The sequence below is a fragment of the Micrasema longulum genome, unplaced genomic scaffold (genome assembly GCF_059751315.1).
Source record: "Micrasema longulum isolate JH-2025_06_02 unplaced genomic scaffold, ASM5975131v1 h1tg000007l, whole genome shotgun sequence".
Classification (NCBI taxonomy): domain Eukaryota; kingdom Metazoa; phylum Arthropoda; class Insecta; order Trichoptera; family Brachycentridae; genus Micrasema; species Micrasema longulum.
Window position 1 is genome coordinate 161,539 of NW_028277215.1, and position 144,179 is coordinate 305,717.

The 144,179-nt window shown below is 31.5% G+C and overlaps 3 protein-coding genes across 6 annotated transcripts in view; all 3 read left to right on the plus strand.

Moving 5' to 3' along the window:
- Positions 1-3,859: 3,859 nt before the first annotated feature.
- LOC148285764 (uncharacterized) lies at positions 3,860-84,046 on the plus strand. The gene is made up of 9 exons (XM_088226567.1): positions 3,860-4,257; positions 27,474-27,603; positions 61,424-61,555; positions 72,591-73,289; positions 73,862-74,049; positions 76,933-77,237; positions 78,619-78,744; positions 80,406-80,530; positions 82,004-84,046. Exons 1-9 carry the CDS (start codon positions 4,192-4,194, stop codon positions 82,024-82,026), a joined length of 1,794 nt encoding a protein of 597 aa, XP_088082693.1. The 5' UTR covers positions 3,860-4,191; the 3' UTR covers positions 82,027-84,046.
- A 24,951-nt stretch (positions 84,047-108,997) lies between these two features.
- On the plus strand, positions 108,998-131,933 carry LOC148285765 (uncharacterized). The gene is made up of 5 exons (XM_088226675.1): positions 108,998-109,300; positions 127,021-127,248; positions 128,916-129,171; positions 129,838-130,159; positions 130,247-131,933. The coding sequence occupies exons 2-5, from the start codon at positions 127,023-127,025 to the stop codon at positions 131,456-131,458; spliced, it is 2,016 nt and encodes a 671-aa protein (XP_088082801.1). The 5' UTR covers positions 108,998-109,300; positions 127,021-127,022; the 3' UTR covers positions 131,459-131,933.
- Positions 131,934-139,579: 7,646 nt separating this feature from the next.
- Positions 139,580-144,179, plus strand: part of LOC148285766 (SAC3 domain-containing protein 1) — a 7,434-nt gene continuing 2,834 nt past the window's right edge. For 2 of the 4 annotated variants that reach the window (XM_088227629.1, XM_088227851.1), the window contains exons 1-5: positions 139,600-139,687; positions 142,670-142,735; positions 142,808-142,999; positions 143,077-143,238; positions 143,383-143,688. In XM_088227629.1, coding sequence (XP_088083755.1) covers positions 142,683-142,735; positions 142,808-142,999; positions 143,077-143,238; positions 143,383-143,688 — 713 coding nt within the window. In that variant the 5' untranslated portion in view covers positions 139,600-139,687; positions 142,670-142,682. Of the gene's footprint in view, positions 139,688-142,669; positions 142,736-142,787; positions 143,000-143,076; positions 143,239-143,382; positions 143,689-144,179 lie in introns of all 4 variants that reach the window. The other 2 variants (XM_088227771.1, XM_088227699.1) reach the window with 2 other exon arrangements.

Here is a 144,179-nt window from a genome sequence, read left to right on the forward strand (position 1 = left end):
TATCATTGTGCATTATTAAAAAATATGTGTCCATTCAGGACTTTAAAAAAAAATTCACAGAAAATTTTATAGTACCAGAAACAAGATTTATAGATTGTATAAATTATTATATTATGCATTTAACATGAATTATGTATTCACAGCAGCTGCACTAGGTAGAAAATGGCCTACATACCATTACATGAGATAATATAGTAAAAGTTTACTAAAATCGAAAATATAATATGAATTTTTTTTTCAAATGAAATAAAATTTATACATGTAAAACAAAAGTAACAATACAAAGCTCAAATAAAAATCATTAACGTTGAAATATGCAAGTAAACTATCTATACGAATACATTTAAAAAACTGACATAGAACTCTTTTAACGTGATGATTATAAGTTGTTTTTATTTTTTTATTTTTTATAATACAGGAAAAATTAGGGTTTTAACCATTTTAATTTTTGTACTTAGTCATACTTCTTTGCTATCAGAAGAGAGAAACAAACACATGCTTACTGAAGATAAGTTCAGGATATACAAGACATGCTTCCGACCTATCATGATCTTAGGGATGAAAGTGAGAGCCGACACCAACGGGACAAAAAGCCTTCTCAGAGTAGCGGAAATAAGAACTCTACGCTCCATCGCAGGCAGAACTCCTAGAGATCGAATCAGAAATGAAACGATAATGTCTGTCTGTGGTGTTAAAGACATGGTGAGGTGGGGAGGAAGCAGAAGGTGCTTTTGGAGGGACCATATGAAGGTACGAGGCTTGCAAAAATCTGAAAACCCTTGCAGCGGAAGAATACCAGGAAGGCCTGTAAAAAGATGAAAAGACAGCTGGATATTATCATTCCAGGACAGCTCACCGTCACAAACAGACACATGACCTAGACCAAGAGGAAGAAGGAGAAGATACAAAAATAAAAAACCTGCAAGTGAATTGTATTTTTTACCTATTTTAATAAGTACCTACTCGGAGTTGCGATTTGAATTTTTGTACCACCTACCTCAAACCATACGCATGGCTTTTTTTTTTTCATAAAACCACTAACCCTGTTACTGCAGAAAATGTCCACTCTTAACTGTTATGTGTATTAATATTACAGCACTACATTAAACTAAACTGGTTTATTTCTTCTGAAAAATAGCGCTAAGTATTCGGTCCTGTTTAGATCTAATCAGTAGGTGGTAAGAAATGTTATAATGGACGCTCATGAAATGTACCAATAAGTATGCTAGAGATGATTTTAAATGAAAATGACGAAAAAAAAATGGCAGTGTCATTCTAAAATGTAATAATTCATATTATTATTACCGTTTTACTGAGAAGAAGAACAAATCAATAAATTAACTATCGAATCAGCATTAACGGAGGTTTACGGGAGACTAAAAACAAAGTTTGATAATTATTTAAGGAGTTATCAGATACCGTAGAATTGCCAAACAAGTATCTATTGTATTTCAATACTAATGAGCCCTACCAATGAGGAAGTTTAGTGTTTAAAAAAAAATTGTTTATAGAATATTAAACTAATCCAATTTTCAAAAAAAAACTATGTATTTTATTATCAGCGCCATAATTTTTTTAAAGTTTTGTAGTTTCAAAATTACTTCGCGTATGACGTCTCAAGTTCTCTTCCGCTTCTTCTCGATGAGTTCTACTAATTCGTCAGTTGACTGACCTTAAACCGAAAACCTATCACAACTTTCTCATTATTGGTTAATTCGGAAGAACTAAGTTGTTCGTTGCAAAAGAGTTCGTTTTTATTAAAATATATGTATTTCAAATTTTTTACTGCGCGTAAGAATACATTTTTTTGTATCCAATTTCCCGTAGGACTGAGCTTCATCATTTAACTTCCAGCATAAAATTTAAAAAGAAAAATTGGAACAGGAGAACATAATAAAATACTTATGCTGATTGAAATAGAAAATTAAAACTACAGAAAATTACCATGTACACATAGAATTAAGAATAGTCCAGAAACCGCATACGCACATCAAACAGAAGGCGACTCAGCTACTTATAAATGAGAAGGTTTACGTTTTGCCCCATTAGTTTCTTTGTAAACGTCGCTCAGTACGCAACTCCTTATTTGAATTCAACTATGCCGTGTTTTGTCCTTTTAAAGTGTAGAAATACTGCTATTATCTTAAAGAAACAGGATGGCATCACATTTCATGTGTAATTAACAAACGAATGTTTAAGTAGCAAATGAATTACTTGAAAATTGAATTATTTTTCTATCTGTCAGATTGTCGAAGAAACAATTTTTTTTTTCCCATCAAGTAACATTACACGGTGACTTAACGTATGCGCGCGGCGAAAGTGTGTCTAAGTGGGGGAATTATTGGACACAGGCCGATGTATTCAAATATGATTCTACGCTCCTTCTGGACAATTATTAATTCTATGCCTGCACCATTATATGAATTGAATTTATGATTTTTTTCCTGTTATTTTCTAACGTTTATATGTTCACCTGATTGTGTAGATACACATGTACATCGGTAGTCAGATGGCAGAAGGGACCTTTTGCATTTTTTTATGTTTTTTAGTTTTCAAAAGTTTTAATAAATATTTCAGTAAATGCACATAGAAAAAAAAACATCGTCATTCGCAATTGGAATTTATTATCAAAAGGTAACACTAAAATATTTTAATTACTGGATCAAAGTCTTGAAATTCAGTCTTACTTCGGCTCAGCTTAACATTTTTTGAAAATTACAGATGGTCCCTTCTGCCATCTGTCTACCGACATACATTAAAATTAATATACCTAAAAGAACACCCAAACAATTACTGCATTGAGCATATGTAATTTTACACACATTAGGTATTTGATTTTTACATATTATGAAAGATATTTTTGTTACCTCACTCACTAGCCAATGTGCTCTTGAGAAAGAAATTTTGCTAATGTAAATGCTTGATGTATGGAGGACTATTACTCTAATATCTAATATCAACCATATTTGAACATCTATATTCCTTCAATCCTTTCACCTGTTGATGTTTGTGAAGTTAAAGAGCTGAAACCTTTATTTATGCGGGTGAGATTCATATAATTGAATTACTTCACCTACATACTAGGTAACGCCTGAAAATTTTTTTTTTTTCAAATTTCTATGCTTCTTCGTGGACCAGGTGGATTTATCAACAATATTTTGAGTTTGTCCAAATGTTTGTACCCAAGAACTGGATTCAACTCCCTGGGGAACTATTTATATTAAGATATAGGAGAAATAATTCAATTAGATGAATCTCACCCGCATAAATAAAGGTTTCAGATCTTTAACTTCACAAACATCATTAGATGAAAGAATTGAAGGAATATAGATGTTCAAATATGGGCAGAATGGAGAATGTTACACAGTGTGTAAAGTGGCCACTTAATCCAGCCATTGACAGGTCATAAGCCCCGTAGATGCCTTCTATATTACCTTCTCTTAAATGTTCTGTATCTCTGTTGTAATATGTTTATATAAACAGCTCCCCAGGGAGTCGGATGCAGTTCTTCTCTACAAAAATTTGGACAAACTCAAAATATTGTTGATCAATTTATTCATTCAGCAAAAGTATCAAATTTTTTATTAACGATTTGATTTCTATTAATTATTATAAATAATATGATTGTCGCTATTATTATCTTATTTTAACTTTATCTTCAGTAAGATTGTTGCAAAAATATGCTTTGTATTACAGCCATGCGCATAAATCGCCCCGATTACCGTCTGCAAATCTTTAAAAGCGAAAAAAATGGGTCAGTAATAATTCCACAGACATCATCCACCGCGAACCGTCAACTCGTCATGCAGCTCCTCCGCAAAACTTTTGGTGACTTTAACGGGGGTTCAAACTGACATGAAGACCAACTGACCGCCAAACGGTTAATACGGCACTCCGCCCGCCGACGGAACGGGGGAGAAAAGGGAGCGAGTTCGACGCAGTCGTCTTCGCCAGTCTCGGAGTGGTGTTTTCCCGCTTTCACTTCGGTGCCCCGCCACTTTCTTGCACTTGATCTGTGCCGAGTACTGCGAGTTGCGGGTTAGTCAACGCGCAAACTTTCTCAGAGACGCGCGCGATTTGAGTTATCCTCCGGCATTTTACAAAGAAGCTCGCGTTGTGAAATAAAATCACAAAAAATACAAATACGAAGTGAATTTTAAAAATATTTCCGTATTTTCTAATATTTCCGTAATGGGTTTTGGCTGGCGGAGGTTGTGCAGTCTCTTCTTCGCGCTAGCCGCCATTCAAGCGGTTGCGGTAAGTTACATTGTTTACATTTTGCATGTGGCTATAAGGGATGATTTACAAGCTATTGTCATTGTAATACAAACTGCACTTCACTTAACCGCACAATGGGAAATGTTGCGGGAATCAAATAGATAAAAGATGTACGCACAATAATGGAACTTTATACAAAACAGAAATGGTAATCAAATTAAAGCGTTTTTTTGAAGAACAATTGAACTTTTGATTACGTGGACGGTAATAGTTATATTTTATAAAATAAGTCTTAATTAATTTGATGTTTAATTTAATAGAATATACAATTTTATTAAAAAAGCAAATAAATCAATTTAGCGAATGAATTCATGCGCGGGAAATTCACAAATTTGTTCAATTAATTTCCAACTAATTAACAACAGTAAAATTGTATCTACATCTAAATCAATCGTAACTACTAACAACATTTTCAGTACTATATTGGAAATAAACACTAAAATTGAGCCATTATTGTAACTGAATCGCGATTTTTTTACTAAATATACATTCAAGTATTTTTTTAAGTCATTCATCAATTGCGTATGTAGATTTTTTCATCATCAATCATAGAACTCCTAGTACAAACTAGTTAATGCTATTTGCAATCAGTGAATATTGCATGTGCTTTTCTTGACTGAAAAATCTGGTTTCTTGTTAGTATTTGCACAGGCGTGTGATTGAGCCAATTTGCACATGAACCGATTGGACAAATATGACGTTAAATATCTGTGAATCTCACTAGGGTGCACCGCACATGTACCTTCGCATAATTATTTAATTCCATTACTTGCAATCTTAGCCGCTATTGGAGGGGAAATCAATCGATACTGTTATCGAGATGGGGAGGCCACATGACAAATAAAGGAATAATGGGGTGGTCTCCGTTTGGTGCGTACTACAGCTCAAGGGGGTTGCTTTCTCCCCGCAAAGTGCTTTTAATATAGACCTAACCTCAAAGTGCATTGTGTTCTGACGAAAGCTCTCCCGCGCTTTCCTGTTTCAATAATTCCGCTCTTTGCCTCCTCCAGGCTCAACGCTTTATTTCGAGCTTTAAATCTTAATTCAATTTACAAGAAACATTGAAGTTATTTTAGAACTCACTGAGAGCCTACTAATTTTCTTTAAAATAATAATGCATTTGCTGAAAAAGTTTTTGAATAAATGTCAATCGAGGAAACGATTTCGTAAGACGTAAAAAAAGTTTTTATTTTATTTTGGAATCTTTTTAATGTTAGTCATTCGTGTTTATATTACAACAATGTGGGGTTTCTTAATTAACTAGATAATTAAACGAAAAACATACAAAAATACTAAATACATACATAAATAGTAATGTAATAGTAACGATACTGCTACGGCTTATCTTCTTAAAAAATATTGATTATAAATACATTACACATTTAAGTAAACGATCAGTAGTTTTTTAATGTCATATGCCTGTGCCGGCGAATAAAGAATACAGTTCTAAGTGTGAAAAAGAACAAGAACCTTGGACGAGCGTGTTTTAATCGATGGCTTCTCTCTGATAAAAATCCTGAAAAAGGAAATCGAGTGTAGATAAGTCCACCTCGTTGTATGGTGGCTGGCGCATTCGTCTACCATTTTTGAGGTTTTGGGTTCGATTTCTGGCAGGGTAGGAGTAAATTATTGATTTTAAATCTTATTTAAACTGAAATATTTTATTGTTCCTGGCACCTAAAGCGTAAGAGTTATCACCTTACCTTTTTGGAACAGATGATTATAATAATCAAAATGCAGCGTACTATGCACCGCTGGGTGCGAAAAGGGGAATTCCGAAATGATAATCATTTATCTAATGTCATATAGATATTTTTGGCTAATTAGAATCTTCTAAGAATTGTAAGAGTTTGACAAATATTATCAAAATCGTCAAAAATATACACGATCTTCAGTAATACGTTTAATCATATTATAATCAAGTACCATCATCCGAAATTGTAAAAACGTTTATGTTTTTCTTGTTTTAAAATTAGTTTATTTAATTTAGCAAATGTTATATGCTCTAGCGTATTATATCAAAGTATTCAAATCATTTTAGCGTTACAAAACAGTTAATTTAAATCACACCGCTGTGCTGGAGTCATTAAATAATGCATCATTAAATTTATGATGACCTAACTGAAAATTCTAATACAACATTATCATAATTTCCCTATCCATACCCAGTGGTGCATAGAGCACTGAATTGGTACTCCAATTTTAGCGTATCTGGATCATATTTGCTACGTGAAAAGTAAGGTGATCAGCCTTACACTTCAGGTGCCAGTCCAGGCACAATAAAGTATTGCTGTGTACCTATTAATAAATAATTCACTACGAGGTCTCGACTGAATTAATCTTTTTTAGTATTTTTACCAGCCTAGTTTATTTGTCCAGTATTCTGATTCTATTTCACGCCCGTAACTAATACTACAACACTCAGGGAAAATAATTAAGAGTCGGGTTGTGGTCAAGTGGTTTCGTCGCGGACTCGGACGGATGTCGAAGGTTCGAACCGGTTATAAGCGAACATTTAAAAATGGCCCCAAAACTAAAAAGGTTTAGGTAAAACATAATGGGAAAATGCAATTATTTTATAATATGTATTTATTTACTTACTGTACAGAAACAAACAGTTGACAATAATATAATAACATGAAAAAGATACGGTTTAAAGACCGACCAGCGAAGTTTCTAAATAAAAATCATACATATTAAATTGTGGTACAACAAAAGGGTGTGTTTATGTGTATTTGTATGAGAGTAAGTGTTCAGGTGTGTGTAAGTGTGAGCATCATTAAATAGCAAGTAGGATCGTATCGCAGCCAGAAAGGATGAGTCTTAATTTATTTTTAAATACATTAAGAGGCGTATTATGCCCCATTAAATTAATTTTTATACATTATTTAGAGCTATAATAAAAATGTATTTTTTCAAATTATTACATCGCTTACTTTCATTTTTTATTTTCGTAAACGCAGTAAGTACCTACGTTCGTTTATATTTGGAACAGAAAATTACGATCCTTATCACTAAGTTATAACAAGTCTTTTAAATGGAAGGACGCGTATTAAAGAAAGTATATTGTAGTAGTGGCAGTTTACAATGATGTAATTACAACCCTCCACTATGGTAATAACTAAGGAATAAAGAAAATTAATTTTCTCGCATTCACTCTCGACGCAATAACCTCCACGCACACGACAAAACTAGTAATTACACGTCAAATGCTTTTCTTTTTGTATTATTTACTACGCGAGTAAAATGAGATGAATCGCTTGAGCAGGGTATGCAGGTTTTCATTACTAAGTACCTTTTTTAATAACACGCCTCCAACGTTAAAAGCGAAATCCTTTACCCACCATGTAATTTATTTTTATTCCAAGTAATGTTGTAAATCACAATGTATGTATAAAATCATTCAGGATAAAATATTATCGTCGCGTCCGCGGAAATTTGAAATGCTGTAAGGGACAGAATAAGAAAAAATAATGTGCAGAATGTATATGTGGTATAATAAAATCTCATATTTCTTGTTTTTGTTGATAAACAATAGTTATTCCCACGTATCGGATATATTTAGTGTAGGGTATTGTTCCTATAGAACAAACCTTTTGAACTTTTTCAAATATGGTGAATAGTAATTATATTAATTTATTTTTACATTTCATAATATATTGTTGTTCACTTTGCCCAGCTGTATGAAACAGTACTTTACAATTTTCTTGTTGTATTACTTTTAAATATTTTATTGTTTAATTTGTTTTTTACATATATTCTTAAATTGTTTTTACTTTCTACTGAATATGTTGTATTATTTTTAGGTTTGATTTTTTTATAAATCTTGGGTAAACGGAGATTAAAGTTTTTTTTTTAAATGCTAAGCCAAATATGTTGGTATTATATTTTTTTGTAAAAGGCAGATTTTTTGTTTATGTCAATAAAATAAATAAGTACCGCTTATATTTCAGATTTACTATTTGTTTATGTTTTGCACTTTTAGACATTTTCCCTTACAGCATTTAAAATTTCTTGTGACGATAATAATACAGAAGAACTCCGTTTATCCAAAATCTAGTCATCCTGATTTCCAAATAACCGGATCGTTATCAGGAAATAAAAAATAAAGGTGATGTTCAAATAAATTAAAAAAATATCCCACAAACTTTGCTGCTCGTGTTCTTTAGTAAGTTTTTATTATCATTCTAATTCACTGTATTATTTCAAAAGCAATAATTTTTTTTTTCGTATTCTTTCAAAATGTTACCTTAAATGATTAATTCAATTATCCTGATTTTTGCATATCCGAAAACGTCTGGCATTAATTCATAAAATTAGAGTTTTAATCTCAGAGTAATAATAGAAAAATATCACATACTACGAATTCCGACAAAAATATATGAAATGGATTTTGAATAATTAATTATATTTTCAAAATCAATATGGATATTTTAGAAAAATGTTTTCATACGTAAATGTAAAAAATAAATTTAATCAAAATATTTTGCTAAAAAACGCGACGTGTTTGGCCTTGGTCGTTGTGACGTCAAGATTCGTGATAATGTTCTAAACAAATTTAAATGGCCAGGAACAAATAAACATGAATCGTGAGGTATAAGGGGCGTGGCCAATGGAATGACCGTTTTTGCGCGAATTCAAAATACCAAATTATAAAATATTTTTATGCTACTAATAATTAGCAAGAATTATTTTTTACGGGACAGTATTTCATAGATCTTTATTACTTTAAAAGTGTAAAAAAATGTGATAATTTCCTAGTCTTGACAATGTCCAGAATGTGTAGATTAGTCAATTCGTCACACAATATGGAATTCTTTGGGATAGATCTTCCGATTTTTTGTAGACCTCTTCGCCACTAAAACAGTGTGGGACGAAGATGGATTGGCATAGTTTAGCTCGAAGTCTTATATGTTTATCGTGTTTATGAATATATTGTATACTATTATTTTATTTCCTTTGTTTGTCTTTGCTACGTAGTTTTATGTTATTTTTGTTCAGTTTCTTGTATAGGGGTTTTCAATAATGGCGGGTAGATGTTAAAATGAAATAAAACAAGTTGTGTATAAGGTATAAACAAAATTCTTTTTTTATTTGAAAGGTCCATATGTGCCATTAAGTGTGAAATATGACATCGTTTAAATGCCCGCATCAGCTTCTTACGGTGGCACGGATCCGAGTGGTCCAATTTTCAATGACTCTTCCGCGTATATCCGGCTAAATTTGAGCGATGGCCTGTGTTATGTTCACCTTTAGGGCATTGGTTGATTGTGGTTTATTTGCTTTATAGTCTAGCGAGGTCAAATCGCATGACCTTGGTGGCCAATTCAGATCACCCCTGCGAGAGATAACCTTACCCTCAAATCGTTCATGCAGAATGTCAATCGTAGCGTCCGATGTGTGGCACGTAGCGCCGTCTTGCTGAAACCACATGTTGTCTAGGTCTATATGGTTCAATTTGGGCCATAAAAATCGGTTATCATCGTTCTGTAGCGCTCGCCGTTGACAGTGACCCTCACTAACGTCGTGTTTTCGAAAAAGTACGGACCAATGACGCCACCGGCCCAAAATCCACACCAAACGGTAACTTTTTAAAGATGCATTATCACCTGGTGAATCTCGCTTAGGTTGGTGTCGTCCTATATTTGGCTATTTTGCTTATTAATACAGCCATTCATCCAAAAATGCGCCTCGTCACTAGAAATGATTTTTTGGCAAAAATTGGGGTCGTCTTCTAAACGATTCGAAGCCCAGTCAGCGAACAAACGGCGTTATCTATGGTCATGAACTTTGAGCTCCTGAGTCAGTTGGATTTTGTACGGGTATAAACCTAAGTCCCGACGCAATATTCGCCAAGTTAAAGTCTGCGAAAGGCCGAGTTCTTGTGCACGGCGAGGAATCGACTGCCTCGGGTTCTGCTGTACACTTTCACGGACAGCGGTGATTTTCTCAGCCGATCTTGCGTTCCTTGAACGTACGGGTATTGACTGATTGATTATTGAACCAGTCGTCTCAAATTTGGCCACCAAAACGTTAAAGAGTTGACTGTAAAGGGCCACCACGTCTACTGTAAAATGGGTGAAATGCGCATAACGTTTGCACTAACAAACACTCATTTTTACAATAAAATTTTATCATTTGAACGTGCTGTGATTTGGCATAAGTGACTAAATAATAAAAGAAATATTTGACAGATATCATCAAAACAAAATGGCCGCCACGGGCCGTCAAAATCTACCTGCGCCAATTGAAAAACCCTGTACATATGTTTCCTTGTATAATTATTGTAATTGGCTTGGGCCGTATAAATAATAAATAAATAAATAGCAATTCAAAGTACCGTCACGGTAAACTGTAAATGAACATGTTTTAAAAAATAATTACAGTTTTGTACAGAAAATTTGATTTTATTTTATAGACAAATGAAGATAACTGTTTTAAATTTCTATTGTAATTGGGGTCCAGGCTCTAACAACAAAGGAAAAATCCAAAATGAACACGCTTAAAAAATACAAATAAAGGTAACAAATGTAAATGTTTTTTGTTTGTTTACTTAATTATATAGAGACATGCTTGCACTAAATAACAGATAGTATAAATTATTACATCATTGAATTTAAACTAGGCATACCTGATTAAATGATGCACCAAAAACGGTCGTAGACAAATAGATGAATTCAGGTAGGCGTGACTGACCAATTTAATTATTATTCTTTCCTTCAATTTAACTTTTAAAAATATTTTTAAAACAGTAGGTAGTTCAATATTTCGAAGGTACGATAGAAGTTATCGGAAATGGAAATTAAAAAAGAAGTTTACTTGCGTTTTAGAAATCAGTGTGTCAAAATAGTAAAATTTTGGAACAATATCCACGAGATGACTATGCAGTTATTGTAAATCTTCTCTCTGTATTGTAGTCTAAGTACCGTAACAAAATTTCACACGATTCAAGTTAATATGAGGCCTAAATAATCGATTAACCTGAATAATACCGTCAACAATGCTGCTATTGAGAATAACCTAAAACTTTTATAATTTTTTGCTCAATAGTTATTTATGGCTACAAAAATAAAAGGTCCCTATTAATGTTGACCAGTGTTCAAGTTTATTGTTATTCGAATGATTCGGATGAAAACGAGAACTCCGCTATCGAAAGTGAGATATTAGAAAATGTAAACAACGTAAATTAAATCACGCTTCAATAAACGCAAAACTAACAATATGAATTACTGAATGCAAATTCTTTCTATAATCTTTCAAGTAATAAGTAAAAAAAATAATATCGTTCCTACTATTTAAGAATAAAAAATATTATTAATGACTGTTTCGTTTGCTTTGTGGAAAACAGTTGAAGGAAAACTAAGAAAAACAAAAATAACCTATTTTTAATTAACTATTTATGCGTGTTTATTTTTATTTTATTTTAAATATTCATTATTTTTTATACACAAAGTTTCAATTTCCACTATCTCCTTGTTTTGTCCATATTTATCTTATTTTAATATATAGTATATTTATTATTTATATAGTTTAAACTTCAAGCCGTCGTCGCTTTATCACAGTATTATTTAGTGAATACATATAATTGGATGGCAGGCCCTACTATGTATACATTTTATATGGTTTTTTAAAAAAAAATTAATTTAACCTGTACATCTGTTTGTATTCGAAATAAATAAAATAAAAGTGATATATATAAAATAAAGTTTCTTATGGTCAGACGTTGAGAGTCATTTAATTTGACAACACATAAATCCTATATCTATTTACCTAATTTTCATTACTTTTTAATGAGGTAAAACAGCTGATTAGCCTAACTTTATTAACCATTATAAAATTATTTTTTACGTATTTTTATGCTTTACGTTTTTATACGTCTTTAGATATAAAATTTAATGACAATATAACGGTTTCGTCCGGCGACATTACTATTTCCCTCATATTCCACGCATACATAATTATTATGGTATGCGATGAATTATCATAGCAGTATCTTCAATCTGGTCCAATGCTGTTTCTGCACCATGTTCATATAACTGGATGGACGCACGTCGCCATTGCACAGATACGCTATATTGCAAATTGTGTCAAATATTTTTTACAGTAACGGAGCTAAAGAATTGCAAATAATACAAAGAAAATGTCTGAGGACAAATAATTATTTTGTTTTTAATAAATACACTAATTTCTTGGTATCACACAAATAATTACAAAATTGACAATAACAATTTAGATTGCCCTCAACTCCTCGAGAAAATAAAATTCGTGTCCCTCAACGTACAACTCGACCGCAATAATCGTTTCGTGTTCTTACATCAAACACAAATAAAATAATAATAAGATCGCATCTTTTCCCAGAATCCTAAATATTTATTGGATAACAATTTTTTTCTGTAATCGATATATATTTTTACACTCGAAAATGCTGTAGCCTTAATTCCAAATAACGCTTATTATTTAATCTAACCGTATGTAACAAATATTACATATTTCCTTTTTTTTGTCTACTCATTTCAGATTTATTGTCTCTTGTTGTTTTTAAAAAAGGCTTATTTGGGGTCACTCCGCATGGATCCGTCGACGAAAAGGTTTTCTTAAGACCGAATTAACAACAAAAAACTTTTTCTTTTCATATTTATGCGTTATTTCATTACTTTTGTATACACGTCAAATGATACGAAGTGACTTAAAACAAGCATGTTTTTTTTTTTTATATTTGCTTTGTATTTAGTAAAATACAAGTGTTCTTTCAGGTTGGCAAGATGACATATAAGCATATTAAAAAAAATATTTAGAACAAATAATTTTTTAGTAAATAAAATATTTAAAAAAACAAATGGTTGCTCACTTCTGCAGGGGTGAAACGAGAGGGGCGCGGCCGAGCGACGGTGAATCCGACTCGTCCCTCACCCCTTCTCGTTTCTCCCCTGCAGAAGTAAGCAACCATTAGATTTTTTTCTATATTTTATTTTTTAAGATTTTAGTCGTTCTAAAAATTTATTTTAATGTGCCAATATGTCTTTTTGCTCATACTGATCATCCTGGTTTCGGATGTGACAGGGTTTAAAGAACACCCTGTATAGAAAACTATAATTGGTATATAATTTTGGTTAATTTGTAAACGTTGTATTTTTGTTGTGATGGCTGTTGTTTTCATGAAGTAAATAAATTAATCAAACTGTGTTATTCCGTGTTACTGTGAATATTTTCGAAATTTAATTAACAAACCTTTTAAAAATAAAATAACTACCATGAATGTCCATCATGTTAAAATCTATAATCTGCAATTCGAATACAATATATAAACACCTATGAGGAATTTTCAAGTCAATATCACAATGTTTTAAACTACTTAGTCAAAACGAGCTTTTGTCACTAGTATCGACGGGTAGAGGTAATTGATTTTACGAGAGATATGCTCTACGTCAAGAAACGTTTCTGTATCAAGATAATTAAACGTCTATTAAATGATTCGTTTATCTACACTATCCATAAAAATAATGTTTAAGGCGTATGCGATTATTTTTTTTATCTGTGTTTCCAAAATTTCCCTGAAGCGTTAAGATTTTTAGAAATCTTTTTTAACTTACCAATTAGCACGCGATAGAAACGTTTTTTTTCTGTTTAATCTGTTTAACTTATTACTTAATTGGATGTACATAAGTTGTCTCGTCACAGTAACTGCACATTTTCTGCATCACTCCGATGCTATTATCAAGCAGCTTTCTGCTTTCATCCATCTCGCTTTCCTAGATTACCTTGCGTGCACGGGGGTATAATAATTGGGTAATCATCTACTGTTGTATTATTTGAAATTCAAATCTCTATATTACTTATCCTTCCCCTGTTTTAAATAGCCATTTGTACCCGACAATAATAGTCTGGAAAGAAATACAAGGGAAGTAATCATTTACTATTTTTAACACAACTTTAACTCATTTTCTAATGATGATAACTCATCGTTTTACATGACTTCGAGACTAAAACGACCGATTTCGTTAACTGTTATATTTTTTTTACCAATAACGACTTAAAACAGACTGTTTTGTTAAACACAATTAATAATAGAGCTTTGGTGGTAACATATAAGGGAATTAATTTAATTTCACTTTTGTAATTTAATACACTTATACTAAATATGTTGAAGAATATCACGACTTGGCATTAACATTTTACATAGTATTTTGGTACAATATAAAATAGAACCGACCTGTTTTAAAGCAATTATTTTAATTCATTCTGGAGGGGTATTTATTGATTGCGTGTTGTAATAAATGAATTAAAGGGGAAAACTAAAACTGTAGAGAAACATGGCAGATACGTTCTTAAGACGATAATGATATAAGACAGATGCATTATTATGTATTTACCATTTACAGTCGTGTTACTAATATTGCCATGTGTTGTACACGTAACACTAGTTTACTGGAAGATTCACACCACGAGTAGAATCTATTCAGGGTATGATGGAGCTGTAATTAAGAGTATTGTGTGCAGTTTCATGAGATCCACGATACAATTATTTTTATTACAAAACTGAACCCACGAAACCACGGTACCACTTCCGAGAAATGTAAAAGTACGAAACATGATAAAAGAAAAGGCATTAAGCTATCCTATTTCCCTTTTTACGCAATGTGGATGACTTTATTCAGGTTTCGAGCGCGGGAAATAATGATTGTGATTTTGATTGTATGTAGGTACTGGTTTATTAACTTAACAGGGGACACGATGTTCCCACTGTTTGGTAATTCTTCATTCATTTAATTGCTGGTAGATTCTACGAATATTTCGGAAGCAACAAACGACAGACCGCGATACCGACATGCATAAGCTGCCGTTGAGTCAAAATAGCTACCAGTATTTTACAGAATAGGTGAAATTTTTCGTCACCGTACTTGATTTACCGATTCGTAACCGCAATAACGAAAAAATAAATTGATCTTCGCCTTCGAAATTGGTAAACGCCGTAGCCTAGTAATATGACTCCAACGGGACATTATCAATGTCAAATAATGTTTAGTGTTATATTTTACGCACTGACTCTCAGCATTACACCATGGGTGACTCCCGTTAGACACTTGTCTCTTATGCGCGGGGGAATCCGAATAAAATTACAATAATTTAATGCACTTTTTCTCAAGTCATGCTGTTATTCACAAAATATATTAATACCTCTAACCTATATTGTTGCCCGTAAAGTACTACAATGTATGGCAATATTATAAAGAATTAAAAACGTATAAAATCCGTCATATTTTTTCGATATGCCATGAATATATATTTTTTAATAATGTAAAATACAAATGATTATACATATAACATTGTATTATTCGCAGCCATTTTAATCTAGAGCTCTAACCGCGAAAATATCGTGACTAGAATATTAAGATGATATGTGGTGACAGTGAATTTTAATGAATAGGTATTAGAACAGTGCTTTTCCTCCACTCTCTCGCTAATGCCTCCCCGATACTATGCGAAAAGGACAACTGCACGTCGGAAGGATTATGCCTAGCTGAAAAAAAAATCGACATTTCGCAGTCTCGTTGTCCGCACCGTAATACTGAACCGATTTTGTTGTTTTTTTTATTTTTTCAAATCAGAACAAATTGTCTGTGTCAGTACCTTTTGCGTTTTTCAAAAATAGGCCTTGTATTTGTATATCGTACGTACGTACGTTTGAGGTGGTTCTAGCTCCAATAATAAACAATTTATCGATAAAAACAAAACAATATGGACTCGCCACGGTAAATATCTAATAGTATGTAAAAAAAAAAACACCGCTCTAGCTCTAGTGCCATAACCCAGTGAGAAAATACGTTAGTATGAAAAAAAGTCAGATTGCATTTTCTGTTGAGCTGAACCTTTGAGCAGATCAAATTAAGAGGATAATCAATTATTCTGGTACTTTCTTCTGCTACATAATCGATTACTCGTGGAGAGAATACAATTTTCATTTTGCATGAAAAAACATTTTGCTAGAAGTTTCTCTCGCTTTAACAATACATTTTTTAGCAAAAATATAACATTATGGTCTCTTGAGAGACTATTTAAAATATACGAATTTTCTGTAATTTTGTAAAAAATATTTTCAAATCTGTATTTGTGGTTTTTATCAATTTAATAATTTCTGCTACGTTATTTTTTTTGTTATAATCATATCATTAAATAAATTATATTCAAAGAAATAACTAGTATGTTTTGTTTACTGTGTGGGCATCTTTAAACAAATATGAACATTGACGTATGTGAATATTGACTAACGGAAAGTAGATGTCTAAAAATAAGAGTGAAAATATAATTTATTTCAATATTGTTAAAGCACTGTGTATTTTTAACTGATTTTTCATGATTTTATTTTAGAGATGTATCCAACTCACAATTATGTACATAAATTAATCTTCCTACTAATGTATGTATGCTGATGAAGTACATAAAAAATCATTTACACATTATAAACTTGATACGATTAGGAAAAAAAAGTTACAAAATTCATGTAATGTAAGAATATAATCAATATAAAGCTTACAACACAACCAGGGGTGCTATTCTGAACCACTCTCGTGTATTTTGTATGTAAATACACGAGATAATACGGCCGTAAGAACGTTTGGAATCCCACCCCAGGGCCTCGATTATGTTGGGAAGATAAAGATGTCATACCTTCACCTTGATGGTATAGTTGAAGATAAATTCGCTCTAGCGATTACAAAGATATACTACCGACCCCCCCCCCCCCCCCCACAAGCAAATTTTAATGTAAGTAAATCGGTTTATACCGACGGGTCTAGAACCCCTCGATGCGTTTATCTACGCATTAAAAGTGTCAAAATTTTTTTTTTACTGAGCAATTTTTTCTTTAATTACGATTTATTTAAATTTTTAATCGTTTTGAGGTTGGCACTTTTTTTAAAAAAGCCTATTAAAAATATGAGAAAAAAATAAGTAAATTTTTGAGTCGAATTGTATTCCGACATAACTGTCAGATTATAAGAAACGAGCGGCTAGATGCAAAAATAATCTCCTTAGGTTCTATTCTATGGTTAGAAAGTTACCACTGTAAAAAATATATTTAGTTATTGTATTTTTTCCATCTGTTTTACTATCTTTCTGAGAGAACGTATCGAAAGCGGGCTTTGTAATCGCTACGTACTAACTCAGTAGGTAAATGCAGGCGATCGTAAAGCATATCGTTTTGGCAATGGTTAAAAGTCATATAAGAATCATGTTCAAGCGAGCATTTTTTACTAGAATTGGGATTTATTGGAGTTTATAATCGCTTCGAAGTGGGTACTTTCTATCAAAGAAGCCTACTTAAAATATAAATGAAAACTAATTTAAATGTTAATGACGCAGGGAACGCGGACTAATTTTTAGCGGTCATTCATTGACTTATTTCGATCATATGATCTCGATATAACAAGTAAGCAGTGTTGCCAATTTGGCGACTTTGTCGCTAGATTAAGCGACATTTTAATATTGAAAACGACTTTTTTATTTTTTTAGCGACAAATAAATTCTAGCGACTTTTAAGCGAGCTGTCAAAAGTTAAAGTAAAAATGGAATCACTTGTGATTTTCGTCAATAATATGACATATAATTACTTATAACGATATGATATTAAGTGACATGACTTACTTTTAACAAAAATAACAATTATTTTGCTCGTCATTTGCTCGTGACGAGTTGGCAACACTGCAAGTAAGTAGAACATACCGAGGTAAGATACAGATAGTACAGAAGTTAAGTATACCGTCTCGATATATACAGATTAAGATAGCGTTCATAATCGAGGCACAGGACGAGTCATGCCTGTGAAATTACCCCCGAATCACAAGAAAATTCTTGTTGAGTTGTTGAAAGACGTTGAAAAATAACTACTCAGATTAAATACATTTTATTAAATGTTTTACTAAGATTTGTAATGACGGAAAATCGATCGACAATCGATTGTTTAACTAAGCTAATAAATAATTATTTTTGTAATTCGCGTAATTTTCATATATTTAAATATTAGTGGACTGGCACTAAAACGCAATATGCAATGCGGCGCCATGTGTACCCTTAGGTTCAGACAGGAAATAATTATGAAATTATAGGAATAAAAATTAGAAACATTAACAGATACTTAACTAAAAAACACCAATGTCTGGTCTACGCATGGTTTCATTTGCAATAATTTTTATTTTATTTCATTTGAATAAACGGCTCTGTGTCTTTTACATGTAAGGAGAGAAAAAAAACATACTAAATATTATTATTTATAAAGTTTATATTTGAAGCACTAACTTTGTGGTTATTCATTATTTTTTTATATATTTTTTTTTATTATATTGAAAACATATTATACATAATTATATACAATATTCCCAAGGAGTTTTTAAAAAAAAAACTCATTTAGGGACATACAGATAATATTTTTTTTAGAGACGTTTTTAAATTTTAAACTATAATATTATTTAACAAAAGCAGAAAAATTAAAATTATGATATACTACAAATTAAAAAGGGTATGAAAAATACTTGAAAATAACAGAATAAACAGAATACTAGGCATGGAAATAAATTCAAAATAATGTTTACATTATGCAATCTGGGAAAGAAAATTGAAAAAGTTTAAAAATTACATGAATGTATATATACATACTGAACTAGTACAAAATAAAATCATTTTTTTTAATTAACAAAATATGCGCACACCCAATACAGGTTAATTTTTTTTATCAAAAACGTTGAAAAAATTGAAATTATGTATACAAGCCAAAATAAGTATATAAAAAGAAAAAAACACAAATAACATTTAAATAGTATTAAAAATTACATATACAAGCAAAAACGGTGAAATATTAAAAGGTATATGTTCAAGATGCGCATTCTCTATAAACTAACATTATTTATTCAAAGTACTTCTGGAAAAAATAATTCTTCAATTCGCACGTTCTGTTTCTATATTTTGAAATAGGTACTTTAAATTTTTGTGGCAATTTATTAAATTCCTTGAAACCTATGTATTGTAAAGATCTAGTACCAAACTTCGTAGACTTCACAGATCCAATATACATATTGTTTTTTGATCGAGTACTGTACCGATGGATGTCTCCAATGAAAGCTGGCTTTATGTTACTGTGCATTGAGTCGAGAGTAGTATTAATGATAGTGTCAGTTATCTCGAAATAGGAAAGCATGCTAAAAGGCATGATTTTTGTTTCAAAATAAATGTCCCTTACATGAGTATCATACGGTAGGTGAAACACATTTCTGATCGCTCTATTCTGAATAATCTGCACCTCAGAAATTTTGCTCTTAGTTGCAAAACCCCAAACACAGCATAGGTATGATAAATGCGAATGGACCATAGAAAAATAGATTGCTCGAAGCAGCGAAACTGGAAGCATTCTCTGAAATCTGTACAGTATTCCAGCTACAGGGACAATCTTTCCTTTCACGCGCTCAACATGTTCATTCCAAGTAAGCTGCGAGTCCACTAACAGTCCCAAGTACTTAGTGCTATTTTTTTTCTCCAGACGATCAACACCAATAAAGACATCAATAGATTCATTACTCTTGTTTCCAAATAGAAGGTAGTGAGTCTTTTTTGCATTCAAGCTCAATTTATTTAAACGCAGCCATTCCGCCAGATGTAAAACGTCACTTTCAACCATCTTCTGTAAATCTTGTTTGTTTTTAGTGTGATATAAAATAGTCGTATCATCTGCATAAAGCTGTATTCCTCCTTTGATGCCCCATTTTGTCACATCGTTGATGTATATAAGAAATAGCAACGGACCTTATAATAAAATAAGTAAAACAACTTTGTTTTTAACCACTAATTTTTATTTTTCACCGACCGGTTTCAAAGCAAACAAGCTTCTTTGTCAAGGTTTACGTAACTAATGAATTGATTCCTTTTTATTTTATTTCTATCATGTTCACTAAATACTACACGTGGACCCCATAAATCAAGTGGTTTTTTCTTACACGGGTGGTAATTTGATATAATTATTTTCGAAGTAAGCCAGGAGAGGACTAAAAGAAATATGGTTTATTTGGTTATTAATTATTGTTTTCTTATTATGAATCGCTTTTTAATTTCTAAGATTTCTAAGTTGTCTAATTTTAATATTTTATTTTCAACATGAAGTACTTTTAATCCAGTGTCTTTATTGAAACCTTGACAAAGAAGCTTGTTTGCTTTGAAACCGGTCGGTGAAAAATAAAAATTAGTGGTTAAAAACAAAGTTGTTTTACTTATTTTATTATTATTTATGTTTAAAGCATTAACTTTGTGGTCAAACACTTAAACTAATGTTAGTAAATATAAGTATATAACCACTTACCGACTTTTTTAGTCTACCGGTTTCGAGACGTACCCGTCTCTTCGTCAGGACACTCACTACACCAACATGCAAATATTACAATACACCTCCTCTTTCACCATCACCGTAGATATTTATATCGTATCTCCAAAAATACATAAATCACATGCAGATTTATAGAGATGCGAACGCCACCGTGTCTAGTCATGCACCGGTGGAGGTGTATTGTAGTATTTGCATGTTGGTGTAGTGAGTTTCCTGACGAAGAGACGGGTACGTCTCGAAACCGGTAGACTAAACAAGTCGGTAAGTGGTCATATACTAATATTTAGTAACATTAGTTATAGTAAATATTCGTACAAATAAGTAGAGTCACGTTATTTGTAAAATAATATGACATTTGAAAAAAAGTACAAACAGTTTGCCAACAATTTGCGTATTCTATGGATATTTTTTATTGGCTCTCATTACTCTCTAGAAATATATTCACGATTTGTGCAAGTATAATAACCTGAAATATTCATCGTAAAACAAATTAGGAATGATACTTGAATTCAGATCAGCGTGGATTAAAGGAATCAAAAACGGTAAATATTTCCATCTGGTATGCGTGTTACGTGTGTAGTATTATGACTTATGACTGACGAAGGTGAGGCGTTAGGAATAATGTAAGTTGAATCGAATCGATTCATAAAAAAAAAACTACTCGTGTTTCTTTATCAAGCGTGTTAGTTTAATGAAGTACTAAATAAAAACATGGTACCTTCACATTTCATTGTTTTTTTTACATTCGAGATATGTTATAATATTTGCTCTCTTGAAAAATACGAGGTGTGTTTAGAAAATAACGGGAATTTTCGTTTTCTGAAAAAAAATACTTATTTATTCGTCTACATTAATGTTGTTGCCTTCAAAATAGTCCCCATTGGATATTATACACTTGTGCCAGCGCTTTTTCCAATCCTCTAAACACTTCTTAGACTCGATTTTTGAGATGAGCCTGTAGCTCTTTTAGCGATGCGCTTTTAATGTCATCTATGCTTGTAAAACGACAGACCTTTAAAGTTCTCTTTATTTTTGGAAATAGGAAAAAGTCACACAAAGCCATGTCTGGCGAATATGGAGGCTGGGGCATCGTTGCAGTATTGTTTTTGGCCAAAAATTCCCAAACTATCTTTGAAATGTGAGCCGGTGCATTATCGTGGTGCAAAAGCCATAAATTGTTTTGCCACAAATCCGGGCGTTTTTTTCTGATTGCTTCACGCAAACGGCGTTGAACTTGTAGGTACTCCTTTTGATCGTTTGACCTCTTGGCAAGATTTCATGATGCACCATGTCATTAAAATCGAAGAACACAGTGAGTTTTCATCGGTTGTTGATGTGCTGGGACGTTCGGGCCGTTCGTCATCTTCAACGTCTTCACGGGCATCTTGGAAACGCTTTTACCACTCGTAAACTCTTGTTTTACTCATAGCAGACTCACCACAGGTCTTTGTTAACATTTCACACACTTTATTTCATTTTTTATATAAAACTTGATACAAATTCTTTTGTTCATTTTTTTAACAAATGAAAATCGTCGAGCTCATAAAAATACGTCTAACCTTAGCGGCTGCCACAAACAAAGTAAACAATGAATACAGCTGAAAATTTTAGCATGCTTCAGTGGCATATATACCAACATAATAATAATAAAAAAACAATCGGACTCTCCGAACCCGCGAAATTTAAAAATTCCCGTTATTCTCTGAACACACCTCGTATATTTGAGATAGGAATATTCAAGTCAAAGCAAAATGTTTTATAACATGACATTGGATGGTTTCTGTGACCAATTGTTTTACAATTATATCTATGCTTGAATATTCAAACATATTTTATTGATTCCATTTTCCACCAGTTGATTTTTTGTGAAATTCAATAAAGCTCGTTGAAGTCATCCGAATTATTTAACATGAAATTACTTTCTTTGCTTTAATTCGTTTTTAAACAAGTTGCTCACTATCTATATTATCAATTTAATTAGTGATGGATTTTATTATCTATCGAGGGTTGAACCATCTTTTTGAGGATATGGACATGTTTAAATAAGTTTTTGGAAAAAAATAGTTTAATCGATTAATTATTAATTACTTTAATTTATACTTTATCGACCATGTTAAAAGTATTATTACAATTCTGTTTTTATGTTATTTTCTACTAATTTTAATGATTCTTTTATTTTGTATATTGGATTATGTTTGTAACTACATACTATGCATCATTAATTTATATATATTTAATATTTAATGTTATTTTTATTGTTATTCCTCATATTACTAGGTATTACATTTTGAATAATACTATGATATTTATTTATCTACAAAATCATTACCTACCTATCTGTTTAACGTTAATAAAAATAAATAGTTATAAATAAAACAATATATCCTATTTTTTTTTAGTTTAATAAAAGATATATATGCGTTCTTGTGATTTACCTAAATATTTCAATTTTGGGACGATTTCCTTTCATTCGTAAATAACAGTGGGAAGCAAATTGTGGTAGAGCGGGGTTCGAACCTCGAACCTCGAACCTCCTGATCCGGAGTCAACGACACTACCCACGGGACAACAACCCGTTTTTATAATTGCAGTTACCTTAACACAGACGCTTGCCTAGAAAGGTAACTGAGGAACTTAGTGAGTATAAATAAAAAAATATATACTATAAATAGAAAATTTGTTGCAAAAAATGTTTTCTTTTTTGTTATTAAATAAATCAATAAACGTATGTTAATTACATATAAAAAAAAATTACTTAACACATTTCATACGAAGAAATGTCAATTGGGTTCCACACTAAATAGTTATGAAAGGAGACTCAAACACTTTAACTTCAAAACTTTAGAAACTAGAAGAAAGGACTTGTTATATTTATATAAGATTTTAAACGGTAGATTAGAAAGTTTAAGCTGTTTAAGTACGATACAAATTTGTGTTCCTAATGGTGGAACCCAAAAAAAATCTACATGGATTCATTTAATAATAATGTGTCCTTCTTCAATCCATTGTCAAAAATGTGCAGATTATACAACACCATTGAAAACGTTGAGATCGACATTTTTGACCCTGGATTGTTTAGGTTTAAGAAATGTATACAAAATGCGTTTTTATTTTGATATATTAATTTTAATGGATTACATTGCTGGTTTTGTTTCGATGCATATTTTGTTTGTTGTTTTTATTAGTATTTTATGAATTGTTTTTATTAATTTGATATTAATGATTTTTATTATTTTTTTCTTTAATTTTAAATTTTTTTATTGTTAATTTGATTAAAATACGTATTTTATTCGTGTTTATTTTGTTATTAATTCGTACAATTTTTGCAATTTTATTTCAATGTTTACAATAATTTTAATTCAATTTAATAATTTATTTTGATCATTTTATATAAATATGTATTTAGTTAGTGTTTACATGTAATTGGTGAAAAATAAGTAGTGTCCATTTTTTTTATTGTTTCAATATTTATGTATATTGTGTATTATTTTGTCATTGTTTGTGAACCAAATAAATAAACAATTATTTTTTTAAAGTATGAATAAACATTTACATTCTTATGATATACCCAAATATTTCATTTCAATGAGTTGTAAATAACTCACTATTAGAAAATGTTAATTAAGTTGAAGAGAGTGGGGTTCGAGCCTCGGACCTCTGATCCGTGAGCTCGCGACACTAGCCACGGGACCACAACCGGATTAAAAAATATATCTGGTTTTGATTTACTGTTACATAAAACTAACGCATCATTTCGAATTAAGTGTCTAGAATTATTTTATGTCAACAAGGAATATTAAACCGTGTGCGTGTGTTCAACCGGTTTCTTAATATTATGAACACCCATGACCATAAATGATTTATTAAATAGATTAATTATATCGTGGTTAATAAAACCGTTAAGTGTTTATTAATAGGACACTTTTGAATTAAATGACCTTCGGAATGTGTAATAATGTTATAATAAATTTTTAAAAATTGCCAAAATAAAAAAAAATGTTACATTAATGGACGTCTCCTCGCGGTGTAAACTGAGCAGATTATTAATTATGATTTATTCATTTAACTTGTTATGCATACACACCTGCATCTAAATTAGCGAGTTTATTACCAAATGGCAATTTCTTCTGACCAACATATAAACTAAAATGTATTTTTTTATTTATTTTTTGTTTTAAAACGTATGTTTAAAAAGGTTAAAAAAAATAGATCTAGCAATATGTGTATATATTTTAATTCATGGCCACAATAGTCTTCAATGGGAAACGGGGAATAATGAGAAAGGAAAGGGGGAGAGATTAAGAAAGTGAAAATAGATGTTTCTTCAGAAGTGATTTAAACAGGGCTACTGTAGAAACATCTTTAATAGTGGATGGGAGATGATTCCACAGTCGAGCCACATGGACACTACGTGAGTAAGAGAAGAGGGATGAATTGGAATAAAGAGGGTAGTTTGGGAATGAGAACGAGGTGGTAATCCACCTATGTTTCAAAAACCAGCATTTGATTTTGAATAGAAACTAATGAAGCTACTTTAAAAATAATTAAGTTCAAACATAAAACGAACCTTTTTTCTATCGATTCGGGGAATGCACGATGAAAGGGGAAGGATGATGAAGGAAAAAAAGAACCTTTTTTAAAGAAAAATAAAATTCTCGGCATTTACAAGGAATTCCGACCTTTTATTGACCAGTCGAATGATGCGTAACTCACCAGTACTATTTACTGCAATATTTCATTGTCCTTGGACTGTTGCCTGAAGCTTAAGACTGATCACCTTGCCTTCTAGTAACAGATGACCGAGATATGCTGCATTTATTTTACCAATGCAGTACCTTATGCACCATCAGGTGCAGATACGGGTTTGATAATGATAGTGAAATGCGATCAAGGGTCTCTTAATACATCCCAGAAAAATATTTTAGATTCAAAAGCCAGATCTCAAATCCTATTATACGAATATCACAGCTTAATTAGATTGAAATAGTTAAGCATTAATGACTGCCGTTTTCAATGCTTACATTTTTTTTCTGTGCCAAAAAAACAAGACAGCAGTCTCTTTATTTACAAATTAATACACAAATTATTAGTTTTATGGTTATGACATGAATAAAAATAAGGTTTTTTATTTATTTTTAAATAAGTATTAGCTCACTCATAATTTGCTCAATTATTTCAATTTGTAACCATTGAGGTTTATAACTAGAGTAAGGATGAGCGTCCTCAACCTACGGCCAATTGGCATATGTTTGATAGAACAGACTTTAGTATGTTGCGAGCAGTCCCCGGCTACGTTTCTCCTCGCAATTACTAAAATACCTGTATGTACGCTAAGATACCGCACAAATCTATCTGGAAAAGCGATGGGCAGTCTCTGTCCTGCTCAGTTAGTCGGGCGTATAGTTAAACGACAAACGGAGCGACATACTGTATAGAACTTACAGTAGACCGATGTAAACAGTCCGTACTTTTTACTGTACTACGTGTTTTGCTCGCCAAAGTCGACGTGATATGACGTGACGACACTTGCTTCCTCCGCTGGTCATTTCCTTTCCTTCGGGAATGACTTTTTCGCTCGGATTTGTATGGAGTGTTATCTCTATATATTATATCTCAATGTTTGTAACCATTTTATAGAGTTGTAAAAAAATAACTGCTAAAAATGAACTAGTATAAAATAATAAAGATGTGTTCTTTATTACATTAAAGTCAAGTTGTAGTGTCGTGGAATTCAAAGTAGCACAGTTATTAATGACTATCTGAAAGAGGCCTCAAGCACAAAATATTTAGTAAAGCCTTGCAATTTTGACGCATATGTTTAAACATTCTAAAATTTGAACCTACCTTTACTCTAATTTATTGTTGCATAATTCCTTTTAATCCTCAGTTCCTATTTGATCGCTATTCAGTAAACAGTTCTTGTAGATCGATCAGATGAGTTGTTGATTTTTATCTGAAATTATATGAATAATTATGTAATTGTATGTCTTTTAAATTCTTAAATTATTTTTCTCGTTTTATCTTTATTTCCAAGAAATATAAGTGATCAGTTTTGTGAAAATGTTCGTCTCGAAAGACACGCGAATAAAAACAAACGCAACTTGCGTTTTATCCACGAGCACATTATTTATTAATTATTTGTCGTTCTTTACATTCTCCTGATTTGTTTTCAGATGAAGTAAGTCAAAATCTCATCACTATTTAATTTTATAATCCAATTTCGCGACTAGAGAATCAGACTATTGCGCAACATTATATTTTTTCGCTGCCACCGCGTAATGGTTAATGTATTGATATATATTTGAGTGTAAATGAAAAACCCTTTTGAAAAAAGAATATGAAAGTTTTAACGTTCACAACATTTATAATCATATTACTGATTCGGACATATTCCTAACATAGTTTACATTTTTACAATCAAGAAAATCTTAAGCTCGACAATTGTTCGTACATTACTAAATAATAATATTATTTTATATTCACAGTGAGAAATGAGACATATTAAAGAGTAGTGCATTTTAATCTAGATATTATAAAATCAACAAAAATATTTCGCAAATTTACTTTTTTTTAAACTTTTTGTTCGTTCAATGTGATTAAAAAGGATTTTTGTGATAGATTTAAAAATAATTGTAAATTCCGCGTCGGTATTTCTCATTGCTAAACATGAAAAAAATAACGCCCAGCTTAAACAATTCCATAAAGCGTAATCTATTTTTTGTTTTATTTTGACATTTCAATTTCAGGCGACTGCCATCTTGAATAAATTTGGCGGGTTTCCCGCGTGTTTTCGGCGATACGATTGTTTGACGCGGTGTCTGTTATTCCACAGGGCGCGCGGCTGGGGGAGGCGTGCGGAGAAGGGTCGTCCTGCTCGGGGGTGGCGGGGGGACACTGCCAGAGCGGGAGGTGTGCATGCCTGCCGTACTATGCTGCATTCAATGACACTACCTGCCTACAGTGTGAGTATTTTTACCAGATACTTATTTTTCTATTATATTATATCTACTTATGATTTGATTTTTTTTCACATAAGCATTCTTCTAAACAATTTTTTTAATTCCCGCCAAACTGCAAAAGCAGTTTTTTTGCAGGAATTTCTCTCTTTAAATATTTTGTAACACAATATAATAATGTTTACATAAAATATAAAAAATCTTAATTATGTCAATAAAATCAAAGTCAAAAAAAATTAAATACAAGTAAATCAAGTCTTTTTGATAACTAAATATATAAAAAATAATAAACAAACATTTTTTTGACACTGTTTTAAATTGTTTGGTTTCCCCATTTTATTTTTTTTTACTCACTAAACTTAGAATTTAAGAAAAAGATTATTAAAACCAATTTTACTTTGTTTTTATTTATATCACCATTCTTTATTCCGTCCGGGAGTCTCTTTACTATGCGAGGGAGTATATACGACTCTCTCCATACGCATTTATAGCTCTTCTTTCTATGGAATTTCCCCTCACTTTTTGGCGCGTTTCATGCTTATGTGATATTGGCGTTTTGTAGAAATCCATGAAATCTTCTGTTACCAGGCGATAGTATATCATAATTATGTACCGTCAAAACTTTACACATCGGGAAATGATTTTCGTAGTCATTTTGACAAGTTATCATGTTGGTTTTACTTGCTAACATTTTAAGGAATCTAATTTGTAATTTTTTTATCCTATTTGTATACGCAGTAAATGTTAGCACGTAACAACTCACTCCATATGATATAATTTACTCAACCAGCGCATGGTATAAACAGTACAGGGTGATTAAAACGTTACATTGGATACCACAAGAGAATGCCACCAATAGTTAATATCATATGGTTATAAGATACCTGGGCAAACGACTCCTCAAGTACCTCCATTTTGTTGCAACAATTCGCAAACAGTATATTTATCTATGTGCGAGAGGTAAACTACAGTTATCCCAAAAACACAACTTTACAGCAGAAACAAATTAGTGATCTTTTATGCTTCAAACATCTGGTATTTTTTAATGAGAGGCTTTACAGTAAATTTGTTTAATTATATATTATTTTTTATGTGTTCTTAATGCTATAATATTTTCTTTTTATTTTTAATATTTTTTAATGCTGAAAATAGAGATGAATTTGTTTACCAGTAAACTTTATGGTAGGTACAACATCCAATCGTAGCTCGGCATTACTGCCATTCTACAATTTTGGCAAAACTGATATTTTCATAAGGTTTTTTTGATTTTTATTAATTGTTCCCTAATCAATAGTAGGAAAGTGTTTTAAAGAAAAACAGTGCCGTGGATCGGAGTAAATAATGTATTAGATATGATTTTAAAACAGTTTTTACTGTATCCTGGAAAAAAATGATTTAGTAGATTGGACGCCGACTTTCGATATGTTGTATAGGAAAACAACTGTAAATCCAAAGAATTCTTTCTCCAGGATAGAAAAAAATACTGTATTGTAATTAGTAAAAAATAATTGTTATTTATTAATCTTATAAATATTTTTTGTAAGGATAGTACAGTTTAATGTTTTTTCAATTATGAAATTTTAAAAGGAGCCTATTCATCACAATAGGTTTTAATTTTCACGACTTTATTGTCATACAAAATTTTAATAAACCAATAGCGAAGCATTTTTGTTCCAGGAAAATATAAAGTCTATTTAATGATGTTTAGTAAAAAAAATAAGAAATAAGGTATTTTTAATTAATACTGTATTTTTTGTTTAAAAAATTATTTTTATTTAATGCGGTAGAAGTTAAACAAAAAAATTAGGGAGTTTCTGATATTTACCTCGAAATAGAGGATAAAAATTTTGTTTCGAAATAAATTTAAAAGAAATGACTTAATTTCATAATATTCGTAGTTCTCTCGTACACATACATATATTGTAAAAATATCCTAGACCCGAATGACAATGGGAAGATTAACATTTATAGCTTTATCAAGATACGCTGCGATTGGTGTACCAATTTATCAAGATGCGGAAAGGGAACGATGATGATGATGATTTTTATCTACAAAGTAAAATTGAGTTTTCCCTATGAAAAATAGAACTTTCATACATTTTTTTTGTAAACATGTTCAATTACAGATCACCGACGAAGAAACTTAAAATTTCCATACAAATATACACATTTTTATACATGAATATCGATTTAACTTTATAGACATTCAAAGATAACTCATACTGTAATGCTTTATTGAATCGTCTCTATGTACTCGGCAATAACTATTCTTATGTAATTTTTAGACAATAACTATTCGATGGTGAACTATTATTTACATTTTTTGCGAAAAGAGAAAATAAATTTTCAGACCATTTCCAAAAAGTCGCAAATAACTTGAGCTAGAAAAATGGAAATCGAGTGGTAGAGGGGAATTTGAACCTCGGACCTTTGGCCCATGAGTTCACAACAATACCACTAGACCACAACCCGGATCCACTCGTATTTACATTTTTATTCGTGTGGTTATTATCATTCATTTATAAGGAACGCAAAAAAGCAATAGCGAAAATTCCTAAAATAGTTAATATGCTACCGTAGTAAAAAAAAACATGTTTTAATATAAATACAACTTTTTTTATTTTGAAAATGGTTAGGAGAGATAAACTTTATTTATTGATTTTAAATATTAATTTCACAACGAATTTTTTTCGTCGATTTTTGTATTATCTGTTGGTTAAAATGATTTTCCCCTATAAATCATTATTGTATTTTGTTTTTGTAATACTAACTATATTTTACGTTTTTTTTGTCAAATAATATGGTGTTTACTTATTTATCTATTTTTTTTGTAATATTTGCGTTATTATGATTTATATGTCTATTTTGGGACAACTTTCTTTTAGTCGTAAATAATTGTGCGCATTGGAAGCAAAGATAGCAACCTCCAAAAAAATTTTTTTTTGGATATGATGCCATTCTGTAGTTTCTCAACTTTATTTTTATAAAAATTATGAGTTGAGTTTCAAATGTAGTTTAAAATCATACTTCTGATGGTTTAAAAATAGTGTTTTAAAGCAAACATAGCAATATCCGTCAGCCATTTTATTCGGCCAATACCGGCTTGAGATTTAAATTTTCAAAATGGCCGTGCCATTCAAAATACTAAGAAAGTTTTTTGAATTCGTGTTTCTTATTTAAAGCTTATTTATTAGTATCTTAAAGTTTAAGTTCAGTGAAAAAAACATTTCTAACATAAAGACTCTTTAGCATTAGTGTAGCAGTTTTTGTTATTTTTCTCGAAAACACCAAAACGGGAGTTTGCTATCTTCGCTTCCAATGCCCTCAATCTTTTTAGAATATTTTTATTTTTAAATAAAGATCCTCTAAAAAATGCGTATTGCGAATTGTGTTTTGTATTTAAAAAAAAAATATTTAGAAAATATAAATGAAACAAATAATAATCATAACCATTTAACGACGTAACAATACATCACACGTCTCGTGTAATGACCGTTACTTACACGGCACATGGCTGCTTCCCTTCCTATACACTATACATGGGTATAGTATGCTTTACGCGATGTTTTGTATAAGGCAATGCACTTGACCATCTTGGTGTTTCATGCCAGACGGCTCTCATTAAATTGTACGGGAAGGAGTCAGTCAAAATTGCGATTCATACGATCTGTTACCGCAGCAGTCAACAGGGCAGGGCCAGGATCGTTATTTGGAAAAGGGCTTACAATAAACAAGCAATCAATTTTATTTAATTTAAATAGTTAACATTCTTCACCACACGTCTTTACTACATGTCCAAGCCCAGATCGCGAAAATACAGATGGACATTAAATATATTTTTTTCTCCTTTTTGTTTTTTCTTAAGTTCAGTTCCATACAAAATCATTTGTTAGTAAAACAAATTTGATTTTTTTAATTTTATTTATATAGGCTGTTAGATTTAAAAAAAACGATTCAAAATAAGCCAATACACAAATGCGAATATAAATAAAATCACCAAAACAATAAAGAAACTCAGAACACAAAATGGTCGAATGACCCAATAAATTATTTTACCCTTAAAATAAATGCCTTCATGAACAGCAAAATATTGTTTGTGTCATCTCCGAAAAGGTGAGTGAGTAGTAAAATAATTAGTTCTAGATTTGCTAAAAATAAATAAACATATAAATAGTAATCAGTGCATTGAATTAAATTACATTTAAAATCAATAGTTTTTCGTGCTTAAAGGGTTTTAGACTAAACACCTTTCCGGAAAAATATTACTAAAATTTTTCGTACGTAGCTTTATTATAAAATGTCTAATATTGCACTTTATGAGGCTATAATATCGAATTGTATTTTTTTTATTTTCTAAAAACTACTATCGCACCCGACAGACGTTGGCCTGCCCGAAAGTCGGCTTGGGTGCTATTAGCTTGGAATTTTTTTTAATAGATAAGTAGGTACCTAAGTACTTGTTTATGACTGAATTCCAAAACTAAACATTATAATTATATTCAAATACTGAATTTAAGTAGGTACCTAGGTACTTGTTTATGGTTGAATTCCAAAACATAAAATATATCATTTTTAAATATGGAATTATTTTTGAAAATGTCAAACTCAGCTATTCTCACCAACAGGGGTGCACTTTATTCATGAATGCAATTTTAAAAAATGAATTAAACGTTACTTAATATTATTTTAGCATTACCAAAAATCCAGTAAAAAGTAATAAATGGGAAGAAATTATAAGAAATGTAAGAAAAGAATCTGATTGGAATACATAAAAAGCGAATTTGTTTGAAAACATTAAAAAACAAACCTTTTTTTAAACACAAAAACAACATCCTTCCATTTTTTTATAAACATTCTCGTCGAAAGTAACCCCGATGGGTCGATGGAAAAGATATTTATCCTTCTAACTATTTTTTTACATATTCGATTGAAAATTTCAATATCTACGAACGCGCGCAGTGCAAAAATCTACATTTCACTGAAAACCGCACGTAAATTGGTTGAGCCGTTTAGGAGGAGTTCAGTGACATCACAAGTACAGAAGAATTATAGATAACGTGAAATATATAAAAACATCAAAATGTTTGTAAATAAAACTCTGTTTACGATTATATATTTTTTGTTTAGATTTTTACTCAAAATCTTTTTTTTTTTTTAAACCGCGGAAAGAATCGTCCAAAGTGTGGTAGAAAATAGGCATAAATATTCGATTGGATTAACGAGAATTATTAACCTTCGGACCATAAAATCGTTGAATGACAAATAACGGTATTTAAAAAAAAAAACTTTTATTGAAACCGTGTTTTAAGACAGCCAGCAATAATACTTACCCTGATTACACACACCTTCGCATCTTTATTATCGATTAATATGGAAAACGACATTTTTAAGATCATTTTAGGCATAAGACTTCCGATTCATTACCTGCTTTCTCGCACAAAACTATTTATATTAAAGACATGACCTATTTGGTTTCATGTTGGTTGTACATTCAACAATGCTTGAGTATGTCAAATGCTTGCAGACCGGCTAGATTTCCTCCCTATAAAGTTATTCATATTCAAAATTATTTCAACAGAGAGGGAAAACATTTTTGAGAAGGGGATACAGAAGTCCAGGCATTTACAGGGCTTATGACCCGTCATTGGCTGGTTTAAGTGGCCACTTTACACACTGTGTAACATTCACCATTCTGCCCATGATTGAACATCCACATTTCCTCAACTCTTCCATCCGTTGACTTTTGTGCAGTAAAAGAGCTGAAAACTTTATCACGCGGGTGAGATTCATCCGGCTGAACCAAATCACCTACTAGTCAACGCTTGAAAACTATTTTCCAATTTTAATACTTATTCTTTTATCATACAGATTTGATATAACGGTGATAAAGGTTTCAGCTCTTTTACTTCACAAAAGTCAACAGATGGAAGAGTTGAGGAAATGTGGATGTTCAAACATGGGCACAATGGTGAATGTTACACAGTGTGTAAAGTGGCCACTTAAACCAGCCAATGACAGGTCATAAGCCCTGTAAATGCGTAGACTTCTGTATTCCCTTCTCAATTTTTTTTCCGTCTCTGTTGAAATAAATTTGAGGTTGAACATTACTTAGCTTTAGTATTCTGATTTCCATTTCAATAAAACGTTTAACGAGTATTTGGCGAATTTTTCTTCAGAATTTACGCGTCTACCCTATGGGCAGCAATTTAGATTTATGACATGTCAGGGCCGATAACGAGCACAGTTCTATTTGAAATAGAATGAGAATCTAAGACGGTCGTATAGACCCTCGAAAAAATAAAACGAGTGGAGATAAATATATTTTTAAAATTAATATTGTAATTTGCTATTTCTTTTTTTTCAAAGCGTTGAGCGCAACGCTACATTTGCTAAAACTGAGATGCATTTAGTAAGAAAATAACGTCTCTATTTATTATGCGTCAAAGATATGTATGCCAGTCATAAAGCCAGTGAACCTAACTGTAAAAATGCATATATATGTATTAAAAGAATTGCAGCAATTTGTTAACAGCAACCGTTTATGATAAAATTTAAGCTTTAATTCATTCATTGTTCCTTTTCCATTTCTAATGGCTCATAGGGCACTGTATTGGTACACCAACCGCGGTGTGTATCTTGATCGTTTTTGTTACATGACGGTAAAATTATTAGTCTTACGGTTTTCCAGGGACGATGAAAAATGATATTTGAAAAACACAGCTTGTAAAATAGTGTAATAGCGCGTTTGCCTACCATGCAATAGGTTTCGAATTTAATTCCCGACATGGTTGACATGAATCTATGTTGATCCTGATTATATTTAATCTTGTCAGAACCTGGTTCTGGTTCTATTTCACACACAGAACTGTATTTTTGGATGAAAAATATAGTTCTATGAGCGAAATCTAATTAGAATCCTGGACGAGTGCATTCGACTCGATAACTGCTCTCATATAATAATCCTGATTAAAGAAATCAAGTGGAGATAAGTCCGCCTTGTTGAATAGTGGTTGACGTGATCAACTATTCTCGAGGTACTGGGTTCAATTCCCGGCAGGGTGGGTGCGAAAAATTTATTTAAAAAGCTTTTTCGAACTGCAATATTTCATTGTTCCTTAAGATTGAGATTGATCACCTTACCTTCTAGTAACAGATGATCAAACTACGCTGCATTTGGCTTACTAATGTAGTGCCCTATGCACCACTGAGTGCGAAAAGGGGAATGGTGATAATGAATTTACAATATACTCGTACATCTGTCATTGTCAGCGTATGAGCCAATTTTTCAAACAAGTAGGTAGTGTTAAAAAAAATATATATATAAATAACATTTCAAGAATTGAATATGGATATTTTACCAAATCGGGTAAAATTCAGACCTTGTCTGCAAATATTTGGACATGAGAAAATATTTTTGAACGAATTATATTAACTTTTTTCGTTTCGTTTTTGAAGTTTCGGTTTCGGTTTCGGTTTCTGCCAGTTTCGGTCGATAAAACGAGTTTCGGATAAATAATGCCCGAAACTTCGGCTCGTTCGAAACCTGCGGTCGGGATCTGTTGGATTACGTTCGGCTGTACTCGAGTGCATCTTGTGGCTCGTGTCTCTAAGTTCTAGTGAGTTCTAAGGTATTTCATATTTATACTGTTGTGATTTTTGCAAGTTTTGCGCACAATGAAGAACTTTTATAAAAATATAAAAAAATATGCATTTAAGTTATATTTAAAACATAACAACGAACCAAAAAGTGCTAAAAATAATCAAATGTACTCATTAAATTTATGTATTTTATTTCATTATGTGTTTTATTTAACACTACTTATTTTAATGAACTCGTAAGGTTTACAATAAAAACTCACATAATTTTAGGCGTTTCAGAGTGACTTTTAACTAATTATTATTTTTTATTTACATATTTATTACAGCAATTTACAATAAATTATTAATAGAACAAGTTAATTGAGTAGTAAAAGTGTACATATATATTTTTTATTTTTGCTGGTGGTTCATCTAAACTGCCTAACTAGGGATAGCTTCCCCGTTCTAAGACAGTAAATAATGTATTTTATAATAATATTAAAAAGTAATTACAGTTTTATCATTATGTGTGCTTTTTCAGTCTTAAAATTAAATAATAAATATGCAATAAAAAAAACAATAATACCAAAATCTCTATATCCTAAGTCCTAAGTCATTACTAGTAAAACAAGAAATCAGCTTACGTCCTTCAACATCGGACAACAATTTCCATGACTCCCTCCGACAAAAGACATACAGATTAAAAATGCAGTCAACATCTTGCAATCCCACCACATTTCCATGAATCTGGGATAATATTTAATTATATTTCCTCGGGCCTATATAGTATTGCTGCCTTTGAGCCAAAAAAGTATTAACTCTTCTCTGTAGAATCAGATCCTTATTGGAGTGTCTAGTATTATGAACATGACAAACCGTTGCGTATTTTTCTCTGTTGAGATGCGTGACCGCTACTGACCTCAAAATATACTGTTGACGAATATCCAGCACTTGAAATTCTTTGAAGAGCGAATCACTCGGGTATCGGTATGGTTTTTTTAAAAATATAACTCTTATCACTGATTTTTAAGCCATGGCTGCTGAAGCCATTTCGCCAATAATCATTTTCGATTTCAGCCGAACAGAAGCCGAAATTCTGTTCCAGTTTCGGCCAAGCTTGTTTCGGTCCGTCACTAATTAACATTTGTACTATCGCCTGTTGAGGACAGGAACACAACTCCAAAAAACCTTTTTTCCCCTCACTTGAAGTTTTGCCAAATGGTAATTCTAGTAAAAATGCAATTGGAAAAAAGTTCATTTTAAATAATAAAGATGGGCCATTTATAAATCCTTTGGCGTATTTAACTCATGTTGTACTTTCAACTGCATAAAATTTAAAATCTAGAAATGCATTTCTTATTAGATGCACATTTGCAATACAAATGTTGATCCACTCACTTGAGGATTCCCCTCACATTCCAACATCACGCTGCATTATAACATCATAGGTAACAGCCGATGTTGCAATTCATTATCATAACTAGTTTTTGTGTGTCGCGTTATTACGAAGACAGAAGACCAGAATCTTCGGTCGTCTCGCTTTGATACAATAATTTGACCTGTGTGCGCTAGCCTCGTAGTAGGGATAATCTAGCAATGGGTTTTACTACGTATCGATTCAATTATAGCTCTTTTTTAATAGCACACGAACTTTTTTTTAATTTAGTATACGAAATGCTATGTAAAAAAATATACATTATTATTTTTGCACCACAACAGACCAGGAGGCCCAATTACAGCGGTGAATTACATCACAGAACACCCAGGCTTGAGAAAAATCACATTTTTATTATTTGTGTTCTCTCCGGGAATCGAACCCGGAACCTTCCGTGTGTGAGTCAAGCATCTTGACCACTACACCACGGAGGCTGACATAAATATGTTTATAAAAGAGAAATAATTGAGTTCTTATTATTTACTCAAATATTTCAATTTTTGGACCATTTCCTGTCAGTGGCGTCTTTGATACCAAATTTCTAGTGGCAGTTTTAAATATGCGTAAATGTTAAGTAAATAATACAGTACGGACCATGTTTGTTGGCATCTTTGAGCATTTTTATATTGGTTGCTAGTTATTTATCTTCATAACATGTTGATATAATGCGAATTATAATACATATTAGGTACTGGTGAAAAGCAATGATTTCTTTGTGAGGCTCAGCCTCACTTGCTTCATATGATCCTTCGTCCCTGTTTCCTGCCTAAGTCGTAAATAATAAATAAGAAAAATAGAAATCGAGTTGTAGTAGAGTGGAATTTAAGCCTCGTACCTTCGGCCCGTGAGTCCTCAATAATACCACGGAACAACAACCCGGTTCAACTATATGCTGTACTAAATTACTATACATATTTCGCAGTATTACCAAATTTCATGTTGCTTCCGGATTTTTGTTATCTATGCTGAGTTTAGCTGACTTGTTTTTAGAGTCGTAGTTTATCGGGACCTTATCCAAAAATGCTTCCAAATTTATATGGTATTTATGATTTTTCCGTATAATTTTTACTTTTTGATTTTTTCAAAAGAATAGTTTTTTTCCCTAGTTTCCTTTGACCTTTCAAATACCGCAAGAGGTGTATCAATTAAATCCCAACACTAATTTTCGGGGTCATGACTGGAAGCTCTACCGTCCACAATGTGGAAATTCAGCGGTTTTATTTAACAATCAAACCATTAAAAGGTATGCAAATAGGAAGAACGCTACGCCGCTCTGTCTTTGCATACAGACCTTGGTATATCTACATTGTCTCATCCACGCTCTCCAGTTATTCCAAGTGACATGTACATCTTCAAGTATTTGGTTGATTAGTCATGCCATGTCTTTCTTGGTCTTCTACTTTTTCGGCGTTTACCAACATTCGCATCGTAAATCGTTTGAAACGTTCCCTCACTGTCCATTTTACATAAACGTTCAAACCAACGCAACACCCCTTTACTGATTTCGTCGATAATGCTTGTCTCAGCCTTCCTTACTGTACAGATCTCGACATTCGTGCACTTATCGTAGATAGTTTTACTACAGATTTCCCTAAAAGATCGCATTTTGAGAGCATTATTATATTTCAGAACTGCTGAAATGAAGATGTTAAGGTCCATTACGGGAAAAACGCTTTAAAACCGAATCCGTAACACTATTATAATAGATACGTGTGAAATAGAGGAAGGACCATGTGAACAGAATGAGCTGCAACATACTTGACAATGTCTGCCTGGAAGACCACCCAAGAGATGGAGGAATAGTTGGACCTCATCATCTCAGGAGAAAAATTAGTTTTCTGCAACACAGATCTTTCAAAAGATGAAGAAGAAAAAGATTATATTCCAGCTGTTTTTAGATTCGATTCCTTTCTATAATTTTAAATTTGCAGCCAATTTAAGATTGTCTTATTTCGGGACCCTTTAGATCCATTCACATATTTTCTGTCTTTTCCAGGAATGCTATTGAAATTCACATAAATTCTATAGTTGCGCCCCCTATTATCATTTTTTATTTAATTTGAAATCATTGAAACTAGCCAGAATATTATTGTCAGTCGCTAATGCCACTGTGAAAGTAATATTAATTCACAATTCCATTGCTATTGGGGAAGTTCGGTTCTTTTTAAAAATTATTTGTTAATAGACTATTAAACTAAGCAAACAATTTTTTTTTAAATTTTAGGTATCGTATTATCAGCGCTATAATTTTTTTATGTTTTGTATTTCTGAAATAACTCCACGTGTGACGTCAAAGGTTCCCTTCCGCTTATTCTCGATCAGTTCTGCCCATTAGTCCATTGACGGCAAGCAAACCGAAAATCTTCATTACTCTCTTATCATTAATTAGATTCATATGAACCAGTGACGTCGGTCAAAGTAGTCATTTTTTGTTTAAATATTTTTTTCGTACATTTTCATGAAAGTGCCGTACAATTTAATGCTCCAATTTTTGCCGCGCGGAAGAAAACATTTATTCTATCCAATTTCCCGTAGAGCTGAAGTTCCTCATTAGGCTATCACTAGTAGCAGTTGAACATAGGTAACCAACCATATTAAGGAATGTAATTAATGTTTTGCCTCGGGTTTGTATACTTGGGCTCTGAACTTAACATCAGTACGATATGGGTACATATTAGTGGCTAAAGTACTCTCGAAATACGTGATTCATGTCGTTTCAAACGAGCTTTACGGTAATTGACCGTTACGATTGGCAATAAATAATGTAAAATAAAAGACGTTGAATGATGCAACTAAAGCGCACTAAATTGCACAGAAAGAATATAACAAACCTACATGATAATATGATACAATATTGGATATTTTTACTCAAGTACCCGGCGTTATCGGGTAACTCATTGATGTATTTGCCAAAGGCATGCCAATTTGATGCAAATATTTTGTATGAAAATACTGCGTAATTATATACATTATTTAATTAATACTAACATCACTCAATTTTCTCGAAGTGGTGGGCAGAATCGGCTTTTGGTTTTTTTTTTAGATTTCAGGTTTTTTATTTATCTGATCATTCTTGTTCATTCTTGTTTTGCACCACCGCCACCGTCAAAATTGATTACGACTTTAAATGTATATTTAAATCAACCATATTTTGAGTTTGTCCAAATTTTTGTAGACAAGGACTGGATTCAACTCCCTGGGGAGCTGTTTATATTAACATATTACAACAGAGATGAAGAACATTTAAGAAAATGTAATATAGAAGTCTAGGCATCTACAGGGCTTATGACCTGTCAATGGCTGGTTTAAGTGGCAACTTTACACACTGTGTAACATTCACCATTCTGCCTTTATTTGAACATCTATATTCCTTCAATTCTTTCATCTGTTGATGTTTGTGAAGTTATAGAGTTGAAACCTTTATTTATGCAGGTGAGATTCATCTAATTGAATTATTTCACCTACATACACTAGGCAACGCCTGAAAATGTTATTTTTTCAATTTCTATACTTTTTCATGGACCAGGTAATTTATCATGATAAACCAGCCAGACTCCCATATTGCCTTCTCAAAAATGTTTTCCCTCTCTGTTGAAATAAATTTAATAAGTAAGTGATTACAAATTCGAATCAGTTTAGTTCCACTTTGATATACGATTTTGATCCCTGAAAAACATACGCGTAAGTCTGAACTGCTCAAAAGGTAAGCTTTTAAACCTTATATGTTTATTTTGTGATAGGTTTCTTTAGTGGTACAATTTTTTAATCGCCCGTCAATAAATTATCCAGATATATTTTATAAAATCAATTTAGATACTGGCACCAAAAAAATACACACATTATTTACGTCATACGTTTAAAAATGGCTCATATTCGGTCAATGAACAGTTTTTTGAAGAAAGCTATCAAAAAAATCGTTAACCCTGATATTGGGAGATGACATGACATACTTCGTATGTGTAACGAAGTGAAAATAAGTACTTTATTGTGTTTAGAGAACATTTTTCAATTACGTTATCTTACTTTGAAATGGTTCTATTAGCGTTTTATGAAATAGAGCCGTATATGAACTTACGACAAACAAAAATGAATGGGCAAACATCGATTAAGCTGTCAAATTTATAAAAAAATCGAATGGATTTTTAAAAAAATAATGCGGTCAGAGACACAATAATAATGTAATAATAATAATAATATCGCAATAATTTGTACACATTTCTAACAAATTATTCCACATTACAAATGTTGTTTTAGAATTCAGGATCTTTAGTCATTTTAGAATATAAGGTGAGAATTATTAATAATATTGATACTTCAATAAAAGAACGAATACATATAACTTCTTTCATTTTCGATGCCAAAGTAATAAGTAAAGCTCTAATTGGCTAATATTGGTAAGAATAAAATATTCAAGTAGTAAGGAAGTACTGTCTGCGATGATTTGGCATGCGAGTCGAATGGACAGCGAAATAATTCATTTGAATGTTTGCAAAAGCCCAAAACAAATGGAAAAGACATGGCTCAATTAAACCCAATAAAAGGCTGGATATTTCTACATAAACGATATCTGTATGTACAAAGATACGTATGATGTTCTATCTTCTTTCCCTGCGATAATGTCATTTTATTATACACGTATTTTATTTGATCGAAAATGGTTAGAACGTTTTCAGAGTAAAGTAACGATTACCCTTTATAAGGCAATGCTATACTGTTATTTGACCCGCCGAAACAAAGATGAGCCTGCACTTTTGAAATGATCTTGTCATTACCTGAGTGAGTAAATACTAGATACCCGATTCTCAGTGCTAAGCTGACCATTGTGTTATCCGTACTTATGTTTTCCCAGAGATTTTATTGTCTCAGAATAACTCTATTATGGAAACTATGTCTGAGATAAAAAGATCCATAAGAACTCACGTAATACAGCAATTGATCAAAATCCAGTTAATCAAATTAACTCATGTATAATAAATATTTTTTTATACAACTGTAATATTTATTTACGCCATAAAATGATCACCTTATTGTGATATTACACTTATTATTCCTGGATAAAGTTAGTTAACGAAAACTATAACCTCAATAATATATAGATATTTCAAGAGAGATGTATTTTTTTACCAGGCAATAACCTGTCATTGGCTCATCTTCATTTCTATTTTCGCATCCAGTAGCGCATAAGATGGTTCTGTGGATGGTACCTATTTTAACTGCAGAGTAACTTAATTATTTATTTATTTAAAATTTGCATGTGAATTTTCCTTCTTTTAAAAAACACGCACTATCCTGGATTCAAACTAATAATATGAACTCTTTTTTTCTATGATATATTTTGTTGCCCTAACAAGGAATACTTTTATGTTTTTTTAAATATGTTTTTATTTTATTTTTTAATTTCTATAAAAAAATACCATATTACCTTTAACAGAATATTTTATTTTCTCTTTCTTATGTTACACAAAAATATAATAAATATATAAACTGTCCATTATTTATTATAGGAGCAAAAATTCATTAACATTTTCTTGCATACCCACGAATAGGTCATGCCTTTGTGGGATTTTTTTGTTTACTATTTTTACTATTAATATGTATTTTATTGCTATGTGATTGTGCTTTATTTTTTAAACTCTGTTTTACCTCTTATGTTTATTGTAAAAAACCGAAAAAAAATAATAAAAAAATGAAATAAATAAATTAAGCAACTCTTGCCAATTACAATGTAAATTCGATTTTTTTTTAAATTTGAAAATCGCGTAGTAAAAAAATTATAGGTATCACAAATACACACCATGATACATACGCAGTTAGAGAGGAAGAGTAAAACTGATAATCCTATGATGGAATCAATGAAGACAATATAATTAGTCGTACTCTTTAGATCCAGTCCAGAGACTGAAAAATTACAATGAAAATCACAGCTTTAAATATATATTTCTTGTCAAACTTCCCAGTAATTAAACATGGAACATTAGCGAAGGCTCTAACCAGCCACGTAGATGACTAATTGTTAACTGGATTTCCTTCCTTAGAACTTTTACCTGAGAATAGCTATCGACTGGCTACGATTGCAAACCCTATCTTCATCTGTACATATCGATACGGTATACTTAACTATCCTACTACCTCTATATACCTCGATATTATAAATATTTATCCACTGAAATCTCTAAACACGTATTTTTATTACGTCATCTCAGACATCCTTTAATCGAACACATAGGCCGTTACTACTTGAGTCTTCAAATTAAACGAATAGGTGGCGCTGAAACTACTCCACGTTCAATACTAAATCGCAATTATAGTATTTATCATTCGTATTTTAAATAGATTTCTAAGATAAAAAGTACCCATCTCAAGACGATTTCAAATTTAAATAAATCGTAATTAATGCAAAAAGTGTTCGGTACTTTGATTGCGTAGATATGTGTCGGCCTCGTGGTGTAATGGTCAGTGCGTATGCCTACCATGCGAGAGGTCTCGGGTTCGATTCCCGAGATGGTTGATAGGAAATATTTATTTAAAAGGTGTTTTTTGCACTAGAATATTTTATAGTCCTTGGACTGGTACCTGAAGCGTAAGACTGATCATCTTACCTTCATGTAACAAAATAAATATCAATGTTCGCTGCGATTGGTGAACCAATGTAGTGCCCTATGCACCTTTGCGGAAAGGGAATGATGATGACGATAAGTGTACCGTGGGGTACTTGGGCCCTTGGTACATATCGATGTACTTACCTCATAATTTGAAGATACAAGGTCGGTAGTGTGCTTTCGTTATCACTCTGAGAGAATTTAACTATACCGCCATAATGAAGGTATATCACTTTAATGCGTAGATATTTGTACCGTGGGGTACAGGTCTTCTTTCTACATAATATCGATGCACCTACCCAAAACTTTAAGATACAGGGTCGGTAGTGTATCTTTGTAATTGCTCGGGAGAATTTATCTTAAAATTCAACTATACAGTCTTAGTTTATACTTTATTTTATTTAAATCTTAAAGTAGGGCACACATATCATACATATTGTTATGTGTGTTCTAATAATAACATTGCAAATATATTTAATTTATAAATTGTTTATCACATATGTCTTGACCATTATTTTAAATTTTGATATGTTTTTTTCTTCATAAATATTTTTTTCCATTTCGTAATACTTTTTAATTGCTTTAAATAAAATTGAATTTTGTGACTTTGCCTTTTTCCTAAATGGAAGTCTAATTTTGTTCTTTTCTCTAGTATTGTGATCGTGTTCATGCTGGTTCCGATCGATTTTTTTCCAAAATTCTGTTTTTTTATTAGAGTTTATAATTTTATGAACAAATATCATTGTTTTGTAAAATATTCTTTGTTTATATGTTAATAATTTCGTTTCATTTACCATCGACTTTACCCTCGTGTATCTGTTTTTTTTTCAAAATGATTCTAAAGGCTTTATTTTGTAATACAGTTAGTTTATCTATGTTTTCTTTGTTTGATAAAAATAAAATGCTACTACTGTGGTTAACGTGTGGTTCAATAATTGCTTTGTAAATAGTTTTGCAGGAGTCCTTATCAATAAATCTTCTGATCCTTCCCAAAATTGATATTTTTTTTGCAATCTTATTTATTACCATCTTAGCGTTTTGGTGAAATGTAAAGCTAGGGTTTCCTAGGACAGCGGTGCCCGTACCTTAACGGCCGTAGTGAACGGTGATGCGGTAGACAGCCGTCGTAGCGGTGACTAGACAGTGGTTTTATTTTTTAACGGTGTTATCAACACCCTTTTTCTAGGAAACTACTTTCTAGTCACCATCACGACGGCTGTCCACCGCATCACCGTTCACTACGGCCGTTAAGATACGGGCACCGCTGTCCTAGGAAACCCTAGCTTAAGTTTTGAATCCAACATTACACCTAAATATTTAATTTCAGTGACTTCATTAAGTTTTTCATTTTCTATTACAATTGATGGTGTAATTTCTATTCTTTTGTTTCCTATATTTAGTTTTGTTAACATTTAATTTTAATTTATTAATTTTCAGCCACAGTGATACACTATTAAGATCATGATTTAGTCTGTCCATAATTGTTTTATAATTTTCTCCCGATATATATATTAAAGCATCGTCTGCAAATATCTTATTATCTTCTGATTGTAATTGCCTCTCTAGTTCTGGTTCTGTTTCACACACATAATAGTATTTCTCCAGCACCGAAAACTTTAAACACAATCAAATAACATAATAAAATATACATTTTGCATTAGGTTTTATTATACAATGAGTTTTTCGTGGTTTTACATCTTCTAGCATTGGTACGTTTTCTTCCTATATGGAACATGCGAGGTATTTACATCATAACACGCGAACATCGGGATTCTTTCTTCCTCCTTGTGCAGTAGACAGCTGACCCCTAACCGCATCTAACTGACAAACTCGTTTCTTCACATGCACTCGTGTATTATATACTTTAGTTTATATAGGTAGGTATTATATACCATTAGATGGAGTAGTTAAGCTGTCATTGTACTCAGAATCATTCCCTTCAAGACTGCAAGTGCGCCCAACAATATGTAGGTACTGGGAGTAGGTACATAAGGCGAAATGGCCATTTGTTCTTAGAACTCCCTGCTGCAGAAAAATACTTCGCAATATGGTGATAATAAAAACACTTTAAATAATGATCCCTACGATACAATCTAACATACTGCGGTCATGTGAAGGAAGGGCGTAACTCAAATTTGGTCCATACTGTTAATAAGTGAAAAGGGGCGTAACTTCCGTATATTCCATAATACTTAATCAATTTGGTTTAAGGTTCTAACTAGTAAAAAAGACGGTTTGTACTCCAAAGAAATCGATTATGTTAAAATAAGATCTTTACTATAAAAGTTTTAAAATAGCAAAACAAATAGTATACTATAATCTTGTTTCTTTTGCTCGCAACCCGCCTAGGAATTGCTGAAGAAACTTTTAACATGATGCGTGTTGTCTGGAACTCTAGTCTTTATTATGTCAAAACAAAATGCAGATTATTCAACTCTTGCATAATGCCAGTGTTCCTATATGGGTGCGAATGTTGGCACCTTACCAAAGCTCAAAACACAAAACTTCAGAGTTTTGAGAATAAGTGCCTGAGAAGAGTATTAGATATAAGGTGGTTCGATTTTATAACTAACATTGAAGTCCGAGAACGGACGCAGCAGCCTCCTATAACGAGCGTTTTGAGGATGTGGCGTTTGACTTGGTTTGGACACGTGCTGCGCATGATTCAGGATAACCTAAACCCAAGCTGCCTCTTCTTTAAACCTGCGGGCTCACGCCGTCCTGGAAGGTCGTCGATGACGATCTTTTGGCTTTATTTGGTGAAACTAAGGGGCGCTGGATTAGCATGGGAGGAGGCGAAAATACTGGCTGGCGATAGGGTCTCCTGGAGGTATCTGGTGATGTCCACATGCTCCACTTGGGTGCGGATGTGGAAAAGAAGAAGAAGTTAAACTTATTTCTTTTAGCCAATAAACATTATTATTATTAATGGGTGTAATTTCCATACATTATAAAATAGTTTTACCGTATGAAGAAACGGTGTAACTTTAATTTGTTCTAAAACACGCTCTAGTAATAACAGCGGCACAACTTAAAATTCATTTTTTACAGGAGAGCGGTTATATATGCATAAACATCCTAGCTAGGTATCAGTAAACCAACATTCGTTCGCGAAAACAGAGGCACAACTTTGTTTTAAAAGTTGGAGAAGTTTACTTACTCGTGCCATATAGTTTTTAATATTCTCAGAAATAACAAGGGTATTCACTGTGCTACTGTTATTTCCTGAATTTCAAAAAAATAATATTACTGAACTGTTTACTATTATGGCCATACAGATTTTTAAAAATATAATTAAGCCTTTAATTATGCGGAAAAAAAATATGTTCAAGAAGTCAGCATACTTAACTCAATAACGTCGCTTTTGGACTTGTGCCACTATTATCGCTCAGGTGCAAAAATGCATCTGAGGACATAGGTTTTCTTGGCGGTACCAGCATTATAAAAAAAGTCGTTTGCTGAATGAACTTTCTTAGGAGCTCTCGGTAATCTGGGAGCCTTGGCATCTAAGTATATTCTACATGTAGATCGTTTCAATATACAGCCATATACAATTTAATGGAACTCTGCCGTTACAATATGAAAAAGGCATAATTTCAATGTATGACCTTACAAATTTTATTTGAATGCGGGTAAATTATAACATGTTTAAACTTGAATGTTTTATTTTACAACGTTTTGTTACGCAAACATAAGCAAAGCTTATTATAAATTTGAATAGACTGTACCTTCCTAGTTTTTCTCACACCAAAGTATCAAATATTACATGTATTTTATTGTATAGTAGGAATGTACTATCTACCTAAAATATCATTCATACTTTACTGATTTATATATAAACATGATTCATCCATGCACTGTCGTTTATATCTAATTTGAATATTTATTTTATTGTATATTTAAGTACATTAATAACGGTATAGCAATATAATATCGGTTTTTAGTAAACCAAACCAACCATCCCGCAGTGTTCACGATTGTGGAATTATTTTATTATTTTATTTTATTTTATTTTATTTATTTATATATACGCCCAATGGCATTTTTAAGGACATATTTATACATGGAAAATTATTATAAAGAAAAGTAAAAAGACACAATGGTATATAGTAGATTTTGTGGGAGTGGAAGCGGGAGAGAGATGTTTATAATTGAATTTGATTCAGTGATCGTTTGAAAGAAGACAAATATCCCAAATTTTAAATGAACAAATTAAAAACACTGCGTTGATATAAAAAAAATATATCAATTTAAACTGAACCCATTAAAATTTACTAATAAAATTACTTTTTATTTAAATTTATTTATAGTTTTTCAAGAATGTAAAATGTTTACAAATTATGATTTACACATATTTATGTTTTTTATAGATATTTCTTGATGAAACTCCATAGTTAATGATTAAGATAAAATTATCAATAAAGCTTCTAAGTTTAGTTTCAATTTTGACCAACGAGCGCTTTCGCCTAAGAAGGCATCTTTAGGACTGGCTACTGTGGGGAAGGCGAGAGTTTACATTTTGCTAAATCTCCCCCTCCAAGCCCAGGTCTATAAAGAGCCTGGCTAATGTGTGGAAGTCGAGATATTGCATTTTGCTAAATCTCCCTCTTCAAGCCCAGATCCACAAATTATCGGGCTATTAGATAAAGCTTTTTTCTGTATTACTATTATTCTTGTTTATTTTTTTATTCGCTTTCTGAATAAAATAGAGCATAGGGCACGCATTGGTACTCCAACCGCAACGTATCTTGATTATTTTTGTTTCATGAACGTAATATGATTAGTCTTACTCTTTAGGTGCCTGTCCAGGTACCACGAAATATTTTCGTCGAAAAACGCATTTTTAAATATATATATAATGTTAACAGTGCCGGGTAGGAAAACGCTCCGACCATTTGACCTCGAGGCGAAAACAAATTGTAGGAAATAATATTTTTATTTTTCTGTTTTAAAAAAGAAATCGGACAAAGGTAACAAGATTTTCGGTCCATACACGACTGTCGGACTGTCTAGTATTATATAACAGTAAACACCTCCGCTCATTACCAATAAGGAATACCATCGAGTAATAAAATAAATATATGTCAAGTACTCGTATGATATCACCTATTATTCATACTTTTGTACATACCTACTAAGTTGAGATGCTGTTATATATATTAATGGGCCACAAACTTACTTACTAAGTGTATAACGTATTGTAATAAATATAAATGGGGCACTAACTTAACGCTTAACGCACTAACGTTTGTGCATAAAAATAAACTTTCAGTTAATTTATGTTTATACGTTTATTTTATTTATATTTATCAGGGAAAATAACAACTATTTTTACAAAAAATGCATACAGACTATAAAAATAATCGAAACATAAATGGTAAAAAGTCTAAATTAAATTTCCACGCTAAATTAAGTAAATTAATAACATTATGATGTTTATGCCAAGTAATAAAATAAAATTAATAATGATAAAATTTGCATTATATAAATAAAGAGTAAACTTTTTAAAATAAATAAATGAAGAAAGAAGGAAAATAAAAAAAATATTTGAAAATTAAGAAATATTAAAAATTAAAAAATTTTGAATAATGAATAAATATAAATACATGTATATTACAACAGAGATGAAAAACATTTTCTAGAGAGAAATATAGAAGCATTTACAGGGCTTACAGTGGATTGATTCCAGTTACTGTCAACAAAAATTTGGACAGTTGCAAAATATTGTTAATACATAAATAGTCAAAATAGTTGAAAATTAAAATCTGAAAAGCAAATTGAATAAAAATACTGCAAAAACTAACAAAACATAATGATGAACATAATTTATAACGAATATATAACTAGACAGACGCACCATCAATGCCTGTAAGGGGTCTTTAATATTTAGTGCTGAAGAGACAAAAATCTAAATATTTTTCAAAATGTCATGGTTCAGACATTTAATGACCTTATTAACCGTTATTGGCCACTTTACACACTGTAATATTTATAATTCTCCAAATGTTTGAACATCAGTATTTCTTCCATTCTTCCCACTATTAACTTTTGTCAAGCCAAAGAGCGGAAGCCTTCATTGATGCGGGTGAGATTCACCTGAGTTATTTTATCTGCATACTAGGCGACGCCTAAAAATATTGTTAAATTTTTATACCTACTTCTTCTTGGACCCGTTGGCTTGTATTCAGTAAAGAGTCTTTAAGCGATATTGTATTTTATTTATTTATTTAAACGCCTTGTGGCTTTTACATGTTTTATCTATTTACATATATATAAAGAACAGACATATATATATCAAAAAAGTAGCAAAAATTTGAAATGAAGTAATAAGAATAAGAAAATAAAAAAATATAAAAACTAATCTTACATATAGTATATACATACATATATTCCAGTAGAGAGAACAGAAGTTTATTTTTTCCCATCGGTTATATTAAAATAATTTTAATATTAAAAGGATGAATAATTAAAAATTCAAATAATGATTCTTTCTTATCTTTCGTTTTAACTCTTTACTCTTGTGTGTATAATTATTTTTTAAATTTATTGATGTTTAATATTAATATTTATATTCAACCATGAAGTTAACTTTTTAACTTTCCTTTTAAAGCACATTCTTTTTTTTTTCTCTTCCTCTTTTTTAAAAACTGCTATTTTCTTTTATTTACCTTTCTTTTACAAATGTAAATATTTATATTTGTTACAGATGTAACATTTCTTTTTTATATTTAAATACTGTTTACCATTGTATACTTTTCTCGGTGTTTTTTTTCTTTTTTTAATATTTTGTTATTTTTTGTTGTATTTTTTTTCACTGGTTTTATTGTAATTATGTAAAAGGTTCATTGAACCGTAAATAAACAAATAATCAAATATAGAAAAATAATAATTAATAAATTATTCATATTTTATTTTCGCCATTCTATAGTATTTCCTCCGTCTCGTTCTGGATAACAAGTAATAACTCAATTCTATTATATTTTATTACTGACAATGCAATTCGCTAAAACCCCAACATAAAACCAACAAAAAAATATAAATGGATGAGCAAATTTGATGAATAGCTGATATTTTTAATTTCTTACCGAATATTCTGATACTTTTAAAAATAATTAATGAAAATGAAAATTTTCTCTTTATGTTCTGTCATGTTCCGTGTTCTGCTCTTTCCCGATTAAAGTCTACTTAGACTGCACAAGTCTCGGAAAATAAGCCAGCGTAACGACGATTATTAAAAAACAATGTGATGTAGATAACTCCGAGGTGATTTGTATTTTAAATCCAATCTTTTGTGGTGGAAATGAATATTCAAGTACGTATAATAGAAGAGTTTGAGTGGGTTCTTTCATTAGTGGACGATACCGTTCAGTTGACAATAAGCAGCCATGATACCGTTTACCTTTTGTCTGACTGAATACATCTTAAATCATGTTTTGTGAAATTCCTGGTGACGCCATTGTGGTATTGAATAATTTTATCACAATACAGTTTTGCTATTATACATCATTAATACTTTTTAATATCACAAATAACTTCTAAGAGCATTTGGGCATATTACTCTACCGTGCCATTTGAATCTGCTTGGAAATAAATAACTGGTCGTTAAAAAATCGTACTACAGTACCAAATGAAGAATTTCAGTGGTTTTTTAAAAATATTATTTTATTTGTTAAAAGACAATTAAGCTCAGACATTTTTTAAAAATTAAGTGAATCAAATTAATCAATAGTTGATGTTTCAAAGCTACATTCTAATTCCTCTATCGTTGCGTTTTTATTTATGCTAAAATTTTGAATTTCTTTGACAATATAGCATATTTGATTTAAACTGTTTCCCGTTTAATCTGGATCCCGTTTAAAGTGGAAAGTCAACATTTATCTACAAAACAAAAAAGTTTTCTGTGTAAAAAGCCAAAAAAATACATTTTTTTCTTCTAAACATGGTAAATTAAAATCCCAAAATTTAACTAAATTAATTAAATTAAAATCCCTAAATCCCACACAAATCATGGTCAAAATAATCAATAGTCAAAATAAGTAAAAAAAATCGCCCCAATGAACTAAAAACTATTAAAACTAATATATCAATAAATAAATTCAAAGTAAATTTAAAGAAAATTTTTGAACAAGTGCAAAAACTGCTTTAAATTTTAATTAGTATGAATGTATTATTAATTTCTGTTTTTCCTTTTGTATCCTATAAGTTTTTTTTTCTCATTTACTCGTTTATTCAAAATTATATAAATTCTAATAAATAAATAACTATAAACTAAATATATATAAACTTGTTATTTTCTGTCATCTATTATTTTGTCTTATATGCTAAACTTATGGATTTAAGTGTTGAATTTTTTTTTCTATGAGTGCCACTGAATTTTTTCGTTTCATATTGTTTACCTTTATACGAGGTCTACATTCAAGGCACACGGGAGGAATACGGTTGTGACGTTGCTCAGTTGAGTTTCGATAAAAATTAGCACGTTCATATTCACAAATATAGTGTAGGTATTCGTAAATATCGAAGGTTCAGTTTTTATCGAAACTCAACTGGACAGCGTCACAACACACACCGCATTTTTTCGGTGCGCCTTGAACGTAGATCCAGCCAATATATTTTATTTATTTTTATTTTTTTATTTTATTTTATTTAGAAAACATACAGTCATACAAAATCAGTATTAAAAACAACAATTTTTTAACATAAAAAGACCAATTAAGTTTTCATAAATTAAAAAGATATAAACATTAAATGTGACAAAAAATAAAAAATAAATAAGAATTTTAAGTGAAAAAAAGATAATTGTTGACATTTGCGTTTTCCATGGAGGTAATAAATTAAAATAAATAAAAATACCGAATGTACACTCCGAGCCATCCACGCACACACATGAACGCACATATAAAACATACACAAACATATACATTACATGCGGCACATATGCATAGCATAAACCACTCAAGATGTACATTCAGCAACTATCCCAAATAATCGACCCCATGAAGAAATTTTCTGTACAAATGCAACGTGCAGTTAAAAATGTCTACATCAATACTGAGTCCGTTATAATTTCTACAGGTGCGTCTAATGAATGAATTCGAGGTATAATTGTTTTTACAAGTTGGTACATAAAAAAGGGAATTTAATCTAGTATAGCGAAGAGGACAACGGAAACCAATATTTTGTAAAAGATACGGCGAATCAACTATGTTATTGAGAATTTTGAAAAGAAAAATTAAATCATATCTAAGGCGCCTTTTTTGTAGTGATTCTATATTAAAATTGATCAAAGATGCGCCGTAATCATTTTCAATGTTACCAAAACGATATTCCAGGCTCCTTATAAATTTCTTTTGAATGTTTTCAATTTGATTAATATATACATTATATTGAGGGGACCATACTAATGAAGCGAATTCGAGTTGACTTCGCACATAAGTATAGTAAAGAAGTTTTAATGTATTTGGTGATGAGAATGGCTTGGAGATTCGTAAGATAAACCCTAGAAGTCTGTACGCCTTATCTACTATTGTATTTATGTGATCTCTAAATAAAAGCTTATCATCCATCAGTACACCCAAATCTCTCGCTTTCATTGAACGATTGACAATTTTCCCAGATAGTTTGTAGTCAAATAGTATACTTTTTTTCTTTCGAGTAAATGACATGACAAGACATTTATCAGAATTCAATAATAGCTGATTGTCCTTGCAATAGCAACAGATTCTATCTAAGTCAGCTTGAAGAACTTCGCAATCATTTATTGAAGACACAATTTTAAATACTTTATTGTCATCAGCGTATAGCAAAAAATTTGAGTTTTGAATGCATAAACTTATATCATTGATATAAATAATAAAAAATAAGGGTCCAAGATGCGAACCTTGAGGGACACCTGATGGGATTGGTTTAAATGATGAATTAAATCTCTTGAGTGAGACCGATTGACTGCGGTTACTAATGTAGGAACATATCCAACGATACAGATTCCCCCGTATACCAATGTTCCAAAGCTTGCGAAGTAAGACCGAATGACTTATTTTATCGAAAGCCTTTGAATAATCCGTATATAAAACGTCTACCTGAAAACCTGCATCCATTGCATTCAAAACAATATCGGTAAATTCACAAAGATTTGATTCAACTGACCGTTTCTTATAGAATCCATGTTGATTGGGATTAATATGTGGTTTTATAACATCGAAGAGCTGATCGGTTACTATATTTTCAAGGATTTTACTAAAAATGGGAAGAAGAGAAATGGGTCGATAATTTACTACAAGACTCTTATTTCCTTTTTTATGCACAGGTGTAATATTTGCCTTTTTCCATATTTCAGGAAACGTGCCTTCCTTTATTGATAATTGAAAAAGATAAGTAAGAGGACGCGCAAGCTGTTTAATACATTTAGAAATAAAAAAAGGGTGTATGCCATCAAAGCCAGCACCCTTGCTGACTTTAAGTTTTTTGAGATATTTTGTTACCAATGACTCATTTATTTCTATAGCATTAAGATCAATTACACTATTTTCTTCGGCAGGAACACTACAACTAGATGCATTAGTTTCCAAAAATTCAGAATGGAAATATTCCGCAAAAGCATTACAAATATTCTGACCGCCAATTACCAAATTATCTTTGTAGGACATTTGAAGAGGCACATCACATCCAGCTCGCTTGGACTTGACAAAAGACCAGAAAAGTTTAGGTTCTCGGTTAATGTTATATTCAGCAGTTGTGATAAAATGTAGGTAACATTCCTTATTCATGCGTTTTTGTCTTTCCCTCAGCAAAGAAAAAGTATGATAATCAGACGCTTGAGAGTACTTTTTCCATTTTTTGTGAAATTTTTTTTTTTCTGAGATTAACTTAATTAGCGGTCGAGTGTACCATGGAGGATATCGGCAATTATTATTTGTGAGACGCTTGGGAACAAAATTGTTTATAACTCCATTTAGAACAACGTAAAATTGCTGGGTTGCGTCTTCCATGTTCAGATTAGACAAAGTATCGAACCAATTAATATCATCTAAATGGGCACAAACATCATCGTAGTTTGCCTTATGAAATAAACAAACAAATCTTTGATTATCGGGAAGAATTTTGAATTGTAAATTGAGAAAAATTACAAGAGTCTTATGATGGGCGTCTTCCAGTGTTAATGGGGATACACATTCGGTGACTACGCAGTCAAAGTTGGAGATAACTAGATCTAGAATACGGCCACGAGTATTGGCATGCGAATTGAACTGGTAGAAGTTATTAAATGACATAAAATTACATAGAGACTTGCTAAGTGGATCATCCTTAGGATCGAGGGTGCAGTGAGTAAAACTGGGATTCGAAAGCCAGGCAGCATTAGATATATTGAAATCACCAATAATCAGGAAAATTTCATTAGGGGACGTTAAGAGTGTGTCGGAAACTTTGTCAAAAAACTCGGATATCACTCGCAAATGTGAATTTCCATGAGGAAAGTAGGAACAGAACATATTTAAGGTTTTGTGATGTGTGATTGTGTTTACTTTAATCCAAATAACTTCCGCCGTTAGGTCCCAAGAATCTACTACAGAACTACAAAACATTTTTTTGACAGCTATAAGCACGCCTCCACCGAGAGTCTGTTGTGTTTTCTCATAATCACGGTCTCTTCGAAATACGTTATATCTACTATCAAAAATTTCGCTATCATTGATACTTGGAAGGAGCCATGTTTCAGATAAAAAAATCATATCATAATCATTAATCAAGACGTTATTTAAAAAATCATGAGTTTTGGAGCGAATGCCGCGTACGTTTTGGTAGTAAATAGATAGACTATTTATGGGATTAGCGCCTGAGAATATTAAAATATTTCAACCTATTAAACAATAAACTTAAAATACACCAGTAAAATTGATTTAAATTATATTGGACGCACCTGTAAAATGAGTCTCTATATATCAATGCAGTCACTAAAGGCAAGTAGTTCGCTAAATTATACACATTAAAAAAGTTGAAAATAGTACAAAGAAAAGGTAAAAACAAAAAATAAGGAAAACAAGAAATAACACTAGTCAGCTGCTTCAAAAGTCATATTATTTTTTCAAGATCAGCGTCTGATGAGATTTTGGATATGGGTGATCCTTCATTTTTCCTAAGGAATATGTTGCCATTTTTCACCCAAAGGAATGCGTACTCTTTATCTATTTTCAACTGCCTCGCTTTACGCAGTAAAAGCTTGTTTGCGGGTGTAAGATGCTCGTTAATGAAAATCCGGCTTGCTTCTCCAGATATTCCAACGTCCGCGGATAACAATTTTTTATGTCTGCGTGCTGCAGTTATAATCGTGTCCTTAAGTTCTCTTCTGATCAAATGTATTATGATATTAGGTTTATCGCGAGAACTGGATCCTGCCGTTGGCCAAGGTTGAACACGGTGAATAGACGTAATTTCTTCTTTTTTGATATTAACTCCAATTTTTTCTGCAATCTTAGAGAATGTGTGTATTAAATTCTCATTTCTGTCAAAAGGCACTCCACTTATTTCAACATTGGAAGCCCTGTCCCACTGCTCTCGTCGTTGCTGATGAAGTTCCAGAACATTGCATTTATCAATCAAGTTTTCAATTTTTGCTTCCATTAATTTTATTTTAGTATTATTCTTTTTAACGCTGTCTTTAGTCGCCTCGACCTCCCCAGATAAATAATTTATTGAGCTTTCCATATCTTTAATGGTTTTATTTAATGATTCAAAATTTTTATTACTTTTTTCTCCCTGCTCATTAAGCTTCAATAATATATCATTCTTTAGTGATTCAAATTTTTTATCAATGTATTCAATCATATAATGATTTATTTCACCTGATTGCTGCTTACTCCTTGTAGTCATTGTAGAATTATATTATGCACCCTCTTTTTATATGTATTCAATTTTTATAAATATTTTTTATAGTATGTTTTGTATAATTTATTTAGTTAGTATGTGACTTTTAAATATGCCTTTCAACAATAAATATAAATCTTGAGTAGGTTAAATCCGATTCATTCAATTAAATGTTTTTTTTTTTAAACTTAAATGTTTTGAAATTCAAGTGTTTTTATTTTGATAACTTAGTATTGTCACCATTCGTTAGATACAAGCACTTAGCACAGAAGTATTTGCAGAATATAAACACAAAACGACTTTAGATGTGAATTGTTTACACATAACACCGAAATAACGTTTGTGCGTATTTTACACTAAGCACTTTATAATCTCACAATGTTTATTTGTCAAAATGTTGAGTAATTATTTGATTTTTGTTAATTTATATGGACAGCGAAAATTTGTGTCACAGTTAATGTGGATGGTTATTGTTGTCAGTCATATATATATATATATATATATATATATACATATAAACTAATGTTTTGTACTTTGTATGAATAATTTTAAATAAATTATGGACTTTGTTATGCATAAACCGTTGAAATAATACATAAAATAAAAATCGGTAATATTAGCAAATGCCAACAAATCATCATCATTTCCCTTTTCACTACCAAGTAGTGTATAGGGCACTTCATTAACACACTAATGATACAGCGTATTTTTATCATTTGTTGCATGAAGGTATGGTGACCAGTCTTGCGATTCGGGAGTCAGTCCAGGTATAGTGAAATACTGCAGTGAATCACCTTAAAAATTAATATCCACTCTACCAGGAATCGAACCTGGGACTGCGGTCCCAGGTTGGATTTATGTCTGACTGAGGTCCCAGGATTCGAACGCGCCAACCACTCATTACGAGGCAGACTTATCTCCACTCGATTTATTTTTCTGGATTTTTACTTATGAGTAGCCATCGAGTCGAAAACGCTCGTTCAGGGTTGTGGTTCTATTTTAAATACAGAACTGTATTCTTAAGCCGCCTGGACACGGAGAACACATCGTGTTGATAGTAATTGATAGCTAAAAAGATTGATTAGTTTATTAGTTAAATAAGTTACTTAGTTAAGGCTACAGTCTGGTAAAACGCACGCAAAATGAGGAAATCATACGATTTTGCCATTTTAAAGCGAATGTTTTTTTTAATCGCGCAATAATAAAAAAATAAAAAAACATGAATTCGATATAAACAATAATTTTTAAAGCTATTTCTACTAAAAAATATACTTTAAAATTTTATGTAACTAAAATATAATTACTTTTAGACCGGCAGATTACGCCATTTCAAATTTACACTAAACTTAGGTATCTGGGTTCTCATATAAAGACTAAATATTGAACTAAAATTTATCTGAATAATTTGAAGATAATAAATTAAACATGAAAGTGGCCTCAACAAAATTGAATTTTTTTGTTTTTGAAAAGAAATACAAGCATTTTAAATCACATACATTTTTGTGACATTTTCTTTTATTTCTACGTAAAATTATGCCATCGGTAATACTCGTACTTTAAAAAATATACTTTTTGAAATATTTTAGTCGAAACCTTTTTTTTAGCATTGTTTTATCTTTTTTTTTAAAGAAAATAATTCTGGTTGTAATATTCATTTTCGAACAATATCTTGTTTACGTTTTTATTACCTTCATGCCTCCCCTTATCGGTACCGGTTTCCTCATTTTACGTGCGTTTTACCAGACTACAGCCTTAAAAATGATATTATCAATTTACGTAACGCATTCATCTAGATAATGTCTTAATAGGGATGAAAAATTCTGGAGCTTAGAAGAATAAAATGCGGAAAATTTGGCAAAATAGACTATTTGGATATTGCAGGGAACAGAGCATCGGAGAAGCCAACAGTTCGAGGTAGCTATAAAAATAGGCTCTTCTCAGAACTAGGGAATCACCATATAAACAAAGGTTACAGAATCCTGGAAAGGGACCTCTTATCCTGGGGGCCTTATCCTGGACTCGTTTTCATCTTTAGAATCGTATCCGACTCCCGTAATTTGATGAGTGGCAGCGTGATACGAATGAGGTCGATTGCGATTGCAAACCAGACTTTATCTCGAGTGCCCCAAAGCACTCGACATTGACAATCGAATGCGACATCGTACCTTCAGCTGTCAAACTTTCTTTTTGTAAACGCTCGCTATTCATCTTTGAATGTCGAGTATTTAAATTTTATTTTAACTAATGCAATTTAAAATGAACAAAAGCAATAAATGTTATGATGTTGGTGTATCGAGAATTGCGCAAATAATATATCTATGCTTATTTCCAATAGCTTCTAAAACGAAACACGATATTAGAATTATTTTATTCTTCGTCGATGTCAAAATGCATATTTAAGAAAATATAATGTATATTACATAAATAATGAGCTCTGGAAATCCATTAAACGCATAGGTATTACATATTTTGTATAACATGTTACTGCGTATTATATCGATTTAAATGTTGCAGTGTCTCAGTAAAACATTTTCTTTTGTCATAAAAGTATAACATACAAAATACCCAAAGGAGCAAGTTTGACTAGAAACTGTACATAACAAAAACAGCAGAATAAAATTTAAGTTTAAAAGTGACACGAAAGCCATAGATAAATGTGATTTTTTTAGTGTTGGCACTTTTTCATCCGCTTTATAAGTGTTTTAAGGTTTTTCAAGAATAGCAATTCGACAAAGCAATCGAAATGATTGAGGTTGACAAAACGTCACGGCTTTTCAGCATAAGACCCCAGGGATGGTATTCCAAACGCTCTCGTGGCCCTATTATCTCGTGTATTTACATACAAAATACACGAGAAAAACTGTTTTCTCGTGCCACGAGAGCAGTTCAGAATAGCACCCCAGGGGCTCCAAGACAGGCATTTATTTTAATTTAAAAAAAGAAGATCGATTTTAAATCTGTTTTGATAAGTGAAGGGAGATAAATCAACGAATGTACTATATTCGTTGACTTTACTCCCTTTACCTTACCACACAGAAATTACTCTTGAAAAAACATTTTCTTTCTCTTCCTTAATCTCTCTTCTTTTCCTCTCTTTTTTTCTTTTTCCATCGAAGACTGGCATCAATGTTCATTCATGTAAACTCGTATACGCATATTAATCGTTCTATTTAATTTAATTTTATATGTTTTTAACCGCATTAGTTTTGAAGCTAAATTTATACAGGGTGTTCTTTAAGCCCTGTCACATCCGAAACCACGATGATCAGTATGAGCAAGAAGACATATTGGTACATTAAAATATTTTTTAGGAATACATTTAAAAAAAATATAAATCAAAAAAAGCAAATGGTTGCTTACTTCTGCAGGGGTGAAACGAGGAGGGAGAAGGGGGGATTCTGACACTGTGCCGCGCTCCCCTCACTTGCTCCCCTGCAGAAGTAAGCAACCATTTATTTTTTTAAATATTTTATTTTTAAAAATTTTCATTGTTCTAAATATTTTTTAAAATATGCGTAAATGTCTTCTTGCCCATACTGATCATCGTGGTTTCAGATGTGACAGGGTTTAAAGAACACCCTGTATAAATAGAATCTCTAAATGGCAATAAGCCTACTAATGTACAAATATGTTAAATAAATTTTAAACCTGTGAACGTTTTGAAATATTATTTTAATCCGACCAACAACGCCAGATTTAAATTTTGTATTAATATAATGTATATAAGGTATGTATACTAATTTCCTATCTATATTATTTCTCACTGTAACTGCTAACTACGCAATGATGATACTTTTTCTTTAATCTACCATAATTTAACTAATGTGATGCATTCTTTCCATCTGCAATATGGCGCGTATTTTGATGGAGATTATAATCAAACGTGTTTTTAAAATATTATTTCACTACCATGGCACGTCGAGAGCTGAATGACTACGGACAATTTGTTTTATCGTTAAAAGTGTATGGAACAGTCTACTAACGCTTCAATGCTGGAGTCGACAAGTATAAATAATTTTCTACCTGAAAACTCCAGTTGATCAAGTAATTTTAAAAAAAGACATGGGGAAATATCACATTCTACTAAAACAGATAAAAGCATGTAAAATAGATTTAGAAAAATAAATTGTATTTTCGAAATCAATATGGATATTATGGAGAACTGTTTTCGTACATAATTGTTAAATTAAATTGTTAAAAAATATGTCTACAAAAACGCGACATGTTTGGCATTGACAGTGAGGAACTTCAGCCTTACTGGAAATTGGATACAAAAAACGTTTTCCTGCGCGCTTTAAAAATTAAAGCATTAAATTGTACGGCAAAGTTTCTTAAAAATGTACGAAAAAAATCAAAAATATTTTAATGAAAACGTACTTATGAACCAACCAATGATATGAGAGCTGTAAAGGATATCTGGTTTGCTAACCATAAACGAACCAATCGGGACTTACAGAGAATAACCTCTGACGTCACACGCGGAGTTATTTCAGATATACATACACAACTTTAAAAAATCATAACGTTGATAATACGATGTATAAAAATATTTTAAAAAGACTCAGTTTAATAGTCTATTAACAAATGACATTGTGACGTCAAGATTCGTAACAATTTTGTATTTAAATTTAAACGGTCAAAAACAAATATCAAGATTTAACCGAATTATCACTTATTAGGGACGTGGTCAATGCAATGAACCGTTTTCGCGGGAATTTAAAATCATTAATTTATCAATATTATTTTGCGATTATTATTATTTATATTATTAATTATAGTATTTCATAGACCCTTATTAATTTCCTCTAATTAACCCTCGTCAATTTTTTAAAATTAATTTATATGTAATTTTTCGTCAATGTAATATTATGTGATAAAATTTTTATCTGCTGTTTATACAAAAAAAAAAAAACAATAAAATTGTAAAATACAAATGGATATTTTTTATGGATACAAGTTTTTAGTGTGTTTATTTGCATACATTTCATATTCATTTAGATTTTGATCCAACCATCTGTACACTTTATGTAGTTGAATAATTTTTAACTAGTGTTAAAGATGTTATTCTATATTCAGCAATTTTTAAACGATTTTTCGGCTCATCCACTAAAACTTTATTTCAAAATTTACTTAAATTAAACAAAGCTCCACTCTTTGCTCTAGCACTCTAGCATATCATCGTGCTTTGCCATTTTTTACCGAATATGTACGTATTTTAATATATTTGCTTATATTATATTGTATGACACAGGGCTGCCCCATAAATAACACAAGTGACAAGAAATATAAGGAAATTATGCAAATATTCGTCCTTTATCCATAAATAATAATGTTGTTTTGTCTTTGTCCCCAGCAACCCTTCTGGGACACGACTGTCTCGTGGAGGAACAATGCTCTATGAGGGTTGGTCACAGTGGCTGCTTGGATGGCGCTTGTCGGTGTCGAGAGGGATACCTTCAATTCAGGAAACATACTTGCCTTGGACGTAAGTAAACCTACAAATAATACAATTTAATCTTTATTTAGATTTTAATATGGTGAAAGGTTCACTGTTCTATTTAACGTAGATACGTAAAATAATCACAAAATATTGGACACACGTTTTAAAAATTATTTTATTTCCTGCCAAAGCACGTTTTGTTGCTTGTTGGCGGAAATTTTTTATGATACTTAATAATATCCTTAGTTAGGAGTATTTACTAATATAAAATAACAGTTGATAAAAAAAACATCGTACCTATATGTTTTAACAAAACACATACCTACATAAGTACTTCTATTCGTGTATATGTTTATTTGTTGTAAACTCTTGCCGGCCTTGTGGTGTAATGGTCAGCGAATTCGCCTTACATGCAAGAGGTCTCGAGTTCGATTCCCGACATGGTTGATATGAAATATTTATTAAAAAGGGTGTTTTTACACCAGAATATTTCATAGTCCCTGGACTGGTACCTAAAGCGTAATACTGATCATCTTACCTTCATGTAACAAAAATGATCGCTGAACAAGATAAGCTGCGATTGGTGTACCAATGCAATTTCCAATGAACTATTAGGCGCGGAAGAGTAATAATGATGAAACTCTTGTTCAAGTATTTTATTTTCTCTTAAATTGTTCTAGTTGAAATGTTGCATTTAAATTCTTTCGGTAATAAATTGAAATTTTAGTTACTAAATAGTTAGAATTTTTTCAACCATACTTTTCACATATTTTTGGGACTACTTAACTATCATTATAAGTGTGTGGAATGTATCGTTATTAAATTGTTTGATAACGACGCCGACGTAATCCTCGAACTGGTAATGTTTTGAGTCAATTATACAGGAGCCCTATATTACTTCTCTGCTGAAAATCTCTACTTGTATAACTCTATATATGTAGTACTATATACTTATATAAACCCTGATGCAAACATCGAATCCAACAATGTAATGGTAAAAAAAAAATACCAACCTCATCATTTTTTAAATAGCTTTATTGGTACCCAGTTTTCGCCTGATTCTATAGATAATTTGATTGGTATTCTTATTTATTTGCGAAAAAAATCAATTAATATTTACATGTTATATCTATCTAGAATGATTGTCTCGAAGACAATATAAATTGTATAGTGATATGGCCATAATTTCACATAAAATAACAGTATCATCATATAAAAATCACTTTAAAGCTTCAAAAAGTAAGTCGTAGAGATTGTAATTTTATTTTACTCGCTGTTAAAACATGTATAAGTTATTTTTGCAACCACCATAATATATTATAATCGCATTTTATAAACTAGAAACAAGGGTTGATATTTTGAAAGGAAGTAGAATTCTGATTTCTACTTTAAACTACAAGACTCTTTTTATCTTCTTAGATCATTTTGTCTTGATGCAACCAATTATTGATATACGTAGATGTAGATAAATACAAATGAAGTGATCCCTACACCTACACAGCTATAACTACTCTTTATTTTTATGAAAATATAATCATTGTTCCTATTCGGCACCTAATAGTGCATTGGGCACTGTATTGGTACACCAATCACAGCGTATCTTGATCATTTTTCGTTACATGAGGTAAAGTGATCAGTCTTACGCTTCAGATGCCAGTCTAGAAACTGTGAAATATTCTAGCGTAAAAACACCTTTTTCAATAAGCATTTCATGTCAACCATGTCGGGAATTGAACCCGAGACCTCTTGCATGGTAAGCAAACGCGGTGACCACTACACCACGAGGCCGACATGTAAACTAAACGACAAATTTCCATGACCGCATTGAAAGGCTTTTTTACTTTAAATGCAAACGGAATAAACTCTTTGAAGCATGGTGGTATAAAAAAAGTATTTTTAACGTATTTTTTTTTATCCTAGAACTAAGATGTACTCGTATATTAATTGCCACATTATAAAATACAATATTTTTTATTAAAAAAAATATATATTTATTTGCGTTCTTATGATTTACGCAGATATTTAATTTTGATGGGCATTTTTAACGAGTTGCAAATAACCCAATATTTCAAAATGGTAATCAAGTTGGGGTAGAATGAAATTCGAACCACGGACCTTTGATCCGCGAGTCCGAGATGCTAGCCATGAGACCACAACCCGGTTCAAATTATATTTTTGCCAACATATGTCACTAGTCTATGACTGATTTAATCAGTTGTTTATTGCCTTGCTGGCATGCTAAAATTTATACCACCTAGAAAAGCTTGTTCCATTTGTTTAAACAATTAATTGTTGTAATTTATTTTTTTTTACTGTAGGTAATCAAGATAAATATGAGTAATTTATTATTTTTATCAAAATAAAAATATGCGCCTCAAAGAGTTAAACACTTTATATCTTTATTAAAATCTACGCAAATTGAAATCTCATCACTAGAAATTAGCATATTTAATTTCGAATTACTTATAACTATTTGTATAATTACATTATCTTTTATATCTCCATAGATAGTATAACAAATTAACTTTACGTGCAAAGCATGCCTCCTTTTTTTAAAAATTATCTTGTTCTTATCTAAGCATGAGAAAGTTATACAGGTACATGAATGAAATATTATCTAGGAATCTGTTTATCACCTTAAAAACGTTTTGTGAATTTACAATTGATAAAAAATTTCTGATGTCACTCGCAAATGTTATATTCAAATTGGTTAATATTGCATAGAGAATGAGTCATTTCGTCACCTTTTTTCAGTTGTGGTTCTGCATTTCTAATGTTTGCATTACTTTGAAATGTATTAGAAGTTCATGCTTAAATAATAATGAACCGTTGTACGAGTACACTTAATTGAAATAAATGCTAGAGTTGTAAAGTTTAAACAAGATAAGTTGAGACAAATATAACTTTATTTTTACATATAATTCTATTAATTCTCAAAATCGTGAACATAAACTCATGTTTTTATTTTATGGTTTATACAGCCTGTAACTAAGAGGGTATATCATCGGTGGCAGAGCGATGTGGAATCTTAATGCCTATCGATTAAACTCCCATGTATGTTTAGCGATATTCACTCGTTTAAAGGTTATTTGAATTTTTAGTAAAAATCTGATTTTAGGCTGGATGTTCCAAGTGTCGCCAAACTATTAAATCTACGATCATATTTTTTTCCAAATAGCTCAATAGTAGGTATTTTATACTAAAATACAGTTTTGAGTCGTTATTTGATTTAATACAAAATAAAAAATAATGTTTAAAAAAAATCAGTAAACGTAATTTTTCAACTAGTTTTTAAGGGCTTTAAAAAAAATTTACATGAAAAATTTTTTTTATGTAAATTTTCTACAACCTATTTTTAAAACTATTCTTATTTATGGGAAAGAAACCCTGAAAAATTCATCTGGCTAATGCTAGAGAATCATGTTAAAAAGTGAACTAGAATTGTACAATCGATATTTTTTCTGTGCATCAAAGACGTACTTAAAAAATTAGCTAGCTTATTTTGGGTAGACTACGCAACGATACTAAGTAAAGAAACAAGTTTGTTTGTTAGGCGGGATTGTGTCAAATTAAATATACAAAAACAAGTTGTTTTACTTTTATTTTTCAAAGTAAATGCTTAAAATGGGCTCCATTTTTTGCTTTGCATGGACTACATCTTTTAATATTTTCTAAACGAATTTGAATTCGAAATTGAAATTACGAATACAAAATTCGAGTTACGAATACGAAATTCGAATTACGAATACGAAATTCGAATCCCGTATTTTTATTAAGTAAGCTTGTTTCTTTACTTAGTATAAATCTTTATGACAATGTTAAAGATGCCATTAGTCACAACTTCGGTATAAGTGTTCCATATAGCGGCTGTAATGGATGTCCCTCAAAACTTTAGGCCGGTTTTACTATGTTATTGGTACAAACGCAAGGCCAAAACCAAAGCAAGAAACATAGGAACCCGGGAAGCTATTGAAGGTCGGCAGCCGGTACCAAGAATGATATCATTGTTGACGAAAAGCTTACTGTAGCAAAAATACAAATTTAATTCAATTTCGTAAAAGGTTGGAAATATTTGAAGAAAGGAAAGGAACACGGATATGGACCTACCTTTGATACGATGAGGATGTTCTTTGATTTTGGGCACTGGATGATTAAATTCACTATTAATTATGTAACGATTTATGATAACTTGTTCAACGACCCGCGACGAATCCAAGAATTTTTATGCTATCTCAAAAATGTTGTTTGTTTTGTTCCAAATCTAAATCTTCTATTTTTTTAAATCTTCGATCTTGATGTAAGGTAGGTACCATAAGGATGGGCCAAGGGAAGGGTGGGAAAGAAAGGTAATCGGCCAGGAATAATATCGATAAGTGCTGTTATTCACTAAACAAACATCATATGGTCAATGTTCCCATTTATCGCTAGCCCAAAGCGATTTCCGTGCATTGAGATATTAAAGAACAAATTCTGAGATAATCGGACTTTGAGGTATGTAAAGGGTCTGACTAAATTAAATTATTTTGATTAGATTATGAATTCTAAATTTTCACATGGGTTAACTCTAACTTCAATACTTTATTATTTCAAAACATTAATTTATTTCATTTATAAACATATTATCTGCTTGTGTATCTCAAAATTAAAAATTTCGGGTTTATGTCACTGTTTTTTTGGGTTATCGTTAAATCTAAAAAAAAAATGTTCAGGTCAAACAAAATACTCCAAATTCAAGCAGGAAATCAAAAATAAATTAATAGGTAGAAATCCAATAAACCTGGAAACTGTGGTCACCTTATTATTGTATTACATAACAATATATTTGAATTTAAAATCAATTACCTATTTTATATTTATGTTAAAATATATTCTAAAACTATTCTTTGTGAATAAAATAAATAAAATCAACTAAACTAAAATATAAAAATAATATGTAAAATGTCTCCTCTGCACGGGTTTTTCTAGTGAGAAATATATTCTTGATCCAATTATGTAATGTATTTTGATGACGTATTAAATAGATAAATAAATATACAAGAATTTCGAAAGTTCAGTGGGCTTGCTTTATGGCACGGGAAACAAAACTCCTATAGAAAAATTACTCTGAATATGTTTTACGGAAGCAAGAAGCTCATCAAATTTAAAAATGTATAAATTTTGTACAAATTTGTTTCTGTATCCTATAATTCTTGGATACTCATCAAACAAATGCCTCGGTCGTTAGTGCTAACTACACACCAAACATAATAATGTTTCCATCGTTCCCATGACGTAGTACATCATTATCTGATTAATCGCAGCCCTCACGCTCCATGATAACGTCCAGATCTCCAACACTAACTTGTCGCGCTTTCATCGCTATATCTTTTGATGTAGGTATTATTCCCGAGAGAACACTTACACCGAACACAAGTGCCAAGTACTTCTCAGTAATAATCTAAGAATCTTTTGCATGAGCGCCTCCTACGTTCAATCGTTTTCTCAATGAATGGATTCCTGTGGGTCCACGTTCACAATGCCTTCCCAAGGAGTAATTTATTCACCCGACTGATCGCCAGTTTACGCTAAGGTGCTAATCAACATAATGATGTTTCGTGTAGGGATCTGTTCTAGTCCGTCCCTTTATCTGTAATCCAACATTTTCAGTAGCTGATGGAATTTCTTTCCCGCACGGGATCTAGGTAGTAACTGCTTGGAATTGGAAACAAATTGTTTTGCTCCTTTACAGGGCTCAAAAAATAATCGAATTATGGTTGTAGAATTTAAAATCGTCTTATTAGATTATATATTTATTTGTTTTTTTTATATAGACTACATTAATGCTGTTAAGAAATGTGCTTTTAAATGTATCTTTTTGTAAATGGGATGATGCTAAATCAATGGGTAAATGCACGTTGCACATGAGTGAAAAATAAAATAAGAAACAAAAAAATAAGTACGTGGTTTAAGTCAGTCTCTTCTCCCCTCATTTTTTGTTAAAAGTATACATTTAAATTTATTCTTCTCCTTCTTTACGTGTCATGTTGACGACCACTCGGGAGAAATCTTCCCTGTCCTAAGGAGCTGTTTTTTACTGCTCAGGACAGGGAAACCTTGTGAAAAAGAAGTACAATACTGCTCTCATTTTTACAAGTCACAAATGGGATAAAACTTATTTTGCGGCTCAAAACGGTGCCAATACAATAAAAAAGGGGCAGGATAACAAACTCTTAACTTTAAATATTTACAAAACAAAATACATGACATTTAGTAAAACCACAGTGGGACAGCCTAAATAAAACCTTCAACTCAAAATATGCTCTGAAATACTTGAATCAGTACACCATATAAAATATTTGGGAATATATATTGATAAATATTTTAAATGGACAGAACACATCTTCAAGTCGATAAATAACATCTTATCCCTAATCAAACTCAAACAACTCAATTATAACCTGTGACATAATAGGATGGGGAGGCACTAATAAATCGATATTAAAACCTCCCCGAATCTGCTAAAAATCGATGGTTAAATAATTTTTAAAAAAGCTCTTCAGGTACCCCAGCGTCAAGTTGTTTGAGGAATTCGATTATTCGAAAATATATCGAAAGCAAATTGTTCTACCAAATTCGAAAAGGATTACTCCCACACTACCAGAAGAAGGATGGGTCGGGGGGTCTACCACAAACTCTGAATTCGGGCAAAGAAATTTCAGGTTTCTGGGCCCAAAAATATTAAATATGTTACCCGAATATTAGAAAACCATGACCCGAATTCAATTAAATAGATTTGTAAAAAAATGGTTGCTGGATTTGAGTAGAGAAAAATCGGAAAACTTACTCAAATATATTTTAAAATAATAAATGGTATATTTAAATATTGTATAACTCTATAATAAATTAACTAGTAGGTAGTCATGTTATTGTTTATTTTTGCATAAAAATGTCTGCCTTAAAACAAGTTGTACCTAGTTAGGCAGACTAGACATAATCCAGATAAGTCTATTACCTAGTACGTACGTACGTAGTAGATAAAGAAATCGGAAATTTTGTTAATAAACCATGATTATTATTAGTATTATTTAAAATCTTATGAATCAGGTAGGTATCTGTAATATTCTTATGGAAGCTTGTAAACTTTATTTGATAAATTTGTCGAAATTTAGTACTAGATTGCGACTTTTAGTCGATTTTGTACCTATGCATAGCAAAAAAAAGCATTATTTTTTTGTGTGTCAACTTCATAATTCTGGGAAGATTTAAGTTCCTTCGAGTATATCCATATTCCCTTCTTAAAAATGTTTTCCCTCTCTGTTGCAACAAATTTAGATATTCAATCTCTTTTAAAATTTACGGATCGTGAAAGAATTTTGTTTGAAATTACTCCAATCCTTCGGCCGTGCATCATTTTCTAAATACATCCATCGGCAATTTTAAACTCTTTTGTAAGGTCTAATGATTTGGTGAGAAACAATTGGTGAAAGCGTGCGGTCTATAATGTGTTAGCGCAGCAATACTCAAAAGTTAACGATAGCGAACATTTTAGACGTGATATACCAATCCAAAGGCTGTAATCATCTGCCCTATTAAAAGAAAATGTTTCTTATCTTACAACTCGTAACTAGAACTTTTAAGCATGCAATTTTCGCTTTGGAATCTCGAGTGCGCGATAGACACGAGCAAGGCTCACATGGATACATTAGTTATTTAATAAATACATTAGCATTGTGAGAGTAATGAAATGTGAATAACTTCGAATGAAAAATGAAAATCTGCCTGAAAATGAAGCCAAAAGAAAAATAATTCGCCAAGAGTCTATTTTTTTTTCAGAAAAAGGAGGCAGCATTTTCAACGAGCAGTAAATAACTTGCTATTAGAAAATGGGAATCAAATTAAGTGGGGTTCACAAACCTCGATAAACTCAAATCCTGACCTTAATTCTGGTATGCATTTTTTTTATTAGTTTGAAAACAACACAAAATAAAAAAATAGAACACTTGAGGTTAAACTTCTTAAAAAAGAGTCTGGCTCTTGTGTTTTGCAAGTATACAAAATAATATGAAAAAGAAACAAAAATGCGTAATTTAGCAATAGCATTTATTTGTAACATGTAAGACTGTTTCGGTTAGCATTCTATTAAAATTTGCGATAATTCCTATTACTGGATACTAGATTTCATTCTCCCGGCCGCGGCCGTCACGGGAGCGCGGCAGCGTACCGCGCATAACGGGATGCGCGGGAAAGCGCACGCGATGCATCATCTCATGCAGTACCTAGCTTAAAATGGTGGATACTTTATGGCTTGGAGTAGATACTGAAGCTCGGACCTGAGTCGTGAGCGCCGAATGATTACCTTCTTGTTTCCGTTCACGTGGCGTACTTACGTGAACTTTAGATGCCCCACAGGTCAACGATGGGAATCAAAGATTGCAGATTGTGATGTTCCGGTGACAGACCCTCCGGTTACCAAATCAACACGAACCATCTCTGTTCTTCCAACAGTTGTGAATATTATTCATTAAGGTTTATTTTCTATTAAAAGGTCCAGTGCCTTACGGTATGCTAGCTTAAACAACGCAGGTGTGAACTATGCCATCTACCGATAAATAACATTGTTAAAAATATAAAATAACACACAGGTTCAGCCAGATGAATCTCACCCGCGTGATAAAGGTTTCGGCTCTTTTACATCACAAAAGTCGGCAGATGGAAGAGTTAAGGAAATGAGGATGTTCAAACATAGGCAGAATAGTGAATGTTACACAGTGTGTAAAGTGGCCACATAAACCAGCCAATGACAGGTCATAAGCCCTGTGAATGTCTAGACTTCCATATTCCCTTGTCAAAAATGTTTTCCCTCTGTTGCAATAAATTTAAATATGAATAACTCCCTAGGGAGGAAATCCAGCCCGTCTGCAAGCATTTGGACATACTCAAAACATTGTTGAAATAACGTTTTTATAGTTTGAACGTCACATTTTCCAACGCAGACCTACCAAACCTATTAGTACAATATTTTTTATTGGAGTTATTAATATATTATTATATGACGCAAAATAATATAATTTTAAAAAATCCACCTTTTATTTAGAAAAATCTATTTTTGTAACTTTCGTGAACTCCGAAAACTTAGACAATTGTTAGAGTTGACCTGTAAAAGTTATTTTATTTTCTAATTATCTGCAAAATAAATCATCGTCATCATCATTCCCTTATCCACAAGTAATGGTGCATAAGACGCTTCATCGGTACACCAAGTGCAACGTATCTCAGTCTTCTGTTGTTACATAAAAGTAAAATGAGGTGATCATTTTCACGCTTCATGTGCCAGTCTAGGGACACTTAAATATTTCAATGGAAAACGGCTTTTCAATGAATATTTCATATCGATCTTGCCGAGAATCGAAACTGGCACCTCATGCATGTTAACAACTAAATCACAATAAAAGAAGAAATAAATCTCTCAATCTATAATACATATTGAAAAAATACATTTATTTTAATTAATTTTTAATAAAAAAATAATAGTAACTCGTTTTTATTACTGAATTTCCAATTATTTTTTTATTGTATTTCACACAATAATAAAATGTTTTTTTTTTTTTTTTTTTCAAGAATTGACCGTTAATATTCAATAACCTTTTTTAGAATTTAATATTTTCTCAAGTAGGTAAACAACGGAACCCTCACCTCTGCCGCCCATTTAATGTAACGGGTGGAAAGTAAGTCACAAATTTAATTAGTACTTGCGAATGTTTCGTAAAAAAATATATTACATGATTATAACAACAATCAGCTTTCCTTACTCTTTTAATAATACCCCGATCTCTATAACAGATGGTCAAATTCGCGACTTGGGTGTTATTATTGATTCGAAACTAATGTTTAATATTCATATTGAATCAGTCCTAAAAAAACATATAAAATGGTCAGACTTATTATGCGAGTATCAAAACCTTTTAAACATGCAGAGACATATGAAAAACTCTGCAAAACATTTGTTCGTCCCCAGGTAGAATACTGTACTCCTATTTGGTCACCTTACTATAATGTAAGTATTAATAGACTAGAAAGGGTCCAACAAAAAAAATTTAAGCAGGTCGACTACCGGTTTAACGTTAACTTTTCTAATCATGCTGAAAGTATGCAGTACCATGGAATAAACTCTCTTAAAAATCGAAGAATAATGTTGGACCAGTTATTTTTATTCAAATGAATAAATAATAAAATTGATTCTCCTAACCTACTAGAAAGACTTCCATTCCGTGTGCCATCTAGACCGACAAGACAAAATCTTTTGTTTTACACTGAAAACGCGTCAACAATCTATTTTAAACAATCTTCAATACCTAGAATATGCGACCAATATAACAATATATTTACCGAGGCTGATATTTTTTGTGACAATGTATGTAAATTTAGGTCAAAAATTATAGAAATTTTGAGAGAAGCAGACATTTAACATTATTATTTTATAAATATTTTTTCATTTCGTTTCTTTTACATTTATTATATTGAACATAATTTAAATTATTGTTTTAAGTGTAAACAATTTGTTTGGTGTGTGCATGAGTTTATTACACTAATATACAAAGAAATTGGCAATATATGTGTACATACTGTATGTTTACCTAATAAAATAAATAAATAAATAAATAACATCGTAAATTATGTTAGTAGTTTAAATTATTTAAATAAAACATCATCCAGAAATATGGAATATGTATTTTAAATTTGGATTTAAAAAGGTAACATTCACTCATAACTATAAATATTAAATCTTAAACTAATTGGTGTAATTTTATAAATTAATAAATTTCAAATCAATGGTCTAGTGTATTTTACGTGTGAGTTAATTTAGAAATAAAGGTTTTGTTAAAAATATGTTTTTTGTAAAATTAATTAGTCCCGCAACCGTTGCGCAAAGGTCCAATCATAGTGGTTAAATACAGTTTAGAATACGCGGACTGGCGAAAACTCACTATTTAATTAACGTGATCCCACCAGGAATTGAAAACAGATCGCCAGTGCGTGAGCCAAGAACATAGTTCTTAATTACACATATAAATTGAAAATCATGCAAACGGAATGCTTTCAGCCGCCAAGCCGGGAGACGTCTGCTACAGCAACCCGCACTGCCGGCTATGGGACTCAGAGAGCCGCTGCGAATTCCTCATCCCGAACCTGTTCGGCCGCTGTGTGTGCGGTGCCTCTCTGCGCCAAATTGGTGACAAGTGCGTGGGAACCTCGCCCAGCCAATATCCAGCGGCGCAATTACCCGCGGTACTTGCCCAACCAAACATTACGGCACCAGAGACAGACGGGCGCGGTACGCCACCACCCAGGGATGGAGCTACAATTCCTCCAGACAAAAAAGACTCAACTCCAAATACAGCGGCGTTCGCAACCGCTGTCAATCAGTACCCTCTTATAGAAGCCGCAAAAACAACGTTCGAGAAACCGCTCAACGAAATCAATCACGACAACTCTCACAAATCATTCCTTCTCGTGCCTTCCACTCCCTCGACTTCGACCGAAAAGTACCAGCCTAAGATTATTCTCACGCATCCTGGTAAGCATGATGACATGCTAAAATTGATTTCCGACGATATCAATTTTGATGTGCAAGATTCTAACGAACATCTGGCGTACGTAGTGGGGCCTCCGGCTCAGTCCACTCCTGAACCCACCTCGAGGACCACAACTATAAATCCTCTTATTGGACCTCGAAAACCTATGCCCGGTGTTAAATCTTCCACCAGATACCGAAAAAAAAAACCTCTTCGAAAAAAACAAGGTAAGATGTAATAAATTATTAATCTTTATATTGACCACAAAACACCATTCGTATCAGGGGTTAACAAATATGTTTTGATGCATTTTGTCAGCCCTGAATATACAAGCACACAATAAGATGACAGAAAATCATTGTTCAACTTTTTAGAAATAGAAAATCATTATCACACTTATTAACAACAAAACATTTAGTTTTTTTAAATTTTTTTTTATAAGAAAATCCTTAGATACCTAATATTATGAAAAAAATATTTGGTTACTTTAGTTAACCCTTTGTATGAACCACGGCTTTAAATAATGAAATATCGGTTTCCAATTTTTGGTATTTTTTGTTTACTAATCAGTTCAATGTGTTATATCTGTTCATAATTGACAATGATTTAAATTTTTATTCGTATTATACATACGAGTTCATAAATACCCATTAGACACTAACAAGTTATGGACTAATTCACTAGTTGATGTTGAATTTGTAACTTTTTTAGACGATTGTAGTTAAAACTAAATACCATATTTTTTACATCCAAAAATGATCACTGTTCGTATAAATCTAAAAAATGCTGACTTTCACAGGAGGCCAACGAGTCCGTTTAGAGGGTGGTGGCGTTTCCCTCGGCCTAAGCTGTTTCGCGAGCCAACAGTGCACCCGAGTGGACCCCAACTCCCGCTGCGTGCAGGGCCGCTGCGACTGCTTGTACAGGGGCAACTCTACGACCGCCTGCTCGGCTGACCGCCAGGGATGTTTGCCCGGCACATTTCAGGTTGTTACTTCCACTAAAATTGAAACTATTATTAAAAGCCACTAATCTGAAATTTTATTTTTTGTATTATATATTTATTAAGAATATCAACAGTAATACATAGAATATAAAATAGTAGGTATAAAAGAAAAGAAAAAATAAAAAACCTATAACCTCAGAGTAATAATTATCTAAAGACGCCTTTTGGCTCTATAGCATAGAACAAAGGCGTTCCAAATTTTTTATTTGGTTTTAGTTTGGTTTTTAGTTTAACAACGGTTTTGGTTTGCCTTTGCAATTCTCAACCCAAGTACCTACGCCCCGTTTTATTTAAATTATTTTACAGAAACAAACAGTCGACAATGATATAAAATGGTATAAAAAAGATACGGTTTACTGTTGTAATATGTAGCCAACTTCGTGATCAATAATCATAGACTGCTGTTTCTCCATATTAAGGACTCTATTAGGTTATTACTCTAAGTCCTATAACACAGGCCAACAGACATTTTGGTGCCCGCCTTTTTTTCAACTGTTCCTGGCTAATTTTTGGGTGCAAAATCCGAAAAAGCCCTCAGATTTTTTTCCATCAGCTCTAGTTTTTGAGATACAGCTTAATTGATGTTAGTTCTAATACTAGCCAAAAATAAAGAAATAAATATATCTTTAACGGCCAAAGTATAAATTTCCTACTCAATATTAGAATCGTGGCTTTATTAAAATCAGCACATTATCTGTATGTCCCTAAATGAGTTTTTTTTTTAAAACTCCTTGGGAATATTGTATATAATTATGTATAATATGTTTTCAATTTAATAAAAAAAAAATATTTAAAAAAAAAGCATTTAAAATCAGTTATTGGATTTCCGGCACCATTTTTTTCTTCATTTTGTTGGCCTGTGTAATAGATATACATAAATATACAGTAAATGTAATAAAGTATAGAATTTACATGTGAGAGTTTTTATTTGTGAGTGGAGGTGTACATTTTTATTTTTTATTTATTTATTTCTGAAACCAACATAGTCATAGTAATAAACAATACATAAAGAATAACAACAAATAACAAGACGAATTATGTATTTCATAAAGGAACAAAAATATAAAAAACAAAACGTACAGTTCGCTAGGGGGGAAAGGAAGTAGAATGCGAAAATAGGGAATTTTCCGTACGAAAACTTACCGATTTTAACCCCTTTTTTGTTCTCGCGGGGGTTTTGTTTATGTAACAAAGTATGTATGTAGATACCTTTATTTATACCTTATACAAACATACTACGTGAGTATGTATTTCAGTACGCGTATATATTTTCATACGTAACGTGATTATTTTGGTATTTAAAATATTTTTTTTAAATTTAAAAGCATAATAACTCGAAATTTCATTAAATGTAAGTAAACAATAATTATTGTAAATAACTATTATTATTTTTATATGATTAATGAATATTATTACTAATCGATCAAGAGTTTATATATGAATAGTAGCTTAGGTGTAAATATTTTAATTTTTCATATATTTTCTTGTATTTAAAAAATAAATTTATATATTATTATTTGTATAAACATGTTTATTCTGATCTTTCCGGCTGTTAATTTATATCTGTTATTCATTGTTTTTATAAATATAAATAATATTATTAAGTCAGTATAAATATAATCTTCACCATCAAGCTACAAAAAGTGGCTTGGTGGGATTTTAGTTTTAGTAAAAATATAACAAGTGAAATTTTTTTTAAATTGTAAAAATGTATAATTATGCTATTAAATAAAATGCTTTTAAATAAAAAATTAGGTAATTAATAATAATTGTTTAATTTCAACAACGTTTTGAGTATGTCCAAATGTTTGCAGACAGGCTGGATCTCCTCCCTATGGAGTTTTTTAGATCTAAATTTGTTGCAACTGAGAGAGAAAACATTTTTGAGAAAGAAATGTAGAAGAGTTGTGGAAATGTAGATGTTTAAAACATGGCCAGAATGGTGAATGTTCCACAGTGTGTAAAGTGGCCACTCAAAAAAGCCAATGATAAATGCCTATAAATATTATTTTTTTATTTACGCGCCACAACTCTCTCCTTTTTTGTATTATATTTTTTTAAATACCTGTTTTATACATATTTTGATTTAACTGCACAATTTATTTATTACTTAGCGATTTAAATGCTGCCGATGTTTGCTCTTCCATATCAAAGTTTTTTTTTTATTTTTTTATTATTTTTTTATTTTTTTATTTTTTATTTAAATTTTATTGATAAACCCTTACGGGTTACACACATTTAACAAAATGTTTTCACTTTTAAAATTCACATTCTACTGTTAATAATAATATTTTTAACATCTTTTGTAAAGGTTGCCTGAGTCTTTTGTTTAGTTTTGTCTGGTAGTTTATTGTATAATTTCAGTCCATGGTTTATAAGTCTCGATTGTCCTTTTCTAGTTTTAAAAAATTGTATATGATATTTTTCCGATATTCTTGTATTGTGTTCATGTTTACTACAATTTTTTTCAAGTTTTAATTCTTCGTCTACAATTACATTGTTGTGCTGTTGTTTATTTTTTCGAATACATTTTATTAGTAGGAAATTTTGTACGAGTCTTGTTTGGTCTTACTGCACGACCAAACAAAGGCAGGCTATTTGCTGCTCGCTAGGGCAGAAGAACTGGCCGCAACGAGCGATTAGAAATGTATGGTAAAATCACTCGCTTTTAGGCCTCGAACATTTGTTTGTCGCGCCCGCCACAGGCCTCGCACTATAGTCATGTGTGGCATTTTTCATACGTTTTCGTATGTTTGAAATTTCGCGCCCGTCGTCGCTACCGCGCTAGGCCTTTACCCTGGACGGCCCCAAAGAACCTCTGTACATTTAAAAACTGCGAAATAAATTTTAAATCTTCTATTTAGTGTCGTTCCACGGGTTTATGCATCAGCTGGTTCTTCCTCTGCGATGGGCGCGCCGACTGCGCGGACGGGTCGGACGAGGAGTGCGCGGGGGCGCGCTGCCCGCGCGGATCGCTGCGCTGCCCGCGGCGCGTGTCCGCTGCGGGCGCGCTGGCGGCTATGCTGCTCGCCGCGCGGCCGGGCGCGGGCGCTCCGCCCCCCGGCGGGCCGGCGCTCTACTGCCTGCCGCGCGCAGTGCGCTGCGATGGCAAGCCGGACTGCCCGGGCGGGGAGGATGAAAGGAATTGCAGAGTGACGAGGAAAAGGAAGTAAGTCAAAATTATTATGTTTTGTTACTTTTTACATTATTTTCATTTAGGATTTGTTTTTGAAATTCTGATTTTTATTTATTTTTTCAATTATTTATAATTTCCAATATTTATTCATTTTAAAAAATTAATTATTGTTCTTCTTTCTTCATTTATTTATTATTACTATTCCTTTTTTTCTCTTTGTCCACATACCGTAAAATTCATGAAAGTTTTTTTTTATTCATGGAATCCTAAAAAAATATAATTAATATACTACAACATTTACAACATAGATGAAGAACATTTTATAGAGAGGAACGTTCATGTCTACAAAAATTTTAATAGGCTTTATAGTATTGTTGATTTTATAATTATTAATTTTATTTAATTACCAAGTATACTAATACCCATCCACATTTCCCCTTTCTTCTCCTCTTCAAGTATCGGAAAAAAAACTTTTTTTACGATGCATGTAACTGCTTCTTGTTTTTATATCCTGTAAGTATTTTGTGTAAAAAATGTTGTAATTTCCCAAATAAAATAACTAAATCAAAAGGCGGTCTACGTAATGCTAACATGCTTGTCTCACGCATGGATTATTTCAGGTTTGGTTCCCGATAAGATGTATTTAAATCTCTCATCCACGGGTGTTTTGTGATTTATTGTATTAGGCCTTTTGTTTTGCAAAAACAAATTCAAATTAATACAGAAAGTGTGCAGCTTTAAAAAAATACAAGCCCAAGTGAGCACACTGCACAATCAAACGACGCCGACGCGACAAATTGGCAAATTTTTGCTCCTTTTTGAATTATGATTATTTTCATATTTTCTGATACTTTTACTCGTTTCCTAATTCAATGCTGATATTATTATGTTTTTCCAGGCTTTGCATAATTTCATAAAATTCCGTTAACTCATCTATATTTTTAACATAGCAACATTAGGCGTACTAATATATCTGGCTTGCCGACCCTTCATATACTGAGCCTACGTAGTCCTAGTACATGCAAAATTTGCCAGAGTGTTTTTGTGCCATTTTGTAAAATATGAAATGTATGTATAAATTAATAAATAAATAATTATCTATTTCCTAGCTACCTACATATTTTTCAAGTAAATAATACCTCTACAACACAAAACTCAAACCATTTTCTTTATTTAAAAAAATATATTTATCTTTTAATGATTTACCCAAATACTTCAACTAAAGGGACATTTTTAACGAATTGTAAATAATTTACTATAGTAAAATTATAAAATTGTAATCAAATTGTGTCTAAACGAAGTTCGAACCTAGGACTTCTGATCCGTGAGTCCGCGGCTCTAGTCATGGGGCCACAACCCGGTTCAAATGTACATTTAAATTTATTTTAATTTTGTTTTTCATCGTTTTTTTCAGGTGTCCAAAATTTACATTTCAGTGTGCAAACGGAAAATGCATTCCGGAACACGAATTCTGTAACTCTATTATAACCTGTGAAGATGGATCCGACGAGCCACCCAACCTATGTACGAAGAAAACAAGGTAGCAAACCACTTTAAGAAGATTTCTACTATGTCGGTAAACAGGGAAACTTTACATTCATTTGTAGTAAGTTGGTTATCCGGTAGATGGATGTTGTACAACGTAAACGAAAAACATTGTGTCTACTGCCTGCTGCATACTATAAATTAATACAAAAAAAATATATACGCATCCACTAGTAAATTAATACATTATCACTGTGCATTATTTTTTAAATATCATTTTCATATCCGAGGTTAGTGGTCCATAGCGCAATGCATTTGGATCAATTTTGTTACATGGAAAATCAGTCAGTCAGTGTTACGCTTCAGTTGCAGTCCAAGAACAATGAAATATTGCAGTGTAGAACCACCTTTAAAAATCCATATTTTATGTCCTCTTTGCTAAAAATCAAACCCGGGACTGCAAGCATGGTAGACAAACAAGGCACGTATTTCTCCATTCAATTATATTTTTCAGAATTTTTACCTGACGTTAGAGTTCTAGTACCTACTTTTTCATAACTGTATTTTTCTTTTGCCCAGACACCTAGTTATATTTTGTTAGATAATAGGTATTTTATCAACAGTAAAACGTAAAACATTCGTAGAAAAACTAGAAACATGAAAAACTTAGAAAATTATTTATTTTTAGCGTTTTCGGGATTTTAACTTATGGTGTTGTGGTTATTATGTTTCATGCATATTTAGGACTAACAATAGACATACAATTGACATTGATAACTCACATCAATAATTTAACTAGCAAAATAGCAACATTATTTTTTTTTCAAAAATCAAAAACTTTGTTCAAAAAACGGAAAAAAGATTATGTATGAAGCCTATGTCAAATGAGGAACAGGAAACCAAAATGAAATAAACAGACTACAACGACAACAAAATAAAATATTGAAGCCAGTAGATATATAACCTCCCTTATCTAACACCAACTAAAGAACTCTTAAAAAAAAACTAAACAGTTAAATGTTAATGAACTTTTTCAACTAGAATCTTTAAAAATTATTCATAAGTTAGCCACTGATACCGTAGACAAAGAACTAAAACTTGAAAAAAATTGTAACAAAAATGAACATAATACAAAAATATCGGAACAATATCACAAACAACATTACAAAACGAGGCAAGGATTATCAAGACTAATAAATCTGGGGCTGAAATTATATAATAAACTACCAGAAAAAACTAAAAAAAAGACTCAACTTTTGAAATTTCAAATAAAAAAGTTTTAGATTCAGTTCCCATAACTGATATCTGAAGCAAAATACTGATTACTTTGCATTCTAAAATACACGTATACCTAAATTTTCGGGTTTGTGGTTTAATGGTTAAACACCCTGTACGGAGTTTCAGAGTTCAATTCCCTGTGAAGTCACAATAGTTCACTGGTTTTTATTTTCAATATTTTTTTATTGATTTTTCAGATAGTTACTAGCATTATATTTTTTTAAAGTGCATTGTTTACACAATTACACAAGTTTGTATTTTATCGTGTTCATAAATCGGTTGACTCCAAACCGTAGAGAAAATAAAAACGTTAAGTTGCAAAAACAAAGTGAACAATCTTTTTTGTTTTCCAAATCTTTTTTGTCATGTACTTGATTGAACATTCATAGTAGTTCATATAAATAATCTTAAAATACTCATATTTCATCATTGTTGCAGTGCCGATGAGGGTATGCAGTGCCCACTGCGGTGCGACAACGGACTCTGCCGGTCTACAGCAGTAGCGTGTTCTGGTAGAGACGGATGCGGTGATAATAGTGATGAAGTTAGATGTTCCGTTTGCCGTACGTATCAAAATTTCCTGCCTATTCAATTATCTATTAATATTATAAGTCATTGGCAGGTCATAATTACATAATCCTTTATAAAAAAAAAGCATGCATAATAAATAAGTATTGGAACTAGGTGGGATCCCTGCGGAACACCGCTCGATACAAAGAAGGAATGGGATTGAGTGTCACAATTTATATTATTGTTTACTGTTTAGTGCAGATATATATATTATAGAAATATATATTATTTTGTGTAAAAAAATATATTCGCCGGGAACAGTCCTAGACCTGACCAGTCCAGTTCTAACATAGACGTGCTTGTCATTGGAGGCGAAATAAGCAGTCTACAATTGATACCTTAAATCAACCTTTGTAACAATAAGTTTGTAAAAGAGGGTGGAAGAATCAGAATATTGTAAAAATTCAATCTCTCAGTCGAATATGCCGCAAAAGTATGTACGATATGTGCATAAAATCAAATCTGTGCAGAATACTAAGCTCATATAAGTTTTATCGATAAAATAAAAAAGAAATGAAATAACTGTTTTATCATATGGATAAAGAATATCTAAGAAGAAAGTACAAAAATAACTGTCACAACCAACTCTAACGAACCTACAAAAGAAGCAAACGAATTTGAATTCCGAAAACTGTATAATTAATATTTTGATCCAACGCATTTGCCCCCTGCTTATATTAAGTATTCCATTTTTATAAATAAAAGTCAACTATGTACATTTTTGCTTTACTCGTGGCTTCACCCTCCACCTACTCGTGTTATTATCTAAGAACTTTTTCTGAGTATTTTGGTTGTTAATATTATTTGCACCTAATTATGGATAGGTACTTCATATATTACATATCTGAAACTAGGTTAAAATTGAAATGAATTAGTGGTCTAAAAACAAAGTAATTATTTATTTACTGTTTATCATTTTGTGTCATTCCAAATAGTTAATGCCTAATCAATAAATCTTACACGAAACATAAATGACGAAGAATAAAAGATATCTCGCATAAACATTAATATGTATTTATACTTTAATATGTATTTATGTAAAGTTACTTACGTTGTTTACTTAAATCCTTATTAATTTACACTATAAAAATATTTCAATGCAATAAATTAATTAAAAATATTTATCCTACTTATGCTAAATATCTTTTAACAATATTATAGATAAAAAACATTACATACATCAAATTTCTATAAGATTGTATGAAAATAACATAATCCATTGACCGCTTATTTTATTTTCAATACCGCTCATTTTACAGGCTTATATTTATAGGGTTTACCTACATAGATAGATGGAACAAAAAGAAAAATGGGAATCGTATTACACCATTTAGAATAATAGATAAATATATGTTTTAATGGATACAATATATTTTATATTATGTCATATGTAAATGAGATTTTTCAAAATACCTAATAAAGATTAATATTATAATTATACCAATTCTACTATTTTTTGTTAACAGGTTGTCCAGCAGCTCCTCTTTAAATAGACAAGAAGGAATTCGTCATTCATTTAAAAGCTGATGCATTTTTTTATTATGTAAGATTATAGACTGAAATTTATTTTAATTTATTTTACCGACATTTATTTCACATGCATTTTCAAAATGAAAATTGATAAGTAAGAAACTATCAATTTTTTTTCACCTTTCACTGTTTTTTTTATGTTTATTTATAATCTTAAACTAGTCTATCCAATACAAACATTAAAAACACGATTTTATTTGAATTTACGAACCTAGTACAAACCTCTAAAATAACCTATTGAACGTCAATATTTGCTTTACGTTATTTATTTATGCGGACAATGTTTTCAATCAAATATTTAAATAAAAGATAAAATAGAAATACTTGGGACATCACGTAAAAAAACGTGCTGGTAATAAAAAATACCATCAAATTGAAAAAAAAAGCTTCAAGTACCTGCTCAGTATTGGTCTACAAACAATATTTTATATAAACTGTTGAAATAATCAGTATTTCACGAGTAAATAAAAAATTAACATCATAATAATAAAAATGAAATAACAACTAATTAAGTTATATTGTTCTTAATTGAATTAGTGTTTCAAAAAATTATTATTATAATCTATTTATTCAACATTTCATTTTTTATGTTTTTGTTTTACATTTTTTTACATCCATTACCGTATTCTCTTATAGATAATAAGAGTATAATGTGTGCAATTATTGTAATTTATGATATTCATTCAGATAATAGAAACACTTCCATATAAATCCAATATATGCCAAAAATATGTAGTCTTTAACTGAAAAAATAAAATTGCATTTTTTTATAGAGATGCTTCGTGTTTTGTTCATGGCCTGTATAAAGTTAATAATTTTGAAATCTTTCAAATCGAATCTCTTTTTTTATTCTTCTATCGTTCCTTCTAATCACACCGAATGCTGCATATGAATCTCAATAATTTGTTACGAAAGATCAGTCTTACACCCCATTTGCTAATTCAAGACTAAGAAATACCGTAGTTAAATTTTTGTAATTTTCTCCTTTATAAAATAAAATAATATACTCGTAATATCATATAACCTGAATCCCATACATGGTACCCAAATGCGTTGTCCATCACAAGGCGAATGATTTATTGAAATAAATAAATTTATAAAGAATCTGTAATACAATTTAGCAATATTATTTATTTATGTTGAATCTTCGTTGACCTTGTTTAATGTTCACGATCAACGGCCTATTATATAATTGAATAAGTAAAATCTTGTGTTTAATTACACAAGAACTTTTTTATACATTTTATTGATAGCTGACCTTCATTATAAAATCACGATCAACCGTGAAACTAAGCAATCATGATTATTTGTTTTGTTAAGTAGGAGTAAGTACACTTCAATAAAAATGATTAACCACATTTAAAGAATTTATTATGATTCAGAATGTACTATTTTTAAATACAGACTTCTCCTTATCTTAAGTACTGTGTGACTATTTGTATCTAACTTTTTATTGAACAACACAGTCGTAAACAATTTAAAATTGAGCCTTTTATGCAAACAATCTCAAACCGCAACTCGATTTGTTAAAAAAGGGTGCGAATGATATCAGCATGAGTAAATAAATTTTCCGTTTTTTAAAGCCTACTACGCCAAACGCATTTTTTAAAAACAATTTTTCGTTGCATTTAGTACCAGGGCAATGATTGTTTGTAGAACGCATGAATTTTGTATTTATATGTATACGAGTACACCAATACTATTAATTCTATGTGTTAGTTAACTTTTACGCAATGTCTTCAATAACGAATAAGCAAAAGTAGTGAAAGGTCTCTCCTCACGAAGTGTAATTATGAGAACAAATTGACTTTAGAGCTATATTTTCTAATATCATTTTACCGGCGCAGTTATTTTTTATCATACAATTTAAAAATTAAGACATTTTTATTCTGTATAAGGCATTATTATCATAAGTTTGTTGTAAATATTGATTAAATTTGTAAGTATTTATTGTGATGTAATAAAGTATTTGAGAGAAATATTTTATTTTTATTTTATTTTAAGGCAAATTGGCGGTGAAACTGATCTGATATTCGAGACCTTAATGTTATTATGTTGGTAAGTATAATATATATTTTTTAAATGTATAATTTGAAAGAAATATTCATTAGTCATTAAAAAAATACTTGTTTTTACCTTTCAAACCTTTATTTGAAGTTGCTAAAATGAGTCTGAATCTTGTGTTTGGCAAGTATACAAAATAATTTTTAAAAAAAACAAAAAAAAATACAAAATAAAAAATGATAAACGATTTAAAAATTAAGAAAGTGTAACACTTAAAAAAATAACATAATTAATTCATATACGCAATATGCATTTTTTTTTTTCAAAATATATTTGATATAAATATTACAACGGACATGGAAATAGTCATTTACAGGGCCTATGACTTGTGAAAAATGTTATTTTACTGTGTAGTTATTGAAAATGTGTCGCCGGATATTTTTATTTGTTGGTCACATTATTGTGGCAATATCCGTCCCCTTGATAAAAATCATTTTTTCTACTTTTTAATTTTTAAATTCCTTTTAATGATTTATTTTTAACACTATATGTTAGCGTGTTCATTAAATGAAACCATTTTGTTATAATATAAACTTTTTGGTTTTTTTTCTTCGTTTATCTACTGTATATTATTTGAAGGATTTATTTCTACACAAAATGTATTTTTTGTAAAGTAAAAAACACTACGTACCGTGTTTATTGATAAATAAATATTTATATTTCAAAAATGTTCTCTACCTCTGTTGAATAATATGTCAATTTTAATAAATGGTGGAATCTAAACTGTCAACAAACATTTGGTCACACGAAAAGTATAAAAAATAATACATCGCAATGTGTGTTCTGAACAAAATATGAGGAAACGGATATGGCCACTAGCCGCCAACGCTTACGATACTGGTTGGTATCGACCAGGGATAAGCAACTTACGATCCCCGGGCCAACTCTAGACCGTTGCTATTTTTCAATTCGGCCTTTGAAGTAGGTAATATTTTTTATTGATTAATTAAAAATTTTACGTTTAAAACGTTTACTACATTCTTATGAAAATGCGTTCGTCAAAATGCAGTTCACTCACCACAAGTAAGTTAGTACTAACTTCTTACCTATTTTTGTCAAAATGATATATCAAAAAATAAATTTACTTAATATTATTGTTATGTTTAATTTATTTTTCATTTTGATACTTTAAGGGCTTTTGACGCGTGGACAATGTACTTTTGTCAAACACTGTCCAAGTATAAACAGTAATTTGCAGGACAAAACATTATTCTGAGACAATGTCACCAAGATAGACGGGCGGGCACGTGTGAACGCGCACGGACGAGTGCGAGTCGCTCTTGCGTATGTTTTCTGCCAAAAATTGAGGCTGAAAAAATCCTGTTTTTTATTTACTTCATTTTTAAATAATTCTAAAACATCTTGAGATAAAATAAATAGTATTTTTCGTGAACTCGCTCGTAATAAATACCGTCGTGGATATATTTTCACAGCGCTCACAATAAATAAAATAGTAAAACAAAAAAAGTTTGATTGATATTTTAGATAAAAATAATTTACTTCGTAGTTTTACCAAGAAATACATTTAAAAAAAACTCAATATGATTGATTTTCACTTTCAATAAAACGTATTTTAATATTGTGGCCGCTCTGAAAAATTAAATAATTTTTTTGGTTGCTTTTTGATCAGAATTACCTGTATTGATATAAACCCAAGTTTGCTTTTTGGTCAATTTGGTAATTTTTTTTAGTCAGACCCTTTTTTATAAACAGTTTGCTGACCCCTGAAAAATCGTTAACAATAATTTACAAAACTGACAACGCCATCTAAATTAAAAAAGATAATATGCATTAGGCGAGGATCTTTTTAAAATAAAATAAAAACACATTTAAAAGTGCTTCGTGTAATGTGATTTAATTGATAATAAATTATCTATATATTTTAATAGAATCTCGCCATTATCCATATATGTTTCGGTCGGTCACCACGCCACAGCGAAAATCAGCGGGCACGATAAAATAATATTAGGGTGGACTGATCATTTTATTTTTTAAAATTATTTAATTTATCAATCGGCAGGTAAACACACAAACCAGAACACCACGAGGCCGACTGATCTCCACTCGATTTCTTTTAGCAAAATTTTCACCCGTCAAAAGAAACAAAATTAATAAAATGAAAGTAGAAAATAATAAGAATCCACCCACCCTAATTTTACCAGACTGAGTGGATTGGCGCGATATTTGTGAAAAGGACCCGTATAGGACAGACGCGATCAATTGTTTTAAGAATAATAATGATAATAATGGCGTAGAAGCGAATTCCGAGATGAAGTAACTGAGAATGATGGCATGTAAAACTCTAAGTGATAACGCGAGGAATACCAGAATAAGAGAGATATGTGGGACTAAAGACATCGTAAGGTGGAGTAGACAACGAAGGAGGAACTGGTACAGTTATGCCCAAAGAATGGACACTTCCAGACTCCCTTATATTGCACTACATAATCAGTCTAACGGGACCCGTTTTTGTGGAAGGCCTCCCAAAAGATGGAAGGACAGCTCTACCTCCCAGGAGGAGCAACCCTCTGGAGAACAGACCACATAGCAATAAAGAAGGAGAAGACCGAATTATTTCATTTTTTTAGGAATTTAGACAACACGTTGATTTTGATATGATATTCAACTTACGAAATTATGTTTTTTTGCATAAAAAATATTCAAGACAATACAAAGCAAACATTTACGTTTGTGGAAATCAATAATGACAACACAATTGTTAAAAATGTAAACAACGAATTTAAATCAATAATATTTATTATAGTAGGTACATCTCACCCATATTAATTAAAATTGATTGAATAATTTAAGAACAATACAACAGAACAATCAACAACAGATTGAATAATTTAAGAAATTAAATACGCTAATAAATTAACTTTTTTAAAAATATAAATAAAACGTCGCCGTTGATGATTTATTTATGATTTCTAAAAACAATCAGTTAAGTGGGACCACGTGAATCATTTAATAATCTTTCATTCACTTAATAATATTTCTAATCTTGCCAATCTTGATTATTAAATCGGTAGATATTTAATTAAATATTTATGTTTTATATCAGTCAATGTACCTAAGTTCTGTCTTCATTTCGATTTTTTCGATTCCGTTTTAAAATGGCTTAATCGTATGATTTCCTTTCCCTTTTTTCAGACTACACATTTGCTACTATTTTTGTTGTCCAGAAGCCTTATGCTGAAAAGATGTGACATTTTGTCACCCACTCGACAATAGTGGATTGGGCATCTCAATTGCTTTGTCATAATGCTATTCTTGAAAACAATCCGACAATTTAATTACAAAGACGAATGAGAAAGTGGCAACACTAACTAATCCGTATTTCTCTATGGCCTATGGCTCTCCTGCCACACGTAAAATTTTATTGTTTCTTCAGACTTCTTCCGTTGAATATTTAGTGTATGGAGTATTATGAAAAAATATCAGAAAATGTTTTACCGAGACACTGCTACATTTATAATTATTATTTGCCTTTGACATAACACACATCTACATGTTTTAAGAAATATTTTACATGCATTTAATGGATTTTAAAAACATATTGTATAATATTCGAGTATATCTCAAATACGACGAGCGATAAAATAATTTTAAAATCATGTTTCTGGTGAAACTTCATTTGATAATGGATTAAAAATATGTACAGTTATATTTGTTGCACATTTGTTGATACGCCATCATTATAATATTGATCAGTGTTTTAAATTTTATGTTAAATACTCCAAAAATACATACTCGTCATTCAAACATAAATGCCGAGCTTTTTACAAGAAGGAAGTTTGACAGCTGAAGTCACGATGTCGCATTCGATTGTCAATGTCAAGTGCTTTGGGGCACTCGAAATAAAGTCGATTGGTTTTCAATCGACTGCATTCATATGGGTGGTTCAAGAATTCTGTAACTCGTCGAATTACGGAAGTAGCATACAATTCTAAAGACGAATGAGTCCAGCATAAGGCTCCAGATGTAAAATAACTCGTATAGCATACTCATGTATTTCTTATATGAGAATGCATTTGATCACTATTGGTAAATATTTGGAAATTTTTTAGTAGTCTCGACCATTTTAAAGTAATTAGTTCCAAAAACGACTCATGGGGGATCAGTTTTGCGTGGAAGTGTCACCCGCTTGGTGTTTGGTTCAGAAAAATTACTACTTATTTACAAAACTCAATATTATAATTATGATGAAAAGAAAGATCTTTTTTTTTCAAATATTTTGTGGTTGGATTATAATGCGCGGGTTTTTCATTTACATTTCAAATATATCGTATTTAGGCCGGATAAATTATATCGAATCGGTGCAACATCGTTTGCTAAGAAAAGCAGCATGGATGATTGGCCTCGAGAGGAGAGACTACACTTACGGAGAAATGGAGTCAATGTTAAAAATCTCAAGTCTACAAAAACGTAGAAGTAACATTGACTCCATATTTATGTTTAATATTTATGATGTACCATCGTTACTGGAAAGTGGCATTCAATGTTTCAATCCGCCGGTTGCGAAATAATAATATGCAGTTCCTTGATCAACACAGCACAAACTATGGCTTGCATGCACTAATGTCCCGATTGTATCGTATTGTAAACTCGAGACCAGATCTGGACTTTTTTGATGCAAGTCTTTATAATATTAAAAAATCACTAAGATAGCCCGGATCTTGTCTTGAGGTAGTAATTTTTTTTTTTTTGTCCTAGCTTTAATTTTATTCAGTTGTATTTTATTTTACCAGTACCTGTATTTATTATAAGGAATTGTATTTACCATCGTTAGAATGGACTGCATAAGTCCGTCAATTAAATAAATCTATTTGAAAATTGAAACTTTTTATATTGCAACTTCCTGACGCGACGATACAAATTTGTACAGCCATTTTTTTTTTTAAAGAGTTTTGAATAAAAAAACAAGAAAAATATATAATCGTATTCAAGCTACGCTAGTTTGTCGGCCTCGTGATGTAATGGTCAGCGCGTTTGCCTACCATCCAAGAGGTCTCGGGTTCGATTCTCGGCATGGTCCATTCCCTATCCGCACCTAATGGTACACAGGGCACTGCATTGACACATCAATCGCAGCGTATCTTGATCATTTTTTTTACACAAAGGTAAAATGATCAGTCTCAGGCTTCAGGTAGCAGCCCAGGGACTATGAAATATTTTGGTATGAAAATACCCTTTTCAATAAATATTTCATATCAACCATGTCGGGAATCGAAACCGAGACCTCTCGCATAGTAGGCAAAAACGCGGTGATCATGACACCACGAGACTGACGCAAGTTATCTATTTCAATAAGTCAATACTAGCTTTTCAAAACTATTGTAATTAATTTTGCTGACCGTCGTCTCCATACTCAAAAAATTGGAAAGCTTGGGTGCCAAAAAATCGTAGTTTTTTTAACCGTAATTTGGTTTTGTGTTTGGAAGCAGAAGAGCTGTTTTTTGTCTATGTCTAGTGTCATATATTAGTTGGCCGTCATCATGTCTATCAGGTTTTTATGGAAGTGTCGTAAAATAGTATTTATGTGTATTTATTTATTTATTTCGACGGCTTACGCCTTTGACGAAGTATAAAATAATATTAAAAAAACAATTATAATGAAACAAAACACCTGTACACAAGTATAGAAAATATAGATACTTAAAATAAAATAAAATCAGTAGAAAATAAAGAAATAATTAAGGAAAAATTAAATAAGAAATTATAACATAGGTATGCAGCAAAGTAACAATAAAAAAAGATTAACAAATTACAACAGGGATGGAGAATACCTTAAATAAGGGAATATGGAAGTCTAGGCATTTACAGGGCTTATGACCTGTCATTGGCTAGTTTAAGAGGCCACTTTACACACTGTGTAACATTCACCATTTTGCCTATGTTTAAACATCCATATTTCTTCCATTTGTTGATTTTAGTGAAGTTAAAGAGCTGAAACCTTGATTATTGTGAAAAGATTCGTCTGACAGAATTATTTCACATACTAGACATTATTGAATACCTTATTTAAGGTATTCTCGATCCCTGTTGTAATTTGTTAATCTTAATGACTCCCGAGGGGATGAAATTAGTATTTTGTCTACGAACATTTGAACAAACTCAAATATTGTAATAAAAAAGAGTTTAAAAGAAAAAGTATTGAAGTAACAGTGGCGATGTATCATAGTATAAACAGTAAAACAAGTATAACACTTAGAACATTTTTATAATTTAGAAAAGAAGTGAATAAAAAGTAATGATTTTAATTTGTATAAAGATAAAGCAAATAAATCAAAGTTTCCATGTTTGTTCGCTAACACGTGGAGCCGTGGAATAGGTTAGTATTTAGCATAGTTTGAACTACGCAAATCAACAACAAAAGAAGTATGTTGTCTGGTCCCACGCTGTCTCACATAAAAATTCACACAATTTAAAAGTTCGGGACTGTCAATGACATTATTTAATAACTTAAAAAACAGCAATAAATCTGAAATTTCCCCTCTATCACTAACACATATTAATGTCTTATGTGTGTCTAGTACTGGAAATTCTTTAAATTATAAGGTACCACATTTGCTTGATCAATTTTATTAATAATAAAAGCAATTATTTGAATTATTTTTCAGGTTTATTTTCCCCGTAAATTTCTTAGTTTTAATATTTACTCAGTTAACTATTTATTTTTAGGACCGGTTGAACCAACATATCAAGTTTTTCAAAATTAAGTTATATAATTGTTGTGCTTTCGTCAAAATAGACAAAATGCTTTGAGGGAAAAAATTAGACATTTTGACAAAATCGTAACATTTCCAACTTGCCGTTGGTCTCAAAAATAAAAAATACTCCCAATTTTTCATGTTTAGAGGTTCCAGTCGTACTAGAACACATAATAATTTATTTATATGAACAGTTTTTAAAAATTTTTTCCCACGTGATAAAGGTTTCAGCTCTTTCACTTCACAAAAGTCAACAGATGGAAGAGTTGAGGAAATGTGGATGTTCAAACATGGGCAGAATGGTGAATGTTACACAGTGTGTAAAGTGGCCACTTAAACCAGCCAATGACAGGTCATAAGCCCTGTAAATGCCTAGACTTCCAAATTTCTTCACGAAAACTCTTTCCCTCTCTGTTGAAATAAATTTAAAAGTTTTTAAAATGTCTATCCGCCACATTTTAATTTGACCAAACAGCACAACTAATATGAAGGAGTTAAAATATTAGAGTGAATCAATGTTGTAAATGATTTAATTAATTATTTATACATTAATCTATTCCGATAAAGAACACCTGATGTAGAAAATGTATTTTAAATATTAATGTTTCTTTATTCCGAAAATCTACGGCTGTCTGTAATTAGCTATTCAAAATCTTTGAACTTGTAGTCAATCGATATTTTATTTATGCAGGGGGAATGTCTAACCACTTAAAATTGGAAGAAATAATTGGTTTTCCAATACATATTAATGTACTTGCAGCTGTTAACTTTCACAGCTAAGAACTTAACTAGTAGGAGATATTGACGTCTTTCGAGTATGTAATAAAAAAAGGTAAAACATATTTTATATTTTTAGTATTGGATAATATTTTATATATCTATACGTATAGAAGGAAATGTTCGTGTGTATGTCCTCGATGGACTGAATAACTACTGAACCGATTTACATGCGGTTTTTGACGAAATGTAGATCTTTTCCATGAGCGTATTTATATCTCTTAAAATCTAAGTAGAAAAAATTAGAGGCAGTCGTAAATGTTTTTTTTATCGTTCCCTGGGCTGCATTTGCCGAGAATGCATATACAAAAACATTGGAAAGATTTTTTTTTATGTGTAAAAAAGTTTGTTTTTGAATGTTTACAAACAGCATTCGTTTTTTATGTATCCTAGTTGGATTATTTCCTTGAATTTCTTATAATTTCCGCTGTTTTTCTTTTTAATGGATTTTTGGCAATTCTAAAATAATATTCACTAACATTCAAGAAATTTTTAAAATCGTATTCCTAACTAAAGTGCACCCCTGTTGGTGAGAAGAGAAGAGTTTGACATTTGCAAAAAAAAATATTTATTTGAAAATTAAATATTAAAAGTTTTGGAATTTGACCATAATCAAGTACCTACATATATACCTTTTAAAATTAAATATTTGAAACTGAATTATTGTATTGTGTTCTATTTTTGATAAAATATTGAATATTTAATGAAGTAAGATAATGCCAAATCAGCAAATACCAATATTTTTTGTTAATATACGAGTTCCGTGAGTTAAAAAGCTGAAAACTTTATTGATGCGGGTGAGATTCATACTAGGCAACGCCTGAAAATGTTTTTAAATTTTTATACTTCTTCTTGGACCAGGTGAATTATTCAACAATGTTTTTATTTTGACCAAAGTTTTAGTTACATGAACTGGATTCAACCCTGGAAGCTGATATCAACATATTTGATTTGAAGAACATTTTAGAGAAGGAAAAGTGACCATAACCTGTCATTGACTAGTAGTGTGTAAAGAGGCCATTTAATCCAGCCAATGGCAGGTCATAAGCCCTGTAGACTAGGGTGGGCCGATAATTGATTTTTCCGAATTTTGAATTAAAAGAGTTCTAAAAAGTTGCCTTTTGGATTACTCGGAATGCGAAAAATATTTAAAGAAATATTTGATACTACTTTTGGCTCTCAATCAGACCTTAAAGTTTTCGAAAAAGTCAATTTTTTGCTCTAAACCGGCTGTCATTTCATATTTAAGTAAGAAAATCAGTCTAATTAAATTTTATAATGTGCATTAAACCTTATTAAATAAGCATCTAAGGGCAGGAGTTGCACTTTGTTTTGTAATAAATGGGTAACATTGTTTTAATGATCCATTGTTTTCGTCAATATTAGCCAGGCGCTCAACGGAATCAGTTCCGCGGAGCGTAGACTTTTTTCATTTCGGTAATTTTAAAACGTGTTCGAATTTTCAATGTGATTAAGTTATATCTTTACTAACAAAAAAAATATTTTATCAATGAACAAAATGTTCAGACAGTGATAAACTTCAAACCTCGGATGAAGGCCAAAAGTAGTATGGAATATTTTTTTAAACAATTTTTACGTTCAATGTGATCCAAAATGCAACTGTTTAGACCTCTTTCACTTTGATGTTTGAAAAAATTACAAAAACTTTTCATTTCATTTCATTTTTTCATTTCATTTTTTTTGGCACCACAACAGGCCAAGAGGCCCAATTACAGTGGTGAAACATTACATTACAGAACAACCAGGCTTGAGAAAAATCACATTTTAATTTTTGTGTTCTCACCGGGAATCGAACCCGGAACCTTCCGTGCGTGAGTCAAGCGTCTTGACCACTATACCACGGAGGCCGCCTGTATCCATCATCTGTACTGTACTGTAGATGCATAGACTTCTATGTTTTTATTTTTTTCATAGTCATACATAATAAGTATTAAAAACAAAGATAATCCAACATAAAAAGACCAATTAAGTTATTATAAATTAAGTAAAAGATGTAAACATTAAAAGTGATAAAAAATAAATAAATAAAAAACTTGAGATGGAAATAAATAATCGTTAACATTTGCGTTTTCCATGGAGATTATTTTTGGTAATAAATAAAAATACTGAATGCACACTCTGAGTCATCCATGCACACATATATGAACGTATACATATATACACACACATACGCACATTAACATGCATATATAAAACATACACAAACACATACATTACATGCGGTATATATATATATTCCATACAGATATTCCCTTCTCTAAAATTTTCTGTTGTAATATGGTCATTTTTATTATTATAATGTAAGCCTTGTGGATAATATTACACTTTTGTTAAACAGCTTAGTTCGATTAAACTAAATCCACTACATAACTCGATTTCTTGATATGCACCAATTCTCTATTGGGAAATTTGGTCAGCGGAGCACTAAACACAAGGAAGTAGATGCTTGTTAAACTGAAAACAGTTCCTACGAAAGACCTTACTGAGCAATGCTATTCACAGACAATACTAGGGTTTTCAACTAAACAGTTTTCAAACCGTTATTAATTTTTGATTTACTAACACACATTAACCAGCTTTTATACGCGTTTCACCCCATTAATCCAATCGGCTTGATTAAATCTATTTAATTGTTCGTGTTCAAATCATTAACATTTTAATTATAGTTAGTAAATATTAGCATTTAACCACTTTCCTACTTTTTATGTCCACCGGTTTGGAGACGCACTCGTCTCTTCGTCAGAACACTCACTACACCAATATGCAAATACTAAAATAACTGCGATAACTGAAGCGTTTTCTCCTTTTTCCAGTTCTATTTGAACACCTTTTCGTGGCACAAGTCGGCATAATGAATTTTGATGTAATAAGCACTAAATACGTTAAACAATCATCAAAATACCGACAGAGCGTTTGACAGTTCGAAGCAATACTGCCCGCGTAAGTAAAAAATGAGCATCGTAAAATTTTAAAATCGACTACAAAACAAAAAATGAGGACCGTACCCACAGATTTTTTTTGTCTCCCTTTCTCTCATTTAGAACATATTGTAAAAAATGATTCCGCTATAACAGGCAACATGCATTGGATTGGTAAAATGTTTTGTTATCCCTCTACAGATGTATATACTCTGAGGATTTAATAGAGTAAGTTCCATCAACTAGAGCCGTAAAATTTTGATGGCGGAAATCCAATAACACTATTTGCATTTTGAACCGAAACTTCAAATAAAGGGAATAAATATAAATACCAGTATTATTAATAAGGTTATTGGTACCAATCGTGTAATTACAATAATATAGTCACGAGGTAGAATAACAATATCCGACATAATCCCTCCATATAATTTACCAAACTCACAGTAAAAGGGGAAGTGAAAGCGGTATAGTTAAACTAAATGAAAACTGTTTTTTGTTGAATCGTAATATTTTAAAGTAACTCGTTTATTGACAAAAAAAGTTTTTCAGTACAGTCGAAACCAACAGGATCATGAAAGGTTTTCAGTTATGTGGAGGGAGTGCTTTCACGGCATACTAATATTTTAAAATGGTAATTAAATGTTACAACAGAACACAAAGCGCAAGTAATGAAAAGTATTTAAACCGTTTCCAGGGCCTCAATTATAAATGCAATCTTCATACGTACATATCGAGACGGTATACTTAACTTCTGTACTATCTGTATCTTCCTCGGTATGTTCTACGTACTTCTCATATCGACATCATATGATTGAAACGAACCAATGAATGACCGCAAAAATTAGTCCGCGTTCCTTACTTCATTAACATTTAAAATAGTTCTTATTTATATTTTTAATAGACTTCTGTGATAAAAAGTTCCCACTTCAAAGCGATTATAAACTCCAATAAATCCCAATTCAAGCAAAAAATTCTCTCTTGAACATGATTTTTAAAAGACTTTTGACACTTGCCAAGACGATGTGCTTAGCGATCGTCTGTATTTATCTACCGAGCAACTACAAAGCCGGCTCCTTTAATGACTCGATTCGTACACTCCGAAAGATAGTAAAACAGACGGAAAAAATATAATAACTATTTCTTTTTTTATAGTGGCAACTTTCTTACACCTAGATACTCTTATATGTAAATAAGGCAGAATCTAGAGACATTATTTTTTGCATCTAGCCACTCGTTTCGGAAACTGAAAGTTATGTCAGAATTTAATTCGACTTTAAAATTTACTTATTTCTCTCTTATATTTTGAATAGGCTTTTAAGAAAAAAAATGCCAGCATCAAAAAGATGAAAAATTTAAGCAAATCGTAATTTAAGGAAAAATTGTTTGGTGGAACAAAGTTTTTGGCTCTTTTAATGCGTAGATAAAAGAATCGAGGGGTTCTAGACCGGTTAGCATAAACTGATGTACTTACATCAAAACTTGATACGGGATCGGTAGTGTATCGTAGTAGTCGGTCGGGAGACTTTTATCTTTAACTATGACGTCATACTAAAGCTATGTCATTTCAGTGCGTAGATATGTGTACTGTGACGTACGCTTCTCCTAGTTTCATATCGATGTACCTACCCAAAATTTGAAAGTGGGGATCGGTAGTATATCGTCGTAATCGCTAGAGAGAATTTATTTTCAACTATACCGTCAAGATGAAGGTATGACGTCTTTATCTTCCCATCATAATCGAGGCCCTGGAATATCAAACTTAATAGGTAAAATATAGATATTTCCACCCCGTCAAACCGGTAAAACCTTTAGCATTTTTATTCCGGATTGAACCCCTTGGCGAGACAATCCACATTGCACACCTATTGTGACATGACGTGCACTCGAGAAGCATATAATAGGCGTTCTAATTATACTTTTCCGCTAAAAATGTTCTAGATCATTTAAATCGTCTGCAAGTCGTATTTACTTTTCTGCTTGATTCGTTTTTCTTGGAATGCAAACATTGTAAAGTTTATATTCATAAGCAATATAATATAATTGCTCAAAAAATATTTAATGATTTATTGCCAAATATAAAATAATCAAAATGTAAAACAAATTTTAAAATAAAAATAACTGCACAAATAAATACTGTAGCGAGAGATTTTTTTGAAAAATACATGTAAATCAAAACACGTAGTACTTTATATAATTGGTACACATATTTTTTTTATTTTTATGTATTTCATTGCTTTATATTTGTTTTTTATTATTTTTTATTCTTTATTATTTATGAATAAGTAACATGTATTCTTGACACATATATATACATTATATTTGTATAACAACGATTTTTAATTTTATACATTTGATTAGCTAGGCATTTATAATTCAGTAGTTTTAGTTTTTCTTTTTTTGTTATTGTTTTATTAGTATAGAACTACTTATGCTCTAAAAATAAAAAATCTCCATCTTAGAACAGGCTGAGCCATGTTAGATGGAGACTATCATTTATGATAACAATTCTGTTTACAGAGAACACTCCGTTTTCATTTTACATTTATTAGTTTTATATAGATTCCCTGTTATTAGGTATGTATACTAATTTTTTGCAACGAATTTATAAAAGAAAATAAAATAAATCAAAAATAGGTACGGTATGATGTACCTACGATAATGAACATGAATCTTTAACTGATCCTAAAATCTCTTAATAACTTCCATTGATTTTATTTTAATTATTTAAATCATATACTGATTTGAGTCGACTAATTTCAGTGTTTTTTTTAAAGGTATTGTCACATTTTACTTTTTTACCGTTCAAAAAAAAAAAAATCGATTCGATCAGTGTTTGATTTAAATTTTAACATTATGATATTATATAGTACAACAAAATAAACGCAAACTAATAAATTGAATATTAATTAATTATAAAATAATATATTTTATAATATCATATAAATGAATTCATTTTACCTATTTTTGTAAGATACTTTTATCAATGTTAAGACGTTATCCTAGCAAACAAGATACACAAATAGTAAAAGAAGCAAAAAATATTACAGACAATATAAGAACAAATGTAAATTATTAAAAAAGAGAAATTTCATTAAAAAAATTAACGCATAATGTTCGTGTTGTTTAAAACAAAATGAAGACGTTACGTATGGTATTTTTTTTTTTTTAATTTTGTTACACTTATTCAAAATATTTTAGTTTTATTTTAATATGTGTAATAACTGAATGTGATAAATTAAAAAAAATATTTCCACAAAAAAATACATTAAAAAAAAACAAGATAGAATTTCCACCAAATTTTACCTTGCAAAGTGTCATGTTTGACATTCTTACGTATATGGGTACATAACTCTGATATGACTCTTTCATGGCGTAAAATTACCCCCTTTGTGTACCAATAATCTTCCATTCAGTTACTGTACCTACAGGTACGTTGCCTTGGTACTGACTCGTCTAAATTTAAATCAAAAGTTCGTTACTTACTCACACATCTATTTGACTCACATATTTTATTTTATTTTGTGAAGACAGTCGTAGAATATTCGCCTCGGCAATGAGGAAGTTTAGTGCTACGGGAAATTTGATATAAAAATGTTTTCTTATTCGCGGTAAACATAAAAGCATTTAATTGTATTGCGAAGTTTCTCGGAAATGTACGAAAAAAATAGTTTTGATAAAAACGAAGTACTTTGAACTACGTCACAAGTTCTAATCGGTGAGTTCTGCTGGGTGAGTGGGCTTCTCCGAAAATGAAAATCTTGAAAGTTTGACAACTAGCGAAATAACCAAAAATTTAAGAAAATATATTTTTATGCATCGTATTATCAGCGCTATGATTTTTTTTAATTTTGAAATTACTCAAAGTGTGACGTCACAAGCTCTTTCCATCGTCTATTAACAAATTTAAAAATATTAAAAAACCACTAAACTTCTTTAAACCGGTTCCATTTATCCCATTGTCATTTACTACCTTATGTTGTTATTTTATTTTTTTAACGCCTTACAAAACTATTTTATTAATGATTTATTTTACATCGTATTCAATTCTCGTGTTAATTATTGTGGTTTATATTATTTATTAATTTAAAACATACGTTGAAGTGCACTATATAAAAATTTAATGGAAAAAATAGTAATTACCAATTTTAATAAAGTAATGTTTGAAAATCATAAAAAATAGAACGTTATTATGAAAAGAAAGAGGATGAAAAATAATACGAATATAATATTATGCACTTTACAATAATATTCATAATTAAAATTCCATGTATGCATCTATAAACATTATTTCGAATTAAAACAAGTAATACAAATAAGAAGATTAATAAAAAATGGCGCGTTTGGCAGTTTATAAATCTTGAACTTAGAAATCTCCACCAAAAACTGGAAATTAGTCATTAATTATTACCTACTTACCTAAATAATAGCGTAATTTAAAAGCGTCTCTAAATCTTGCAAAAAATATTTCAATTATACTACTTGACACCGCAAACTAAGCATTCTCCATTGAGTTAGTGAAGCATTATTAAAAATCTCACAATCCCTTTTTCAAAGTTTTTCGCAAATATTTCAGTAACTCCTTCAATGGAGATATCTAAGTTTGCTTCTAATATCCTCAAATATTCGTTTTTCTATTTTAAAAATGTTTGACGTTTTTTTCTTCCTTTACTGTTCTCATTTATAAAAACTCACCTATAAAAAATGTATTTATTGATATTTGTGAAGTAGGTTATGTGTAACAAGTTTTTCGTACATAAATCGAAGTATCTAAGTATTCTATTGTCTATTTCTATTGTTTTCAAAAGAAATACAGACGAGTTTACATAATAACTTCTCGTTACAATAGTATTGATATCACTTATGAGATTAAAGGTACGTAGAATGTATTATGTAAAGATGAATAATTATATATATTCGTCTTCATATTATGATATAGTGTTTTATAATAACCCTTTCTCCCCGTATCCGGGCGGAATGCAAAATACTGTCCTGTATTTGAAATAGAAGCATAACCTTAAACGAGTGTTTTCAACTTAATGGCCACTCTCAGATCAAAATCCAAAAGAAGAGGAAAATCGGATGCAAATAAGTCTGCCTCGTGAGTGTGTTTGCATACCATGCCTGAGGTCCCGGTTTCGATTGCCGGCAAAGTCGACGAGAAATATATTATCCCATTATTTACATATTATGCTTTAATATTGAAAAAAAATAACAAAAAAATCGTTCCATACAAATCCTTAAATGTTTTTTTTTATTTCCCCAAAACTTTAAATTGTTCAATCATTTCATTACTATTTTACAATGACGTTTATTTTATTACTGACCAACAATTAAATGATATGACATAAAAAGTACCTACTTAGTAAAAAAATAATGGATCAAAATGATTTCATGTCTTAGCTGTTATAGTACATTTAAAATATTTTAACTGCTTTTGGCAGCAATTGTAAATAGTTGTATTTTTTTTCTATTCAATTTTTTTTATTTCATAAAGAAAGTCAAATGCCAGTAAACCTACCTGTTTTATTATTTAGAAAAATGCAATTTCCCCTGAAAAGAACTGTTATGTCATTTTTTTAAACTATTTTCCAATGTAAGAATCATAAACTACGAAATTGGAAATAACGTTACTGTGCTTTCTCTATCGTGCAAGTTAAAAAATATGTTGCAATGCTTTCCTTTTTACACCGATACAAAGATAGTTTTTTTTTGCTTTTACGCGTTTGAACGTTAGACCAATGCTCAATTCGTAATATCGCGTATCGGAAGCAGGTATAATTAAAGTCCCAGCGCTTACATTTCGATTAAAAACGCACAGAAAATACCTCTAAATTAATCAATTTATACGTGCATGCAAAGTATGCAAAACCTATTACTCAATCGAGGCAAAACATTCTAGATAATCTAAAAACTATTTTGGTAATCCGCAACTATAATGATGCATGGCTGCTGTGGTACTATCGCAACGTATAAGCGATCATTTGCAATACATAAAATACATGTGTGCGTGGCGGCATAATGACCTGTTTTACACTTCGGGCGCTGGCGCTGGTCCGGCGGTTTTTAAAAATGTTGCCGAATAAAGAAACGACATCAGACATGGTGAGCAAACACGATAACCAATGCACGAAGCGGAAGAGAGTCGAAAAAAAAATACTGTTAATTCCGCTCGGACAAGAGATATAATTGCAACGGTTTTTAAACAGATTGTACATTATTTTTTCCAAATACAAACAAATATACTACACGCATTAAAACGCACCGCATAACTATTTGAGGATTACCTCAAATAGTTATGCGGTGCGGTAGGAATATTAATTCCTTTGCACGGTATAAAAAGTAATAATGTTCCTAAAGGGCAGATCGGTACATAATAAAGATCATTTAAAAATATGTGGTTATTAAATACACAAAATTTTGCGCCTAGAAAATCTTGTACATACTATTTTGGAAGGAACGGCAAAGAGTACGAAGCATAAGAACCACCCCACCGAGCGTAACCTTAACATACAAAAAAACATCACACCATCTTCCCGTGGGAGTAGGCAGAGATCATAGAATACCACATCACTCTGTATTTGCATACAGACCTCACATCCTCTACATGCATTCATCTTCATTTTGAGAGATACGTCATGACAACTATTCTGACTGTTGAGATGTCCCCCTTTACTATAAGTATTTGTTGAATTTAGTCGTGCCTTCGTTCTTCTTTGTTTTCTTCATCCATCAACATTCGTATAGTAAATCGTTTAGCCGTTTTTTCACTGTCCATTCGCTCTGCGTGTCTAAACCATCGCATTACTCCTTTCTTAATTTCGTCGATAATGCTAATCGCAGTCTTACATAATGCACCGATCTCGACATTTGTGCGCCTACAGTACATAATTTTACCAGTATAGTAACTTTTTATGATCAAATTAAAGAAAATATTAACTACGCATCACCAGTTGAAAAGAGCCATCAGGGACCGAAATGATAGCGACGGAGATGCAGGTGTTTGTGGCACACCAATGTCATGGATTACAAATTCCCAGAAGAAGAAAATTTAAGGTTTTTTCCAAACCATCATCCAAACAAAATGCATAGAGGATTACGTTAATTTTAGTATAAAAAAATGTGTATATACTAAAAAATAGTTTTGTATGCATTTAGGTACGTGAATACATACACAAGTGTTGGCGTTGGTAATAGACTATTAAATCGATAAGCGTTTCCAATATATAGAGGTAATCAATCCTTTCAAAACAAAAATTCTAACTCGATAACCAACCAAAGGATTTCGTGTTATCTGACTGCTAGTTCAGTGTGTAAAACATCCATTTTCAGAGTCAATTATGAATAATTATTATTAGCCATGACTTGCGTGTCGGTTTACGGCTGTAATATTGTCTGTTTGACAGGTTTAAAAACTGAAACAACACTAATTGAATTGATGTCGGGTCAAGAATACAACAGAAAGATACTCGTGTACATATTAGGTATTCGTATATTTATGCCTGTATTCAGACAAAATTTACGATGAGGAATGTACATTCTTGTCTTATATGCTGGACAGTAAAATGTACTTTCCTCACCTAAAGAGTCGAATGTTGTGTGTTGTGTGAGAATAAAAGCATGAGTATAACATATTACATTATACACCAAATGATTTACATCACAATCTTTCTTAACACAGAAACTCCCAATAACACTGAGCCAAAGCACCAATGAATGACCGTTTAAGGTTCAGGCTTGTGGTGAAATCCACATTAAAGGTATAAATTTTATTATTTAAGCCTACAAAATAAAAGAAAACAATAAAAAACACATAAATTTTTCTAAGTACTTTTACTTTTTTATTGAAATACGAGTATTACAATTATAATTAATATTACTCTAAAAAAATAGCAGAATCACCAGTGAATGACCACTACTACCCCAGTAAAAATAATACACAGCTTTAGTTACAGCATAACATTATAAAAAACCCTAACACATTAGAATATAGATATATTCAAATAATTGCATAAGAAATAGCATCAAATAAAACACTCACCACACCTTTCCTTATAAAAATACTATCAATCTCAGAACAATAACGGGAAGACGCACTAATACCTTTTGACAACTCACAGTTCAAAACCGATAGATTTGTTTCTTACCAAACGATGTGTCCGCCTACTGCTTTTGTCATAGTTTCTAGTGTTAAAAGTTTTTTGACTGGACACATGTAGCAATTCTTATTATATTGGGTTTTATTAACCAATGGTCATTTACTGGGGGGTAGTCATTTACTGGTGCTTTGACCCTACTATAGTAACATTTTACTACTCAAATGCCGTTTTTATAAGTTTGACTAAAATGAAAAAATACACTCATCTCTCACTTATACATCGTTCACCGTCTCTAGAATGTAAATAAACGAATTACAAGATTTTCTAAGAGATACTGTTTTTTGGGGAAAAATTGAGTTTCCATTTGTTCTTTTAAGTTTATTTTTTTGTTTCTTTTATTAAAATATTTGTACTGTGTATTTTTTATTGTGTATATAGGTACGTACTGTAACGTTTAACCGAGTAAATCATGTATGCCAAACCACAATTTTTGTACCAATGCAGTGCTCTATGCACCACTGGGTGCGTGTCAAAATCAAAATTTATTCTAAAAAGTATAGAAAATGACTTAGGTTTATAAATTGATTGAAATGATTTTACATAGCGTTATGTTTTTTTTTTTTGGTAAAAAGAAATATTAGCGTTCTTATAATTTAAATTTATTTCAACAGAGAGGGAAAACATTTTTGAGAAGTGAATATGGAAGTCTAGGCATTTACAGGGCTTATAACCTGTCATTGGCTGGTTTAAGTAGCCACTTTACACACTGTGTAACATTCACCATTCTGCCCATGTTTAAACATCCACATTTCCTCAACTCTGTTGACTTTTGTGAAGTAAAAGAGCTGAAAATTTACCCAAATTTACTAAAATTCTTATAATTTACCCAAATATTTCAATTTTGGTGGCCATTTTCAACGAGTTGTAAATAACTCACTATTAGAAAATGGAAATCAAGTTGGGGTAGAGTGGGGTTCGAACCTCGGACCTCCGGCCCGTGAGTCCGCAACACTAGCGACGGGACCACAATCCGAGTTAGACGGATCACCGTGATAAAATGTGAATAAATAGTGATAGTTATATAGATATGCCCAATTGCGTGTATAAATTAATATCATATGTAATTTATTTATTTTCTTTGATTCAATTTATTACACATTATTTGAGGCATAAGTCCCAACTCCACATGACTAAAAGTCCTGTGTTGAGTTGAGTTCGGACGAGCAATTAGTTGACACAGACACCAGAGTATAAATTTATAAATATTATGTAGGATCAGAAACCCAACAGTTATAATATCAATAAAAAAACAAATATATGGTACATCAATACAATGATTTATGTACAAACAAACATCAAATAGATAAAATAAAAAAGAACATGCGAAAATTTTGATAATTAACTAACTCATAAACAAATGACAACAGGGATGGAGAATACCTTAGAAAAGGGAATATGGAAGTTTAGGCATTTACATGGCTTATGACCTGTCATTGGCTGGTTTAAGTGGCGCCTTTACACACTGTGTAACATTCACCGTTTTGCCTATGTTTGAACATCCATATTTCTTCTATTTGTTGATTTTAGTGTAGTTAAAAAGCTGAAACCTTCATTTTTGTGAAAAGATCCATCTGACTGAATAATTTCACATACTAGGCAACGCCTGAAAACAATTTTCCAATTTTTAAGCTTCTTCTTGGACCAGTTGGTTTTATTACAATATTTGAGTTTGTCCAAATGTTTGTAGACAAAAGCCCTGTAAATGCCTAAACTTCCATATTCCCTTTTCTAAGGTATTCTCCATCCCTGTTGTAATTTGTGAGTCTTAATGACTCTCGAGGGGGTGAAATCCAGTCTTTGCTCAAATATTGCAACTCATAAAATTTAATTTGAATTTGGTTGTAAGGTCGAATATTTGTTACATCTTGTTACACTTGTAATCATTATTATAACATGAGAAATGAGGAAGTTTAAACATTAACAAAAATGTTAATAGACTATAAAACTAAACCAAATTTAAATAAAATGTATATATCGTATTATCATCGCTATGATTTCTTTAAGTTTTGTAATTTTGAAATTACTCTTCCCGTGACGTCACAAATTGTCGTCGGTAAGTTGTGCTAGTATTTAAAAGTAGAACCCCGTAGCTGTCAAATAAACTAAAAGTTGAAAAAAATGGCCACCCGGAAACCAGAAATCTATGAATACACATTGTTCGCGTTGTTACGCTATTATCGATTGGTTATTCACATACGCCATAAAATTGATTCACAAAAACCTGTGACGTTTTAAAACAGTTCATTTTTTTAAACCATTTTCGAGAAACTTCACAGTACAATTAAATACTCATTTTTTACCGCGTGTAAGAAAACATTTTTGTATCAAATTTCGCGCAGCATGAACTTTTTCATTATTCTACTTTTTAGATCAAAATATATCCACTGCCCGCAAATATTGATATTCTTAACGAAGGTATTTGATTATTTGCGCACAAACATATAAATCGGAATACATTTTATGGCCAACATAACATAAACAGAATCAAAACTACCGCGTCCGAATTATTTAGAAACTCACATTACCAACAAAAAGCGAAGAGTAAGAACCAGTGGAGTGCAATGGTCGGGCCATTGACGCACGTAGACGCACATGAGACACGACGACGTCACAAAATAATATAACTATGTAAATACCGTGAGAAATACAAATACAATAAAAATAAAAAAATTAATTGAAAAATTAAAAAAAACAATAAACTACCACATTGGAAATACATTAAAAACTTATTTTAAAATGTCCAGCAAAGTTAATTGTTTTTGCGCTGGCTGCCAGCGACCTTTGTTATTTGTTATCATAACATCAAGTTTATTTTTTATTTCCTAATAACAATCCGGATGTTTCAAAATCTGGATAACTGGAGTTCGGATAAAAGGAGTTTTACTGTTAATATTTCAATTAAATTGTGTCTCATTACATTTTTTTTATTTGGGTGTGCGGTGGTTTGACTTTGTAAGGAATAAAGTAATAAGAGAACGGACGCAGCAAACTCCGGTTACAACTGTCATCAAGCTGAGGCAATACGGTTGGCTTGGCCATGTGCTGCGGATGCCTCCTGAGAGCCTTAACCACGCTCGCCTACTTTACAAGGCAACAGGTTCTCGACGTCATGGGCGTCCACTGCTAACTGTTCGTCGGCAGTTCATGCCAGAACTACGGGACGCGAACCTGATTGGGAGGATGCAGGCAGCCAACAGAGATGCTTGGAGGATCTTTGTGGGCACCATATGCTTCAACTAGGGAGTGGACATGGAATAATGAATGATTTTTTTTATATTCATAGTTAATATTTATTTATATTTCTGTTGTAAATGTATGTATTGCTTTTAATTGTTTTATCATCAGAAACACAGAAAATTCCAAATTAGTCTAGACCTGAAACAAAGTACCTCTGTGTACTATAAAAAAAGTAAAATAAATGTTTAATGCAAGAGTTCTATTTCTGTGTTATGAGTTCCCTTAATAACGAATATAATTATTACTATTGTCATTGAAATTTGGCGACTTATTATTTTTACGCCATAGCTTATTACATGAAACCCATCGCTTATATTTTTAATTTTAAATTTCTCATTATAAAGATATTTTGAATATGCAAACACTGAAAAATTACTTATTAATTACCAAGTACTGCATACAAATAAAAAAATACGTAAACCGTGTACTTCGGATGCAACCAAAAATTTACAAGCTAACACGCTTAATATAATAATGTCAAAATAAAATGTTTTATTATAATCGTTATCTTAAGATTATCGACATTGATTCATATTTGTATATTGAAAGCGTTTTTATGACTTTTGGGATAATTATCTTGTGCAATAATGTAAGTACGTCTATATTAATACATCAATCGTGAGATATTATGTTTGTTAATCATGATGACATAGAAAATATCACTTTGTTTTATTTTTTATAAGTGCTTCTATTAGATAAAAATAAATATTATTAAAGAGGGCAATTTAAAAAAAAATGTTTACTGTTTATTGTTGTTAAAAAATTTATTATTATAAAAGTTATTACTGTTAAAAAAAAAATTAAAATCACAAAAATTTGTCCTAAAAAAAATTCTTTTACTTTTCTCTCAAAATAGTGAAAATGTTACTGTCGATTTCCATTTTTTTAATCATATTAAAAAATATTTAAAGGTCCATTGTCTTATCGTGGTCTTCTCAAACTCAATAGTTTCTCAATTGTAGATAGTAAGAAATCGCCTAAAGGCAAAAAATCTCACCTTTTAATTTTTTATGAATAATCTGAAAAGTACTAAAATAATCTGGTTGTGGTCCCGTGGCTAGTGTTAGTGTTGCGGATCGACGGATCAAAGGTCCGAGGTTCGAACTCCGCTCTAACACAACCTGATACGCATTTTCTTATAGTGAGTTATTTATAACGCAAATATTTCTGTTTTACAATATTTTATTTTATTTTATTATTTTTTTATTTTTTTTATATGAAAAACATTTTTCGCTTTGTAGAATGACATTTTTATTTATTAAGTTATTTATTTATAAATTTGTATCAACCACTTTAACTTTTTTTCAAGTCCTGATAATGAGAAAGTTATCTCAAAACCGGTCGACTTTAAGGTGGTTTATACAAATTCATAAATAAATAAGTGTTTCATTTATTTATTAATACAAAAAATTTAAAAAATCCAGATAATTTTCAAATAATATTTTCTCAGATATAAAACACCTTCCTCTGGTGCTTAGAAAAAAAGGCCTTAAGGTTACTGTAAAGCTTGGTTTCCACCTTTTTCAAATTTCTCCACGCTTTATGGCAGAGAAGATGGGCATTCTGATAGCGCTTAGTAAAGAAGGCTTTTAGGATTCCGGATTATAGATGCGCATGCGTCGCTGAAATGCGAATTCAGCAAAGGGATACCACACTTCACTGAAATAATACAAAGTCGCTGTTTTTAAAAAATACGTATAATTTCATAGGTGTTGATAAGGTACAACTTTAGTACTCTGGATGACCGTCAGGCACCCATTTTATGGGTACGTTAGCTGTTAGTCGTGTTATGGCGTCTTCTGTGGCTTTTCGTGTAAAAGGCGAATGGGTACTCTACGAGATTAAAAACAAATGGAAAAGTTATACAAGGCGTGTTTATTGACAGGAAAGGACATTATGAATATCCCAGTACTAACAAAGTGCCTAGTTTTCTTCTCAAAGTTCTCGGGTGGTCTTTGATTTTTATTTTATTTATTTATTTATTAATATAAAGATACATATTACAAAAAAAATTATAACGTATCCCTAACTTAATGAGACCAAGAGCCCTGTGTTGATCATTTGTCCTCACTTGGGAATTCTGCATTATTTTTGGTATTCAAATTTCAATTAATGATAAATTAACTAATTATTTGTGAGTGAGGCAGTTGTATCTCTAAGCCTTATGATATTTTTTTGTAAAGGCAATTGTATTTATTTATTTATTGACTTGACGTTTCTTTTGTAGAACTTGATATTTATAAAAAATAAATAAAATTGGTTCACTGAAATCAGTACTATGCTTGAATATCCACATTTCTTCAACTCTTCCATTTGTACACTTTTACGGAATAAAACTACCAAGGAAGTGGAATCCAGCCTTGTCTACAAACATTTAGATGTACTCAAAGTATTGTTAAATAACAATTATTATTAAAAATAAATATACTAAAACTGTATGTAAAATACGTATTGTTTTTTTTCTATGAAGGGTACAGGATATAATGGACGGATGTCATTTTTTATTTGTTTTAAACTAATAATGGCAGCTGACGGCAGTTCACTTGACATACATTTCCGTTTAATAAAATTTGACATAAAGGCTCTACTTTCCATAATAATTGAACAAGATAAAGAACAAGAAAATAATGCATATAGGGGATAAAGGGTCAGTTAAATACTGGAAATAAAGCGATAATTTAATATTAATGAAAACCATTTGGGATGATATGAAATAGTTTAGACTATTTACACTAAGCATGCTCCTTTATATTTATGAGTTTAATTTAATATCCAAGAGTTTTGAAAACTTAAAAACGTTATATCTCTAAACTTTATATTCTGACATTCATCCTTTATATCCAGTAGTTTCATATTTAAGTATATTCTTTTTATGAAACACGAACAAAATGCTTGTTTTGGTAAGCAAGCAAAATATATAGGAAAACTCGCTAAATGTATCGGAAAATTCGATACCAGCAACACTGAAGAGGCGGTGGCGGCGGGAAAAAGGGGGAAAGAGGGAGAAGGAAGAGGTGCTCATTTAACCCCCATATTTCCCGCCTAGACATCTCTCTCACTTCACACTCAGCCCGGCGAAGGGAACCAAAAACATCACGAATACGCTAATCGTTCATTCGCAAACCTTCCACGGCGTAGTGCGCGCGCGCTGTTATATCACATTATACTCGCAATGCGATCATAGCTCCCGGCGAGCTCGGTCTTGTGTTGTGAATTCTCGACAAGATGTTTGTTTATGTTTACGTCAGTGGGGATGTTTCTCGGTGGTCTCGCGCGGCGGAAGGGTCGTCGTGAGCCTTCGACCAGCGGGCGGCGCGGCGCCCCCCTCTTATAAAACCTAACATAAGGTTCGTCATTTTTGCTCCCTTTTATAAATCCTTACCATAACACGAGGTTTTGTCTTTGTGCGCTGTTCATTTCACCCCGGCATTTCAATGAAATGTTGAAGAGTGCTTTTAATTTAATGAAATATCTTGATGTTTTAATACCATCAATTTGTTATCAAGTTTATGTGTTTACACGTCATGTCATATTTATTTTATTCTTAATACTGACTACTTTATAATATAAATATTCTCGTTACAAATTGTTGTATAATTATTATTGTCAATTAACGATAAAATTGACGTACCATTTATTACAATAAATCATATCTAATTTATTGATTTGCCGTTTATTTGGTTGAACTCCAAATTCATACTTGTATGTTTTTATATTTGTAAAAAAATCAAATAAAATGAACTGTTCAGTAGACTCAAGTCAGTTTGTTTTTTTATATTATTTAATGTATAAACGAATACACCATTTGTTAATTGTAATTTAATATTGTAATCGTGTTCAAATGATGCTTTTTTTCTAAAAATATTATTTTAATTCGATTTTCAATGAATTTTTATAAATCTGCGCAAATTTGCGTTGGCAACTGCATATTGTATAACAATGAACAAATCTAATTTTTTATTTAAAAAAATATACATAATCTTTGGATCACTTTTAATGTATATAACTGATGACTGGTATTTATTGTAAGAGCAATATTAATTTAAGATTAGATTCACAAAAGTGTAGTTTCAACTAATTTAATTTGCCAATATATAACAGCTTGTCCGCTACGTACCACACTTTAGATGCTCACATTAAGGAAAAAAATGTTTGATGAGATTTTTATTAGCAGAGAAACCTGGTGCATTTTTTACTACCTAAGTTTATTTTATTATATAATTGTGTTCAATTTACTAAGACATTTTCAGATTTTTGCAGATTATCTGGGTACTTAAAAATCCAGAGTCTTAATCTTGTTCAGATTTAATTGTCAACTATGCATATAATATATTATATTCTCATATTTTTGTACCTCACTACTATACTAAAAAGCTCCATACTTAAAATGTACGTGGGTTTAACAAACATACCACGTCACAGGAAGCCGTACTGTTTTATCATTTGTTCCAATTTTTGTATTATTACCAACTTAAGTAGCGTCCTTGCCGCTTTGTTTGATAAAATCTCCGTTTTTCAATGATATTTCACTGTGCTAGTAAAAAAAATAATTAAACATCAACAAACATTAATAACATAACGAAAGTGTAACCGAGTACATAAAACTGATAGTGAATACACTTTTTACGTTTTGTAATACATTTTCGTCGAGATATGTATTTTATTAAAATACGTGATATAAACCAATAGTTTATATAAAAAATTTAAGGAGTTTTTGGCAACCTCATTTAGGGATAAGCAAATCCCATCATTTTTTGAAGCCGAATTTAATATTCTGTAGGCCATAAACAAAGAATATGAAGTACATAAAACTTGGATATTAGAGGGAATAATTTTTGAGTCCTAAAGAACACATGTGTCAGTAATCAAAATTATAGTCTTTTTTTAGGTCGATTATTTATTTATGCTTTATTAAGTTAGTTCATATTATCTTTAGACCTAATTTAAACTTTGAATAACATTACAATCTTTTATCAAAATTTCTCAAAAAAATATTTTTTCAAATTAATTTTTAATATTTCAAGGCTTTCTGTTTTTATCTAATTTGGGCCATAAAACTAGACATTCAATATTGTCAAAAAAAATTAAAGTAAAAACTTTTAACTCAAATTTCGGCTGCAGAACTCAAATTATTACTTTATTGGTCAACGATTTCTTTTTATTTGCTTCAATATCAAACATAAAATTATTTAAGTATCTTTAACATATCAAAAAACTACACATTCATAGTTCTAGACTGGGATTAAGAGCAAATCAACTTTCTAATATAATCGATATAAAAAATTAGATTAATTCGTTGTATTACTGTTTATTAATAACGCATAAAAAAGATAACCATAGGCAAATCACACCCTTTCGATGTTGATACAAACAAGTTTACTATAAATGAAATTAGTGCATCTTGTTTATAATACATTTATTTATATCACTACATATTACAATACATCTTTTATGTAGGTAAGTCCAAATTTTTGTAAACATATAGAATTTAAGAACGGAACAAAAAAACTCTATTTCACGATTAGTAATTTTTGTTGATAATCAAATATTAAATATCAGGCATTTAGACGGCCTCAGACTTGTCATGAAGTAATGTAAGTGATCAACAGATAAATTCCATAATATACTGCATTTCAGTAATATATTTCTAAAAATGTTTTACCAATAATTTCCTTTCTCGGACGTTGAAATGTTGCCAGTCATCATCAGGATTTATCTATTTATGAATTTTATCAATACTGACTAAAATTTTCAACAGAAATGAAGAACGCCTTTGAAAACGGAACACGAGGTTTAATAAAAAAAATCATCATCATTCCCTTTCCGCACCTAATGGTGCATAGGGCTCTGCATTGGTACACCAATCGCAGCGTATCTTGATCATTTTTGTTACATGAAGGTAAGATGATCAGTCTTACGCTTCAGGTACCAGTCCAGGGACTATGAAATATTCTAGATTGAAAACACCATTTTAAATCAATATTTAATATCAAACCCGAGACCTCTTGCATGCCAGGCTAACGCGCTGACCATCACACCACAAGGCCGACAAAAAAATAAACGAAATATTTTAATTTCGCATTTAAATATGTAATTCCAAGAGTTTTTTTTCCCAAGATTGGTACAGTTTTTGTAATTAATCTGTCAGTTCTTGGTCATTTTGGATGCGAAGTTGGTTTTTGACAGACAGACCAGTAAGACGCGTTTTGGTGTGGTCGGCGAATTTTCAAGATTATTCCTGAGCGAAAATGGCGAACGCCCGCTCAACCCTCGCGATTTGTTGGCGCCTTTTTAAACAAAAATCTTATCTTCCACGAAGGTATTTTTTTTTTGCGAACTTAGGCACCAACTTTAATCGAATAATTTTTCTATAGTTGAGCTATCAATCAGACCTCAGAGACATAAAACCGTTAGGAAAGCCATTGGTTTGCACATTGTTTTAATTGGTGTCCTGACAAAGAAACGGGTACGTCTCGAAACCGGTAGACATAGAAAAGTCGGTAAGTGGTTATATACAAATATTTAATAACATTTAGTAGAAATAATAATAAAAATAATGTGACCTCACTGGGGTTACCCGAGCCGAGGATACTTAATAATATACTTTTTTTAAATATTTTTACATTTGAGAATAAACAAAGAAGACTAGCTTAATAAACGGAAATAATTTTTAAAATGTTCAGACAGTTTTAAACACTAAGTATTTATGTTTATAATTAATTTATCTTCATCTTTATTATTTATATTACAAAATGCACAATGAAAGAACAAAAACCTAACATAAGCTATATACTTGTGGGGCAGTTGATTTAATATTGGTTTGGGCGAATGGGACAATCCATTTTACTTCTACCTAGCTCCATTATCCATTTTTTTTAGGATTTTTGAAAATTTTCTCGTTACTAATTGTTTTAATACATAGTGGAAGTAGGTTATAGATTTTAATTGAATAATACTCAAAATCCCCTTGTCCGAAAGTGGTATTAGTTTGTATTTGTTTAAGTTGTCTTTGTTCTTTGGATTACGACGATACACCACCCATTAGTATCGCCAAACTTCTTTATTGTCACGGCAGTTATATGCGGGGAATTGCCGAGATATTTATACAAATATTCGCATTTCACTATTTGTAAACATAATGATGATTGAGTTTACATAAAAACAGTAACTCGATCAAGACTAGCTTTATTATGAGAACGTGCTCATAATATTATGGATAAATGAAAACTACTAACTTGCACTGACCTAGCATAACAATCAGCATAAGAAATTCTGATTGCATTTAATACCTAAAATGGATTATTTATTTATAGTAATTAAAATGCTACATTTGTAGTACATAGCCATATAAGTCGAGTGACGCAAATTATTGTGCGTATTTTCATATGGAATAATTTGGTATTTATATCCCCCATATTTATTTTTATTTATAATGAATAATGACCGAGTAACTGGATTTTGAGGTTCGATCCCCTGTCCTCTGTATTTTGTTGTAAAAATCATCACCTGTAATGGATCACTTCTACGTTTTTATTTTCAAAATAGTATTATTGGACAAAGCAGCTATTTTATAATAAAGATATTTGTGTAGCTTTGATCAATTTAATATCACGCTAAAATCGCAAACTTTGAATTTGACAGTTGAGATTCAACCATATTGTTTTCAATGTTTAAATGAACCAAAATTTATTTACAAGTAATTCAAATAGATCAAGTCAAAGAAGGAATCGTGTGTTAGAAATACCACATTGTAAAACGAGGCTCGCACAGAGACATATATATTTTATAGGCCCAAAAATTTTTAATTATTTTTTACTGATAATATTTCATTGATTCCAAACATTCAAAATTTTCCTTCTTTTAAAAAACATGCACTATCCTCGATTCAAACTAAAGATATGAATTATTTTTTTCTATGATATATTTTGTTGCCCTTTATATATATAATAAGGAATATTTTTGTTTTTTTTTCAAATATTTTTTTTCCTTTTTTAATTACTAGAAAATAAATATCATATTATCTTTTACAGAATATTTTATTTTTCCTTTCTTATGTTACACAACAATAGTATAACTGTCTACTATTTATTATAGGAGCAAAAATTAATTAACATTTTCTTGCTCACGAACAGCCCATGCCTTTGTGGGATTTTTGTTAACTATTAATATGTATTTCATGGCTATGTAATTATGCTTTATTTTTTTAATACTCTGTTTTATCACTTATGTTTATTGTAAAAAACAAAAATAAATTTAGATTTTTTTTTTTTTAAATTAAAAAAATACTTGTCATTTTGAGTAGCCAAATATATATACAGTTGGCATTATCATAAGTCATAAGATAAGGTTTTTTTCCTTTTGAGCAAGGGTGTTTGTTTTACGTTTCTCCCGGAAATGCTCAAGTAAATTAGTCTGATTTCTCATCTCTCTTACTTCGCAAAAATCAACAACTTTCTCTCCACATACCGCACACCACATCTGGGCCCCGATTACAATGGGAAGTTATCATTTATCTTCAATTTTATCTACAAAGTAAAATTAAGTTTTCTGTATGAAAATCATAATATGAATACATTTTTTTCTTCTAAACATGATAACTTATAGGTTCCGACGAAGATACTTTAAATGTTTATGCAAATATAAGCATTTTCTTATACAATTTTCTGTTTTTCTTTCTAGACAGTCAAAGATAAATCTGTTATTTTCCCACTGTAATCGGGGCCCTGAGTCTCCTAGGCCGTACCTTTATACAAGCAAAATTGCTCGTTGCCGAATGAAAAAAGCCGTTTGAAGGAGCTCTCTGTAATCTGGTAGCCTTGGCCGAAAGAAAAGAAAAATTTCTCGTTCCAGAAGAACATAAATGTACTTTATTAACACAAAAATAAACAGATGAAAGAATTAAAAAAAATGGATATTCAAACAGGCAGAGAAATGAATATCGCATGGGTCATAAAGTTATTACTTTAACCGACCAATGACAGATCATAATATTTGTAAATGCTTAGACTTCCATATTTCCTTTTCAGTGATGTTCTCCGTCTCTGTTGTAATATCTATCAAAGTAGGTATCCATTGACTAATATACTCAAAACATGCGCATTCGCGACAGCGTGACCAGTGACCGATTCCAAATGTACCCACCCACAATATCTTCTAATTGGTGCTAAATAATGAAAATGGAAATCTAGTTAGTTTGCCTTTTCGACAAATAATGATGTTTTTAGGTAACTCACTGTAACGCAACTGTAACTGACAATTTTGTTATATGTTCATAATGTTTTAATCCGTGTATAGATATTTCTTTATTTAAATTTTTGTGCAAACATATTTGTACATTCATTTATTTATTTTATTTATTTACGGACTTATTCAGTTAATATTTGTACATAAACGGGCTTATCGCGAAATGGCAATTTTTTCCAATCAACATATAAAATATGAGTTATTTATATACTTAATTATTTTTGTTTAAAAACGAATGCGAGAAAAAAATACGTAATTAAAAAAAATCGATAATAATATAGATACAAAAATAGACCAGATAATATTTGTACATGTATAATTTATTTAATAAGGATGCTAACCAATCCTTTAAACAAAAGGAAAGGGGAATAATCAGAGAGGAAATTAGGAGATATTAAGCAAGAGAAAGGAACTTATGTTCCTACGTAAGTATTCAGTCGCATTTTTACATGTTGACCCGGAATACAGTACAACACTTTAATTAGAATATAAAACAACCTTCCGTTTGTGGTCAAGACGCTTGACTCACAAACGGAAGGTTGCGGGTTCGATTCCCGGTGAGAACACAAAAATTAAATGTGATTTTCTCAAGCCTGGGTGTCCTGTGCTGTAATTCGCCACTGTAATTGGGCCTCCTGGTCTGTTGTGGTAAAAAAAAAACAAAAACAAAAAACAAAATAGCATAGACATTGAAGTAAGACAAATAATTGTCAAATACATTTAGCACCTACATATTAACTCCGTATAAAATGTAGTCAGTGTAATTCCCAAAGTAGCGGACTGATAATCGTTTATTTTTTATTGGCTTTAAAATGTTCTTCATATTATTAACTTTAGTATAAAGGAAAAACTTCGAACTGAACATGCTTGTAAAACTTTTGATTGTGCCTACAGCTAAGCTTTTAGCGTTTTTATATTTTAGATATACGAGTATGTAATTTTATCATAGGTTTTTTAAATTTTTTTAATAATACAATAATTTTCACGATACAACAAATCATGATACAATAAACTTCATGATACAATAAATCAGGATTTCATAAATTTTCTTGGTTATGGTTTACTTTGACCGACAAGCACTTTCGCCCAAGTAGTCTTCAAAACCTGTAAATTGTTTAAAACATTTTCAACTTTTATACCATTTTTTACAAGATTCTCAGGAGATAAGAGATCAAGTAACTATTTTATTTGAGGGCAGACAACATAAATATCATTTCAATTAGTTTCGATTAGTTAGAAATTGTGATAATTGTGATGGTGTAAAAATAATGCAAAGGAAAACTTAACCAAGGAATTTTACTAAGATTTTACAATAATCGTGATAATAATATTATATTACGTTTTCACTTATTACATATACAAATGATAATTTCTTTATAGTAAACTTTACTTATTTTTTTAACATTGATTCTTAATTTCTAAAAAAGTTTTATTGAAGTTATCCAACTTTTTAAAATTATTGTTTTAGGTGACAGTAGGTGTGAAATAAACATTATTGCATGGTCCTTTATCCTTCTAAAAAAATTGATTTACCACACTTTGCTCGACAGCAGAACTGTATGAACCTGTTGTGAAAATATTATTTTTTAAACTCAAACATCCGTGCTACTTATGTACATTCATTAACCATTTCAAAAACGTCATCAGACAGGCGCCGTGGCACAGTTGGTTAGAAGGCCAGCTCTAAAACTGGCGTCGCGGGTGCGATTCCCGCCAGTTGCAATAAAAAAATCCAAGAATGATTTTTCTCAATTCCTCTGGGTGATATAATATATTTTTTACAACTTCCTTCCATATCTTATCCCTCTCACCTACTGACAAGCCTCTAAAAAGAAAGCTTAGTGGATTATTCCTTTAAATAAATAAAAATGATTAAATCACTGAAACCAGCCGATGAATGGTCACAGGCCCTGTAAATGTCTAAACTTCCATTATCCGTTATCTAAAATATTCAACACAGTATTGTAATATCTGTGGCCTGATCTATAAGAGCCAATGTCGTTAATCGTAATATTATAAAGAGACTAATATTGTTTTGCCTTTTTGTGACGTTATAATGAACTGCTTGATGTCTTTGATAACAAATATTAATTAAAAACATTTCCACGGATGCACGTGTGTATGAAATAATTAAATATTCTAGTTTTATAATTGACATCGACCCTTTAAAAATGGTGACAAGTAAAATATGGAATCTGACATTGGTCCTTTTAAATCCAAGCCTAGGAGGTAAAATTAAGTCTAGTCTACAATCATTTGGTCAGACTCAAAATATTGTTAATTAAATGTAATTAATGCGTTCATTTTCCAGCCAGGACAGGTTGACAGTACCGCCTATTTAATATACCAATAAGTAAAACTGTTAGCACTGAAATCAGCACTTAAAATGCAATATGCAGCTTGACAATTACTTTAATCATCATCATCATCACACAAGCATCCCTGTCCACTGCTGAACATAAGCCTCCCTCATACTCCTCCACACGTCTTTGTCTTGCGCTTTCTGCATCCAATCAACAGAAATAATATTTATATCATTTGACCATCGTGTGGGGTCTCCCTTTACTTTTTTGTTTTCACGAGGTCTCCACTCAACTACCCTTTTAGTCCATCTTTGGTCTTTTAATCTGACATGTTCCGCAAATGACCATTTAAGCTTATCTAATATTTTGACTGCGTCCGTTACTACCGACCTTTTCCGCATCTCGGTGTTTCTTATCCGGTCAGAGAGTTGTATATGTAGCATAGTTCTTTCATGTTTTCTCTGAGCTACTTGGAGCTTCCTTATAGTCAATTTGGTGAGTGTTGCTCCATGTGGCAATACTGGAAGTACACATTGGTCATACATTCCGCGTTTCAGACTTTGGGGAATGTTGCCGTCGAAGATCTTATTCAGATTGCCATATGCTGCCCGCCCAAGACCGATTCTTCTCTAAAGCTTAGTGGTCTGGTTATCTCTGGAGAGTATAATGTTGTGGCCGAGTTATCTATATTCATTGACTTCTTCTATTAGATGGTTGTCAATATCTACAGCACTATCGAGGATCAGATTCGACATTAATTTGGTCTCGCTTGTGGAGTCCCATTTTTTGTTTCTTCTGTTGGCTCTTTTAATACGACACGCGCTTCATTCAGATCTTCCGATATCAGTACGATGTCATCTGTGAATTGTAAGATGTAAGGCTGCCAGTATGGACATCTTTATTGATGATATAAAATGCCTTCTAAATACATATATGTATCTTTATCCTCGCTACATGCGTCCCCACCCTAACCCCGCACAATCTACTACAAGCATATTTCTTTTTTTTATGTAATCATATCATAAACCTTTATTTATTATATTTACTTACTTATTTTGTACAATTTGTAGTAACCTGCTATTGTTTCTGTGTACCATAAATAAACTACAAATATGTATTTCTATAAAACAATTTTTTATTAATAACCAGGACTCACTGAGCCAATTTATATGTCTAGTTGGTGAAGATCTTTTACATGAAAACATATGGTCACACTACATAATTTTATAATAATAATTACTACTAACTTAACTATAAAGAGCGAAAAAATGTAAATATACATTTTTTTTTAAACTGTTGGTTTACCAAATAAAATAAATAATTTTTAGTTGGAAAAGAGTTGAATTAAATTCCAACATGGTCTGTTAATTATACATAGTTACGTTTACAGCAGAATCTCATTATCTGCTTTGTTATATTTAATGTTTCCTATTTGTACTGATATAACTGAAGAGATAACCATTCCGCCATATGAATAACTCTCATAAACCCTATCATAATAATATTATGTAGCTTATGTTGTTCAGAAAATAATATTATGCCGATTTAGCGTGATATTTCCTACTGGACCTAATGGGGGTCAGTATAAAAATATCTCCAAGAAGAATAGGGCCAAGTGGGGCGGAGCTGCTTTCGGCAAGCTAAATTATATTTTTGAAAATAAACAATTCCAGAATGCTTAAAAAGACGAGTCTATGAATCGTGTATATTGCCGGTGGCGACATACGGACTAGACACCATGTCTGTGACTCAGAAAAGTAGCCAGAAACTAAAATGCACACAACAATCCATGAAAAGACAGATGCTCAGTGTATGTCTAAGAGACAGAATAAGAAATAAAGAAATAAAGCGCCGAACTGGAGTCGCGGATATCATGGATCGCGCAGCAAAATTAAAATGACAGTTGGCAGGACACTTAGCGAGGCAAAATGATAGCAGGTGGACACCAATAATAATAAAGTGGAGACCAAGTATGATGATGTCAATGTAATGTACCTCGATAGCTGGTAAAACATGGATGATAAAAACGGGAATGGAGACGTTTGGAAGATCCAGCAGTGGAAAGAATAAGGAGAAGTTGTTTATTGCTTGAGTGGGTACTTTACATTATTTAAATTTAAATATAAACGTACTCCATTTTGAGATCATATATATATTTTTGGAAAATAATTCTTGGGATTTTTTTTAACGCTCACCATGAGGAATGTTCCTCTGAAGTTTCGAGGTCTATCCCTGGAAAACCGTGTATAATACATGAACTTGAAGCAAATTACTCGTAAATCGATAAAATATATATGAAGAGTTCGGGATAAAATAATTATAATATCTTATTGGTATTGAAAAAAAACCCAAAAACATAAGGAAAGAAGTATTATTTTAATTATTTATTTTGCGCTTGCAAAAAAATCTCAGCGTCACTAATTTCCGTATAAAAAATAAAATAATAAACAGGTGTCGCTTCTTTGCATTTAAGAAATCTTGAGTATGCTGATTAGTATTTCAAATACTATCCGAAAGGAGTAAGTATGGATAATAAATTATCATACAACCATTTGCAAACAAGCTTAGCTTCATTCGTATTTATTATTTTTTTATGCATTCCTCTGACCTCTGATATTCGTCATTTCAATTATTTCATTCTTCTTTGAGAGCCTATCGTAAGTTTAACCTGAGTGTACATAAGACTCAATGCTCGTATATTTCTCGTGTTTTTCAAAATATATGTTTTATGCTTCAATAGGCTAGGAGGTCCAATTACAGCGGTGAATATAACACAGGCTTGAGAAAAATCAGATTTAATATTTGTGTTTTCTCAGGGAATCGAACCCGGAAACTTACGTGAGCGAGTCATGCATCCAGAGGAATTTTTAACAGAGTATTTTGAGAGTTACTCATCATAGCACCCTATACAGCTAAATAGTTACAATTGGAATATTTCTGACCACCTAACTGAACCCAATCGCCGCCTCCATTCTGCCGTTCAAATTCCGCCGTCTACCTGACTTGTATCAATCTGTTTTGGATGAATATTCATAGCATATTTTAGGAAGGCATTGTCTCGCATAGTATAATGACAGCTTTTATATGATAATTATGAAAATTTTACTTCTCGGTATATCCATTCCACACCTGAGCCAACACTCTGTTCCGTACCCCGCGTTCAGTCTTATCAGACGCTGTAGTCCACAAAGAAAACTCGACTGTAAACATTACCCAATAATTGTTCGTGAAATTTTCCAAGTACCTACTTTTTGTAACTAGTAGTTACTCTGTAAAAAAATAGCCTACCACTGACAAATGGAAGTAAGTAATTATATACAAATAATTGAGTATCATCCACCCGACGCGACGTTCCATTTCAATAAATCAATTTTGCAACACGTCTTTTTTCTTGAATAAATAAAATGCATTTTTGCATATTATTACGAGCATTATGCTAAAATGTGGCTATCCTTGAAAATTATACAAAAGCAGAAATTCTTAACAAACTCGATTTAAAAATGTTAGAAAATTCAACTAGGCGAGGTGTGCGCGTTTTAAAAATTGTTTTGATTATTTTAGCAGTGCAACCGGCTAATCACTTTTACTGCGTTCTCGCCGGGAATCAAAGCAGGAACTTTCGTACAAGAAACTATCGCAAGCGAGGAGTAAGCATTTTTATTTATATGATAGAATATCGTATTATGAAAATGATCATTTTTTATCTTAATTAGTTTGCATTACATATTATTAAGGTATTTCCCCACATTTATTTGTGTCTTCCGATTAACTCGTAAATAAACCATCTTCACGATGTATAAAAAAAACTGATGTAAAAAATATTGTGTATGATTTCAAACATAGCCAAAAGTAACTATTTTTAATGTCAATGAAATTTGTGCTAAAAGAATTTGCAAATCACATGTCTTACGAATACTAAGAAACAGTCATCAAATCGTGCCAAGGAGGTGCAAACCGTAGCCACAAGCCACGACACGTAAGATATATAATTAAAGTAAAAAAAGGTACGAAACTAAACACGATATTCTTTAGCTTATTAACTCTTGCGTAGATAAAAATAATACAAAAAATCAATGGTAACCGAACAAATTATCTCCCATGACTATACATAAAAAAATACACGTAACTGATTAAATAATAATTATAACTAAGTGTTGCATGTCAATGGAAGCCATTAACATGTCATTTAAATCACTGTGCATACGAAACATATGTATATGCATAAAAGCACAAATATATAAAATAATTTAAACTTCTGTTATTAATGTAACATATGTAAATGACAAATATTAAACAATCAATATTAACTTATTTATTGTTTACATAACAGTTGTACGAGTACAAACATCGTATTCAAATCATTTCACATGTTTTAATAAATATCTACATTTAAAAAATACATATTTACTGTTTTCAATCAACCTTGCTTGTAATCAACGATCCGAAAAATCTTTATTGAATTTCCGGCTTTTTCTTTGTATTTTCCTCTGTTGCTATTAAATAATGTACACAGTTGTAAGATGCTAAAGCTAATAATTTCATTACTTCTACTTTTAATAACTACTTTGCAGCCGTTTTGGGTAAACAGTATAATTTTTACTAGATTGTATTTATTGATTGATTCATTGGTGGGACAGTATTCATTCTACCAAACGCCTCGCTATTCAACAGGTATACAAAAAATATATTCTTCGTACAATATAATATGTAGTCAAAAGAATATTTATGATCATTAAAAACGTATTTAGCGATTTCATTACGCTCTGAAGTGCTTTAAAAATAATGATATTTTTAACTCCCTTTGTAAATATATATATATATTTTTTTTTTTTTGCAACAGAGATGGAAAACATTTTTGAGAAGGTAATGGAGAAGTCTAGGCATTTACAGGGCTTATGTCGTTGGCTGGTTTAAGTGGCCACTTTACACACTGTGTAACATTCATCATTTTACCTAACTCTTCCATATGTTGACTTTTGTGAAGTAAAAGAGCTGAAACCTTCTTTTTGTGGATGAGATTCATCCGGCTTTCACCAAAATAATTTTCATTTATTTAATTTTGCTACTAATTTTTAGCTAATATTCCCTCCGCTTAATTTAAATAATAATTTAAGTTTTTTCATGCTTCTACAAGGCTCAATTACGGTCTTGAAACACCCATACTTGAAGAAAATTGCATTTGATTATTATGAACTCACTGAAATCGAAGCGAGAACACCCATGCCCGAGGCAAGCGTCTTAGCCATTACACAACGGAGGCCATCGAATTGATGATTATGGTAAAAATATTATTTTTCGCAGACTATTACAAAAACCACTCAAAAAATTCCTCAACCCTACGCCAGCGCAATGTAACCGTACCTCAAGTTGCCCATACTCGGTCGTATGTTTTTATTTTGTATCTATTCTGAATTGACCTTACAAGAGTTAGTAGGTTAATGGAGATCTATTATCCATCATCAGTCATCCCTCCTCATTATTATTATTGGTAATATTTCTCATTTCAAAAGGGACAAGCGTCATCACACTACCTGTGTGTAGACGGTAATAATCGTTACATCACCGCCATTAGCTTGTGTCAATTTTATCATGAGTGATGTTGAAACTAGTACCTTCAGGATTTTAGGTTTCTTTTGAAAAATTTTTCATTAAACACCTCATATACCTACCTACTTAGGTTAATCTAACAAGCTTTTTAACGCATTACAAACTATTATATTTTCTGTCTGAATTTTTTGCGCCTGGTAATCAAAGATGGCGATCTCAATCACTGTTATTTATTTATTACATTCACAATGTTTACTGCGATACTACTTTATTATAAAATGGATATATCACATTTTATTTACAAAATAAGTTTATTATTTTTTGCTGCGTGTGGTTATTCCTTATAATATTTTCTATCAAAACTTTTTTTAATTACCACAGACCGTTAATTTGGGCATGTGCCAAGTTGAAAAAAAATTCAAACTCGCATTACATTGATGCTTAGAGTAGATTTATATACTCTAAGCATTGATGTTACCAAATATCAAATCTGAATTTTCCCTGTAAAAATTTAACGTGTTGATTAATTGCGCTACTGCAAAAGCCATTCACACCTTCGTGGTATTATGAAATGAAGCAATAACATATTTATGTTACACATACACTTAAAAAATATTTTTCAACATCCCACTATTCATAAATCATTCATTATGTCGATTGGATCCATAACATTTGTATTTTTTATTTTTTTATTTATTCATATTTTTCTCTTACAAACTATAATTAATAATAAAAATAATGTGACCTCACTGGGATTACCCGTGCCGAGGACACTTAACAATATACTTTTTCGAAATGTTTTTACATTTGAGAATAAACAAAGAAGACTAACTTAATTAACGAAATTAGACAGTTTTAAACACTACGTATTTATGAACATCTATATTATTTAAATTACAAAACGCACAATGAAAATAACAAAAACCTAACATAAGCTATACACTTGTGGAGCAGTCAATTCAATATTGGTTTGGGCAAATGAGACAATCCATTTTACTTCTACCTAGCTCCACTATCCATTTTTTATAGCCTTTTAAACATTTTCTCGTTACTAATTGTTTTAATAGATAGTGGAAGTAAGTCATAGATTTTAATTGAACAATGCTCAAAATCCCTTTGTCCGAAAGTGGTATTAGTTTAGTCATAGGTCTGATCTGTGGAATATTTCTTCTCGGTAGATGTCTGTATCAGGACTCTGGGCATTTCTTTAATTATGGATTTTTGTGCAACAAATACACTATTAGAATATTGCACAATTTGATCGATTGTTTATGTACTGATGATGTAAACAAGTAAGTACTTTATTGTATTACTCGTATACGATATAATTATAATATTCTAAGCTCTAATACGCAAGAAATCTCGTGACTTTTAAACATCTATTATTGGAGTAGTGAAACAAGCACGACCATTTTCCCACGACTGTATTAAGTATTTATACTCGTATCTGCCAAACAAACAGGAAAAAAACATTACCATAAGTATTATGTATCATTACGAGCATTATCATCTTATCCGTGTTATAAGATACTCAAAGTCGAAAACGACAGTGTAATTAATTTTACAATTTTTACGCGTTGACAATATTTATGTACTTCTTAATATTTTGTTTCTTTTAAAAAAAAAATTTGGATCGACTCGTGCTGTCTATTTTTGGAATAAGAATAAACAAATAAATCAAACAAATGAAATAATAATGAATTCTCGAATTGTTAGGCAATTGCGCATTTTGGCAATATGCGTTTTTAAAAAGGAAATACCCTTGTGATTGAACGTAGTTATACAGAAAGCAGGCAGCCATAGAAAAATGATACTGAGATAATAGCCATTTTGTGAAAATAGTGAAATATAAAATCTACACAATAGTTGGAATGTTTTTGACTTTAAAAAACGATAAACAATGAATACATAAGTTTTTTTTATATATTACAAACAAGAATCTTATTGTGTATTTGACCAGTTTAAAAGATTTTTAATGGTACTCCATAAGATTTTTCTAGTTTTGTGGGAGTTTTCTGCAAATTGAGAAATGCCGTTTTTGTGATCGACACCTTTTTCCGAAGTTGATTAATACAGTTCTATGTATAAAAGGGGTCTGGCTGTTTTCAGCGGAACATAGAATCGACCTTACTGCACCCGATAACATCAATATCTCATTTTTCCAAAATTGTGGACTGGCTGCTTTCTGCATGACTACGTTCAATTAATCCTCATTTTCCGACTATATCCATATAATTTTTTTGCATGGAATGCTTTCACGTAAATTTTACAATTTATTTGGAGTACCTAGAAAGGTTTTAAAATAAAATGCAAGTAAGCATTTTTTTTATTACTGGTTAACTCATTACAAGACACTTTATATGGCATTCTAAAGAGAACTCGTATATAAAAATTATCTTTCATTCTTCTTGGTCGTTAAAGCAGTCGTGGTCACATAGGCAGGGGGAAGCACGTCGCGTCGATACGATCCGCCTCCGTCCGCTTCTATCTTCAGCGCTTCTGGAGACCTCCTGAAGAGAACGCCAGTCACCTCTGTCACCGAGTCTGTCCATCTGGTAGGACTTCTTCCGCGAGATCGATTTTCTTCTACTCGTCCTTGTACCACTAACTTTTCCACCTTGTCTCTTTGTCTCGTAACGTGGCCGAAGTACCGAGAACACGGATTTGTACAGTGGAAGGAAGACGCCGTTCAATACCCAGTTCTCGGATTAGACATTAGTCATAGAGCGGGGGTGTCCATGGTATCCGCAGCATTCTACACCAGCACCACATCTATCCTTCTTCGTTCTCTTTCTCTCGGGGTCCACGTTTCAGCGACGCACAAGAGTATAGAAAAAAATACCATTTTTATTTGTGTAGACTTGGTGGTACTACGTGGTTACCAAACTTTTTTCAATTTCTCCATCGCAGAGCGAGCCATGGCATTGCGTCTCAACAGAAGAGCAATGCTCCCTCCTCTGTTAACTATCATTGAGCCCACATAAATATATCCACTAACGACCTCGCAATTTCCAATATGAGTTATTTCCACAGATATATGTGTATTATCTATTCAGTGGTTATTTCTTTTATGGTAGGGTTTTCTAAATTTTAGTTATAAATATAAATACACATAGAAAAAGAGCAAGAGGAGAGGAGTACAGAGAGTTCGACATTGTTTTATATTTCAAAGTAGTAGGATTCTCCATCTTCATAAATTCAATAGCTTGAACGATGAGAAAATCACGATTATAACTCTGTTAGATTTCAGCGGCGCTTTTATTTCTGTTAATTTACTAGTCTTAAAAATGGTTTTCCTATTTCTTAAATGAGAGAAGTCAGAGCGTTATATTGGCAAACAAGGTATCTAAATTTAATTACCTTACCACATGAGCTCCTCAGGAGTGTACTTTCTGCCTGAAGTATTACTGTATATCCTCAGAATCCTGTACTCCAACCATTTTATTGTTTTTTTAAATATATTTTTTTATCCCTTTCCTTTCCTTCGTTCCTCTTTCCCTCTCCTTCCAAACTTATTATCTGATTTCACATTGCTCATCCTTTAATATGTATAACATAATGAACTTTTTAAAGTTAATATGTTCTAGCCTTATCTACCCATTTTAAAATAGCTGTTATTTTTTTATTAATTAGTTTTTTTTCATGTATGTATGTTTTCATATATGTTTTAGTTTTTTAATACGAATTTTTGACCAGTCTGTTTTTCAGTTGGTTGGAAGATATTGCTTTTAGTAATAAGTCCGTTAAAGTACTTTTTCTTTGTACTTCAAGTTTTCAATTAATAAATAAATACTATAATCGACAAAAAAATCATACGAATGCATAACAAGCAGGTAAATAATTAAAGCTAAGTGCAAATAACAAGTTTCAAAAAAAAAATTTCAATTTAAATATTCGTTTCGTTTTAAAAAACATGTTTAATAAACAATGAATTAAAATTCATAGAAGAATTAATTGTTGCTCTCATTTTCCAGATATGAAAGAAGCGGTCCGGTTGCTGGGCGATCCAGGCCCAGGGGAAGACGAGTCGAGCGGCCAGCGGCGAAGGAGAGCCGACTGGGCCGGCCGAAGGGCGCGGGCGGCCGGCGCGGCTGCCGCCCTACTACTGTTACCCGCCCTGTACCTGCTCGGCCGGCCCCCCACCCGCATGCTGCCCCCGCCCTGGCTGCAACCCCCGCCTCCGCCCCCGCCTGTACCGCCAGGTAGAGGGCCCGTCACTTAACCTTTCCAAAACTAACGTATGTATTTACATGTGTTGTAACAATCCCGTCTTCTGATTGGCTAATATCGGTTCAAAATGGTTAACAATTCAAAATGTACTTGTCAGTTGTCTGTTTGTTTCAAGAAACCAAAATAACCATGTCTAAAACCACGAAGTTGGGACAAGGATTACGATCAACATAGGTGTATTATGTTCCTAATGACTACCTTAGACATAGACACCTTTAGCTGTTTTATCTTCCTGCTTGCAGAACCAACCTGCCGATGGCAATGCCAGTAGGAAGAGCAATGTCTTTACTCAACCGTATCTCTTCGGATATTGACATCTTTCATATTAGTGAAAAAAGTTCAGAGAGAATAGCATTCTTTCTCTATAATCGCTGGGTATTTTTATTATACCATTTTTGTATATTTAAATTTTAGTATTAATTTTTTCGTTTTATGTATGCATTGAAATATTATGTAATGTACATAAACGTTTATAAAATAAATAAATTGAAATTGAAATTGAAATCAGCTTTGTGCGGACAAACCAAGGAAGTCGTGTTAAATGTTTGTAAATACATTCAGAATAAACATGAAGCGTCGATGGAGGTAATTATTATGTGTTAACAAAACATTTTTTGTAATATAAATAAAAAATACATCAATGGATGCAAATATTTTCAAAAGGTTTTTTTCGACAAATGCGTTAAATGAAAGAGTATTTATGATTTTCATCTGAAAAAAATAAATATTACCAACGATCGGAAGGTTATTGCCCGTTTTACAAGAAGTCAGCGGTTCCAATTGTTCCGAGACGACACTAAGAAGAATGGTGAACAAGATGATATTTAAATGGTGCAAAACATTGGACAACTCGAGTGTGTCACGAGAAAAGCCAGACGTTGTTTTTTAAAAGGATATCCTATTTGAGAGTCATACAAAAGTATCGGGTTAAAAATAAATAAATATATTTTTTTACTTCATTATTTCTAACTATGTTATACTTTCACTACATTTACTGTTTATACAGAATGGTGAGTGTTACACAGTGTGTAAAGTGACCACTTGAATCAGCAAATGACTGGTTATAAGCCCTGTAAATGCCTACACTTCAGTATTCCCTTCTCAAAAATGTTTTCCCTCTCTGTTGCAACAAATTTAGATCTAAATAACTCCCTAGGGAGGAAATCCAGCCTGTCTGCAAACATTTGGACAACTGTTTTATTCTACCCTCAATTTTAAGATAATCTCTCACAATCCTCAGGACAATAAAATATTTTTGAGTTTCCCAAAGCCACTCAATTGCCGGCGGAAAATATGAAAGACTCCATTACACCAATAAAGAAACGATTTAATATTTATAATTTTTTTTTTTACGAAATGATAGCAAAAAATATTTTCAAGAATTCGAATGTTTTTTTTTTTTTTTTGTGCAAATCTATGTTTTAGACTCATGTTGTGATTTACTGGTAGTTGTTTGTATCTTGCAAATCTTGTCGCAATTAATGTATACAATTACCGAATGCATTTCCTTGTAAAATAATAGCAGAGCCTGTTGTAATAATCGTGACTTTCTTGAACATATTTCTTCTAAGCGGTATTGAGTAACTCGTTATTTGATTTATGTATTTTCCATATTTTTATTTGAAATTTTCTTCTCCAGATTTCTTAGTGTGGAGTCAAACATGCAGAATTCCTGACATCGATCCTAAGAGTCGCGAAGCCATGGCGATGTTTAATCCACAAAAATATATCTCCTGCGTCACTGGACCAGCTTATACGTATATGGAAAAGTCTCGGGATGGTCAAAATGTCATTTTTCTAAATGAAACTCTTCTTAAAAAAAGCAAATCTAAATCGGAACGCGTGTCTTGCTGTTATGTGGATATCGTCCGTAAGGTTGACAGTTCTCAAGTGATGTAAGTTTACAAAATATTTTATAATTTTCGTACAGTCAACCCTCCTATAACGCGAGTAATTCGTACGAAACTCGCAACGTAAGAAACTAGGAATTGCCACAAATCAGATTATTCGTACCGCGTTAAATAGAAACCGCACCAAGCTAATTTCAGAAATAATCAAATTGTTCATAAATCGGACCGATTTGTTTTGCATTGCATACATAAATGTAAATTTCTTTCTCAAAGTGCAAGTTTTGAAAGATACGTTAAGTAAATAAAATTGTACAAACATAATAAGAATGGCTATGAATATTTTTTATTTAACATATTTAAGTGTAGGTTTATTAAATATGATACATAGTTCATTTAATAAAATTATAAACTAAAAAAATTGTTTCTTATAAAAAAAACTTTATTTAATACATATTAGACGCTTTTCATTCAGATCACTGTCATACATTATTGGCCTAACCCTTTTTTTCTAATGGGATGAAAATTCTATTTACTTTCCAAATTTTCATTTTGATTTTCTTTTCAAGTCGTTTGTATTGTTGGATTGTTGTCTTGTACGAAAAACTTGTTATGGGAACCGCGTTATAAAAGGGTTGACTGTATATACCTAAATAAGTACCTAGATACCTAAAATATAAGTTCTTAACATAATTTTATGTGTTTATTTTTTAGAAAATCCACATGCAAAAAAATCAACGACTCTGTAGCTCTCCAAGATTCAGAAGAATTTATTATGACTAAATGTACAGTCACCTCTAAAAAAGGTAGAAGTCGTGAAAAAACACACGATAATGTTTTCCTAAATGTTCAGCCATCGGATGCCTTGAAGAAACGACTCGACTTTTTCAAAACAAATTACAGCTCGACCAAGGCATGGAATGTGCTAATTGTCGGTATTGACACACTTTCGAGAATAAACTTAATTAGAGCTATGCCAAAGACATATAAGTTTTTAAAAGAACACAATTGGCTCGACTTCCAAGGTTACAATAAGGTAAACGGTATTTTCTCACATCTCTGATCTAATTATTATTTTATTCGGAACATTTTTATTTTATCGCTGACTATTTATTGTTTGCAGATTGATGACAATACATATCCTAATCTTATGGCTATACTGACGGGAAGAAATCAATCGAGAGCCAGGACTTTGTGCGACGGAGCTGGAGCGAACTCACCCGATAACTGCGACTTTATGTGGAAACAATACCAACGAGTCGGTTACGTCACGGCCTATGCGGAAGATGATGTAGGGATAGATACATTCGAGAAGCCGTATCACAAAGGCTTCGAGCACAAACCCACAGATCACTACTTACGCCCGGTTTATCAAACTGTAGAAAAGAACGTTCATAAATCTAAAGGATCGGTTTATTGTTCCGGTCAACTGACATCGGGAGAACTACTTTTCGAATACGCTATAAATTTTGTGGAAAGATATAAAAATGATCCTTTTTTCGGATTCTTTTGGACGAACACATTTAGCCATAATGACATCGGTTCCCCCGCATCAATGGACGAAAAGGTTGCGGAGTTCTTCGAATCTTTAAAGATGACCGGTATTTTAGACACGACAATTGTGTGGTTTATAAGTGATCACGGAATAAGATACGGGAAAATGAGAACATTAATGTCAGGCTACTACGAAGAACGACTGCCCGCTATGTACGTTTCGATTCCGAAAGATTTCAAAGAATTGCATGAAGAAGAATATAAGAACCTACAAATAAATACGAAGCGTTTAACCACGCCGTACGATGTGTATATGACTTTTCAGGACATTTTGTTTATATCAGGAAGGCAAGAAGTTCTTCTATCGAGTGAAGCGTGTCCCATGTGCCAAAGCCTATTTCAAGAAGTTCCTCGAGATCGATCTTGCAGCGATTGTTCCATTCTTCCACACTGGTGCACCTGTAATCCTCTAAAGGCGTTGCCAGCGAATCACGAAATAGCCAATCGCGCGGTCCATTTTGTATTAGATAAAGAAATCGAAGATGTTTTGAGCAACGTCAACAAAACCTGTAGAAAATGTTCCAAATTGAAATTGCACAAAATTATACGTTTACACGAATACGACTACATACATAAAAATTACAATATTTCGGACTATTTAATAGCATTTTCAACTACACCTGATATGGCCTTCGAAGCGACAGTGAAATTTAACAGCGAAAGCCAAACATTCGTAACGGAAGGTATAATTAGTCGCTTATCAGCCTATCAAGGGACAGGGGGGTGTGTTTCCACGGCGTACTTAAAGAAGTTTTGCCACTGCGTGAAGAAGTGTATGTGATAAATTATGTTCTTATAAAAATAGGGTTTGAACTTTGGGACAGATGAAATTATCTAATGTTTAATGGGGCTGGCATTTATTTTGATAGGCTTTATGTAATTATTAAAGTCACAGAGTTACGTTTAAGTATTATTTTCTTCAGAACTTAAAGATAATTTTGATTTCACTATTAGAGGAGCACGGGTACCAGTGGATCAACGGTTACCGTGAACCGTTTGCAATAGATTCGCGTGTATTGGAGCTGGAGGACATACTGCGATGATTCGATCGATAAACTATTGTTTTACGTGTATTTAAAAAATGTTTTGTTCAGTAGTTACGAGTCGAACATTTAAAAGGCTCGTTTCGTCCTTTCATTGTTCACTGTTTAATATTCAAAGACACTATTTTAACAATGTTTTGAGTATGTCCAAATTTTTGAAGACAGACTGGATTTCCTCCCTAGTGAGTTATTTAGATTTCAAATTTGTTGCAACAGAGAGGGAAAACATTTTGAGAAGAGGATTTTGAAGTCTAGGCATTTACAGGGCTTATGACCCGTCATTGGTTGGTTTATGTAGCCACTTTACACACTGTGTAACATTAACCATTCTGCCCATTTTTAAACATCCACACTTGAAATGGAAAAGTTGAAGAAAGAGAGAACTCCATTCTTCTTCTTCTTCTTCTAGTGCCTTGCCGGGTCCCCCCGACGCGATCACTACAGCGTAAGCATATGTATCTGTCCTGCGCTAATTTTACATTTCGCAGCCAGGACGACTGCTTATTGATGTACTCGCCGTAGTGATTCCTGGGAAAAGATGACCAGAGTGGTTTACCGTTGCCTTCTCTGGTGGATTTTCTGTCGGGGCTACCTTCCCTTAGCTGGTTGGTTTTGGTTTTGAGGCGCCAAAAACTCGCCTTTTATCCTCTAGTTATCTCCTGTGATCACACCGTTATGAGTGTGATCCCACTGCCCGGGGTTCGCGACGTGGACGCTAACGAGTTGGACTAGTCAGTAGTGTTGCCGGTGGAATGCAACTGGGCGTTCGCAGCATTTTATAGAATCACATCCTCCAGCAAATGTGACTCACTCCGACCCTACTGACAGTTCGAACCCCTTGGGAGGACTCCCTAGGGAGGTTTTAAAAAAGTCACTTTAACCCATGCTTCCCTACTGAAGCTCAGCCATCGGTAGTGAGTAGTGAAAATGACTAAAGACCAACAATACCATCATCTACATAAGTTTATTTAAATATTTTATTTCGTGTAATGTTGCCGTTCGATATGTGATATTAAAGTTAATAATTGTGGAATAATATATATTTAAGTATTCATTAGGTGAGTAGGTAATTTAATACTGTACCTATTTCAATTCAGCATTACCTCAATCTTTTTACACCTTGCATACACAAATTTCAGCGTGGGTAATTACTATGGAATACTTTTTTTTATTTTGACAACATAACGAAACTAGAGCTTGATTTTATGAGTGTGTATATTTTATGCATTTCTCTTTATTTCTACTTTGTAAGTACAGTATTTACGCATAGTGTTACGTAGGTACTTTGTATGTAGGTACAATGAAATACATTTTTCAAGTAAAAATACTTCGAGAATTATGCAAAACATAATTCTCGAATAATGGCTGATTTATTTGTAAATACTTAATCAAAATAGAGTGGGTAAAATAATTTAGTTAAATAGCATATTTCAGAATCGTAATCGGCCAAACTTTTCAGTAGTTTTGATTGGTATGAAAGTGTATTTGTTCGTAATAAAGTGTTTGAGAGAAGATAAATAATGCGAGATAAAAAAAACTGAACTAGGAAGTAATACCGTTCAATATTTAAACAGAAAAATAAAATATTTGTTCGGGTGATTTCGCCCACTCTACTAGCTCTGTTCTCGTTACTATTATATTATATTATATATTAATAAATGTATAAAAATATTCTCAAATTCGGTAATTAATTTTACCACTCAATATTTTTACAGCCACCCAAAAAAATAGTAAAAAATATTATCCCAAACGCACATTGTTTTAAAAAACCGGTTACAAAAAAAACAAAATGTTTCCAAATAGGTAATATATTTTAGTAAATTATTATACATAAATATTTACTAAGAATGAAATATATACTTGTTCGAATAGTTATTTTATTGAAATTTTGACGTATTAATAAAAATATAAACAATAAATAAATAGTTTATGACGAAGTTTTTAAAGAAAGGCACTTGTTAAAAGAAGTTTGTCAATAAATTTCTTGCACGATAATTGGTACAGTAGATTCTGTCATCAAATGTTAATTACGATTCCGGTAGTACCTATAAATAATTTGTTGTATGTAATGATAAATATTGTAAGTACTTTTGTCATTATTTACATACTACAGGAAATCTTCCCAAAAGCGCACAAGTTCCACAGGTTAGGTGATGGGCCCTTGACTGCGATTCAAACAACAAAATAAAAAAACGAATTCAAAATAAACCTGCAAATTATTCGAATATTAGTTCTAATTGCTAATTCAGCCAGTCGTTTTTTTATTTACTTGAACTACATATTTATTATGTTCCGTTTCCGGCCACAGCCTCCCGTTTAATTTAAAATTCGAACCTCGTCAAATCTTCTTCATCCAATAATTAGTTCTATGGGACCCGCTACGTTGGAGAATTTACTGTGTATAATATAAATTAAATAATAAACCTAAATATTTGTTAACTATGTATGTACTTTCAATGACAATATAAAAATATTATACCTAAACTTAATTCCTGCCAAATAATAAATATACTTACTTACCTATCATACTAGGATAATTTTATTACAAGAAATGTGAGTTTTATTTTCTTACCCTAAAAAATATGCTAATTTTGGTGTCGGTATTTTAACGAAAAATATTGCTTTTTCGTCAATGGCCGGTAAAAAAATTAGTCGGAAAAAACATAGCAAAAGTTTTTATTTTAGGTACGTACCTATGCAATAAAACGTAAAATTTCAATCAATTGGGGTTCATTCTTTAAATAAAAAATAAAACAAGGAAATACTAATAGGTACTTGACTCTGGTTTGCAATATCAAATGAACGTAGTTATGCAGAAAGCAGACAGTCCACAATTTAAAAAATATATATATATTGATGTTAACAGCCAGACCGTTTTCGTACAAATACTGTATTAATCACCTTCTGAAAATGGTGTCGATCACAAAAAAAGCATTTTTCAATTTGCAGAAAACACCCACATCTGTAGAAAAATCTTATGTTTCTTTAAAAATCATTAAAACTGGTCAAATACGTAATTAGATTCTTGTTTGTAATATTTAAAAAAACTTATGTATTCATTGTTTATCATTTGCTAAAGTCAAAAACATTCCAACTGTTGTTTAGATTTGATAATTCACTCATTTCACAAAAGTGCTATTATCTCAGTTTCATTTTTATATGGCTGGCTGCTTTCTGCGTAACTACGTTCAAATACGTGATATTATAATGTGAAACACTGTTTTACTGATTTCATTTCAGATTGCTAATTATTTGCAAATTAATAATAATAGTATCTAGATGATTAATGTTGTAAAAATATGCCGACAAAAATAAATCCTGCCTTGATACCTACTTCGAATGAAAGTTATTAATCACATTAGGCGGTTATTATTATAAAGGATGCTCAGATAACTTCAACGTTCCAAATTTCGAAAAAAGTTTAGTTGTGTCAACTAGTTGTAGTTCTAAATTATCTCTGATTGTATCGACGAATCTCATATATTGTTTTTCTATTGCCCTTATCGGCACCTTACGCATTAATGCACCAATCTCAGCGTGTATTGACCCTTTCATTGATAGTATTTTATTCAGGTGGCAGACGATCAGTCTTCTTCAGATCTCAATCCAGGGACAGTAAAATATTAACTGTAATAATTACGGAAAGTAAATATTAAATGTCGACCTTACTGTGAAGCATACGCGGCGCGGTAGCCAAAACGCGCTAACCACTACACCGTGAGGTGAGCAGAATTATTAAACCTTTGTAAAGGTACTTACCTACTACAAAAGCAATCAAGGTTGTAACACCATTCGGTCAGTCAACTAATCAAAGTCAGCGTTCGTCCGTAACAACTAAATGATACCTATGCCTACGCTTCTGGTTGGGTACCTACATTGATACAATAAAATACGAAGAGTATAATACTATAAGATAAAATGTAGGTTTTATAGTTGAAACTTGTCCTTGGACGGTATTTGGTTGAATGAGTGAACATCCTCATTCAACATCCAAGGTCACCCCGAAGACTAAGACAGACAGTAAATAATACTCATTGTTCAGTTTTTTTGTGGATAATCACGACCTTTTGACCGCTGCTAATACATAAACAAGTAATAATGATTTCTTACATAATAATTTTGAGACGACAACCAAAGAATGCAAAATTCCTGTATATTAGGACAAAGATTTTTATTAAATTCTTTTTTAGTATATAACCGAGTCATCGAATGCGCCGAGAGTTTCAAATACCCGGGAGTATAATATTTATTTATTTATTTGACACTTTATAAACATATACAATATATAGACATATAAGGGCGGGCATATTGCCTTAAGGCAATTTCTTCCTATCTACCCAGTTTATTCGTTATATTATTATTATTATAAAAAAGAGCTGGACCTACCCATATTATTATTATTATAAAAAAGAGCTGGAGTGCGGCTAGGAATAGCAGGTGACGCTAACGATATGAAGGCTGTCTGGAGATCAAATATTTAATGTCAAATCTAAAATCAAACGCCAAGTATATAACGCCTGCAGCCTATATTGTTCTTTGCGGATCCAAATCGTGGCATCTCACCATAGCCCAAAACGGCAAAATACAATATATATACAAAATACTGAGTTTTTAGAATAGATGTCGCAAAAGAATTTTGGGTGTGCGGTGGTTTGACTTTTTAAGTAATACAAATAAGATGACGGACGCAGCAAACTAGGGGCGGACATGAAATAATGATGATATTGATGATTTTTACAAAAATATTTACACACTGACCATCGCTGATGCTAGGAGACTAGGCTCTTCAGGCCTCATTTATTCTGCACTACGGGCTTCAATAAATCGGCTTTTTGGGCCTCGGTTGACCGATTTAGATCTTGAAAATCTACAGCCCTTTGGGCCTCACAATGCATTTTTGTTGTTTGAAGCGGTCGAAATGTAATTAAGAAATCATTTAAAATGAAAATTTTGTTGTAAAGTATATCTAAATTCTGCATACCTACATCTACCTAATACCAACTAAAAATAAAAAAAGTGTTTTTATTTTTTGTTGGAATCTTTCCCGATAATTTGTTCAATTATATACTACGAGCATCGACCTATTAACACACATAGACGTGCCCTGAGACCTCAAAAATGATGACACTTAACTAATGCCCAAACGCTCAGTGATGCCCAACACGTACCTATATCGTCGTTCTTTATCCGCCAGCCGGATGTGACGTGAACTCGTTGCTTAGAATCAATATCAAAATGTCTACTTGTAAAAAATAATTATGTAAATATTCATTGGGAAATATTTGTTTCTAGATGATACCTTAAAGTAATTCATATTCAAATATAAGTATTATTTATCTTAAATGGCAAACTACGCCTGGCGGCACAATATCGAAGCTCTTCTTACTGACAGGGATCACTGTAGAATATATTGTTTTAAAAAATATTATACTATAAATTTGAGGGAATATTTTTGCATTTCCCAAAATCCAGTAAAAATGTCTATGAATTATAAAGAATTTGAGGAAAAAATCGGATTGCAATACATCAAAAACGAATATTGTTTGTTAATATTTAAACATTTTTTAAACCAGATATGCATTCTCTTTGAATGCATCTCGTGTAAATAAACGAATTTGGAAACTATGGGTACCTACGTTTTTGTGACACTACTTTTTTCAATATTTTATAGGGCGAGTCTATGTGTATTAAAAGTCGATGACTACGAGTATTAACTGTCGCCGCACATACCTGGTAGGTACGTAAAATAATGAAATGACTAATCAGTAAAAAAAAAGAACTTATCAACTTTTGAAGCTTTCGATTTGTGAGTTTTAAATTACTATCCTCTCTTTGATTAAATTAAATTAAAATCCTGGAGCAGTATGAGGGCCGCCATATAAGCAAACGAAAGCAAACACAGGACTAAATCATACAAAAAAGATATTTATTGTGTACAGCGGGGCCTCCGTTGAATACGATAATTGAGGGCATTGGAAGCAAAAATAGCAACCTCCAAAAAAAATTTTTTTTTTGGTTATGTCATTCTGTTGTTTGTCAACTTTATTTTTATAAAAATCGTGAGTTTAGTTGCAAAAGTATGGTTCTGATGGTTTGAAAATAGTATTTGGAAGCATGGCAATATCCATCAGCCATTTTATTCGACCAATGACAAGCTTGAGATTTAAATTTTCAAAATGGCCGTGCCATACAAATATTAAGAAGGTTTTTTGAATTCGTGTTTCTATTAAAGCTAATTTATTATTATCTTAAAGTTTAAGTTTAGTGAAAATAACATTTCTAACATGAAGACTCTCTTTGGCTAATGTGTAGCAGTTTTTGTTATTTTTCTCGAAAACACCAAAACGGGAGTTTGCTATCTTTGCTTTCAATGCCTTCAATTATAATATGGATTAGCATGTTAAAAAAACTAGCCATGAGTTCATTAAAAAAAGAGTTATTGTAGCAATATCTTCAATACATAATTTAATTAGCTTAGGCTAGCCGCTGCCGTTTTTTTCATCGTTACTAATAAATTCACGAGTTGTTGATGAAAGTCTTACTTCCGTTTTCAAATTACTTATGTTTTTGCATGTGTACCCTGGACGTCACCAGACCTTTAAGAGATTTTTTGTTATTGCTTATTTGATGATTTTTAACAGGAACCTACGTTGTTTTTTATATTTTACAGTAGGTATTTCTAATTTACAATATTTCGTTTTTAAAACATTGTAATCGGTAACAAAATAAATATTTTTTAACATTTTTGTAACATATACCACTCTACCCTATACCATAATTCAAATCCGTATAACTTTTTTTAAATATCCGTATAATATCGTGTGATTGTTTTAACTTTGTTATTTGAGATCGATGTTGATAGTTTCTTTTTCTTTGAAATTAATTTAAAAACCCTTACGGATTTTTACATTCATTCAACAAAATATGTTTTCTTTTATAATTCGTACTCTATTGTCAATACTATAATTTTTAACATATTTTGTTACTTACAATTTATTTTTACTGCAATGGTTATACGTTATACCCAACGCAAGTGCATTTTTTTTCTTAGTGGCACTGCCTAAAAAAACAACTGTGGTCCATATTATAATAATAAAATTATGGAATATATTGTTTACGTAAAATCTTATAGTCTATGGTGTATAAGTAGAGATAATAAGTAGAGATGAAATAATCGAATAATTAGTACAATAATTGAATGAATGAAATAATCGAATAAATTTATAATGGAATGAATCATTCATTTTCGGCATTCAATGGATACCGGAGATTCGCTTATTTTAGCTTATGATTGAAATTTTCAAGATTCATTAGTTCATTCGTCACTCACTCGTTACTGATTCGAAGAATGAAAGCCGAGTGAACGCGGTGAAATGCGATCTCTTAAACAATTGTGTAGGAAATCAATGTATGACAGGGTTACGAATGATGAAATCAGGCGAGAGTGTAAATCTGAGTAAAATATGATTGATAAGATTAAGAAAGGGTCTCTGAGACGGTTTGGTCGTGTAGAACGAATGGACGGCGAAAGAATGGTAAAACAAGTACATATGGTGAAAACGAACGGCAACGAGAGATGAGGATGACCAAGGAAGACGTGGCATGATCAGATAAACCAAAATCTTAAGTCTGGTCATGTCAAAAGTAAACAGAACCGAAGGGCATCTATGACAAGATGTATGAATGTGGAAGAAGCTAGGAATGTATGCCAGGATAAACGTGTGTGACGGTCCATTCTCACTGCCTATCCCTACGGGGAAATGGCGTGATGGTAGTAGTAGTAGAAATTACTAATTCACTCGATGAATTACTGCATTCAAATGAATTTAGTAATCGAATACATTCGATTATTTTCATTCGAATGAATCAGCATCTCTAGTAGTAAATGTCAAAATCAAATGTCAAAATTGTCAAAACATATAAAAATGTCATGAATATAATATATTATTTTGTGTTCAAACAATAATGTAAGTATGAAAACAATTTAATTAGTTACCTAACATACATATTTTTCTTCCTTTCTCGGTATTGAAAATAAATGCTTTGGTCTAAATTAACAAAATTCTGTGCCATGTGAAATGCATTTTTTTTTAAAATTGAGCAAGATAAATAAATTATTATTACATAGCAGAAGAACAAAAAAAACAATACTATCATTATATTATCAAAAACAGTACTGAAAAGCTAGTTTTTAGTAAATAACCTCAGAATTCATATTGGTTCTAAACTCGATAAATTCATCATTGTTGTCAATAATTTGTATTTCTAATAATGCTACCAATTATAACGGTTTTTTTTTATAATTCTTACAAAATTGTCAGATATACTTGGTTTTAGTAACACATTCGAACTCGGTTATTACAAAGTAGATAGGACTGACTGAATTTGATCATTATAAGCATTACTCGCTATACCAGAGAAAGGTTTTTTTTAATACAACCACTAAATACGTCATAAATATACATAGAATTCATACAGATTATTTTAAAATAAGACTGTTGAGGAAAATTAAAATAAATGTTTACAAACATAGCAGATAAATAAACATTCTTATTTTTCTACAATGTTGACACTGAATAAGGATAGAGAAAACTTTTAACATGCTTCAACATTTTTCACGCCACATTGTATTTCACAAATAATTGCCACTTTTTCACGAATTGACAGACACTTCCTCTTGTTAGTAGACATGTTTATAACTCTAACTAATCTGCTCTAGAAATGATATGACATCACCCACTCTTAATATTTATTATGCATAGAAGTAAGCATAGAGCATCAAAAACTCTGAAAAACCCCCAAAACAAGCATGTCATTCATAAACTACAAAAGAAGTTGTAAATTACAAAGAGGCAAAAAATCCAATTAGGTACTTAAGACATAATTCAATCCCGACGCCTGGTGGCTTTGGTCTTTTACTTCTTATTGAAGAGTTTTTGTGTAATTTTTGACAATATTTCTGTTCCGTATGTCCGAGAAATAGCTCGTTATAAAGGTAAATAAATGTATGGAGAAAACCATAAATTTAACTCTCAGCGAATATTTCCTCGTTACTCTGAGCTCTCACTATTTCAGTGGGTGTTATAACTAGGACCCGGACAGTTTGTGGCAAAAGCATTAGCATAGTGTGGTGTTCTTTAGGTAGAGAAGTGTTACTCGATAAAATATTATCATTTCATTCATTATTCCCTTTCCACACCTAATGGTGCATAGGGCACTGCATTGGTACACCAATTGCAGCGTATCTTGAACATTTTTCTTACATGAAGGTAAGATGAGCAGTCTTACGCTTCAGATACCAGTCCAGGGACTAAAATATTCAAGTGTAAAAACACTTTTTTAAATAAATATTTCATGTCTACCATGTCAGGAATCGAACCGAAGATCTCTTGCATGGTAGGCAAACGGTATGGTAAAATATTATTGTATTTATTATTTATTTTTGATTCGCCCACGGTACATATACACATTTGTATCTACTCATTAACTTGATTTAGCCTAAAAAAATCACATAATATTGTTTCAGATTTTAATTTCTAAAACTATGCTTAAACATTATATTTGAAATATCTCACGAATCCCAATTAAAAGTAATTGTCTAATGAATGAACAGGACGGACGACTTCTGAAAAGTTTAAGTTAAATACAGTATTTTAGATTTTCACTACGCATTGGCAACATGATTTTTTGAAATGTGCCTTGAGATATTCTATAAAGATTTTGTATGGTAGTAGAGACAAATTACATAGACAAATGAAATATTATTTTTTCAACTTATTTAGCATAACTGTACTCAATACACTAACTCAATTATTGCCACTCCAAATAATCACAAGAATCTTGATTATTTATAAATATTGTAAGATTATTTTTATGGGTGATATTAAAAAATAATTAAATATATAAAATGCATTTATTCAAATTAAGAGACGTTTTAAAAAACTATTGAAAAATATGAATTAAAGAAAAAATGTACTTTACACTTATTAAAAATAGGCCAGGGAACAAGGCACAGAATACACATATATCTAGTAATCGAGAAAAAAAAAAAAAAAAAAGGAATTTGTAATTGATAAAACCAGGACGGTGTGAAGCAATGCAGATTTTTCTAGTGCATATTTCAAGTTCATAACTATTTCTTTTTTTCATAATTCTACTTTGCTCATAGAAATACATTAATTAAATAAATGCAGGCAACAAAATGAACGGCGGCGAACTAAGCACAGTAATTGTTAGTAAAAATATGTCAATCGAACAATCACAACGGAGTTTTAGTCCCAACACTTATGTATGGAAGTGAGACATGGAACTGGCAGAGGAAGGATGAAAGCAGTGTTTAACGCGATCGAAATGCGATCTCTTAGTTGATTGTGTGGGAAATCAATGTATGACAGGGTTACGAATAATGAAATCAGACGAGAGTGTAAATCTGAGTCAAGTATAATTGATAAGATTAAGAAAGGGTCTCCGAGATGGTTTGGTCATGTAGAATGAATGGATGACGACAGAATGGTAAAACAAATAAACATGGCAAAAATGACAGTAACGTGGGACGAGGACGACCAAGGAAGATGTGGTATGATCAGATAAATCAAAATCTTAAGTCTGATCATGTCAAAAGCAGGCAGAACCGAAGGGCATGTATGACAAGATGCATGATTGTGGGAGAAACTAGGAACTTATTCCAGGATAAATGTGTGTGGCGGTCCATCCTCTCTGCCTACTCCTATTGGGAAATTGCGTGATGGTAGTAGTAGATATTGAAAAAAAAACCTGCTTATATTAATCGAAAAAAATAATAATGTTTTTGAGTTGATAACTTTTGTTGAAACAATGGCTGACTATAATAATAATATGTGGATAATATTTATGCTTATGAACTTGTGATGAATTTCTTTTTACTTTCTGTACATTTTTTTACAATGATCTTGATACATTTTTATTTTCAGATCTCAGTTAAACATGAGTACTAAAGGAAATTGCTATAACATGTGTCCAGCTCAGGAAATAGAAATGTTCGTTCAACTTAACCATATTTTTAATACAGTCTTTTGACAATATTGATAGCAAAATGGGTTATTTTTTAGGCGGGAACGGGAAAAATTGCTCCATCCATTAGAAATTTTACCCGGGACAGAAACATATAAGTTACCACAAGCTGACCCATATAGAATGGTTAAATGTTTCTGCCGATCGGCTGCTGGTATAAATTTAGCTTGTCCTGATCAACTACGACCAACCGAAGTTCTAATAAAAACCATCAAATATTTATTTACTCAGTAAGGCTAATTCAATATATAAATGTGTTATTAATTAAGTCAAATCTTTTTATCAAAATCTATTTTTCTTTTTTTAGTGTACTGAATGATCCCAGATTTAGCACCATTTGTAAATATGACTTCATAGTTGATAGATTGCGGTCTATCCAGCAAGATATGGTTATTCAATCTTTGTCATCTGAAGATTGCATAAAAATTTTAGAACCGATTGTAAGATTCCATGCTATATTCAGCTACAAGTAAGATATTTTCAAAAATGAACTTTCTAATTATTATGCTATGGAAAATGAAAATACATGCATTGGTCTAAAGACCGCAAAACTTTAAAAAAAGTATTTTATTTTAAATATATTATTTTTAGTAAAAATAGTTTACATTTTTAGACTATGCGAAGAAAAGATTTCAAATTACGACCCAGTTTTGAATAAAAAACACTTTTTGGAGTATCTAAAGCGATTACTAGTTTGTTACGATGAAGTAGAATACAAATATGGTAACCAATTCGCTTCATGTGATTTGATATCAGATATGGATTCCCTAACTCTGAAAGATTCTCGCAAATCTCAATTGGATTTTTATGCCAAAGAAGTTGTATCCAAACGTTCCATAGTGGAAGCTATTTACATAGTGAGTAATCTTGGAGATATCCATGCTGTGGAGAGGTATCTAAAAACGCCAGTAAAATTTAAGTGAGTTAAAACATTTATACAATCCAATTCAATGTATTTTATTAAACACATTCTGCCATAGAGTCATCCACCAGTGTATTTCTTTAAACACAAACCATAAAAGCTATGTTTTGGATTTACCTCTTCTTGTTTACACGTCTGAATAATTGAATAGGGAAATATCAGGTTTTTACAATTATGAATTAATAAAGGACTATGAAATACTGTCTAGTAAAAAAGCATAAAAAATATTTTTGAATTCCCACAAAAACATTTTTAGCATCATTTGAGACCGTTTTTAAACGGTTCTATTTAAGACCGTCGTTTATTTCACGAATCTTGACGTCACGATTGTCAAGTCTTATCTTATCGTGTTTTTGTGGAGGCGTATCTTATAACAATTTAATTTCATAAATTATGGATGAAAAATTTTTTTTCAGAATAACCATATTGATTTTAAAAATACAATATTTTTTTCTAAATCTATTTCACATATTTTTATTGGTATTCGT

Coding starts and splice junctions, on each gene's coding strand:
- LOC148285765 (XM_088226675.1), top strand. CDS start 127,023: ATGAAAGAAGCGGTCCGGTTGCTGGGCGATCCAGGCCCAGGGGAAGAC. Junction 129,172..129,837: donor GTTGACAGTTCTCAAGTGAT/GTAAGTTTACAA, acceptor TTTATTTTTTAG/AAAATCCACATGCAAAAAAA. Junction 130,160..130,246: donor ACTTCCAAGGTTACAATAAG/GTAAACGGTATT, acceptor TATTGTTTGCAG/ATTGATGACAATACATATCC.
- LOC148285764 (XM_088226567.1), top strand. CDS start 4,192: ATGGGTTTTGGCTGGCGGAGGTTGTGCAGTCTCTTCTTCGCGCTAGCC. Junction 73,290..73,861: donor ACCTCTTCGAAAAAAACAAG/GTAAGATGTAAT, acceptor TGACTTTCACAG/GAGGCCAACGAGTCCGTTTA. Junction 80,531..82,003: donor AGTTAGATGTTCCGTTTGCC/GTACGTATCAAA, acceptor TTTTGTTAACAG/GTTGTCCAGCAGCTCCTCTT.